The sequence below is a fragment of the Lynx canadensis genome, chromosome A1 (genome assembly GCF_007474595.2).
Source record: "Lynx canadensis isolate LIC74 chromosome A1, mLynCan4.pri.v2, whole genome shotgun sequence".
In the NCBI taxonomy this organism is placed as follows: Eukaryota; Metazoa; Chordata; class Mammalia; order Carnivora; family Felidae; genus Lynx; species Lynx canadensis.
The window spans coordinates 101242732-101386910 of NC_044303.2; the positions used below are offsets into that span (position 1 = coordinate 101242732).

The 144179-nt window shown below is 44.6% G+C and overlaps 1 protein-coding gene across 1 annotated transcript; it reads left to right on the forward strand.

The window, feature by feature from the left end:
- Positions 1-418: 418 nt before the first annotated feature.
- Positions 419-107412, forward strand: PRDM6 (PR/SET domain 6). Its single transcript, XM_030317153.1, has 7 exons — positions 419-1007; positions 9958-10265; positions 73694-73821; positions 77415-77539; positions 89942-90284; positions 98734-98910; positions 106410-107412. Exons 1-7 carry the CDS (start codon positions 419-421, stop codon positions 106522-106524), a joined length of 1785 nt encoding a protein of 594 aa, XP_030173013.1. The 3' UTR covers positions 106525-107412.
- The last annotated feature ends 36767 nt before the right edge of the window (positions 107413-144179 follow it).

Consider the following 144179-nt stretch of genomic DNA (forward strand, 5'->3'; position numbering starts at 1 on the left):
GTCCCGCCTCCTGGCGCCGGAGGCCAAAGCCGCTCCGGCTCTGCGCCACTCCGGCTCGGGTCGGCTCCGGGCGCCTGCTGAGGGCGGGGGCTGCGTCCTGCCGCCGAGTTCTGCGGGCGAGCGCCCTTGCGCCGGGCTTCAATAGTGCGCGGCGGGAGCTGGGCGCCTCGGACTGGAGGCAAGGCAGGGTGCACACAGCTCCCTTCGCGAGGCGCCGCCGCTTCAGAGTAAACTTTGCTCCCCAGCGGAGTTGGGAAGAGGGAGCTGGAGAACCGGGCTGCCGCAGGCGGAGCCCAGGGCTGAGCCCTTGCTCCACGGTCTTGGCGGTCATCCTCCCCGCCCCTCTCGCACCCAGCCCTGGGCCCGGCTCAAGCGCACCCTCCTCTCTGCCCTCTGCCCCCAGCTTGAGAGGTCGGACATGCTGAAGCCCGGAGACCCCGGCGGCTCGGCCTTCCTCAAAGTGGATCCAGCTTATTTGCAGCACTGGCAGCAACTCTTCCCGCACGGCGGCAGCGGCGGTCCGCTCAAGGGCGGCGGCGCCGCGGGTCCCCTGGGCGCGCCGCAGCCCCTCCAGCCCCCGCCGCCGCCGCCGCCCCCGGAGCGCGCAGAGCCGCCGCCGGACAGCTTGCGCCCGCGGCCCGCTTCGCTCTCCTCCGCCTCCTCCACTCCGGCTTCCTCCTCCAACTCGGCCTCCTCTGCCTCCTGCGCCGCCGCTGCCGCCGCCGCCGCCGCGCTGGCGGGTCTCTCGGCCCTGCCTGTGGCGCAGCTGCCGGTGTTCGCCCCTCTGGCCGCCGCCGCCGTCGCCGCGGAGCCGCTGCCCCCCAAAGACCTGTGCCCCGGCGCCGCCTCGGGCCCGGGGCCTTCCAAGTGCGGCGGAGGCAGCGGCGTGGACGCCCGGGGCGCCCCGCGCTTCCGCTGCAGCGCGGAGGAGCTGGACTATTACCTGTACGGCCAGCAGCGCATGGAGATCATCCCGCTCAACCAGCACACCAGCGACCCCAACAACCGTATGTAGCCGCAGCCCGCGCGCGCTCTCCAGGGGCGCTGGCGCCGTCGAGCGCGGGCGCCCATCGGGGAAGCGGGACGGATGAGCGGGACTCCGGGTGGTGGGCTGGCCCAGGCCGCGGCTCTGCACGTCCCAGACTGCGGTGGCAAAATTTTCCCGACGTTAGAGAAGGAAAGAGAACGGATGGGATGCCGGGTGGCACTTCGGGGTTACCTTGTCCTCCTCCCATTCCCTGCCTCGCAGCCCCAAGCCTTTAAGACCCGCGCTGCTCGAGGACCGGACTTTCAGATCTCCGCCCTCCCGCGGGATTGTGCCCGGGGCCGGGAGGGTCCTAGCAGCGTACGCTGGGGAGTGTGGGAGACGGACTTCGCCTGGCCTTAGCGGGACACGGGAGGCACTCTCAGCATTTCTGGGGCGCGTGAATCCCAGGGCTTGGGTCTCCTTCTCTCTGCCTTCTCTCTGGAGTTCACTGCATCAGCTCATTTTCGGGCCGTGGGGTTGCAGGGGACCAGCCGCGAGCTGTTGGCTGGCCGGGCCTCGCTGGAGTGGGAATTTTGGACGACGCTGGGTCAGTCTCTCCCTGCAGGCAGGCATGATTCTTGGATCTTCTGTTTATTTAGAAAAGGGGAAAAAGAAAAATTGCCAACTGCTTAATGAGAAAACATTTCCGACTTCAGGGTAGGGTGGTTCCCTGCGGATCCCGCGTTCTCCGTGCACCCTTGATCGTGTAAACGTTCGCAGTCCGTAGGCATGCTTGGTGGTTTACTTCTTTCTTTCTTTTTTTTAAAAATAAGAGTGACAGTAGTTAGTGTCTTTGTTTCCGAGTAAATGGCAAGTGCCTAATTAAAGCTGGAAGTTCCCTTCCCGCTTCGATCCTTTATTCAAAGTTTCAGACCTCACCAGTACAGGTCCATTGGGAGGTCTTGAAGCAAAATTCTAAATGAAGACCAAGAATGTGCATTGCTTGGTCTCTAGTTATTTTCGTAATATCTGAAGTTATGATATGCTTACACCTAAGGCAGTTGGTGTAAGTGCTAAGTGTACTTCCAGAGTCTCTGGAGAGCCTATTAAAGCAGGTTAAGAGAGTCAGGTGGAAAGTGATACAGGATTCCAGAGATCGGCACTCACTCAGCTATTTTCATCTCATTTCTTCATTTAGTTTCTGTATGAGGAAAGTGGATGATAAACATGTATTATCATTCTCCGTTGGAATAAGTCCCCTCTTGCAGAATGTCTCCCGCTCCAAGAACTTCTTAATTCGTTGTAAAAACAAAATTAACTCCGGGTTTTAGCGAAAGGGCTCCCGGTGTCGCTACTTTGATGAGAAAACACTGGACACGACCCTAGCGTTGGAGGTATTTTAGTCTTTTCATAAGAGATGGGGATAATTTTTCTGATGGAGATAATTACAACTAACAAAAAGATCAGTTGTATTTACTTTTTTTCCTCTCTAGAGTTTGAGGCTAAAGTACCAGTTTAAAATGAGGGTTTCAACTCGAATTTGCCCTGCAGTTAAGAAGACTTTTGTATTTCAGAGCTTTAGAAAATTTTGGAAAATTATATTGTCCTAGTGGATTTCAAAAAAATACTTATCTCCTACTGAATTTCTTGAATGTGTTGTTTTCAAAGCAGTTCTTTAAAAAAAAAAAAACTGTGAATTAAGAAAGACAAGAAATGCTTTTTGGAGAAGATATTTTCTGACCGCTAAGTAAAACATAGTGATTTTGGACTTAGAGTGCGTCATCGAGCTTGCAGTTTCTCTTCTGAATTAAACGAGTATTGGAAAAAAATGCCAGCAGTACACCCCAAAAGCCCAGGCTGTGCCCTGAGCTCCTATACTGTTTGCAGAGCAATCTTGAGGTTCAGGGCATTTTCACCAGAGAAGAACCTAGATCAATCTGAGAAAGAACTGGGATAGATTGCTAATTAATATGTGGCTCTTGAACCAGTTTATTGCCCAGGTAACTTTTTCCTCTGGCTGGAGGAGATGATTTATGATTTATCTAAATTATTCCTATCGTGTTAATCTTCTGGTATCCCCTTTTGAGTGGACTGGACGGCTTCCCTGTGCCAAGTGCAGGGGAAAACAGAAAACACGAAGGGAAAGACAGTCAGATCGTCCTATTAGAGTTACACTTCACGTCTCTCCCTAATTAAGGGGCAATTGAGAAAGAAAATAGAAAGCTGAGGTCGTTCTGTGTAATGCTGACGGACCAGGCCTGCCATTCTATCAGAAACTTCTCTGGGCAAGAGCCCTCGCTCTTTTGAAACCTTGGGATGTGTTTTTGCAAAGATGGAGTGAGAAGTGATTGAGTTTAATCTAGCGAGCGGATCAAAACAAAACAGAAATGCAAAGGGTGGGAAACATTTTTCCCCCCTGCCTTAGATGGGGGAAGTTTCTCAGTTACTTGAGAGATGGTGAAAACCACAGCTTCGCCGCATTCCCAGGTTCTAAGTGGGTGGGGGTGGGGGGAGGTGGGGGGAGAGGCAGGCAGAGGGAAGCGCCTGTTTATCCTGCAGCTCGTTTTCCTGGTTTCCTTTTAGCCTCTTGCCATGTTCCTCTAAAAGAATTCTGTGAAATGACCACTCAGCATTGCTTCATTTTATTACTTTATATTAAAAAGGATATTGGGACATTTTCTCTTTTTTCTTACAAGGCAAAGAAAGGGACCTCCTTACTTCCCTTATCCCTTTAGAAGAGTAACCCTTTGCCTGGGAGAAACAACCCAGTAACACATAGGAATCATTAACAGTCCTTTGACCTTGAAACTTTATTGGCATCTTTGGCAAATGCCATAGAGAAGGTCCTGTGCTTTTCTTTCTCACACACACACACACACACACACACACACACACACACACTTAAAAACAGCAGAAACTGTAAAAGCTAGCCCCCGTAAACTCTTCCATTGTATTTCTCTTATCTAACTCTGTGGGTTATTTTATCGCACGATTGAAGTACTTTTTGAACTGACTCTCCCAATGCTTCTTTGCCGGGTTTTCTTCCCACCGTCCTCACACCGGTCGGCATTGTGTAGTAGAAACGGAGGATGGGGTCTCTCTTCCTTTTCTTCTGTCACTGCCCGCATTTGCTGCCTGGTTGCCCGAAGCCATTGATTACGTCAGGCTCCTTCGCTTTGGCCTCTTGTGGGGTTCCGGGAGCTGGTGCGTTGCTTAAGACCCCACCACTACTCTTGAAGGTAGTGAAAGGCGGCCACAGGGCGCCCCTGGTGTTTGTACGAATGATACTGGGCAGTCTCTTGGCCGGGCTGATTGCCTCCTCGCATACCTTTCATGTGAAGATGTTCTTTTTTGTGTGGGAAGGGAGGTGGGAGCTAAGTCCGCCCCGAGTGTCTCCGCGTGGAGTAGGGGCACTTTGCAACTTCCCCAGCTGGAGGTCTCTGCCTCCTTCTTTTTCAGAGGGAGCCCTGCTGCGCAGGGAACAGTAGTGGGAACAGCACTGGCAGGTGCCCAGATGTAGGAGCAGGGTGCAAAGCATTCCTGTTGGTAGCGCCACCCTTTCCTAGCGCTTGGGGAGAGGGGCTGTGGGAGAGAAAGAAATCTGGGGTTTGTCCTGTTGAGGGGTTAGAGAGCTGAAAGAAGGGTGAGTATTTTCTGACCTTCCCCGATCTCTTCCCAACCTGTTGGGACACGTAGGTCCTGTTTTGGGGAGCTCCTGAGCCCAGTAACCCCCCAGTGGCGTCCTCCTGCCACCCAGGCACCGGCTTCGCTACCCCCGCCCGGCGTCCCCGCTGTCAAGCGCCTGCGACTTAGATTTCAGACCTGGTCCCTGGTGGGAGGGAGGCTCGGAGTCAGTGTGTGGGCTTTTGTGTTGTTCTATTTTTCTTTTTCTCTTTTCTCTCTTCTTGTGTGCAGGCCCAGCCCCATCCCGTAACACACATGATTTAGCTATTTTACATTATTCGTTATCTAGCGCCCTGAAACCGAACATAGAGCCATATATTAGATTGAGGTTAGGAGTGGTGGCGACTGTTTATTTAAGGTGATAAAATGGTCCATCAGCAGTAATCTCCATCGATATGTGCCACCAGGAGATGAAGGATGAGGGGACAAGCCACAATTAATTGCCCTATAGTTTTGTAGGAGAGAGTGGAGTCGGCCCAGGCCCGCTTCGATCTCCTCTCCCTCCTATTCATCATCTCCGCAATGTATATGGCGGCCTCGCAGGGGCAGGGGCCGGCGAGGTTTATCTCGGCCCAATATTCTCTCGCCCGCACACGCTGGCGCTCCCATTTAATTTATTAATACGGTCATCGAAAGACAAATAAAATCCACATTGCCTCCCCCCTTCTTTCTCTCCCTCCCCCTTTTGTCTCTCCCTCTTGGTCCCTGGGCCAAGCCGGCAGCCAGGCGGAACAGGGAAAGCCCAGCGCGCCCGCGATTCGCGGGGAGCTTTAAACTCCCCTCGGGAGAGTCCTCGAGAAGGTTCGGCGCGCCCACATTCGGCTCCCCTTCCCGGTGGCCGGGCTAACCGGCCTCGCCTTCTGGGTGTGCCTCTAGAGCCCCTCGGGGGAGCCTAAAAGACCCCTGCTGGGTGGAGGCACCGATCCGTGGGAGGGGCGGCAGTGGCGGCGGCCCCTTCTGGTTTTCTAGGAAAGGACTTGGCCGGCCGGAAGGGGCAGGGGCCTGGGCGTTCAAGGTTCAGACTTCGGTGCGGGGAGTCCCCCGGCGGGCCTGGCCGTGCCTGCCCTCCAGGCACGGGGCTGGCGTGGGAGGACGCGCGGAGAGCGCGGGTTGGAGTCCCGGGGGCGTGCGCCCCGGCGTGGCAGGTTCCGGCCTGCGGGGCTCAGCCCGCCCCCCGCCCCGTCGCCGCACCCCGGCGACCCCGCGCCCGCACCCCGAGCTCTCGCGGAGCTGCCAGCAGGCGGCACTCCCGGGGCGCCTCCCCGGGCGGGATCGATGGGCACCCGCCCCGCCGCGCTCGGCCTGCGGGACCGGGGGCCGCGACCTCGGCGGCGGTCGCGGAGGATTTATAGCTTAGCTGTTACCGCCGCCCAGGCGGAGAGGCCGGCTTCTCGGCGGCCCCTCCGTTTCTTTTCCAGAGGATGAGTGAGGGCGCAGGCGAAGGCGGCGGCCGAGAGGCGTCGGGGAGCCAGGGCCTGGTGTGGCGGGGGCTTCCCGCGGGTCCGCCAGCCTCTCCAGACAGCAACAAAGTCCCGAAACGTGTTAAATTTCACCTTTCCTAGAACCAGAAATGAAACACCAGAGAAGAAAACCATCGCCTGCTCGGCCCCCTTTACTTGCTCCATTTGCATTTGCACAAGTAGCGCACGCACTCGGAAAAAGATTCAAACAGCGTGCTAGGGTGTGAGATGAAGAGTCAGAGTCTGCTCTTCACTACACTGGGCCTGGCCTTCACAAGTCAGTAGGGAGGTCTGGAACCTGGTGACACATCCTTCCCTTATTCAGGGACCCATCAACAGGAGCACTAACAGATCTATTCAAGGTAGAGGAGGGACCCTGGTCTCTTCTGTTGCCTAGTGCTAAAATGGCATTTCAGCCTATCTTGCTTGGAGAATCTGATAGTCCTTCTCACAGATGGAGAAAACACTTTGCAAATAATAATTATGAACTGTACAAAAAATTACCCTAATTCTAGGAGAAACGAGGAACATGCATTTGCTTGCTCTTTATGAATACCAATGGACTTGCATTTTATGTATTGCGTGGTAGGGAATGCTGCGTGTAATGTATATATTACATGTATATACAGCATATAAAAAATTCATCTTGGGGGGTGTAGTTTGGGCGTCTAGCTAGCTTCTCCCTCAAACCTTTTCTAGGTGTTTATGGCTTGTCTCTAGAAAACACTGAGTACTACGTCACATGTTTTAAGCTTCTTCAGACTCCTTTGGGACTCAGAGACCTAAGCCAGGGGCCAATTATTTTCAATGGCAGAGGTTTTGTAGAGTAAAAAACAACAGCATCAGGATAGAACTGTGTTTAGATGTAATTGGTCAATTTCTCTAGCAGAATATTTTGATGCAACCTGAAGTGGTTTCTAAATTAAGACTCATGTAATTAAAGTGGATTGGCCTCTCTTGCTCTGGTGTGGACTTCACACACAGGTAGTTTTCTCAATACTGGGAGAAACTCAGCTTTTGATTCAGCAAAATGCCACTACTGGGTTTTTCAACACCTGCTGGAGGCCAATGAAACATAGCAAGTAGAGGAGAAGTAAAGCTATCTAAAGAGGACTTCTTAGAGAAAGGACTAGCCAGAGTTTTACCATGCATCACAAATACTGGGAGTGTGTTTGCTGTCTGTGGGGGTGGTGGCTGGAGTTGGTACTTTTCCTCCTTATTTTATTACTGATGTAGTTGGTGTGATACTGAACGTGGTGGAGACGTTGGAAGTTGACAGAATCTCTGGGGTTGGACTGATAGGGAGTGAATACCAGATGCTCTTGCTTCTTATCCTGGTTCACTGAGCCAACCAGAAAGGAAAGTGGGTTAAGCAACTCCCTGGGGTGATTTTATTTTTATTTTTATGGGCCTGTTGCCTTTGTTCATTGTCATTTGTTTTAAGTTCTTTTTGCTCAGGTGCTGAACGGTCATCTCTGAGGTCAGACACTAAAATTCAAAATTGTAGACATCACCTCTTCACTTTTCCGTACTTCTCACAGCCCCAAGCCCAAGAGTGTGGGAGAGAGATCTAGAAATCTTTGTAATTGACCGGTGCTAGAGCAAATTTTGCATCTCCCAAAGAGTGCTGTCAGTGAAATAATGCTATCGATTGTGAGTTTGGGTATACAATTCTCCCAGCTTTCATTGGTCTCCCTAGATCTTTAGGTCTGGAGGCTTTGGAGTCAGGCAAACCTGACTGAATCTTTACCACTTTCTAGTTTCTGAGCCTTGGTCTCATGACATTGCTCATGAAGCCTCAAATTGCGTCATCTGCAAAACAGGGATCATGATAGGGTGATTGCTCGGCTCAAGATAGGTGTCTGGAACACTATGCGGCAGGTGACTTTGAGTTTTTATTGTCTTTCTTTCCATTCCGCCTTTGTCTTGAAGTTTCTGTTTTCACAATCAGAAGCTTAAGAGGATGTGTGAAGTGTATCTGGAAGGGCTGACGTATGGTAAGTGTAGGACTACCTTCCATCTATCTAGGCCCTGAAGTCAAAAGCAGAGCCTGACAGTATTTACATTAGTGTCTGTTACTGGAAGAGGGAGCTTTTGTGCGATGGAGGTCCAGAGGCATGGACGCTTCCTGCCTGTAGGACCAGGTTGTTGCTTTTCACTTGAGAGGCCTGGGGATGCCTCCAGGACGCTGCAGTCAGAGGGTCCTGTCATTTCCTGGGCTCTCTTGGGAGGAGTGAGGGAATAGCTGACTGAGGGGAAGGCGCGGCCAGCTGGAGCCCTTCTCCACGGAGATAGGATGCTTACATGATGGTCACCCCTCAGCTTGCTGTGAAACAAGGGGGGTTCACTCACCATGGCTGGTTGCCATTAGGGGTTCCTTCCTTGATGACCCACTTTGTCCGAAGTTACGTGGGTGTTTCCTCTGTTTGAGCACGGAGAGGGCACACTTAGGATGATCCACCAGGACTGGCAGCGACCAAAGCTAGGCGGAGGTGCTTCGAGACCCCAAGGATGAGCCGTCACCCAGCACTGGCGTATCCACTGGTGCCCCAGCTCTCGCCTGAGAGCGTGCTCTGATGCTCGGTGCCATAGGACTCCGTTGCGCCGGGGCGCCGCGGGTTCCCCGGGGAGGCCGGGTCGTGCAGGCGGGTGCCCAGGCTGCCTCCCTGAGGCAGGTCTGCAGGGCCCCGGGCGCAGACACCGCGGCTCCGCCAGGCCCATTAATAACCCGGAGGGCGCTGCGATCCGACAGCGCGGTCGCCGCGGGCCCTGCTTCCCGCGGCCGCCTGGCCTTTTCCCATCCAGTTTTTAGTCGAGGGACACTGGGCATCCACAGGTCCCCCGTCCAGAAGGAGAGTGAGGGATCCCCTTGGCTGCTGGCCGCCCTCGGGAACGTTGGCGAGAGACCTCTTCACAACAGCTTTCCCTTCGCTTATACCTCAAGATGGTCGCATTCAGCCTGGGGATCGGTCGTCTGGGCGGGAGTTGGGGCCCTCTCCACCGAGCCATTATTCTGATCCTTAACGACCCATTATCTTGATCCTTAAATTTGCTCTTCGTTTCTTTTTGGCTTCTGGGAGGAGTTTGCACTCCAGGACAGGTACTCCAAACCTGCCAGAACATTCCCCCTTTCCACCCGTGCCCTTCTGGCTGGAGTGGCCAGAGCAAGTGCTTCCGGGGCTGGAGAGGGACCCCAGCGCCAGTGCGCCCTCTTTGGCGGTTGTCTGGGGTTTCGGCGCCACGGGAGCCAAGACCGGCTCCGCCCTCTGGTGTGGGGGTCCCTAGGAGTAGGAAGGACGCTCTGTGCTAGGTGGGTTGCCCACCTGCCCTGGTGATTCTAGAAGTATTTTCTTTAATTGTAGAAGGTGGGAAACAGATATGCTCGGGTGATCAAAGTGCAATCTCTGTTGAGACAGAAGACAGAGCAAGAGACACGCTCTTTTCGAGTATTAAACACACCTGGAAATCCGGTAGAGCGAGAACACCTGGGAACCGAGAAAGGGAAGTGGGAACTAGAGACCGACGGGAAGAGGGGGAGAGGGACAGACCTAGAGGACAAGACGCGAGCCCTGGGCTCCGCAGAGACGGCAACGCCATCCTCACCTACCTCGCAGGGCTTTTGGGGCGCCCCGGGTCTCGACTCCTACCAGGCCGATGTGGGTGCTGCGATTTCCAGGGGAGAGGTGCATATTTACTTCTCCCCCTGTTCGCAGTGGCCTCACCTCCCTCGCAGGTGGCTTACCCGGGAGGGGGATGTTGTTGTCCCCGGGGTTTACCCGAGGCTGGGCCGCCTCGAGCGGCAGGTTAACCTTCTTCCTTCCCTCCCTCCCGCCTGTCTCCCGGCAGGTTGCGACATGTGTGCGGACAACCGCAACGGCGAGTGTCCCATGCACGGGCCGCTGCACTCGCTGCGCCGGCTCGTGGGCACCAGCAGCGCCGCGGCCGCCGCGCCCCCGCCGGAGCTGCCCGAGTGGCTCCGGGACCTGCCGCGGGAGGTGTGCCTGTGCACCAGCACTGTGCCGGGCCTGGCCTACGGCATCTGCGCGGCGCAGAGGATCCAGCAGGGCACCTGGATCGGGCCCTTCCAGGGCGTCCTCCTGCCTCCGGAGAAGGTGCAGGCCGGCGCTGTGAGGAACACGCAGCATCTCTGGGAGGTAAGTCACTCGCCGCCCAGCACCTTGCCAACCAGCCGGAGCTCTGGCCGGCAAAGAGCCTGGCCCTTGGTGGGGGCAGGGGCGGAGGAAGGCATTTTTGGGGAGAGCCTCCCTTGTTCTCCAGAAGGTAGTGGAGAATAGATTTCTCTGGTCACGCAAATGCCCAATATCGGCAGCACCTGCAGTAATGAGGTGAGCAGCCAGGAAGACAGGGGCTCCAGGTTTCTGAAGTTGGAACCCCCTTAACAGGCCTCTACTCCAGCTAGTCTCCCTGGATCTTGAGAAAAAGAAAACGCAGGTGAGGTGATAGAGCAGAGGAGGGTGCACATTGGGGGTGTAAGCTAGAAGAGTCTGGTGCCCCATTCTGAGCTCTTCCAGGATGTTTTTTGGGCACTGGGCAAGAAGGAACATAAGCCTGACCAGGAGGAAGAGAGCCAGGCTCCTTTTCCCAGATAAAAACAGTTTTGTAAACCCTGAATTAGACTGCAACATGTTTCATAACTTCCCAAGTATCCTAAGGAAGCAATTCCTGTCGTGAATGAGAAATCACAAATTCTGCTTCTTCTCTGACAAAGTACAGTTCCACAGTCTTCAACAAGACAGGAAATCAAAACATAGGAAAACTCGGAGCACTTTGATATCACCCAATTAATGGTAATACTTCAGTGGCACAATCTTATCTCACGCTATTATTTAAAAATAAACAGTGTACTTGAAAAATGTTAATCTGAGATTCCTCCCAAAGCTTTATGGTTGATTATCGAGATCCAGTTCTGAAGAGGCAGATTCTTGGCCATAGGTAATCCCCCCCCCCCAACCAGTTGTAGCCACCTCTCACCCATGGAGTGATTTATGAAATACAAGATGCTAGAAGTTTTACTCTTAGGGCAATATGTAGATCTTACTGAGGCCAGGCAGTGTAATGGAGTGGGAACAGCCAGAAAACAAAGTCTCTCAAGTGCCATCGGCCAAGTTGGTGTGGACTTTAAGTCCCCGTTCATGGTCATTTCTACAGCAACGTGTCTCACACACTTGGTTCGCTGGCCTGTCAAGATGGGCGTGCTCATTGTGAGAAGCCCCATGGTCAGTCACCACAACTCGGGAGACTCAGTAATCCACTCGGATTTTTGCTGAGCACTCTGGCCAGCACTACCTTAGGGCCTGGAGACACAGCATTGTGAAAAACAAACGCGGCCTCCAGAACTGTTACAGGGCTGTTGGCGATGGGCTGCTGGGGCCTGTGTTTGTAAAACCTCCTTGGAAGGGGGAGGAGCTGAGTGTATGAGCTCCCAGCTCACTGGGCCAAGATGACCACGTGGCGGCCATGGGCGGCATAGACCTTACAGTTATCTGCTAGGGCTGTGGGCCCAGGTTGCAGGTTCCATTTCACTCCTAAATTGGAAAACAGTTACACGTTTTTCATCTTTCAGACCAGGATTCTTGAACAAGGGGCAGATTTATGTTACCAAATAGTGTTTTCTTTTGTTTTGTTTTTTTGTTTTTTAATAGAAATTTTTACAGGAAAACATGGTGGGAGAAAAATGGCTTGGTACATGGAGCCAGGTTAGGAGTTAGAGCTCTGGGGATTGGAAAAACTGACAAGTGGGAAATAATCAAAGCATCTGGTTTGGAAATATTTCCCAGTTGGTTTTTGTTTCTGACTAATTAGTTGTAACCTCCAATGCGGTTTAAAGTTTATAAAACACTTCCAGGCACTTTTCGTGTTCCAGTAGTGTTATTAGGAGTGCTAATATCATAGAGTTAAAGGTCTGCCAGTACTTTTCTGAGATCTTAAAGCAGTTGTTCAATGGTACGGATTTGCTCTATGTGCAAATGTTAAGACTGAACACTGTTATATTGCCCTCGGTTGCCTCACGTTTTGAGCTCATCTATATTTAGAGTGCCAGGGGACAAAGCCATAAACATGAGAAAAATCCCGTCGTTCATTGTTGTTGTTTTTTTTCTTTTTTTGGTTTTTTTCTTAAAGGATTTGGATTCTTGGTATATTGGCTGGAGATCACTACGCATATAGAGTAAAATGATAAATCTTAATGCTGAGAACTGTAGAGTCTTTCTCTTGTACCTTTCCTTGTACGTGAAGTTGAAATGGTTCAAATAAGGAGTGGGACTTGAGGGTTGTTGTTGTTGATCCCTCAGTCGATAGGAAGTGCGTCTTACCTGTAGCTTCAGGTATGTGAGTTGGTTCTGTGTTATAAAAAAGACTTGCTGGGAGTATGCACGCATAAATGATTTACGGGCCCCTCTTCCTAATTTCAGGACATGATCTGTTTATTTTTATCATCTGTAAGAACAGTTAGAATAAGCAAACATTGAGGGGATCGAAGGGATATTAAAACTGCAGCCGTGCAAAATATATCTGTCTCCTGGGAGATCCAATGAAATGTGACGGACTGGGGCCAGGTAACTTAGTGCCGATGTCCATTTGTAAGATACAACACTTACTTTAATGGGTTTCAGGTTTTTATTAGTATAATTTTTTTTTAAGCTATAGAGTCTGAGTTTGTTAATTTTAAGCATTATGATTTATTCTTTTTCTGAAATGTGCCGATTTGAATTTAGTGAAATTTATAACAGGAGATTCCAAATGGTGTTCCTTACATGTCAGCCTTTGCTTTCAAACCTAAGTTCTACTGTGAAAAAATTTTAATCACTGTATGATTCGTATTAGGAAAGAATCAGTAATCGGGATATACAGTAGATCGATAGGAAACTTTTGGCAATAATTGTTTCATGACTCATGTAATAATTATCCATTGAAAAAAACACATTCTTTCCGATATCTTCCAGAATCTCAGGTTGACATAAAACAGATCTTTAAAAACTTAAAAGCAGTTGAAGCATTACCATTTCATTTTAAAAGTCAACTGAAATCATTTCTCTTCTCACATTTTTTCCAAGTCACTGGCTGATGAAGAAATGTCTTTATATTTAGAGTTCAATACTCAGGTCCTGATGGATCTTCCCAGGGTTACTTATCTTTATTTCAGTACAATAAATGGATTGCTAATCTTTTCCCGTCACTGTTTCCAAGTAGATGATGGATTTTTGTTTCAGTTTACAGTTCATTGTTTTTAGTATGGCTGTACTTTATTATACACATGAAGGCTTATTACAGAAACAATCAGATTCACCTTAGTTACTCCTTTTGTTTAATCATTAAAACCTCCATTTTCTTTGTAGAAAATGGCTCTTTAATATTTAACATACATCAGCCATGGAGAGCTTGTCTGATTGTTTTGTCAGTGTGCTATCATCTTTTAGTTAATATTTGCTTTGTGTATAACCCTGGTTCTTAAAAATAGAGCAATTTAAAGAAAGTTAAATATCATTCCGTCACCTTCCATATATTTTGACTCTTTGGGGTACTTACGGAAAATTCTAAGAGTTTTTCTTTTCTCTCTGTCTCTCTCTTTTTGAAGGAAGAAGTCCAAGTGATTTTTTTTTTTTTTTTTGGTGTGTGTGACTTAAGGAGATTAACAAACTGAAAGCCAAGTTGCTAGTCTTTTTCCTGGGGAGGGGCTGGGTACAGTTATTTTTAGAATCAGATTTTAATGTGTTTTACAAAAAATAGTAAATTCAGATAGTTTAAAACAAAAACATTACAGGATGGATTAAACAATCACTCACTTTGCTTATAGACATTTATTCCAGTAAGAGTTGGATACATGGTATATTTCTAGCTACTTGGCCATAATGAGAAAAATCTTTCTCAATATTTTGCAAAGAAAACATAGTCTTTCTCAGCAATTAGGTCTTATTGATGAGAGTGAGATAATTTTGCTCTAATGTGTTTTCTAATAAAGAAGTGAAAAGGCACATTTGATTCTAACATTTATGAAAACATTATCTCAATTATTAATGTGCCCTTTTTCCCTAGAGATAGATTAATCTAATTGCACATGGTTTCCCCTTTCTGCTTAACATCAGAATTTAATATGACTGGACCTGAGGAATGTACATAGTGTAAACTTGAAATTCTATTGGATATAAAATACGGAAGTTTAAAATAAAGTCACCATGTAAGATAGGCCAGAATTGCTCAGGCCTTTCAAATCAAAGTCTGATTTAACAGGAAATTTTAGTGACAATGACAAAATAGATTACACTTATTTTCGCCCTAGAAAAATTGTTCTGCTCATTGAAATAAGGTAGTGACTTGTTAGGATTACAGTCAAGGAACTGGAAAGGGCTTTAATTTTATAGAACCTGTCTTTGCCTCAGTAAATTTGAGTGTCTCCTTTTCATTTACACTACGTGAAAACCTTCCATTATTTTTCTTCAGAAAAATCAAGGGGGATAACATAATGCGGGTTTGTTTTTTTTTTTTGTGGTTTGATTTTATGCCATGATATTCTAGATTTAATAAGAGGTTTGCTTTTAAGCAAATGGTCTATTTTTCATCATTACCATTTAGCTTAGGTCAAAAGACGTTGATGAAACCAATATTAAAAATATATTACATGTTGCTAAATGTTTATATTTCACAACCATCATACATAATTGGTACTAGAAGGAAATGAATTGATTTCATATTTTAAATGTATTACTTAGCTTTTTATAAATACCCAATTGCATATATAGTACTGTACTCATTTGTATATATTTAGATGTTGGAAAAAAATCATTTCAAATGAATCATTTCAAATGAAATTAAAGTCATTTAAAAATGAAATTGAAGTCATTCTAAAGTTGTTCCGGTGATAGTACCATAATTATACGGTCCATATTTTTGCTTTATAGACTTTGACGCATTTGGCCTGATTCACCAAAGCACTAGGGGATAGAATTATGTGGCTGTTCCAGTTATAATGAAGTAGAAATTGTGTTTCTTAGTAATTTATCATTTCATGTGATAGACTGCTTGTCAGCTTGGTTTTGAATATGTCAATTTCATGAAGTCCAAATATGATTTCTCCTTAAAAATAAACTATAGTCATAGTACTGTTAGGTTTTAAATTTGCAGAGTAGCAGCTGATGTATCTCTTTGGCTTTGCCTCATTTGATTCGAAGATGTCTTTTATAGTGGTGCCCATTTGATAGAGTGCGAGCATTTTGTAGTTTTACATACACTGTAAAACCATCTGCCGCCTCTTGGAATCGTTTCCAGCATTGTGCTAAAAATCAAAACTTAGGACTTAACGTTGGCTTCGAAAAGGGCCCTTACAGTCCTGGTCCGTTACATTTACATATCGCCCTGCACAGTGCCACTGGTGGTTTTCTGGGTCTGAAAATGATTCTGCTTTAAGAAAATAAATGCGTAGAGCAGCCGTTTGGAAATTCTCACACTAGTGAGGTTTAATCTAAATATGCGTGTGACACGCCAGTGATTTAACTGCAAATATTTTATGAAGAGTGATGTGTTCTGTATCCATGGGACTATATTTCTCATTAGTTCATTTTATCTGTTGTTTACAGATGGCTTTTACTGATGGCATTTTGGCTATGTGAAGAAAATAATAAGTCTCTCGTGTTCACAACCGCATCTTTTCTTACATCCTATGATTTTTTTTTTTTTTCCCACACTGACTTAAAAACAGGGTCAAGAAATTGAAACCCCAAGCTCAGAGGTTACTGGACAGATGAAGTCTGTCCTCCCCAGTGGTAGCAAGTGAGCTGATGAAAATGTGGCTATGGTAACATTGGGCTGAAGGAAGCTTGCTGGGGAGCCTCTGTCTTTTACTGTGTCACTTACGGCACTTTTAATTATTTGAGTGAGTCTGTTTTGCTCCCCAGAAATCACTTAGAGTGGTAGTATAACCTTATGGATTTGTTAGCTGAGGAACCACATCCACACTATCCAAAACCTCTCGTTCTGCCGATCTGAAGAACGCCATGCCTAGACCCACTGCTGGATTCCCCCCCCCCCCCGGCCCCCCGTCTCCCTCTCTCCCTTTCACCCCCTCCCTTTCTTTTTTAGAATCTCGTAGACTCCAAGATTTCATGGGTCCCGACATTCCTTGTGTATTTACACAAGAAATACAGACTCCGGTACAACTACTTAGCATAAAAGCCAGAGAAAGCAGAGCAGGGTAGACTTTTCCTTGTAAGCATTAGCCACCTCGCTCAGATAAGTTACAGAATTCCATTATCCAAATTGTTACACATGTGTGACAGAGGTTGACCTTTCGTCATGTCAATCCTTTTTGCGTGGGCCCCAGGCTCCAGCCTAATGGCTCAAACCCTGATTTACTCACTGTAATAAGGGCAGGAGGTCGAGCAGTTGTCAGGCTGCCTGTTCGTACTCTTCTCGGAGCCCGGTTGAAGGCTGTTAACACAAAGCTTTTCAAAGTGAATTTACAACCCGCACCACTGACAGAGGCCAATCAGTGCACCATAAATGTCAGGTTAGTGAGATTGAGCAGTAAGTAAAGTACTGACAGCACACTATTGGCTGGAATCAATTGGCCAAGGTTTGACTGAGGAGCGCGAGCTACGTGCCTTGGCGGGCGCAGGGCTGGGGCTCAAGTGTGGAGCCTGGCTTTCCAGGTGGGAGTCCGTAGAGGTACCTGGGAGCAGGTGTTTGAGGGTTGAGACGCCGCCCCCATTTGTTGGGGCGTATGGGTGTAGCCAGCCTCATCCGTGTTGATGGGCTGCACGGTGTCTGAGTTCACGGCGGCCCCACCTGCTGACTCTGAGGCTTGGAGGAGAAGGGCCCCGCGTTAGACACAAAGGGGCAAGAGGAGAACGATCACGGTGTGGTGCCTTCAGAACCAGGGGACGCGTGCAGTGCGGTCCTGTGCGGCTAAAAGGTAACGTGTTCAGACTCCACAACCCTAACAGGGATTTCCACCAAGGCACCGACCCACACACAAGCCGCCTCTTCTGCCCTTCTGGAGGCTGAGGGATGTGCAACTTTCACGGAAGTCACTAATGAATGATTATGGGTTGAGGGCCTGAATATCCATGAGGTGTGGTTTCCCCACCACACGGAATGTTTTTATCATTTTGTGTAATGACAGCCTGGACAACAATTCATTTAGCTCTGAAGGCATCAGCATTAAAATGGAGGAATCCATTAAAATGCTGTACGCAAGGATTTATAAATTAGGCAATTTCCTTGATTATTGCAATCATTTACAAAATTGATTGTTGCAGTGTGGTATAGACAGATTTCAGCAACTGTCATTGACAACAAGCACATTCTCTGATATCTATGGTTACTGGTCACTAAACCAGGTCACTGTCCCTCACTACTCCCTCCCTCCCGCTCCCCCCCGCCTTGTTGTGCTTGGTCACAAGGTCAGGCAGACTTGCAGAGAACCTTAAAACTCTAAAGTTTGAGTTGCCTTCAGAAGAGACCCACTTGGGCTGTGAGGGTGGGTGCAGGTTGTTGTGATGGTCGTAGCATTGTTTGCACGTGTGAATTCTAATTTTGGAGCCGCACGAGGATGATGCTCATGTGCCTCAGGTCAGTAGCTGAGATTTTGAAATGAGGCCAACCCAAAAGGAGATAATTTTTGCAAATTGCAGCTGTAAATATTTGTTTGATTGAAGATCTAAAAGTCAATAATGTGTTTTATTTGTTGGTCCTTAGAGTTCTAATTATCCGATAGATATATCGTAGAGTCACTGGATTTTAGGTCAATTAATTCTGGAAGGCATAATAAAGACATTGTTACAAGCGTGAAACGCTCAAAATGCTGCAGATTTTCCTGTACGAGGACACACACAAAACAAGTCGACTTGGTGCTTAATCACTAACCACAAACCACAGAGTTGCCTTTATTCGTGCAGTCTCAGACACGGGCATGCCCAATGTGTCTGCAGAGCTCCAGCCAATGAAAGCTAGCCGTGCGGTTTATGCTTAGTACCAAATAACTGACTTCGGACATTTGTTTTTCATCATCATTTTGTTTTTAATCATAATTTTTCCCTTTTGGAACTCTAAAAGAAATCGGGGCTTGTAAAATAATAACACTTTGGAAAATTGTTTAACGCTGTTGGGAAGACAAAAACGTTTTGGTTTGTCCTGATTTGAAGACATCAGTATTTGATCTCATGGTGGTCTTTGTTTAAAAGGGAAGATGCTGTGTTTTAGGAAGTCCTATGGCTTGGTGACACCTTGCGTCTATTTGGCTATTGTTGGGTCAGAAGTCAGAAGTTCCTTTTCATTTTTAATTAGTTGTAGTATTCATGGCTTCACAATTCAGCAGAGAGGCAGTATTTTCATTTCAGTGCCTCGATATGATTGCCTTGTTTTTATCCAAATGTTCTTTTCCACAGGTATTTCTGGTTTCTGTTAAGACTCAAAAGCCATGTGACTAGATCTGTTTTGGGTGAAGTGTGAACGAGGCACTCACTGTTTAAGCTGTTTCTGCCAGTGCCCTTGTACATGAATTTAATACACCAAAATCTACAGCGTGCAACTGTGAAATGATGATATGGGGCTAAGCCCATTTTATTAAAATGAACAGTGTTTTTCACTCTCTGTGATCATTTTAAATTAAAGCTGCCTCCGGTAATGAAGTGTCTTCTATGTAGAAACATTCAGTGTAATCTAATTCAGCAGAAACTTCTTAAGTGCTTTTTAATTGGAATCAAATTAAATGTAATCAAGTCATGTTTTCAAGGGTCTTGTAAAGCACCGAGACCTAAGTGTTGTTAGCAGGCTTGGGAATATTAACGTTGATCACAAATTTAGTACAACACTACTAAATTCTCAGGGGTCCATGCAAACTCCAAAATGGCAGATGACCAATACATATATGTTTGGTTAGAGTACAATGCTTTCGGAATCTATTTTGTTTGTCCCCAGGCTAATACTGAGGTTCCTCTGTGATACTAAAAAAATACAGAAATCCTTGCTGGGAGATAAATCCTGAAAAACTTGGGGCTCATGCAAAATGCACTTAATTTCAGTTTGTTGCAATTAATTGCAGTTTATAATTTGACCTGCATAATCTACAAAGTGGAAAATCTGAAAATTAAGCTTTAAGTGATGGAAATGAGATTTTCTACTGAAAATGTTTAATGTTCATCCTAAGCAATTCAAACTACACAAAAGTATACGCTGGCAGTAACTGTTGTTGATGGTTTTTTTTTTTTTCAAGATTTTATTCTTGTTTTCAAGTAATCCCTACACCCATCCGTGGGGCTTGAACTCGCAGCTTCTGAGATCAAGAGTCACACGTTCCACTGACTGAGCCAGCCAGGTGCCCCCCTACCTTTGTCGATGATTTTTATAATGGCCTTTTGGGAGATGACTATGTAATATAATGCATATTTATTTCATTGCAATCACAGTTTTGGTAAAAATATTTGTACACTGTCATTGATACTGCAAAACCGATCTTGAAAGCCGCCGCCAAAAGCACTGTTTTTCTAAGATCTTCTGCAGTGGTTAAATTTGGCTCAGCCATGAATAGATTTTGATTTTGTGTCTAGTTGCGTCCTTCCCTCTGTGTATTTCTCTTGGTAGGAAATTTCCTTAACAGTCTGCCAGCCTTGCTGTATTATAGAAACACTTCTTGTGATATTTTTGTATGTTTTTAGTGCATGTCTTTAATATGACCAGAGGCTTTCTGGAGCCTGTAGGGAGGTTTTAATGGTTCTCAGAGGGGAAGAAATTTCTGTGTTCCTTTTTATACGTGGAGGTGTTAACAAAAAAGGATCAGATTGCTTTGAAATGCTTTTCTAAGTAGGAAGACTCATTAATTTACCGACTTGCATGTTAGACTTCAGGCAAACTACTAAATTTCTTTGTGTCGCCGTTTCTTGTATAAAAGAGTCCTGCACTATTGTGCAGGTTAGAAAGACCGTATGTATGGCTTTTGTATAACAAAAGGGATTTTCTGTTTCAATTGGGATTTTTATTTTATTTTATTTTTCACTTGGGATTTTAATAGTAGCCTGTAAGTTTCTACTGTACTCTGCACATAATTATAATTTCATTATTTGTTAAAGTGAAACCGTAGACTATGACACACAGTTTGAATGGATTTAGTTACAAAATCAGGCTTAAATAATATCTAAATGCACATTTATTTAGTGCTGCTTATAAGGAAGAAAGGATTAAAGAGATGCCGTACGACATGGGCGAAAAAAAAATGATTAGATGGCTTTAATTTTTAAGACTACTTTTCTAATGGAGAGCAAAAGGATAACTGTAAATATTGGACATGTAAATAGAAGTTTCTAGGTGTGTGATTTCAGTAAGTCAAATGACTGCTCTTCATCCTCACAACAGAGAACTGACTTGCAGTATGAAATGTGAGGGGAAATGACTGAGAAACATCTAGAAAGATCACAAGGAAGCCCCCAAACCTGAAGGTCCTTTGACCGTGGACCTCACGCCAGGAGCAATTCATTAGGTAGGTTTGACACTGGGTATTGAATTCTGTATAGAACAGCATCTCACTGCCTAGCATATGGTGGCTTGTCAATACATATTAAATGACAGCAAATCAACATCGTGGCACATTTGCCACTGTCCATAAAAACGTGTGTGCTGCTGTGTGTGTACTGGTGAATACTGACTTACTGGCACACTGTGCAAATTGTGAATCTGTCAGTGTTGACCCTGTGAAAAGCAAGAATTCTGAGTAGCGGCTTGCAATTGGAAACTGTTACGTTTGGGGTGCCTGGGTGGCTCAGCCGCTTGAGCATCCGACTCTTGATTCATCTCAGGTCATGATCCCAGGGTCGTGGGGTCAAGCCCTGCGTGGGGCTCCATGCTGATGATGGAGCCTGCTTGGGCTTCTCTGTCTCCCTCCTTATCTCACCCTTGTCTGCTTGTGTGCATGTGCACACGTGCTCTCTTTCTCTCTCAAAATAAGTAAACACTAAACAGACAATTTTGTTTTATTTTATTATTTTTATAAGCAGGCTCCATGCCCTAGCGTGGAGCCCAATGCAGGGCTTGAATTCATGACCCTGAGATCAAGACCTGAGCTGCTATCAGCAGTTAGATGCTTTTTTTTTTTTAAATGTTTGTTTATTTTTGAGAGAGAGAGAGACAGAGATCGAGTGGGGGAGGGGCAGAGAGAGAGGGAGACACAGAATCTGAAGCAGGCTCCAGGCTCTGAGCTGTTAGCACAGAGCCTGACGATGGGCTCGAACCCATGAACCTCGAGATCATGACCTGAGCCGAAGTCGGATGCTTAACCGACTGAGCCACCCGCGCCCCAACAGTTAGATGCTTAACTGACTGAGCCACCCAGGCGCCCCAGGAAAATGTAGATGAAAAAGTCAAAAAAAGATAAAAGCAGAGAGGCAGGCAAACCTTAAGAGACTCTTAAATACAGAGAATGAACTGAGGGGTGGTGGTGGGGGATGGGCTAAATAGGTGACGGGCATTTAGGAGGGAACTTGTTGGGATGAGCACCGGTGTCCTATGTAAGACATAAATCACCGGGTTCTACTCCCGAAGCCATGACAACCCTGCATGTGAACTAACTTGACTTTAAATACAAAAAAAACAAAACAAAACAAAAAAAAAAACCTCAGATGAAGAAGTAAAAATCGAAACATGCTCTAAAGAACAAAAGTTTAGGTTGAGATTAATATTTTTAAAAATGTATATTCGTTTTACATGAATCATTTCTCTTACGGCGTCTGGAATTATTACTTAGATGTCACTCAGAGCAGGGGTGATGTTCAAAGTATTTGACAACCAATGCTGTCCCATAAACCTGCGTGCCTGCCACTGTATCGGTGTCTTGGGTGTGGCGTAGAGGTTCTGAACCTAGGAGAGTTAGGTGGGCTTTAGCAAAGCTATTAAATACACAGTCAGTGGCAATAACAATCTATTAACAGGTATAGGGTTTTTGTTTTATAAGACAAAAAGTTCTGGAGATGGGTTGCACAACTGTGTGACCATCCTTTACTAAACCGTACCCTGAAACATGGTTAAAATGGGGGCGCCTGGGGGGCGCCTGGGTGGCGCAGTCGGTTAAGCGTCCGACTTCAGCCAGGTCACGATCTCGCGGTCCGTGAGTTCGAGCCCCGCGTCGGGCTCTGGGCTGATGGCTCCGAGCCTGGGAGCCTGTTTCCGATTCTGTGTCTCCCTCTCTCTCTGCCCCTCCCCCGTTCATGCTCTGTCTCTCTCTGTCCCAAAAATAAATAAACGTTGAAAAATTAAAAAAAAAAAAAAATGGGGGCGCCTGGGTGGCTCAGTCAATTAAGCCACACACTTGATCTCGTGGATGGTAAGTTCAAGCCCTACCTCCGCCGTCAGCGCGGAGCCTGCTTGGGATTCTCTGCCTCCCTCTCTCCCTGCCCCTTCCCACTCACAATAACTGAATAAAGTTTAAAAACAGTTAAAATAGCAAATGTTATGTGGATTTTACCCCAATTAAAAACGAGAACGATCTACATTGTCAGCGATTTTTCTTCTAGCTCTTCTTAAAGTCTAGCTTACGTAAGAGTTTTCAGGTGTAGGGAGCCAAGAAAAAGTCACTCTAGGGTCCTGCCCCTAAAAGATTCTGGTTCAGCCCTCCTGCACTGGGGACCCAGCAGTCTGTTTTCTTAACAAATGTCTCACCGGCTCGTCCAGCTGCACTTTAAGCAAACAGAAAAAGCCAGACTCCACCTTTTTCTACCTTACTCTTGGGGTTGTCCGCTTCTCTTGTTTGGGCTCCCCTTGAGCAAACCTGGTCTAGTCTCATTTGCTACTATGTTAATGCTAGTCTTGCTTTCATTCCTGCTGCACCTGGACTAATCTCTGGGTATTTCCCATCTCCTCCCTTACCACCCCCTCCAGATAGATAGATGGATACATAGGTAGATAGATACAGAGATAGATACAAGTATTGCTAGACGTAACAGACAGCGAAATGGACTCCCGTGACTTTCCTCTCTTGGTATATTTTGGAAGTCTGCCTGGCCAGGTGTAAGGAAGGGAGCAAAAAGGCAGAAAGCTTTCCACAGTGTGTAAACCGCAGTGTGTCATTAGCCCCTAGGTAATCAAGGCGTGTTTCAGAAGGAGGTGGCTTCCTGGACGGCAGGCATTCGGTGCTGCTCGCTAGGGCCAGAGCTCCAGCACTGTCTGGGTCTGAGCCGTGTGTGACGGCAGGCAGACCCCCGAACTCCCTCCGCTCCTACCATCGCTGCTTTCCTCCCCGCGTCACCTGGCAGCCCCTTCTGTGCAGTCCTCTACCACGTGGAGAGACCATATGGTCCTTGTGTGACATTTGCCATTTGCACAGTCTGTAAAGTTTCCATATGCCAACTTCATTCTCCAGGTCTGCTGATCTTTTCCCGTCTTTTGCCTCCGCCTGCCGTTTTTGCCCGTTGATGGAGGGAGGTCTGTGGGCACGCAGCCTGTTGTCGGGTCTGCCCTTCTTACACTTACCTCCCCTGTTCTTACGGTTTCTTCCTTTTTGTTTTTAATTAAAAATACTTTTTTTTTTTTAGCGTTTGTGTGTTGAGAGAGTGCGAGCAGGGGAGGAGCAGAGAGAGGGAGTCACAGCATCGGAAGCAGGCTCCAGACTTTGTGCTGACAGCTCAGAGCCCAGTGTGGGGCTCGAACCCACAAATTGCGAGATCGTGACCTGAGCTGAAGTTGAGGCCACGCAGGCGCCCCTCTTCCCTTTTTTTTTTCTTTTAATGTTTACTTTTGAGAGAATGTAAGTGAGGGAAGGGCAGAGAGGGGGACAGAAGATCTGAAGCAGGCTCTGCCGACAGCAGTGAGCCCCATGCGGGGTTTGAACTCAGGAACAAACTGTGAGATCATGACCTGAGCCAAAGTGGGTTGCTCAACTGACTGAGCCCCCCGGGTGCCTTTCACTCATTCTTACTGTTTCAGTTGCCTTCTCTGAGGGATGGCTCTCACGTTCCAGTCCCCACGCTGACCTCTCCTAAGTCCTGGATTTCTTTGAGACCTCCCTCTTTGGCGATGTAGTTACACATTGAGTGTGCTGACTGCCCTCGTCCTACGTCTCCCCACAGAGGTGGCCCTTTATCCTTAACCTACAGTGTTCTCTTAGCCCTTTTTGGCCTATGAGCCCAACACTTTGGAGTCCCTCTGACGGTTTTTTTAAATATTTATGTTCCTGGCAACCAACAGGGTATCTAGCACACAAAAGGTACTTAGTAAACAGTGTTGTTCTGATAGCAATAATCAGAGCTAACACAGCTCCTCTGAGACTGTGAACCAGGCGCTATGCTAAAGAGCTCTGCGGAGCTGGTCTTAATTCCTCCTCAGAACATCCTGGTGAGGTGAGGACTATTGCAACTCCTTTTTCAGATGAAGGAACTTCTCAGATGAAGGCAAAAGAAGTTAAATTACTCACCCAAGGTTGTTTGTAGTGAAGGTAGGACTCCCCCTGAGGTGGTGTGGCCCGTAGAGTCCTTGCTCCAAACCATTCTGTTGTTATACTGCCTGCTCCCTTCCACTCTGACCCCTGAACTGCCATTACGTTATGGGGCTCTAATGTCTGCCACAGACTTCTCCACACAGCTGACCCTAGCCTCTAGGTCTGCATATGAGCTTTTCCTCCTTGGTAGACAATGCTTTGGCTTCTCAGACACAGCCCCGCTGCAGCTTAACAGAGACCTGGTACTTAGTCTCATGATGTGCTTGGTCCACCCTGGGTTCTAGGACCGTCGGCGCCATGTTTATCATGCTAGACAATTCAAACTTCCCAGCCTTCAGAGAAATAAATTTACTGAGAGCCTACATGCGTGAGGTGTCGTGCAGGTCACAAAGATGGGCAAGATGAACTCTGCCTTCAAGGGCCAGAGAGTGGTAGGACCGTGAGTAATTCCCCTTGGAAACAGGAGCGAAAAGTGCTTTTTCAGAGCACAGGGGTGGCTTCCTGCTCGGAGCCTCAGGGAAGGAGGAGAATTTGACCCGGGGACATAAATGGTTAATACTAAGGGAGGCAGGTGCTTCCTGGGGGAAGATCAATGGGTCCACAGTCCTTCCTTTCCCAGCTATGTTGCCTCTCTGTCCTTCCTCTCAATGAACTGCTTCCTGTCCTCTGGTATACCAAAATGGTATGCCAGAAGGCTTGCCCTTCTGTGGTCAGCCTGCGTCTTTCACTTTTTTTAGAGCCACAGTTCCCAGGAATTCATTTTAGCCTCGTTCTGGGTCTCCACCACCCTGTTCACTTTCTCTTGCCTTCAGCCATCCTCTTAATAGGTGTTGAAGTTCGGCTTTATCACCTGATGTTACAGTTAGGTCCTCACTTGGTAAGCTCATATTTGGGACTGACTTACACTAAAAAATATTTGATTGTTTATAATTCAACTCTGATTGGGTGTCCTGTATTTTACTTGCTCACTTTGGCAATCCTGTTAAGGTGACAACTGAGGAGAGACCTCATGGAAGAAGAAATGGTCCTTGAGATCGTTCGGGAAGGCCAGCGTGCTAGAAGCCAAGGGGGTTCGGAGAGGCATGGTGGGAGATAAAGTCGGAGGGACTATGGGAGAAGACTGCATTTTATCGTGGGTGAAGTATATCTTGAAGCAGAAGTAGCCTGAACTGGACTGTCCTCTGTGTTATAAAAACGTTCTTCTGGGTGCTGTGTGGAGAAGGCTCTGGTGGGGCAAGGCTGGCTGCTGAGGGCAGGAACTCAGTGGACCAGGTGGAGAAGTGGATTTGGAGTTAGGGGAACATTTGGTGGTTTCTTTTTTTTTTTTTTTTTTTCAACGTTTATTTATTTTTGGGACAGAGAGAGACAGAGCATGAACAGGGGAGGGGCAGAGAGAGAGGGAGACACAGAATCGGAAACAGGCTCCAGGCTCTGAGCCATCAGCCCAGAGCCTGACGCAGGGCTCGAACTCACGGACCGCGAGATCGTGACCTGGCTGAAGTCGGACGCTTAACCGACTGCGCCACCCAGGCGCCCCCATTTGGTGGTTTCAATCCATAGGGCTCCTTGAGCTCAGCTGGCGAGGGTGGGAAGGCAGAGCTCTGACTGGAGGGAGGCTAGTTCTATGATCGCTAGTTCTCTATGCCTCTGTGAACTGCCTCCGTAAAAGTCTTATGTGGATTAAGGACCGTGTAGGTTGGTACAGCCACAGATGGCCTCATCTCGTTTCCGTCCCCTGCCAGTAACGTCACAGGTCTTCACTTTTGCCCCTTTGGTGGGTGTGGCAGTGAGGCAGTAGTACAGCCAGCCTTCTTAAGCACTTTGGAATCTGAACCGTGAGATGCTTAGAGACTCCACTTGAGGTCTATGCAGGATACCTTCCCCAGAGAGAGGGAGGGATGCTTCACCTGACTCAGCTCGGCGTTGCCTCAGAACTCTCCTTTAGCTCCTCTCCTGTGCAGCTGTCTGCATGCACAGGTGCGTGTGAACATGCACACGTGCTCAGTACTGTTCTCTTGGCTTTTCGCCGTGCGTCTTCTGATGTCTTGGTATTTTTTCCGATTACAAAGGGTAATGAGCAAGAATCTGGAAAACGCAGAAAAATACTTGTGAAAACACGAGATAAAAGAGCTGTAAATAACTTGGTGTCATTCGTACTGCAGTTAGGATTTTCTTTTAATACATGGATAACAACATATTCTTTGCTCTTAGCATGAAACCATACGCACGTCCCCCGTGTTGAAAATTCTTGGAGGAGCCCCTGAGTGGCTCCGTCGTCGAAGCATCTGACTTTGGCTCAGGTCACGATCTTTGGTTTGTGCGTTTGAGCCCTGCTTTGGGTGAGCCCCGCTTCTCTCTCTCCCTCTCTCTCTCTGCCCTTCACTCATGTCTTCTCTCTCTCTCTCAAAAAAAAAAAAATCAAAGAAATAAAAACAAAATTCTTTGCATGTATATCCAATGATTTTTTATGGCTATATACTCTCAATATGGTTGAATCCAGTTGTTGAACATTGGTGTTGATCCTTCCTCCCTCTCTGCCTCCTTCCCTTTTTTCCTCCTTCCCTTCCTCCTTCCCACCCTCTCTCCTTACTTTGAAAATATTACTGATCCTTTGGTCTCCTGAGTGTATCGGCTCAAGCTTGCCAAAATACCTGCAGGAAAACACACACATACAGAGAAACTCTTTTTTTGTGCAAACAGTAAGAATCCTAAGAACGACCGCAAATATTTATCCATCACTTTGTAGTTTGAAAGAGATTTCATAACGGGCATGCTGATTTTATTGCTGTGCCCTCTGCAGCGCAGGGAGCGCTCTGTCCCGCCCGGTGCTAGTGACATGGGGAGGCTGGATCCACGAGGCCAGGCGGAGCTGGCTCTTTTGACCCGTGTCAAGTGGAGCTTTCCATCTGTCCAAATGTTAGGCTGGAACTAAACGCCTCCACACAGCGATGAAATCCCTAACAAATGTAGTGACAGCGCGGAACATAAGGCCTTAATTTTTTTCAAATTGCTTGCATTTACAGTGAATTCAATTTGAACGATAAGTCACCTCCGTGCGAATGACTCACGCGCTTGTTATTGTGAGCTTTGTTTTGCGGAGTACACGAAACAGAGAGAGAGGTGGGTTCACAGAGCGAACCCAGCCAAGGTAGTGGCGACTCGTTTCCAGCTGAGAAAGTTGTTCCGTGTCTTTACACATGGTGCATTCTGGGACTGGAGTTGCACAAGGAAACGGAAATACCTTTTAAAAGCGCATTTGGTCCACTGTCCACAGGGGCAGTTGGAGGGGATAAATACGCAGACGAAGCTTACTTAGGTAGCAAAGTGAAAAAGTGGTTTTTTTTTTTGTCTTCCAGGACGTTTCACTTCAGGTCCGCTGAAACCCCTTTTCCAAGTCCAGACTGTTGGGGTTCTAGAGAGGGCAGCGAGATTAGGCCTTGCAGACTGTGACAGAAGGGAGGAAATGATTTCCAAAGCAAATCACTTCCCCACTGTAGAGAAGCCTGGAGAGAAACAGTAAAGAAATGTCTAGAAAACAACCATATAAATAGCTGATTGCTAAAATATTTGGATAATTTTGAGAATAAATGCAGGCTAACATTTTTGGACAGTGAAATCAGCTTTTCATAATAACTCTGTCTCCCAGCCAGTAATTTCCTTGTTCTCCCTAATTTATTTCACTTCTCTGTAGCTGGCAAATTCCTGTGTTCCGTACCTCAAATACACCAGCTTTCCAGCTACCAATTTCTGTTGTGAGATTCTTGCTTCGCTTCCTGTTTTTATGCACAAACTGGTTCTCGCACGGAGCTGGGGGGGCCTCTAGAGCTGAAAGAGATTCGCGCTTTCTGATGACTTTCTGAGCAGTACCTCCGGGGATGCCCAGGGTCCTGTTGCTTTATTTAATTTCGGACCCAGGTCCGGAGTGACTCCCGAGTTAAGCAACTTTTAACAGTCTTAGAGCTCCTGGTAAGGGCAGTAGGGACTGGGAGAGGACAATAAACAGACCCAGGCCATCTCCACTGGAGGCTAATGGCACAAGTGGTCCCTGCCAGGTTTGTACGGCCCTTGAAGGCAGTGGGTCATTCAAGGTGCCTTTGGTTTTTGGCCTTTTATTTTTTCCCCTGACCAAGGGAGAGGAGCAGCAGTGACTTCTACTTCTGAAAACTCTGTTTAGCGGCCTGGCACGATGGGAATTTTCATGCTCTTGACTTTGGACCACAGCAAGTTTGTGTCTGGAAAGTTTAAAATGGGTATCTTAGAGACACATCAGAAAGGACTAGATAACCAGTAGAAAATAGGGTGGGTTTCATTTTGGTGCCCTGTACCTTTCTTGTTTGGGTAGAGCCACTGAGGGGTTTTTCTCAGATTGACCCTGATGGCATGGGATCACTAATGACGGACTTTCTCTATTTTAAACCTTGCTAGAGCCAGGAGTTCCGTTCAGAGCAACTGCGGGCCAGGTTGCACAGGGCTGAGTGTGAAGCACGAGCAGTGTTTGCTTTGCATTGTATGCTTGGTGACCGAGAACTGGACCAGAAATTGTAGAGGTGTGCCCCAATTCTGGAGGACGAATGAGAGCCATTCGGCCCGTCCAACATAGGTTCATTTATCCAGGATGTATTGGATAAGCTTCTCTTATGTGCTGGGCTCTGCCCAGGGTCAGTGGAGGATGGTTGTATTTGAAAGACAGAGTTTGTGCCTGGGAGGAGCTAACTGTCTGTAAGATATTGAAGGGAAATAGATAAGTCAGAGGGAGTATCGGTGGGCCCCTGATGATGAAAATGCAGAGGAGACCTGGGGAGGTGAATGAAGGTCCACCTGGTGAGTGCTGTCACCTCTGGAGGCAGGTTTGCTGGCACGTTTTTCTGGGATGAGTGTACTGGGAAGCCTAACCAAGAGGAGAGACGGAATGTGAGAGGGGATGAGTCAGGGACGACCGGAGGAGTAAACGAACTGTTGATGTCTGAAAGGTCGGCTTGGTCCGTGGGTCACTCTCATGGAGGTGATAGAAAGAAACGAGGCTGTAGGCGCAGGAAGGCACACGAGTGAGCTGCTTGAAAACTGGTGCGAGAGTTCAGATTTGACGTGTGCATAGGAAACCACGACGTGTTACTTGGGAAGGGGACTTGAGGCTGGCTGCTTGCAAATGAAGAGGGACATGGGTTTGACTTGACAGGTAATGTTTTCACAGGCATCGCGATAGGTAATGGAAGTCTCGCCCGTATCTGAGATCTCCCCTTCATTGAGATTGATGGAGACTGCGGTAAAGCTGGGACCACCCCTTAACGGCAGCGGATTTCAGTGACTAGAGCCCAGTGTATGTTACACACAAGCTGTCAGTCCCTGTGCACAGCCCTTTTAGGGCAGTTGAGTATCGCAGTGTCTTAGATTTGGTACATAACTCTTAGTAACCTCTACTTAGATGGACAGGGAAGCAAGATGGCAGGGGAGCAAGGAGTTGTATAGCAGTGCTTGGAAGGGGGAATAGGAACCCCTCTAAGGTCTAGGGAATTCTCTGGGTTAGAAGCTTTTTTTTTCCCTTCCCCTTTCTGATGGTGATTGTGGTACAATCGCTCACTGGGGTGTACGATCTTCTGTTGGAACAAGAAGAGTATCTTCTGCTTTGTGCCAAATGCGTGCGTCTTGTTAGGTCCAGGATGGGCTTGACTCTGCCCGTCTGTGGTCCTTCAGCAAACGGCATAGACTGAACTGTAAAAATTTAAAGGAAGAAAACAAGCACAAACCTAGAAAACTCAGCTGTCTAGGAGCCCGGAATAGAAAGATGTGTGTGTGTGGGGGGGGGGGGGGGTGGGGTTGGGGTGGGAGGGGAGTGTGCACATGACCCTTCCAGGAAAATTTGGATAATGGACTGAGTGACTAATGTGTAGCGGGCAGTGTTCACTGTTATTATTTCTTACACACAGAAAACAAAAAAGAGAAACCATCCTAAAGCAGCTGCGAGCTAAAAGGAGCAGTAGGAGCTATAACTTTTTGAGTGAGTGGAGATCACAGTAGGGCAAACCCATATGACACGTAAAAACATGAAGGAATGAGAAAACAATGGGTGATCCAGGTTAGGTATTGGGAAAGACAGGACCTGGGCAGTGGGATCCTCTGAGAAGACAGAGCGAAGAGTGCTGTGGGGTGGGGGTGGGAGTGGGGTCCCAGGGACATCAGCTGTCACGCAGGTGCTGGGTACAGGCGGGCTCCGCAGTCCTGCCACCTTTGGGGCCACCGACTTCTTTATTCCTGCTACAGTGACCAGAAACTTCCGTGATGATGCCTGGCCCTGCCCCCTCTTGGAATTAGAGGAATGCATCTGTTTGCGGGCTGGAGATTAGAGTTTGGGGCTGGGGGTGGGGGGCTACAAGGAGAGCTGTCTTTTTGGGTGGCCTCACAAGACATGCTTCAGACCCGAAGCTGATACTTCAAAACTTCCTTCTCTGATAATCTATAATATTCTGTTTTTAGAACTACACTGTCAGCGGTGTCGGAGGGACTCCTCTCAGATGATTCATCCATTTAAGACGAGCAGTAATATCTCTTGTTTGGAAATTAAGCAACAGAAAGGAATTCAAGGGGGCCAGCTAAATATGGGCATTTTAAATGAAAATATATCTGTGGTTGTGCTACCAAGTTAAGTCAGATGGGTTTTATTCCAGAGTCTATATATAAGGTTAAAAGATTATGTTTGAATGGTTTCAGTTTGTTTTTCATTTGAAAAGTTTAAGTTGAGTTAAAAATTATTGTTAAAAGTCTGTCCTTCACAGTGTCTTCTAGAGTGTCGATACACGGGAGGTACCTTGTAACGAGTTTTTGGTGAGTTTTGGGTATGTTTCGTTTTATTAGAAACCTTTGTTTATTCTCATTGCACCTTGTTCCAGAAAAGACTTGAAGCGGCTCAGTAGAAAGTCTGAGTTTAGAGATGGATACATGTTTGAGATGAAACGGAGAAGTTCTAAGGAGAAACACATGTGCATAATTTAACATATTCTAGATAACCTCTTGATGCTGGAATGTGGTATATCCAAACAGTGTTGTCTTGGAGAGGTTACTTGATGAACACCTTCTCTGGGAGTTGTGTTGTTTGTTTGTGTGTGTGTGTAGAATGGAAATGTTACCATGATGGGATGTTTTTTGCTCCATCATCTCGGACACAGTGTCACATGGGGGTAGAGGGAGATGGGCAGTCTCAGGGTGAAGTCTCCTGACAAGTTGTGTAATGCTAGATTTCTTCATTCCCCCCTTTTTTTGTCTTATTAAACAAGTATTTGGTTTTTATTATCAAAAGTACAGGAAAAAATGTTAATTCCCACAATCTACTACCTGGAAACAAACTCTAACATTTTACATGTATTTTTTTTCTAGAAAACTTTATATGCATTTACATGTGTGCTTTCTGCTGGCTTTTTTTTTTTACTTAAAATTATTACCTACACATGTCCTAGCATAATTAATACTCTGCGTAATCATCCTGTGTAACATATCGTCTATCAAATGAATGAGTCACAGTTTGCTTAACTGTTTCCTTATTGTTAGATGTTTAGTGTTTTTGTTGCATGTAGTTTTTTGTTATTTCACTGAACACATCTAGTAATGTTAATCTTTTGGAACTAGATTTTAGACTTTTATATATTGGGAATTATTCTCTTTTTGGGTTATAGTAATAATGAATATGGTAATATATGATAAATCAGTGTTTATGAAATATGGGTCCAATTTTGGTGGTCTTTGGACTTCATAGGGCTGTCTTTAGTATCTGGGGTTGATGTTTATAAACATTAACTGCTGATGTTATGCAAATGCTAATTCCAAAAATGTGCAATTTCGTATTTTATGCAAGAACGAGGTCTGGAAAAATTGCTTTAGGTCCAGTTTTACAAACCGAATCGCTTTAATCCACAAGGGGTGGTGTCCAAGCCACTGGGATGCTTTTTACTCTCTTCAGTTTTTGTAGAATTTTAAGTATAAAGGAGTAAAGTAAGTAAAGAGAAATAGTGTAATACATTCTCTTATTTCTAGGATGCATTTCAAATAATTTTTCTTTTTTTTCTTTTAAATTTTTTTAAACTTTTTTTTTAAGTTTATTTTTGAGAGAGAGCATGAGTGGGGGAGGGGCAGAGAGAGAGGGAGACACAGAATCCGAAGCACGCTCCAGGCTCTGAGCTGTCTGTACAGAGCCAGCATGGGGCTTGAACTCGAACCCACAAGCCGTGAGATCATGACCTGAGCGGAAGTCGGACGCTTTACCAACTGAGCTACCCAGGCGCCCCTCAAATAAGTTTTCTTAACGTTTTTGTTTCTTCTGTTCTCTCCCATTTTTTTTTTTATTTTGTTATGTGTTTTTTTGTTGTTGGAATATTGTAAAGTAAATCTCAGATACAGTAACGATTTACCTCCAAATACTTACCTATCTCTGAGATACATATTAAAAAAAAATACAGTATAACCACGATACCATTATCCTACTCAGCAATATTAACATGTTAATATCAGCTAATTTCCATATTCCATCATTTCCCCCATACATTATTTTACAGTTGGTTTGTTTGAATAACAATCAAAACAAGATCTTTACATTGCATTTTGTTGACCTATGTCTCCAGCATCTTTTAATTTCTAACAGCTCATTAGTTGGGGAGCTTTTTTTTTTTGTCTTTTCTTTTTCAATGAGAATACTTGAGTCACACCTCTAAGCTACTAAATCAGAATCAGCAGGAACGTAGTCTGATGGTCTGCATTTTATAATAGCTCTCAAGGCGGTTCTGATGGACAAACAGCTTTGAGAACCTCTATACAAGGGAACATATTTCAAGACACCTTAAGATTGAGTATTTTAATAAAGAAGTAAACTTTTTGAAATGTAAATAATCACTCTTTGTATGTCCTAGTTTGTTTATTTTATAAATGTGGATGCTTTTTTACTGGATTTCCCCCACGTGGGACTCCCTTCTTGTACGGATGATGGTTGAGAGGCTCTATGGCGTCTTTCTACAATTTGCATCATATCTATAGTTATCTATCTTCCCTTGGCAAGAAATTTTAAAACTGAAAATACACAGGAAATTGGGAATACAAATTACCTACAGTCTCCCTGCTTGGTGGTAACCACTGTTAATATTTTCACTATTTTTCGTTCTAGTCTTTCCCTAGGTAGGACAGTAAAACCTTAAACCTTTCAAACCTTAAAAAACAAAGCGTAAACTCTTACTTTGAAAATTTTTGTCACTCTCACACATAATATATTGCGAATGCCTTTTCGATGACCATACATTCTTTATTGTACTTTGAGTGGCTGCCTAGTAGTCCATGATTTAGGTGTGGTCTAATTTTGGATTTTTGTCTTCTTAAATTTTGTTATTCTGTGCGGATAATGCGCTTTTAAAATGCATATATTTTTTCTTGCCCATTTGTGATTATATTCCTCATTTAAATTTCTATATTTCCGAATTAAAATGCTTGTGCATTTCAACGTTTTTTTTGTTTGTTTGTTTGTTTGTTTTTTTTAATTTATTTTTGGGACAGAGAGAGACAGAGCACGAACGGGGGAGGGGCAGAGAGAGAGGGAGACACAGAATCGGAAACAGGCTCCAGGCTCTGAGCCATCAGCCCAGAGCCTGACGCGGGGCTCGAACTCACGGACCGCGAGATCGTGACCTGGCTGAAGTCGGACGCTTAACCGACTGCGCCACCCAGGCGCCCCATAATGCTTGTGCATTTCAACAGCTTTTAATTTTGCCCGATGTTGCCTTCAAATGAGTTAAATCAATTTACATTCCTCTGAGTGGATGAGGGAGGATTTATTTTTCCATGCAACCATTCACATGTCGTTCTCTCTTTGGTGTTAGTGTTTTTTTGTTTGTTTTTTTAGAATGAGAGAGAGAGAGAGAGCATGCTAGAGAGAGGGGCAGGAGGAGAGAGAGAAGGAATCTCAAGCAGCTGAGCATGAAACCCAACACAGGGCTCTATCCCATGACCCTAGGATCATGACCTGAGCCAAAATCAAGAGTCGGACACATAACTGACTGAGACACCAGTCACCCCTCATATCACTGGCTTTTAATATAGGCCCTAGCTTATGCTTTCTGGGGCACATCATATCTGATGATGTAGTATTTGGGCCTGTGACCAGTGTAGTGTTAGGAGAACACTTGGAGGTCAGTTCAAAAGCCCTCAGCTCTCATTACAGGGATAAAGGATGATTGGAACCATGTAGCTGGCTAGTAATTTTTTTTATCGAGTTTGACTATTTTAGATATTGCATCATTGGCAGAGATAATGAAATGTTCAGCTTCTGCAGGTGGCTGCATTTCATGGGTAAGTAAAATGAATCCAAAATAAACAAATTTTGTCCATTATCTTTAGGATCTTTGGGGTCCAGGTGTCTAGAAAAAATATTTGACAGTTGGTTGCATGGTTTTCATTTTTGTTGCCGTTGGGTCTCTTTCTACATTTACACTGATGCTGTAGTTAGTGTATAATCCCTCTCTCCTCCTGTGCAAACTCTGATACCTCTCTGATAGAGTTTGAAACTTTAGCCCCATTTTAATCCATACCCTTCGATGTACCTCCTGATTTCTTGTGTGGTTTTTCTGGCTGTCCCCAGTCCAGTCTCTTGCCTGAGACGGGAGCTGTGTGGGCTTGCATTGTTGCAGAGTGACTAAAAAAAGGGGTAAAGTGGAGAAGAAAGGGGCAGACAGCTGAAGTTTGGGTAGAGGAAAGGGAGAGCCGGAATATTTGAATATTTTGAAAAATGGAAGAGATCCACAGTTGTGTGTGGATTAAAGCCCCTCTACAAAGCTCGCCAGAGTGGAATGGGCAAGGTGAGGGAAGATAGGATCTTTGGCAACTTTCCGCCTGGGCAAGAGTGGGCCAACCTTGGAGACTGACCTGCCAGGCTGGGTGGCTATTCCGTGTATGTTGAGGGCAAGTTGAATGGTGCGTCTCTGTTCTGTGTTCTGTGCTGTGATTCTCCTGAGCAGCTACACCAAAACGCTTCACTTTTGTGACTGTTTGTAGAGCACAACAGGAAGAGCCAATCTGGTGGTTTTCTAAATAATTATTTCAGGGTAGATGGCCAGCAGGATAATTCAGACGCCAATGGAAATGATTTTATCTTAAATTGTCCACTTTAGGCCCTCACATTGGTAGAAAGAATGTTGCCAAATTGCAGTTTACTTTTGCGCTGTTTAGACACACTTCATATGGTGCTTTGTTTAAAAGGCCTCAGAGTATTTTTATGGAAGTATTTACAGGAAGTTTGTTCTCAAGGGCACAAAGGCAAAAATATCATTACCTCACTGGTGAATGTATTTATCCTAATCTGCTTTTTAAGACAATAGCCCAACTTTGGGCACTAAGTGGAACGGTCCCGGTCTTTGACAGAGCATCTAAGTCAGAAACTTTGCTGTTTTTGGCAATCCCATGGTCTTGATTTAGGTGGGACAGGGATCAGGGATTAAAATGGCTCTACCCAGGAGGAAAGGAGACAAGTCTGACAGCAATGAAAACCAAGGCATTGCTGCATCCAGAAAATTTATGGTTAAGACCAGGGAAGTCTGGAAAGTTAGACAACTGTGTCATTTATTAATTTATCACCCTGTGCAGCATGTTTTACTTGAGAAGAGTGATGTATGATCTCTGAAAGGGTACGTCTTCAAGCTCAGGGTTTTTTTTTTCTTCATATAAAGATACTCTACTTACGGTTTTCTAAAACAGAAAACTGAAGGAAAAAAATCTGTTCTTTTGCCTCTAGATTTGTGAAAAAAAATGTAGTTTTTCTCTGGCCACATTTTGTATACCCCAAAATTTTTTTTTTTAATTTTTTTTTTTTCAACGTTTTTATTTTATTTTTGGGACAGAGAGAGACAGAGCATGAACGGGGGAGGGGCAGAGAGAGAGGGAGACACAGAATCGGAAACAGGCTCCAGGCTCTGAGCCATCAGCCCAGAGCCTGACGCAGGGCTCGAACTCACGGACCGCGAGATCGTGACCTGGCTGAAGTCGGACGCTTCACCGACTGCGCCACCCAGGCGCCCCTGTATACCCCAAAATTTTGATGGCAGAACTTCATCATTGCAAATAGTTCCCTGGAGACTGAGTGCAGGCAACATGTAAAACTTAAAAAAAATTTTTTTTAATGTTTATTTATGAGAGAGAGACAGAGACAGAGCATGAATGCAGGAGGGGGCAGAGAGAAAAGGAGACACAGAATCTAAAGTAAGCTCTAGGTTCCAAGCTATCAGCACAGAGCTTGATGCGGGGCTCAAACTGACAAGCTGTGAGATCATGACCTGAGCCAAAGTCGGATGCTTAACCAACTGAGCCACCCAGGAGCCCCCTGCTTTTTTTTTTTTTTAAAGCCTTATGCTGCATTTTCCTGAAAACTCTCCCTATCCCCTGCCCAATCCATGTAACTACACACACACACACACACACACACACACACACACACACGTGCCCAGAGACTCTTGAGCTCTGGGTGTCTTGTGTGCTGCTCACCCAGCTGGGCTTGTAGTACATCTTAGATCTTGGTGACTCACAGTCTATTTGTTTTGTTGCCTCATTGAAGTTGTGGTGTCATCAATCACTCCATTTTTTAATCATTTGAGTAGCAAACACCCCAAAGCATTAAAGTTAAACAATGTTAATGGGGATTTACTTTGGATGCCATTGTTTTAATATGACAAATGGCCGTGCATCAAGCTGCGTAGCACGGTTTATTTATGCAGACATAATGAGGCCTTTGAAATGAACTATACACGGAGCCATTTGCCAGAAATTCAAAGCCTCGTAGACATGGTCCCTCCTCCAGTCTTCGTTCTCCTATGTGCTTGATAGGTTTCAAGCAAAACGTAAGCTAGATGAATATTCTTGGTTGGGAGACATGGTAAGTGGGCTTAGGAGAGGAATCGCCTGGTCTTCAGAATGGAACACTTCCTCCTCCAAGTCTTTGGCCTTTTTCGGGACTTTCAGTAGGACAGACTTGAAAGTTAGAAAAAAAAAAAAAAAGGTTTTTTGGTTCCAGACATGTGAAAAAGAGGCATTTTCCAAAAGTGGTCTCAGTGAAGAGAACGGGAGTTTCAGGCTCTGAAGAACACTGAGCTGCGCCGTGCGGGTTCTAGAGAGAGACGGCAGGAGGCCCCTTCTAGGAAAGCCTGAACAGCATGCATGTGCTCATTTTCAGGTCTTAGTGAAGGCCCTGAAGGGTCCTTGTCCCCACGATTGTACATTTATTCTTTTGTGCTTATGTTTGTGTGTGTGGGGGGGGGGGTGGAAGATGGGGGAGTACATTTAGTGCCGGGTAGATAGTACTTGATGTTTTTAATTGCTGACGCTTCAGCAGCCAGCAGGTGGGGACTTAGTGGGCATAGGGGACAAGTCCAGGGAGTGAGGAGCCAGCCTGCAGGGAATCTCGCAAATTCACATCAGCTTATCAGTCTTATTCATGCATCACTAGGCCTGATCTTCCTCGTTAGTCTCAGAGGGGGTTGTGTAGTATCAACAAAGGTAGAATAAGGGGCCATGATTCCACGAGTTACGTCACATTTGTGGCTATTACCATATCTCTTTCATTTTTTTTAATGTTTATTTTTGAGAGAGACAAAGCACGAGTGGGGGAGGGGCAGAGAGAGAGGGAGACACAGAATCCGAAGCAGGATCCAGGCTCCGAGCCGTCAGCCCAGAGCCTGATGCGGGGCTCGAACTCAGAAACCGTGATATCATGACGTGAGCCGAACTTGGACGCTTACTGAGTCACCCAGGTGCCCCATTATTACCATATCTCTTGCTTGGTGTGGAATGTCAAGGAGATGGGTGACTGCTTCAAAGTTGGAAATCAGGGAGTTGCTGACCCTAATCGATCATGATTTTTCAGGTGAAGTTTTCAAGGTAGTATCTCTATATTCCTGGAGAGCTGAGATCATACTGGCAGTGATCAGGGAACTGGCACTATTTGGGATGAGCATTTTTTTCTAGGCTCTAGCTAATTAGTTATGGAAATGGTCTCACGTCAGCCTCCACCATTGAGCAGTAAATTTCATTGAAAAGCCAGACTCCCAAAATGTCAGCCACCACCGGTGTCTTAGATTCCATTTTAACCAACTTTTGGCTGTTGAAGCGGGATGTATTTCCTTGAGGACAGATGATACGTATTCTTACGTTTTCTTAGAATGTCAGAAATAAGATTAATTTTAAGGGGAAAATTCCTAGCCAGTAAAGGTTTTTACGCCTGTCCCTACTTTGGTTTCCAAGAAAAAAATCTTGGAGCTGCTCACCTGATTCTACCCTCCAGAGACTTATTATCATAATCAAGATCATAATCACTAATAAGCTTTCTGTGTTTTGTAATGTGACACAAAGTGGCTTCTACCGTTGGTGTAAGGAAAGTTGATCGCTGTTTATTGTTTTTTTTATTTTGGGAGGGTCACTTTAACTGAAAAGCCAGACTCTCTAAATTTAGAGGTGGGGTCTTTCTTTCTCTTACTTTCCCTCACTTGCTCTTACTCCTATTTTTTTAAATCTCTTTTTCTTTTAATTTTTTAAATTTATTTTTGAAAGAGAGTGAGAACGCATGCGCATGCACGTGGTGGGGGCGAGCAGAGGAAGAGAGGGACAGAGGATCGAAAGCACGCTCTGTCCTGACAGCAGAGAGCCTGTTGTAGGGCTCGAACTCACAAACCATCAGATCATGACCTGAGCGGAAGTCAGATGCTTAACCACCTGAGCCACCTAGATGCCCCTCTCTTACTCCTGTTTGCTGGAATCACTGGGAAAATCTTGACAGTTGAGGTTGAAGGAAAAAAATCAAGAGGTTGGGAAAAAGTTCCCATGTCCAAGCCTTAGAACTGTCAAGTTGTTGGTAGAGGGTCCGTGTGTCTTATCGTCATAAAAAGATGGTATGTAACCTCACTTAGAGGGAGAAGCGACTTTTGGGGGGTTGAAACAATGAAAATATTGTTAGTTATGAGACTTAATGCTTTTCAAGATTTGTTAACGTTTAAACCTATGCCTGGAAAAATCTGTGAATGAAAATAAAGCCAGGGATTTTGATCCTAAAACATTTTTAGAAACAAGATTTTCTTAAGGGATTTCTCAGATAAAATGTTAGTATAAAGCCATTTAGCATCACGTTGAATCCAGAACTTAGTGTACAGATTATTATTAACAGCATCCTCACATGCAGGAAGGACCTCCTGGGGGTATTCACTGAAGCCATAGGTCTACCCTAAATCTGCAGGATCAAGGTCTCTGGACAGCACCTTGCATTGTAAACAAGCACAAAAGCATTTGAGGACATTACATAAAGGTCGTTGTCGGACTTCCCATGTATCTTTCCTCGTTCAGGGCTTCACTGAGAATGCATTTGCAGGATGATACAATGAATAAGGCCTTAGTAGTCCTCCAGGTTGGGTCAAACCCTGACTGCTTCATGTGACTTCGGACAAGTCGCTTTTAACTTCCCTTCCCTTTAGTTTTCTCATTTGTCACATGAAGATCACCAGTCTTTTTTTTTTTTTTTTAACGTTTTTTTATTTATGTTGAGAGAGAGCATGCATGCCTGTGGGGGAGGGGCAGAGAGCGAGAAAGAGAGAATCCCAAATGGGCTCCATGCTGTCCGCGCAGAGCCTGACACGGATTCATCCCGCAAACTGTGAGATCATGACCTGAGTCAATATCAAGAGTTGGACGCTTAACTGACTGAGCCCCCCGGGCGCCCTGAGGTGATATCACCAGTCTTCTCTAACTTTGAGGATTTAACAAAACGGAAGTTCTATGAACTTTATAGCATGTTGTTTCTCACCTAGTACGTTCTCTGTAAATGTTTCCTTTTCTTTATTGCATTCAAAAAGAAATCTAGAGTACGAAGTTCTCTTCCACTTAGGATCTGAGTCAGAGAGAATCAGAAAATGCAGTATTTCAAAGTAGGCAATTCCTATTTATAAAAATATCACCTGAACAAATGAATGAATGAACTGTCTGCTTCCCTTCCTTCCTTCCTTCTTTCCTTCCCTCCTCTTCTCTCCTCTATTTCTTTCTCAATAGCAGTTAGCCCTGGCACGTATTTTGAAGTATCAGGAAATCCTCAAGCGTGGGGAATAACTAATTACTTCGTACATGATGCAGTGCTTGTGTGTTTTTGGATTCGAATCAGATACACAGGATCTCTTTTTTGTAATGGCTTTATTTAAATTGTCTCATTTATTTAGGGGTATTTTTTAAATGATAAAGTCCATGTGTTCCATTAAAGTGTTTATAGTACTAAGAGACTAAAAATTGCATTTGAACCAGAGGATAGTCAGTAAGCAGTTACTAATTCTCTCAAGGAATGGGCTGAGAGGTTGATACAGCTACAATTCCATTTTTATTTCTTTATTTGTAATAGCACAGAATATTTCTTGCTACTCTGTTCATCATGTTAAAACTGATCGCAGTGAATGTTAACAATACTTACCACGTGCCAGCCATTATTCTGTGCTTTTCACACATTGTCCATCTTAACCCTTGCATCATCCCTTTGAGGGTGGTTTAATTATTCCCATTTTGTACGTTGAAAACTGAGGCCCTGAGAGGTTGTGTCTATCATGACACCATGATGCATTTTAGTTATACGTTTTAATACCTGTCTTTCTCAGTCGACTGAATGAAGGCATCTTGAAGTCAAAGGTCCTATCTGACTCAAATGTATATCCTCAGGTTTTGATAAATATTTGCTGAAAGAACAGTGATGATAAGAGTGATTTATCGATGTTGAGTGCTTATTATGTGTCTGGGACACGATCAGACGTTGTCCATTCAGAATGGTGGAAGTTTGGGGCTCAGCTTTGTTCCCTAGTAGGAGTATGTCCTGGAGTGATTTGCTTAGGCTTCCTGTGTCTCAGGTCCTTAAAACGCAACATGGGCATCATAATAGGAGCTTTTTCCATAGGGCAGTTTGGGGATTGAGTGAGTACATAAAGCACCTGGCAGCCTGTAAATATCAACTTTCATTTTCATCTTAGGCACGTCTCATTCCCAAGTATGCATCCACGCTAGAAAACAGCTATCTCTCTTGAAAAAGGTTTATCTGTCTTCAAGTAAGAATTGTGTATATGTGATTCGTACTACTTGATGATTCAGTGTACATAGACATAGCAAAATGATGCCTGCCTGTAATCAAGCCACTGTATCACTACCTCACATAGTTACCATTTCTTGTAGCTGTGCTGAGCACACTTGAAATCTCTCTTGGCCTGTTTCCAGCGTTAAGTAGAGTGTCATTATTAAGTCTAGTCACCATGCCTGTACATTAGCTGTCTTGGGGTCACAATTAAAAATGTTCATGCGGGGCGCCTGGGTGACGCAGTCGGTTAAGCGTCCGACTTCAGCCAGGTCACAATCTCGCGGTCCGTGAGTTCGGGCCCTGCGTCAGGCTCTGGGCTGATGGCTCAGAGCCTGGAGCCTGTTTCCGATTCTGTGTCTCCCTCTCTCTCTGCCCCTCCCCCGTTCATGCTCTGTCTTTCTCTGTCCCCAAAATAAATAAACATTGAAAAAAAAATTAAAAAATAAAGGTCATGCTAAAAAAAAATGTTCATGCAGAGAAATCCACGCTCCCTTTGTTGAATTGCTCGAGCTAAATTCCTACATTGTGGTCTTTTCAGCGCTAAGAATCCCATCCATGAGTGCATGGGGTGCCTAAGTGTAGAGAAACACCTCAGGCCTTTGAAAATTAAAATTATTGCTGGCTCACCCTTCACATAAGTGGAATAAACACAATCCACTGTCCAAGTGACAGATGAGTTTTGTGGGTTGACTTGTTTTGTTTGCCCTTCCTTAACTGCTCCAAGGGAAGTTTCCCCATTCTGGTTGTTCAGTAAGTACTTTATAATGGGTTTTCCTTGTTTAGTTTTTCACAAGAGTAGGTATATCATCCCCGTATCTTTGGTGGAGCGCTCTTGGAGTGTGTTGACATTTCAGGAAGCTTTGGATGTTTCTAAATGCATCTGTGTTTTGGGCTAAGCGGTTGGCCCAGACTCCGAGAAACGTGTCTGCACAAGATCCTTTCCAAGTATGATCTCTAACATGATACAGTTGTGGCTGTTCACACACGTGTGCATATATGGGTTGGTATCCTGTACGGACCCTTCTCTTTTTCTTAACGTCCTTATTATTTTAGGGGTTTTGATTATTTACGAAGTATACTCTCTCCCAGACATATTAGCTTTCTGTTAACGTTTTTCTGTTCTTTCCCAGCATGGAAGTTTTAGAACTTCACGTTTGCTAAAGTTTGAAAAACTCTCACAGGTCATCTTTAACCAGTATTATCTAGACCATTTGCTGACGACAGATGTTTTGTCCATTCAGTTCTCCTAGAGCATGAAGTGCATGATAGTCCTGTAATTATCTCCCTCGTAAGGGGCCTTGTAAAGAGAAGGACACACTGATACTGATGACACAATTTATGTTCTGGAAGGAAGATAGAAAGTCAGCAACCCTGGCGGCAGGAAGGCTGTGAATGTGGAAGTGAAAAGAAAACACGCCGGGGTTGCAGAAACCATATTAATCATATTTGTCATAATGTCTTTTTCCATTTAAAACAAAATAGTCTTATTAGGGGTTATGCATTTTGCCAAACTAAGAAGAGAGTGGTAGGAATCTCATAAATTCTTCCTGTATAATGTGTATTTCGCCTGTGAGAGAAATAACCATTGTTGGTAGTACTACCAGGCTTCTCCTTTTGAAATGGAATCAGACTGAAAATATCCATTGTAAAAAACGGGAAAAAATTCGTTCTAGTAGTTTATTCTGCTTCCTTTTGGGCGGGGGGGGGGGGGGGGGGCGGGAGGGGGGCGGTGGAAAGAAAAAAGACAAAGGAACAAAACACAACCAAAATACTCCTTTTCATTAAAAGTCAGAATTAGCATTGCAAATACAATCCAGAACTTCAGAGCTGTCATTTTGGGTGAACCTTTTGATAAATTGGATCTTGATATTTACAAAATCTATTAAAACACAACCAATAGTGCGTGTGTTTATATGTTGACAAGATGATATACATCCTGAAGGTCAAGGGTGATGTGAACTGTTATGGTGTTCTTGTCAAAGTAGCTAAAAAAGGGGGGGGGGGGGCTCTTTAAAGAGTTTTGATGGAATAATGGCTTCACCACAATGGGACAGCAAATGGAAAGATCATCGTGAACAAGTTGGATTGATTTGAAACAAAATCTGTGATGTTCATCAATCAAAAAAAAAAAAGTTTCTCTTCCTTCTGTAGCATGTGAAAAAAACTGGCAGCTCAAATGGAAAAACAAATAGTGAAATTAAACAGAAAAGCATTGATTTAACTGCTTGGGTGGTTTATCAGAATGCCACAACGAACTTTTCATTCTGTCTTGTCATTTATTAATTAGCATGTTTTAATCAAACCAGTGAAGGATCACTTTATAAAACTTTCGGGCTACTTCTGTAGAAATAGTTCCAAAACTGAAAGTCACTTTGTCTTTTTAGCAAATGTCTTTTCTCTGATTGTCAGCCAACTTGTAGTTCTTTTTCCCTTGTAAAAACTCAAAATGTATCTGAGAAGGAAATGTTAGGTTTACATAATAATATTTTTCCTAGCGTGATTTTACCACTGCCTTTGGGTCCCTTGTTCTCCTTTCTTTAGCAGTGGTAATGTCCGTAGTTATTGGAGACTTTAGCTCCAACGTGTAACACCAGAACGAATGTAGATGCATCAATGGCAGTTAAGTTTTTCGGTAGAGATCTTGATTGGAGTGCCTCAAACTAGCATCTGTAAGAAACGGAATAAAAATTGTGTGTGTGAGCTTCAAAGTAACAGATTAAGCTTTAATGAAGAGGGTTTGTTAACAGGCTGTTGACAAAACATGAACTGATATAAATGGGGAGATAGATTTAGACATGAGATCCCCTCCTATTTAGAGAGCATTTTAATTTTTATATATTTTAGATTATGGAAGCACACACAGAAAGCCATTTTATGAGCGTGTTGGAATTTATTTTTGAAAGGAGCCGAACTTTTCCATGTGTCTGTCATAAAATGGATTAATTAAATGAAATTAAGCGGGAATGTACATAGACATGAAAATTACTAACCTCACATCTCCACCAATTTCAGTATAAGTTTTCTGCAAAACGGTACGTGGTTTTGCCTCCAGGAATTAATTCTTTGAGTACTTTTCAATAAATTGGTTCATCTTCAGTTACTGCTCATGCAGAGATACGGAGTCGAATGTTATGTAAGACATCAGTGTTTTAAGAAGCTAATCATACTGCAGCACGGGTACATTTCACCTGCATCGGTTGACACATTCCATTTCCATGGGCGGTAAGGACAAACAGATCTTACAAAATAAATCCCCCCCAAATGAGAGCAGAAATAGGCTTTAAGAAGTACAAATCTGTGTTCTCCTTAAGTTAATTCAAAACTTTGGCTGAAAACACATCTCTCTGGTTGTCTTGATTTAAAAGGTACACCCAAGGGCACCTGGGTGGCTCAGTCAGTTAAGCGTCCAACTTGGGCTCAGGTCATGATCTTGAGGTTCATGAGCTCGAGCCCCATGACAGAGTCTGTGCTGACAGCTCAGAGCCTGGAGCCTGCTTTGGATTCTGTGTCTCCCTCTCTTCCTGCCCGCCCCCCCTTCTCAAGAATAAACAAACATTAAAAAAAAATTAAAAATAAAGGAGATCATGGTCAACCCAGAATTAGCTATTGCTAGATGGTTTATATAGCCTGCAAGCCATAGTGAAGGTAACTACATACAATAATTTTGAAAACACAACTTGTCATTTGAACATGAATGAAGCTACCTTTGCCTGTGTGCCTTCAAAACCTATCACTCATCCTCTCCGATGAAGTTTTAGAAACCAGCAACTCATATACAAGCATTATTGGAAAATCTTTAAGGTAATACAGGGTTGTGAAAGGCACATGCTGAAGAAGCTAAGGCTGTTCCCCAGAAGGAAAACAAAACAAAACAGAAAGGATCACAGGCTACAAGAGCGAATGCAGAAATTTCTCCCCCAGGGTGACTCTACTCTTTGAACATGTCCCAGAGCTACAGTTCAGCTTCTTACTAAAGACCTGTGGTTTTAATAAAACTTCGCGGTGTGTCCATTAATGGTTGCGATAGATGGGATGTTGGTAACGCAACATTACCTCAAACCACCCTCAGTTCCCTAGCTCAGAGCCCTAAGAACTATATCTAAGCCACTAAACTGTTACTAAAGCTGATTAATCACCCCTGACTGCTTCGAAATAAAACAAATGATTTAAGAATTAAAGTTTCTGTATCCCATTATCAAACTCATTAAGTCATCTCAGACTGCCGAATTTTGGATGAATTTCTAAATTCCTAAGCATCTATTCATGCACATTCACCACCCTCCAAACACAGACTGCCTCTCTCTCTCTCTCTCTCTCACACACACACACACACACACACACACACACCCATGTTACACAAATCTTAACAAAACCAATCCCTTTGGATAGCACAGTTCAACATAATTATTTTAGGGTTTCATTAGTTTGTTTTGTTAACGGTCACATGGCTTTGGGATATTTAAAAATTTTTAATTACTTTTCCATTCTAAGTAAGGGAAATTAAAGTATTGGGTTTGCAGTCTCTGATCTTAAACAAAAAATGAAAGTTTCTGGTTAGGCCAGGAAGCCTCACCGTGGAGATGGGGACGTTCTGCAAAGGTCTCTGTAAGTGGAAGGGAGTAGGTTTTATCGTGAGTTTCAAGGAAGACTTAAATGAAAAGGCCGTATTTTCAGCCCTGTGCTTTTTGGAAGTCAGACCTCTGTCTCCTTTTGGAAATCATTCCACTTGTATGTTTCAAGACTATGATCGTATGGCTACAGTTTTGAATGTATTCCTTGGCGCGCTGTGTGGTGTAACGTGAACCATGTAGGTTCTAGTGGGAACCATGCTCCTTCTATTTTGTTTCTTCTTCCCTGACCATTTTACTGTGTTTGTAGGGTTCCTGTTGGCGGAGACAGCAGGAAGCTATATGAGGCTATTCACCCAGCATAGTAGACTGTTTTAGTAAGTAGATACCTCAGAGCCCAGAGTGTTGCTAATTGTTATTATTTGCTGTTCTTTTGTAGAGAGAATGAAAGTGTAAAAAGAAAAACCAACCTAATTAGAAACTACTTAGGTAGCCAGTAAATCTAAGAGATTACAAATATATTTTAGGACCCTCGTGCGAAGCTATTGGGGAACATTTTGGCCACAATTAAAAAAAAAAATCTTTTTGGTGAAAGAGGCTAGGACTGTAATGCTACTTGGCTTGTGTTTTTGCTCCGGTTGTTTGTAGTGTTATTGAAAGGTTTCCTGTTGCTGACCTTACTTATGCAAATTTATGCAAAGGAATACCTGTTGTAGCATATTTCCTTCTCATTTCCCAGTTCCTCTTGACTTCCCCGTGTGTGTTCTCTTTTGGTAAAGATAATGTCCCCCCCACTGCTCCACTCATACCCTCAGCCAAGTGTCCACGGGGACCTCAGCAGCTGAGGGGCACCCCAAATTTGGTGTGGTGGTAAGAGCCCACACTCTGCAGCCAGGCTCCGGGGACTCCAGTTCCCAGCTACATCACTCCCCAAACAACTCTCTCATCTTGTGCGAATTACTCCTCTTCATGCCTCAGTTTCTTATCTGTGATAGAGGTTGGCAGATGTTTGGGAGGATTAAGTGAGATAATGCATGATGTGCCTTTGGAAACTGAAGGCATGCGCTAGATACGCGTATGCTCTCTTGCCCCATTATGCTCATTTCCAGATTACTTACACATTTGTGTGCACGGAGGGTGAGAACAAGAGAGCACCGGATCAGGAGTCCAGAAACCTGAGAGTTGGATCTGGTTCTGCTCTTGATTGACTGTGCAAGGAGACCATGCACGTCACGAGAAGTCCCTGGATCATCAGGTTTTAGAATTTAGAGGGGACTGCTCAGGTTATCCAGATATTTGACTTCTGTACGGCAAACCAGGAGATCCACAGAGGTTGAAATGGCTTGCTTTGTGACGCACATACCTAGGGCAAAGCTGGCCATGGGCACTGTAATCTTTCTTTCTTTTTTTTTTTTAATACAGTTTGTTTGTTTGTTTGTTTATTTATTTATTTATTTATTTTTGAGGGGGGGGGAGGGAGAGAGAGAGAGAGAGGGAGAGAGAGAATCCCGAGCAGGCTCAGCACTGCTAGCACGGAGCCTGATACAGGGCTCGAACTCACGAACCATGACATCATGACCCGAGCTGAGACCAAGAGTCGGACCCGTAACTAAGCCACCCAGGTGCCCCTGTAATCTTATTTCTTAAGCCTTTACCAAAGTGTGGCATGTTGTATTCAAAATAATTTTAGGTAGTATGCAGAAAAGTGGTTTTTAATATACCTACTATACCAAACACCACACTTTTATACATGTCGTTGCTTTTGAGGACGCCAGTGTGAACAGACTGATGTGAAGTCATTTGAAGAAGAATACTAAGTACGTAATGGTACAGGGTGTGTGAAGACAAAGCAAAACTCATACTGCTGATGCCGAAGTATTGGAAATGCTGCCTCCTCCGGGGTCAACCCCGTCCCTTTCACATACTGCTTGAGGCCAGAGCTCTATGACAGCCCAATGATTTCTGTGATTTAAGTTTTTTTTTTTTCTCCTTCATGGTTATATATACAAAGAGAACAATCTTTAAAAAATTATTTTTAGTATTTTTTAATGTGTATTTATTTTGGAGAGAGAGAGAGAGAGAGCAGGGGAGGGGCAGAGAGAGAGGGAGACACAGAATCCGAAGTAGGCTCCAGGCTCTGAGCTGTCAGCACAGAGCCCGACGCACGGCTCGGACTCATGGACTGTGAGATCATGACCTGAGCTGAAGTCAGGCGCTCAACTGACTGAGCCACCTAAGAGCCCCCACAGAGAAAAATCTTTTAGGCTTGAGGAGTTTTTCCTGTTCTCTTAACTTGTTGTTTTGTTTTGTTTTGTTTTGTTTTAAATAAGAGCATCAGCGAATATTGGCTAACGGTATGCCATACTATTCTGGAATCCTAAGTGCACAGGGGAAGCGGTAGTTGTTGGCAACAGCAGCAAGCTGAGGGAAGTGTGAAACGCACTTTAGAAGGAAAAGGCAGATATGAAAACCAAAATGTCAGGAATGGCTCTGATAGCGGGTTATCTTATCACATGCATATGAACATTTACCCATTCGCTTTCAGCAAAGACTGTTAAGCGCCTCCGTGGTCTCTTCTCCTTATCTCTGTGTACATACAGGTAGACCCCATTTCACACAGTGGCTGTACTTTCGAAGTGTTGTAAATACGTTGACTTGTTTCTTCTATTCGAGCCACACTTTGGGGTTCTCTGGAAATTAGATGTTGTAAGAAACACTGGGAGAGCCTTTTGTCAAGCAGGATCACCCCTTTATGTCTTGTAAGTTTGGATTTTGATGCATCACATTTTCTTAAAGCAAAGCAGACAGAATCAGAATGTCCAAAGTTCGGGACATAGGAGATAACAGGTACCTGGTTTTGTTTCCATCGTTTGTGATGTTTGCTCTTTATTTGTGAAGGCATGGAGGGAGGCCCTCGGAAATGTCAGCTGGTCCCGTGGAGAGGAGAGGCATGGCTCCTAATGACTCCTGTTAAGCACCACGCTCCCTTCCCCACCCTCCCCCACCCCATCTCCACCTTTAAAATGCACTTGAAGGTCATTTTTCAATGAATGAATATTCTAATAATAAATTGCAGTTAACTTTGACAGATGAGAAAAAAAGGAGAAAAAGCTTATTTTCTCTCAAAGGAGAGATCTAGCCTGGCTGAAATAAGCTTGAAAGGATACTGTGGAGGGACACCTGAGTGGCTCAGTCAGTGAAGCGTCCCACTCTTGATTTAAGCCCAGGTCCTGATGTCACTGTTCATGCATGAGTTCGAGCCCCGCATCGGGCTCTGTGCTGACGGTGTGAAGCCTGCTTGGAATTCTGTCTCCCTTTCTCTCTGCACTGCCCCTGCTCACTCTCTATCTCTCTCTCAAAAATAGATAAAAACTTTAAGGCTACTGTGGAATCTCTTGGTAGATGCTGAGTCCCATTCCTTTTGAAGGTGTTCTGTGGACCGATCTAATAAGGACCGTTCAGAAGGAGCCCAGCTCATAATTACAGCGAACGCTTCATGAAGGTTAGGTCCTGCTGTTGTGTTCTTAAATTAGCACCCGTTCTGTGTGTGCATGGTTCGGCGTGCTTCAGAGCGAGGAGGACGTGGACAGTGTGGGCCATAGGACCTTTTGCTGTTCTCAAAAGGTTCCTTGGAGAATTCCCTCGTCACTGCCATATGCTGCACCCATCCTTGGGGACACAGGCTTCACGCAGTGCCAGCAGGCTGTGCTCGACCTTGGTGACATATTTCTATGGAGTCACCACACCTAGTGTTTTTGGTTCCATTGACTGATCCACCCAGTGCTTAAAATGTGCAGATTTGGACTTGGGGTGCGGTATTGAATGGAAAGAAGGTGGAGATCCTGGAATCAACCTGAGCTGAACTCAGGAGGAGAGAGAAGAGTGTGAGGGATGGGCTGGGTGACAGGAGGGGGGAGGATGAAAGGGGGAAGGACGCATGGCCAAAAGGATGCTGCAGGAACGGGCTCCATTTGACATAAATGTTTTTATGATTTGTTTGTGAAAAGATGCTGACAGAACTCTAGCCCTTATTTCAAACGGCACTAAGCCCTGCATTTGATGTTTTTTAAGAAAAAGGAACTGTGTAATTGGTAGTCATAGTTTATATTAAACCTTTAAAAATACTCCAAGCACTGTGGCAAGCTCCTAAGACTTTCTAAGTGACATCGTAATTATATCATAATTACTGTGATTGATGATTGATGAAAAAAATGGGCTACGTTCTAAGATACTGTAACATCTTTAATCTGAAATTATCTGTGCTGGCCAAATTGGCTTGCCTGTATTTTCTTTCACAAAACATTTGGTCTCAATTGTAGTTTTCTTCCTTAAAAAAAAAAAAGTAGAAAGGTCAGAAAAAGTTCAAAATGACATGATGGAATATATATTTGTTTGGAAAAATGATCTGGTTATTGCCATGGCAGCTATATTAAATTTTTAGGGTTATGTGATATAGTTTTTATATTAATACCATCTTTGAAATTTATTTACATGATGTAACAGCTCTGATGGTTACATTACATCCTTGAAAGCAAAAATGTACAAACTAGCTAAGATTTATGCAGCTTCTTAGCAGGATAAAATTATTCCGTTTTAAGGGGAAAAAAGATACTCGTTGGGTTTTAATTATAGCATTTAGAATATGACATGTGTTTAATTTATTGCGAAAGAAATGCAAAGATAGTTTATAGAAAGAAAATTCTTACCTAATAAAAAACGGCACATGTCTTAGTAAAGCTGTATAATTTTGCTTTGGAATGAAAGCAGTGGTCTGAGAAATGGGTTTCATGAATTGAGACGGTCTTTTGTGTTCATTCCCTCTTGTGTGTGGAATTGTTATACGTGTTTACTCTTGCTCAAGCTTTGGTTTCTAAAGAGCTTAGCGATCAGGGGCGCCTGGGTGGCGCAGTCGGTTAAGCGTCCGACTTCAGCCAGGTCACGATCTCGCGGTCCGTGAGTTCGAGCCCCGCGTCAGGCTCTGGGCTGATGGCTCGGAGCCTGGAGCCTGTTTCCGATTCTGTGTCTCCCTCTCTCTCTGCCCCTCCCCCTTTCATGCTGTGTCTCTCTCTGTCCCAAAAATAAATAAACGTTGAAAAAAAAAATTTTTTTTTTAAAGAGCTTAGCGATCAAGAGAGGACACGTTCTTTTTTTAACGAAATTCCAATTTGGGGGATTATTGCTTCTAAAGTTGTTTGGAGGCCTCTTCCTTCATCAGACATGTCTCCTCCCTTTTTAAAAAAAAATTATATTTATTTATTTTGAGAGAGAGACAGAGCCCAAGCTGGGGAGGGGCAGAGAGGAGAGACAGAATCCCAAGTAGGCTCCACACTGTCAGCTCAGAGTTTGATGCAGGGCTTGAACTCAGAAGCTGTGAGATCATGACCTGAGTGGAGATCAGGAGGAGATGCTTGGGACGCCTGGGTGGCTCAGTTGGTTAAGCGTCTGACTTCGGCTCAGGTCATGATCTCGTAGTTCATGAGTTCAAGCCCCACATCGGGCTCTGTGCTGACAGCTCAGAGCCTGGAGCCTGCTTCAGATTCTGTCTCCGTCTCTCTCTGCCCCTTCCCCACTTCATGCTCTGTCTCTTTCTCAAATATAAATAAAACATTAAAACAAAATTTAAGAAAAAGAGCAGACGCTTAACCAACCGAGCCACCCTGGCATACCAACATGTCTCCCCTTTGAAAGTGAAATTCAGAATCTGAGTCAAAACATTTTTAAAAAACGAAGTCATTTAGTATAGGGAGTTAATTCTGAGTTATTACAAGGGTGAGTATAGAAAGTTAAATATTACTGCCGAAGTAGAGAAAAGTATAAATTTTCTGAGGCTTCTCGTTATTATACTTCCTTGGTTTTATAACTCACTTTTGAGTGATTATACCCCAAGCACAGAAATTTTCTGTAAAATACATATCCAATTCTGATTGTTTTGAGGTTATAGAAATAATGTTATTTTCCCCCTTTAAGCTCTTACTTTAACTTAAAAAGAAATACCATATGATCCATCGAGCTAAAACTGAGATGATTTGGAAATTCATGTTCAAGTTGGCCTGTGCCTCCATTAATACTGTAAACATTATTGAATGCCTTGGCATTTACATTTTTAATTGATCACTGTATTTAAGTTAATAAAATTGTATAGAGGCTTTTAAAAATGGGTTAAAATTTGGTGCTTTTAATATGTAAGGTAATGGGGTCACTGAGCTCTGGAAAAAAATTTTATTTTTCTAGAAATTGTCTTTGTAGTTGCATCATGAGGCAGTACCCTAAGCCCTTTACATGCCTTATTTTCCTTAATCCTTACACACCCTGTGGGGTGGTTATTCTCTTTTTACACATGAGAAACAGAAATTAAGTAATGTGCCTGAAATCACCCAGCTGAGGCTCCTGATTCCTGCTCTGCCCAGTTCCACTTAATTAACACATCACACTTGGGGATTGAAAATGCTGTCATTTTCTTGTGTAGTTTTTCAGAAATACTGAAGTAGTTGACATTTGTTGTGGAAAGGAAAACCTGAGCCCACCAGTAAAAAGCAGTGAAAATGCTGCAGTTTACTGAGCACTTACTACGTGTCAGGCACTTATGTGGATTTTCTCACTTCATCCTCGCGAACACCCTTGGAGGTCGCCCGAACATCTTTCCCATCTTACAGATGAGATCAGTGCTTTGCTCAGGATGACACGGCTCGTGATTGCTGAATGCAAGATGCGTACCCAGACTGTCTGATTCCACTCTTGTCGGGTCTCCTTTTCGCTAAAATCGAAGAGCATCTGTTGCACGTTTGTGGAATTGAATTCACTTGCAAGTCCGTGGAAGTTAAAAGAACATAACCGTTGAAAAGTTGATTCTTGCTTGTATTCTGCTGGTTGGAAACTATAGACGGCAACTAAATTTGCACAGGTGTAATAAAAAAGCCTGGGTCTTAGGGTTAAGTTATCCTGCCCCTCTCCGGGGCATCCAGATATTTTCATGTCTGCTTAAAATGGTTGTATTATGGCTTTTATCCTGCTGGATTCCAGCTGCCAAGTATTTATATTTAAGACACGTTTTTACATAGTTGTCATTTCACAGGATCATACGTGTTGGGCTGGGGCGTCTTCGTCTAATTTAATGTCCGTGCTTCTCAGTGGAGGCTGTGGAGGGTCAGGTTAAGTGTGACCTAGGGCACAAAGTTAGTACTGCCAGGCTTAGAATTAGAGCCCAGGCTTCCTGATCTGCAGCTCACCTAACAACGAATCCCCTAGGAAATATAAAGGCATAAGCCAAAGGAAGATGAACAGTGCTTTCATTTATAAAAATTTTACAGGTTAGGGGCGCCTGGGTGGCGCAGTCGGTTAAGCGTCCGACTTCAGCCAGGTCACGATCTCGCGGTCCGTGAGTTCGAGCCCCGCGTCAGGCTCGGGGCTGATGGCTCAGAGCCTGGAGCCTGTTTCCGATTCTGTGTCTCCCTCTCTCTCTGCCCCTCCCCCGTTCATGCTCTGTCTCTCTCTGTCCCAAAAATAAATAAACGTTGAAAAAAAAAAAAATTTTACAGGTTACAAAGCAAGTGGTTCTACCAGGTGGAGTGATTTACTGTGAGCGTAGACTTTCTCCTGAGTAGGAAAAAATGGCGGCATCAAAGGGTTTGATCAAAGCCGGAAGGGAATGCTTTGGAGTATTAATAACTATTCACTCACTAAATCCAGCAACAGGCAGTGCTTAATGTTCACAGAGCTGAAACGCTGAGCTGCCTGATGTAATCTGGGCCACTCACATGATCTCTACCCTAAAAATATCTGTCTTAGGAGCTAAACCAACCTAAGGACTCTAGTCCAGCTTGCTCTTCCAGTGCTCCTGAAAATGTGACCCAAGGTTTACACACAACCAACACATCGAAACACATCTGCAATCAAAGACAAAAGGAAGGTACCGTAAAAGGACCATGGGAAGGCTAGAGTCTGTAGATCTGGAAGGAAGGAAATGAGAGTCAGGTCTGGTGCTTCAGAGACTGAGAAAGCGATCAGACTCTGAAGAGAACCTCCTCAAAAGTACATAGGACACCCCAAGAATTCTAGCTCATTTATTATTGGTGTTCTGATTTCCGTCTCTCCATTCATACTGTCCTAACTGAATGTGTGGAATTTGGCAGTAGGGGTGTGTGTGTGTGTGTGTAAACACACCCCTTTGAGAATCCCTGAAAACTCTGAGCCTTCTTCCAATAGATGATTCATACACACAACCAGCATCTTTGCCGAGACTTCCGGGTGTTGGTAGCCTCACCTGAAACCTCTGTAAGGATCCCGTTGTGAGAGATCTCTCGACATTCATTCCTTTTGCCCACAGGTGCTTCCTGTGGAAAGAAGGAAATCCTAAGTCTTGTCTAAAAATGAGGAAGCATACAGGTTATCACAATGTGGTAACTAGATGGGTGCTTTCTTCGGGTGTTGACGTTAGTCCTACCTCTGCTCACCAGAGGATTTGCAAACCTGGTGCCCCAGACATTGAGGTTTACTGGATCTCTCGGTTGGATTTCCGGGGAAGCATGCCTTGTGGACTGGACTGCCTCTCTAAGAACACAGGGCTGTCTCTTTGAGAGAAAACTCTGTGTCCCGTCCCCGGCTGCACACTTGGCGGGTCTCTGGGCCCAATGGCATCAAAGGGGCTTTATTAACAAGTCCACAGCAGCGCTGTTCAGAGGCCTGGCCGCTTCCATTTCTTGAGGCCCTTGATGGATCGAAAAGTGAAAAAAATGCTAAAACAGGGGTTACAAAAACAGTGGTGTACTTTAAATGTTTACCTTCAACAACTTTGTGCTTTTAATGCCAGAAACAGAGAATTGCACTATTCCTAAGTTAACTACAGGCTTTATAAAAGTGTCCATTTATGGCTGACTACAGAGGACCTGCGTTTAGAGTGTGCAGAAGAGGCCTCTCTCTACCCTGTTGGTCTGTTTCTGTGATTGTGTCCATAACGTCATTGGGAGGTGACTTCAAAGGTCTAAATTTGAGGCTCTTTGTGAAAGTAAGGCAGCCCCTGGAGAAAGATCTGTAGCAACCTGTTCCAGAAGGTCCTGGGTTGTTCCTGTCACCAGAATTCCTTACCGTCTCCTCTGAGCTGCCTTTTTTTTTTTTTTTTTAAGAAGTTTATTTATTTTTGAGAGAGAGAGAATCCCAAGCATGTCAGCGCAGAGCCCAATGCGGGGCTCCATCTCACAAAACTGAAACCGTGAGATCATGACCTGAGCCAAAACCAAGAGTCAGATGCTCCACTAACTGAGCCACCCAGGCACCCCTCCTGTGAGCTTCTTTAGATGCCTGAGCTCTTGTACTGGGGCTCCAACTGCACAGTCAGCCCCCTTGCCCTGCATCTCTAAGAGGACACACTTTGGACTAAGTGTGACAGGGGAAGGGTGTCAGGAAGGGGTATCTGTCCCACCCCCCAATGACTTCAGCCCTCGTTAGGGTATTTGAAATTCCTTTAAGAGGGCACACCTCTTTGAAGGATCACTTGGAGATAAAGCTCAAAATGCACATATTCTTTCTGGAGTAATACTTTGACCTAGGTTCACAGCTCCCAGGATCCTAGTGAGGGGAGCCCTGGGCCTGGAAGAGAGGGCTTGAAACCTGTTGGAGGGAGAGCCACAGTTACCTTGAGGGAAGAATGAGGATAGTGACAGCCCTCAGCAGGGGCCAGATATGGGGGTTGGGGTGGGAGGAAGAACCCACATTTGCAGAGAGGCAGGTATGCCCAACTCTGGTAGCCTCTGCCCGTGCCCTTGACACGGCCTCCCCTCTGCAGAGACTGTTGGGCTGTTGTATTCTATTGTCTGTTTTCTCCCTCTCTTCCCCCACCCCCTTCCTTTTTGAGGGAGAGAGCCCTGTAAAAGGGGCAGAGAGAGAAGGAGAAAGAATCCTAAGCAGGTTCCATATTGTCAGCACAGAGCCCAAAATGGGGCTCACTCCCACAAACTGTGACATCATGACCTGAGCTGAAATCAAGAGTTGGATGCTTCACTGACTGAGCCACCCAGGCGCCCCTGTTGGGCGTTTTTAAGAGAAATGTTCATTTTGGCCAGTGAGGCAAAAAAGCACACACTTTCAGCCTACGTTGCATCTTTTAAAATTGTCATAGTTGGGTTCAACTCTGCTTTTGCTATGTGGGTCTTCCCAAAGAACAGATAGACGTGGTCCAGCACTTAAAACATAGTTACCTAGAAGGCATCCTGTCCTTTGGTCTATATCCTTCTGACTGTGGGTTTGTCTACATAGCCATCCACAAAATGGGCCACACCTCTATCGTTACATGCATCCACACCTCTGTCCGTACCTCTGTCCACACCTCCGTCCACACTTGCGTGCACACCTTCACCCACACCTCCACGCATATCTCCATCCAGCCGTCCAACCAGCTAGCCATCCAACCCACCAACTGATATTTGTTGAACACCGGGCACTACGGTATGCCAGGCTCTGTGTTAATCACTGGGAATACTGTGGCAAATATGACAGAGTTCGTCTCTGCCTTCATTGAGGTCAGAGTCTGGCAGATTTTAATCAGATGTTTGTTCAAGGCTGCCTTCACCAGTCCAGAATTTGGTTAAATAACTACTTTGAACTCCTTTTTTTTTTTTTTTTTTTGCAAAATAGTAATGGATTACCCTTCCTCCCCATAGGAACCCCATTTGATGGACGTAAAATGTCCCATGGTTATGTGGCGAAATCTACAGATTGTGGTGCCAGAATAAATGTCTTCCGATTTGCTTTTTGCGTGTATGTCTCCTGTTGAACTGTAAATTCCTTGAGGGGTGGGGACCGGGCCTTAAGTTTTTCCTGCCCTGCGCCGAGCATGGTTGCTGGCACATGGTAACTGCATACTAAATGTTGAAACAGCACTGTCTGGGAGATCAGGCGCCCACATTTGAGGCTCACTATGACATCGCCTTCTGTCCTGGGTGCCTCATCTCCTGGATACTGATGGGAAGGAGCACTGTGGCAAACCACTGTATTCATTCATTCCTTCCAGACAGATGGTTCTGAGAACCCCAGACCCTTCCCTCTCCCAGGGATGAGTCTGTCTCTTGCTCTAGGACAGACATAGATTTCATTCGTTTTTTTGTTTTTTGTTTTTTGTTTTTTTTTTTCCTGCGAGCAGTTATCTTTGGAAGACAGCTGTCTAAGGGCCCAACCTGGGGGGCCAGGCTTGGTCTAGGCCGCTTGTGGTCTTTATACTCCCACACTTTATACTCTCGAGTACTCTGACTCTGGATATTGGCTGCATCTCTGCCATTGTCCTCTGATCCAGGGTAAGATGGTCTAAGTTGAATGTGTTGCTCAGCACTGTCTTGACTTGACGTAAGGAATGTCTCCTAAATCATCTAAGGTCTGAAAATATGTCTTTTGCTCTGGCCGCATGGTCATTTTCCCCTTAATAAAGTGTGTCTGACAATCACACTTTATTGGTGTGGTGAGGAAAAGAATGTCGTAGACTTGGGAAAACATAATAATTTAAGGAGTGACACATTTCAGTGAAGAAATAAAGCCGTAGACTGCTCTGAAAAGAAGTAAAACCATAGGAAACCATTACGTCATTGGGACAAACATTCAGTGTCTTCAGAAAGCTCTTGACTAAAAAAAGCAGGTGAGCTCTAGGGCCTGGTGTGCGTTGGGACTACGCATACATGGAAGTAGGTTTTCTCCCAGGGACATTCCCTCTACAAACATTCCCTACTTAGTACCTTGTAAGTATTTAATGTGATTGCTAACGTCGCCGTTTGCGCCTAGGCTCTGGTCCAAGCTGCTTCTTGGAAATCATATTCCTCAGTAGCTACCATGCTGAGCTGTAAAATTAGTAATGGTTTTCACCAAGGCCTGTATGGTGTCATACTCAGTAGAATTTATAAACCAGAAATTTCTACTCCAGTAAGGGTTGACTACTACTCCTTAAGACCCACTGCACGAACCATAGCTCCTTCAGATCACACTGATAGTATTACTGGGATTATTTTAACAACATAAAGTTCCTCTTTCCGGGGCACTTGGGTGGCTCAGCCAGTTAAGCGTCCGACTTTGGCTCAGGTCATGATCTCATGGTTCATGGGTTCGAGCCCCGTGTTGGGCTCTCTGCTGACAGGTCAGAGCCTGGAGCCTGCTTTAGATTCTGTGTCTCCCTCTCTCTCTCTGTTTCTCCCTTGCACATGCTCTATCAGTCTCTCTCTCTCTTTCTCAAAAAAAATAAAAAGAGACATTAAAAAAACAGAGCAAACATTAAAACTTTGGTTATTCATACTCATTCAGAATAACGGGCATAGGTTAAAGCAAAACTATGCTTCATTGGGGCACCTGGGTGGCTCAGTCGGTTAAGCATCCGACTTCAGCTCAGATCATGATCTCAGGGTTCATGGGTTCGAGCCCTGCGTCGGGCTCTGTGCTGACAGCTCAGAGCCTGGAGCCTGCTTCAGACTCTATGCCTCCCTCTCTCTTTGTCTCTCTCTCTCTCTCTCTCAAAAATAAATAAATGTTAAAAAAAAATTTAAAGTTCCTCTTTCCTGTTTCCTTGCCCTTTTTTTTTAACACTGATCCTTTCTCACATGTAGCACATTGTTGTAGTTGTTTATATCTTTCTCGAAATCCACCTTTCAGTTACGTGAGAAAGGAGGACGAGTAACTGAGCATGTGTCCCAGCCGGGGTCTGAGATGAGTCACACGGGTGCACAGCAGGACTCTGACGCTGGGCACTGAGGTCCATTGCTGCCGATCCCTTTCCATCTCAGCAAAATGAAAATGAGAGAAGAGCCGGAAAGAGAGGGTAGAGCGGGGAGGTGTGCTGTGTTACCCATTCATTTCAGTATACGGAGAAAAGCATGGTGATAACGTGTCCTGCCCTTTGTTTATAGCATGCACAGTTCATGGCAGCAGTCTGTATAACCCCCCGCTGGCACTTAATAACTAGGAGAAGATACAGGCTTTCTTGATTGCTTAGATCTAAATGTTTATTCGAGCTTTCAGGAGCATTTTCCTTCATTTACAGAGTTCTCTCTGGTGAACGAATATCCATTTAAAATGTGGGCTCTGTACATATGAAGCAGGTTTTCACAGGCTCCAAATTTACTTCATTTGTAAACATATTTAGTGGAGGTCAGGGCTTCTTATTGGTTGCTTTGATTAAAACTGGGTTTTTAGGGGCACCTGGGTGGCTCACTGGGTTGAGCCCCCGACTTCAGCTCAGGTCATGATCTCGCAGTCTGTGAGTTCAAGCCCCATGTGGGGCTCTGTGTGGACAGCTTGGAGCCTGGAGACTGCTTTGGACTCGCCGTCTCCCTCTCTGCGCCTACCCCACTCATGCTCTGTCTGTCTGTCTGTCTCTCTCTCAAAGATAAACATCAGAAGAAAAAAATTTTTTAAACTGAACTGAGGCAGTTTTTATTTTTATTTTTTTTTTTTTAAATTTTTTTTTTTCAACGTTTATTTATTTTTGGGACAGAGAGAGACAGAGCATGAGCGGGGGAGGGGCAGAGAGAGAGGGAGACACAGAATCAGAAACAGGCTCCAGGCTCCGAGCCATCAGCCCAGAGCCTGACGCGGGGCTCGAACTCACGGACCGCGAGATCGTGACCTGGCTGAAGTCGGACGCTTAACCGACTGCGCCACCCAGGCGCCCCCTGAGGCAGTTTTTAAATGGGTAGATTGTGAAAGTTCGTCAGAGACATTCGTGCTGATACTTTAAAAAAAATTTTTTTAATGTTTATTTTTGAGAGAGGGAGAAAGTGTGAGCAGGGGAGGGGCAGAGAGAGAGAGGGAGACACAGAATCGGAAGCAGGCTCCAGCCTCTGAGCTGTCAGCACAGAGCCCGATGCGGGGCTCGAACCCACGAACCATGAGATCATGACCTGAGCCGAAGTCAGGTGCTAAGCCAACTGAGCCACCCAGGCGCCCCATCGTGCTGATACTTTTAAAAAAGGGTCGGGGCACCTGGGTGGCGCAGTCGGTTAAGCGTCCGACTTCAGCCAGGTCACGATCTCGCGGTCCGTGAGTTCGAGCCCCGCGTCAGGCTCTGGGCTGATGGCTCGGAGCCTGGAGCCTGTTTCCGATTCTGTGTGTGTCTCTCTCTCTCTGCCCCTCCCCTGTTCATGCTCTGTCTCTCTCTGTCCCAAAAAATAAATAAACGTTGAAAAAAAAAATTTTAAAAAGGGTCGGGGTAGGAAGAAATTGCTGCCTGAAAATGTTTCCAAGGCTGTCCTCGGCACCAGAGGATTAACCATCTTTTCCTTCCTAGCGTTGATGTCGTATGGGCACTGGAGACAGCTGTGTGCTATGGATATTATTGCTGTGACGGAGTAGAGGGAGAAAGATAGGATTGCAGCAGAGCCCGTGGATGGCACCAAGCCAGTGCCCTGAAAAATGGCAGACGTGTCACAGCTAACAGCTGGATGCAGAACTATTTCTCTTTAATTTGGACGGAGAAAATTTTTTTCACAGCAGGGCGCTCTCCAAAGAGTACAACATCAAAGAGGGCGGGTCTCACCAGTCAGACATGGGCTGGCTCCAGGATGGAGCAAAATGAATGAACTGTCAGGACTTTCCAGCGTAGACCGTGCTGCCAAGTGAAAAGTTAAAGGTTCAGTGGCTTGTTCAGATCACAGACAGAGTCCTGATAATGGAAGCCTGATTCCCCCAAAGTCTTCCTCTGATCAACAGACAGGGGATGTCTGAAGAAGACTCCAGATTGATGGATGGCAGGCCTCCTATCGACGGCCGCCGCTGTCCTCGGAGATAAGTGGGATTCACCCAGTGCCCTACCGCTCGGCTCCCGGGAGTTCTTGGGTCTCCGGGCGGGAATCTTCCCAGCTGCCCATTGTCTTCTTCCAGCCCGCCACTTAGCAGCGGCTGGCCCGCAGTGTGACCAAAATATCCATTTGTGTTGCTTCACATGGCCAGCTCTCTGCTGCAGGCTTCACGAACACCACCACGGGTGTTTTACAGTTTATTGACACTTTTCAACTGTTTTTCTGATTACCATATTTCAGTCTTGACGTATATGTTAGTATTATCTGCAAGCTCCACATAAACCTCTAATGATTTTCTAATATTTCTGGAACTTGATGAATGGGAATTGACAGAGTACAGTATATAGCTTTATATCAGCATTACTGAAAATACAACAACGGTGTATATAACCATTACTCATTTATTTTATGGGGCGTTTATTACTTGACCTTTGAAGCCTCGTCTTAAAATCTTGGCATTCCAGACATTCCAAAATAGGCCAGACCAAAGGGAGAGCAAAGGGTTTGCCTTTTAGAAATAACAGCACAGTAAGTTCATTCTAATGGAAGGAGGAACGAGAAATTGTCGACATGAGAAACCTGTAGTTAGATATTTGAGGTAAAAGCTGAAAAACAACACGAGTAGATACGGGCACACGAGCCACTTTGTGCTAGAATCAAGAATCTTTCCTTCTAAAATAGGCTTCTTCATCTGTAGACTTCAGCGTCACCCAGTTTTTTGATGTTCTGTGTCGTCATTATTTTTTTTTAATTTTTTTTTGTTTATTTTAGAGAGAGAGGCAGAGCATGAGCGGGGGAGGGGTAGAGAGAGAAAATGAGAGAGGGAGACACAGAATCCAAAACAGGCTCCAGGCTCTGAGCTTTCGGCACAGAGCCCAGCGCGGGACTCAAACTCAGTAACAGCAACATCATGACCTGAGCTAAAGTCGGGTGTCCCCCCCCCCACCCGCCCACTGGGTCATTATTACCCCTGGAAGGAGAGTGAGTTTTCACAGAACTGGAGAGTTGTATCTCTCCTGAATTGTATGGTGGCTTTGTGTCAGTTTTACTAACAGATTAAGTAATTCTCAGTAAAAGGGCGTTTGCTCTGAAAATAGGGGTTTGTTTCACACATGACATTATTAATCGTTATGTACATTTTTATGAGCCTCACTCGGAGAATTTCCGATGCTTTTAAAGAAAACGCTTTCCATTTCTCCCTGATAGAACAAACGGGAGATGATGGAAAAAAGCCATAAGGGAGTGGCTGGCCTGTGACTTGGGGCATTTGTCCTGGTCACTTGTTAGTATAGATGGCATGTCTGGGGGCAAGTCCTTTAACCCTTGTTAGCCCAAGGTTTCTTGTCTGTAAAACAGACTAATGGTCCATCCCACCTGCTAGGTCCGTTATGAGGATCAAATAAGTTTAGGACAGTATCTTATAAACTAAAGTACCATACAGATGTGTATAATGCAGTCATTCACTGCTGTTCCTTTTTTGTGTTAAGGAGGATGCAGATTTGCTCCTCATTTTTTGAAAAAAAATTTTAATGTTTATTTACATTTGAGACAGAATGCGAGTGGGTTAGGGGCGGAGAGAGAGGGAGACCCAGAATCCGAAGCAGGCTCCAGGCTCCGAGCCATCAGCACAGAGCCTGACGTGGGGCTCAAACTCATGAGCTGTGAGATCATGACCTGAGCCGAAGTCGGTTGCTCAACCGACTGAGCCACCCAGGTGCCCCGATACTCTCTTCGTGTTTAAAGCATTGCTCAGTGGCCTCTTTTCTCAAGCTTTGATCTAGCTTAATTTAAAAATCTATGCTCAAAGAGGTTGGGAGCCCACAGTGCCGGGGTTCCTGCTATCTTCCTCTCGAGACTGGGAGGTAGTGGCCCAAAGCCCTGACTCACAGAGCTCCCTGTCGATCTGATGCTCTAGGCTGCCATCCGTACATGTCCCCTGCTCCTTATCCAGTATGCTTGATTGCTCAGACGGCTCGCCTACCTTGATTGTGTTCAGTGTTCACAGAGGAACGAGGTGCTCACTATACGTTGGGGCCTCCCCTGGCCAAATAATGTCACTGACTTCAGAGGTCAAGCAGTGCTACGTAGTAGGTAATGTTCAATGAGGGGGTTTTGGGGTCTCGAAGCCACAGTTAATTAAAATGCATGCAAGGACTGCCTGTTCATTATAAATAGGCTCCAGGTATGTTCTGAAGGCGGTGAGGTACCTGTGTCTTTGGGATGGCATTTTTGTAACCCTGCATTAAAACCAAAGACTGAGTAAGCTTAGGAGATGGGAAATTTAGCACTGAAGAGGTACTTCCTTAGCGTTTTCTGTGTGGTGTTCTCATCCATCCAGCACTTTAAAATACTTTGTTTTATCGTTTAATAGGCTCATCTGGGAGATAAAACTAGAATATCTATTCTGGGTTTTTAAAATTAATTTTTTAATGTCTGTTTATTTTTGAGAGAGAGAGGGAGAGCCCGCACGCCCACATGAGCAGGGGAGGAGTTGAGAGAGGGAGGCACAGAATCCAAAGTAGGCTCCAGGCCCCCGTCTGTCCATACACAGCCTGATGCAGGGCTCGAACCCACGAACCGTGAGATCGTGGCCTGAGCTGAAGTCGGACACTTAACCGACTGAGCCACTCAGGAGCCCCTAGAATATCTGTTTTATTCATACACCTTGCTTGTGTCGTTTCGGATCCGTTTCTTCTCTCTTTCTTTCAGCAGAAGTTGATTTCCTAGTCTGTGTAAAGACTCGTGTGAGGTGCCTGTGGATAAATTTAAAAAGCAATTACAGTGTATTCCTGCCCTCCGTGAGCTTACAGGCTGGTCAACCCTAGCAGCAATGAGTCTGCTTACATTATACATACTATCTTGTGGTCAGGGGCCGCCATCTGGTTGGTTGGTCATGTTTGGGCTGAGGTTTCTTTACTAATTATAGTGATGCCTAAGGATAGCAGATGTTCTTATACTGAGTGCCCAGCTCTGGTTTGAGAACTTCACATACACCGGCCCATTTGAGTTTTATATTCACCTGTATTTTTTTTAAGTTTATTTATTTATTTTGAGAGACAGCATGAGCGTGCATGGGAGAGGGGCAGAGAACAAGAGAATCCCAAGCAGGCTTCTTGATGTCAGCCTGACACGGGGCTCGATCCCACAAATTGTGGGATCGTAATATGAGGTGAAACCAAGAGTCGGACATTTAGCCAACTGAGCCACCCAGGTGCCCCTATATTAGCCCTTTGATGTAGGGACTATCATAAGCACCATTTTTTCAAAGAAGGTCTCAGCATCTTCAAGAGGTTAAGTCACTGTCTAACGTCACTTGGTTACTCAAGGGGGAGCCAGGCTTACAACTCCACATGCCCTCCCCAGTTGCTCTTAACCAGAGTGACTCCTGTGGCATGTTTTCCCTGGTAATACTTAAGAAAGTCCCCCTAACAACCATACTGTTGAAAGTAAGAGTTTTGATTTAGCAGCAGAGGTATTCTGGTTTGTAAGTGTTCACGGTCAAAACAGTGAGGAATTATTCTTTGTGGCATTAGTTGTGTTAGCTCTCCCTGGGCCACAAAATATTTGCTCCCTGCCCCTCCTGACCCAGAGGAATCCCACAGTAAAACGTTATTATGCATCTTGGCAAACAATATATTTTTTCAATTGAGGTTCTCAAATCCCTAATACACTTGCTTATTGAAACCTTGCTTTTCTGAATTTTACAGAAAGAGGGGGCCAGATGAAGGCACTGTGGAGAACAGGCAGAGAAGATAAGAGAAACCATCTTTGTTTTTTTATTTAATGTTTGTTTATTTTTGAGACAGAGACAGAGCATGAACGGGAGGAGGGGCACAGAGCGAGGGAGGCACAGAATCCAAAAGAGGTTCCAGGCTCTGAGCTGTCAGCACAGAACCCGACGTGGGGCTTGAACTCACAGACCGTGAGATCATGACCTGAGCGGAAGTCGGACGCTCAACCGACTGAGCCACTCAGGCACCACAAGGCAAACCGTCTTTGTAGCTCTTCTTCCCTGCATCCTCCGTGTGCTTAGGTTTTCAGATCTGAACCCAAAACCCCCCAAAGACCACTTCTTGGCTCTTGTTATAACAGTTGTTGATTACATTTCAATAATCACATGCAATGTGTCTTTGCATTTCATAGAATTGGCAGAAGTTAGGTTCAAGGAGGATGTAATATTTTCTTTTAGAAAGCCCTGGTGGATAGTGTTCAGAATGGAGTTTAATTGCATTTAGTGGTGATTTTTTTCCCTCAGGCTTCGAGTAAAAGCTAAGATCTTTAGGAAGTGACAGAATTTTTGTGAAAATTCATTTCCGTTCATTGCAGCGTGTTTTGAGGTCCTCCTCTGGGCACGTGCCAGGCCCCGTGTTAGATGTTTGGGCATAAAATATGCTCCGTCACGTCAGCCACCCGGTAAAGACTGAAAGTGGCTGGCATTTCAGCGCACAACCAAATGCTGGTGTCTGGGGCCTGGGCACAGGGACAGGCCAAGGTATGGAAATGAAGGAGAGGGGCCAGAGATGTCTCCCTGCTCACTGAAAATTGGCTAATCGTTTTCCTATAAAACCTGGGGATCTTTTTTTTTTTCTTTCCATGCCAAAGTTCAAGGACCCATGTTCTGGAAGGAACAGATTAGTATTTATGCTATTATAATGCATGGTCCTTTGGTCTGCAGTCACTGGCTCTTTTCAGGGTACTTGGAACAGTGGATGAGGTGACCCAGGCATGGCATCTCCCAGTGGGAAAGCAGAGGTATGGAGGCTGGAAGAAGGCCTGGAGATGAGGCCTCAGTCTGCCACTGACTAGTAGTCTCGCTTTGTCTAAGCCACTAACTTGTGGAGCCCCCATTTTCTTAGGTCAAACCTGATCAGTTTGGAACAGATGGTCTCTGAGGTCCCTTCCAAATCTGATTCTCCTGGGCTTTAAATTTAGCCAAGGTACTCAGCGTCCTAGCAGAAGAATGGGCGACCGAAATCTTCACGGAGGTCTGTCCACCGGAGAAAGTGCTCTGCCTGTGGTGTTTTTTCAGACAGGTCCCCCCAGTTCATTGCGAGCCCTTGGTGATGTCCCAGCAGCCGCCTCCAAGAGCAGGGGTGAGGTTAGGTGAGCTGGCTGGGTGCTTTCTGGCGGACTTTCTTTTTATCTGTTTTTATAGTGAAATTACTTTTATAACTTCTTTGACTTCAAGGGGGTCCTTTGGTTAAAAAGATCATTGAAAACCTCTGCTGGTAAGAATGAAAGAAATGAACCCAGCTCTCTCACTCCCTGGAAAACTACAGCACAGAAAGCTTGGATTGCAATCAGATGGGCTTCTGGGCAGCACAGGCGTAATGAATGTTTGCCGTGTTTCCAGGTTATCAGTTCAAAAGGGTTTCCTTCAGAGTGCCCCCAGTTGTCACAGACTGATTTTTAGTCGTACCAATAATTCCTTTAGGGCTGGGATTACACACTGAAATCCTTCATGAGGCCAAGCTAATAAGTAAATTACTGAAGTTGGGAGCATGTAAGACAATAAGGAGTGGTGCAGAACCACAGGGTTGGCCTAAAGGGGGTGATCTTTTCTCCGCCTCGGTGGATTATTGCCAGAGAGTGGGGACTCACCTTCTGATTTTACTTTTTGAGAACAGTTGGAAATTTCCAAGTTTTTAAAACACGGTGGAAGAAAAACCAAGTTGGCCACGTGTCCAAGTCCAGCCCGAGAGCCCGCTGGGTTTGCAACTCTTGATTCAGAGAAACTGATGGCTCAGAGCCACCGATATGTACAAATTACTGTCATTCAGAAGGAGGTTTTACTGCTTTTTATAAATTAAAAATGAGCCCAACTTACTTGCTTCCTTACATTGTTTCTATGATGATGATTATCATTAAATGTAAATTGGCAACATTCATAAATGACAGAGCCGTGGACAAACCACTCAGGATTAGGATGTATAACACAACCTGGGTGGATTTTTTTTTAATTTTTTTTTTCAACGTTTATTTATTTTTTGGGGGGACAGAGAGAGACAGAGCATGAACGGGGGAGGGGCAGAGAGAGAGGGAGACACAGAATCGGAAACAGGCTCCAGGCTCCGAGCCATCAGCCCAGAGCCTGACGCGGGGCTCGAACTCCCGGACCGCGAGATCGTGACCTGGCTGAAGTCGGACGCTTAACCGACTGCGCCACCCAGGCGCCCCATTTTTTTTTTAATTTTTTAAGCTTATTTATGTGTTTTGATAGAGCACGAGTGGGGGAGGGACGGGGGGGGTGCAGAAATTCCAAGCAGGCTCTGTGCTGTCAGCTTGAACTCAGGAACCGGAAATCATGAACGTGGATGTATTTTTTATTGCTCTTGTCCTTTAAAGTAGACTCTTCTTGGGGCGCCTGGGTGGCGCAGTCGGTTAAGCGTCCGACTTCAGCCAGGTCACGATCTCGCGGTCCGTGAGTTTGAGCCCCGCGTCAGGCTCTGGGCTGATGGCTCGGAGCCTGGAGCCTGTTTCCGATTCTGTGTCTCCCTCTCTCTCTGCCCCTCCCCCGTTCATGCTCTGTCTCTCTCTGTCCCAAAAATTAATAAACGTTGAAAAAAAAAAAATTAAAAAAAAAAAAAAAAAAAAAAGTAGACTCTTCTTCTAGGACCCTAAAGTCATGGGAGACAGTGGTGCTTCCTGGTATCCAGGATTGAAATAAATACACACCTTTCACACGGTGGTTTTCGTTTGATGTCATGTGTGGTTTGTAATAAGCAAGAACGTGTGGTCATTCTTTCCATCATGTGTGGCATCCCAGTAAATATTACTGGACTGAAAACTGCAAAAATCCCCTTAAAAAGGTAAGAATTAGCGTTCACCCTTACTTATCTCTCCAGTCGCATTGATAAAAGAGAAAAGAGAAAGCACAGACCAAAAATAAAGGTTTTAAAATAGCAACAACAAGGATCACAGAAGAAATCAGGGGCTGTTGACATAGTCGTACATACTCCAAACATTTTCCTAGGAAGATAACACAGATAACGTTTTAACCTTGGGTAATATAGTCAGCTTCTCTATTTTAACAACACATGCAAACACCCAACTACAAAGAAATGAGTGCCTAGGTTTTCATTTATTTTTCTCTCTCTGATTTTTTGGAAAAGAATCAGAAAAGCATAAAGTATGATATAGAAATGCCAGTATGTGGGCCAGCCAAAAAGTAAGTATTAAGCTTTTGCCATATTGGCTTCAGATTTTTTTTTTTTAAGAAAAATGAAACTTTTCAGGTAAATTCCCCTTATTTTACCTCCATTCCTTTTTCCCCAAGGCCAGCGCTCTCATAAAGTTATCATGAACCCCTCCGGTGAACCTTTTCAGAATTTTACCGTATGTATCTTTAGCTCTCACTACTTGTATATTGCAGTATACGCTTTCATAAAGTATGCTACTGAGTGTTGTATATTTTGAAATGTTAACAAACCGTATCATGTGTATCAATCTGCAGCCTGTTTTTCCTCAATCTTTCTTTGTTACTGTTTTTTTATCTTATCTTTATTTATGAGAAAGAGAGACAGAGTGGGAGCAGGGGAGGAGCAGAGAGAGAGGGAGACACAGAATCCAAAGCAGGCTCCAGGCTCTGAGCTATCAGCACAGAGCCCCATGCGGGGCTCGAACTCATGAACTGCAAGATCATGGCCTGAGCTGAAGTCAGACACTTAGCCAACTGAGCCACCCACGTGCCTCTATATTTTTATTAGAGAGAGAGAGAGAGAGAGAGAGAGACAGACAGACTCAGAGAGAGACACTCAGAGAGACTCTAAAGCAGGGTCAATGCCCAGTGCAGAACCCGATTCAGGACTTGATCCTACAATCCCTGGGATCACGACCTGATCCAAACTCAAGACTTGGGCACTCAACTGACTGAGCCACCCAGGTGCCCCTCAACTCTCTGTTTTTGATATTTATCCATATCAACTAGATCTGAATACAAACAGATCTAATTCATTTCCTTTAAGTGTTTTGTACTATTTTATTGGGTAATTAAAGCGCAGTTTGTCTTTCTGATAAAGGGTATTTCCATTATTTCTCATTATTTACTATTACAAACAGTGCTACAGTGAATGCCCTTGGACTTGTCTCCTGGGGCACTGGGATTTCAGTGGGGGTAATTTCCTAGAAGTGATATTGCTGAGTCATAGGATTTACACATCATCAGCTTTATTTCAATATTGCCAGAGTGTTTTCCAATATGACTGTGCTGTCTTACACTCGTTTTCAGCAAAGCTGGAGCTACCTTTCTAAAACCAATATGCCAGATACACTTGGTATAGTTTGGAGAGTTTTCTACTTGAAAATTTTACTTCAATTCCCACCAAGTATCCTGTGTGTGTGTGTGTGTGTGTGTGTGTGTGTGTGTGTGTGCGCGCGCGCGCTCAGGTCATGATCTCATTGTTGATGAGTTCGAGCCCCGCATGGGGCTCTGTGCTGACAGCTCAGAGCCTGGAGCCTGCTTCGGATTCTGTGTCTCCCTTTATTTCTGGCCTTTCCCCACTCATGCTCTGTCTCTTTGTCTCTCCAAAATGAATAAACGTTAAAAAAAAAAAAAAACACTCTGCTTTATTCAAGTGTTCTTCCAGAATGAGTCTTTCCCTTAATATAAATTTCACTCTCTTACCTTCATTCTCACTATTGGAATGAACAGAATTTGTGACCTTGTTGACATTTTCATAGATCTTGAGAGGATTGTCTAAACACTTTATGCATGGTTTGTTTTGAAAGGACATGAAAACAAAATAAATGTCGGTATCAGCATTAATTGATATCCTTAAATTCCTTAAGTTGTTTTTTTTTTTAGTCCTACAGGTATCTAAATTTTCATTTTACTGTCCCACAAATATAGATGTTAATGCAATGTCCAAGAACACCTTCTTGAACTTGGAATTGTTGTTCTAGCTTGAAACTTGTTGAAACATTTCTTCACTTCTAGTTCCTTCTGCCTTTTTTTCTTTTGATTTAACTTTATTTTTTATTTTTTAAAATTTACTTCCAAATTAGTATATAGTGAAGCAATGATTTCAGTAGATATCTTAGTGCCTTTTACCCATTTAGCCCATCCCCCCTCCCACAACCCCTCCAGCCACCCTCAGTTTGTTCTCCATATTTATAAGTCTCTTTTGTTTTGTCCCCCTCCCTGTTTTTATATTATTTTTGTTTTTAGTTCCTTCTGTCTTGGAAAAAGAAAGTTGGGCCCTGCCTGATACAGTAGATGGATATAGGCTCACTGTCCTTGTATAGTTTGGTTACATGCAGAATTTTGCACATAGTGCGTCCTTTAAACAACAGGAACAACAACAACAAAAAACACCTGAGCTCTTAAATGGAAACAAAGTTGAACTGATGATGGATGGTGATGATAGGGCCCAAGTGAGTACCTAGGGCTTTTCTTAGTTCCTGCTCAGTGCTCATATTTGGGTATCTTCGTTTTCCCGCTTGGATTCCCCTTCTACTCGAGGAATGAACAGAAATACGTGTCAGTGCCTTCTGGCCCCTTGTTTCTTGTTCTAGAAACACTGAGTTTAAATGTGAACTCTTGGGGGGGGGGGCGCCTGGGTGGCTCTGTCAGTTAAGCATCTGACTCTTGAGTTCGGCTCAGGTCATGATCTCACAGTTGGTTTCTTTGAGCCCCGCACTAGACTCTCCGCTGACAGTGTGGAGCCTGCTTGGAGATTCTCTCTCTCCCTGCCCCTTCCCCCCTCAAAACAAATACATTTTTAAAAACCTTACAAAAAAAAAAAAGATAAATGTTCACATTTAACATCACAGACCAGAAGGGGTCCAGGATGACCTTGAGCCAAGTATACAGGCGTACATTTTCGGCCCCTCTAAAAACTTTGGTTGGGGACCACGAACCAGGACCAGGAGGCACTGGTCTTATTATGATGAGCCCCCTTGAGGAAATGCCACGTGCTGTGAATATATGTTGTCATGATGTGACATTTTGTGACATAGTTATGACATTTATTTCGGGGGGACTTAGGTGAAACAGATGGTGTCACTGAGGACTGTGGTATAGTGCACGAGGAAGGTGACTCGGGCTGATGATGGTGACGGTGGAGAGAGAGAGAGACTGTCCTTGGAAAGCATGTAGGAGGCAAGTTCAACTCCATTGGGTGATGGCTGGGCACTGGGGGCCGAGGGAGAGAACAACATCAAGGTCGAATGAGTTTCCTCAACTCTGGGGGCACGGCTATGGGATCTGACAAAGTACCTGTGAGTTTCGTCACTTTTCCATTTGAGTTAGCGTAAAGTTGGTATTAGCGGAAGCCGGGGAGGCACAGCCTCATGTCCTATGCTATGTTGTGTGATGTTGGGAAAAGGCCTGACAAATAGCCACCTACTTTTCCCCTCAAGGCAAGTAGCAGTTCCAATCAAGCAGGCAAAAATGATAGGATTCCTGTCGTCATACTATATTTAATTTGGGGGGATTTTTGCTAAGACAAGAGTATAGGGAGAAACCTTTTTATACCCATTTTCAAGACTGACTGGCTTGTGCCTGGTGTTCAGATGAGCCCGCGTCCAAGTGACACCCGTTACACGTAAATACTAGAGTTTCATGTGCTGCTGATGAAATGGGCTAGAAGCACCAAGGAGAATTGTCCTCCTCAAAACGCTTCATAATTGTTTTCACTCGCAGCTCTCAAGGGAAGTTGGTTCGTGGGGGAAAGGATAGGGCAGAGGGGCTGGGTCGTCAACATTTCTGGCTCCATTTTAGGTAAACATTGGTGTCTGAGGAACTAATGGCTTTGTTCAGCGTCCCACGGGTTGTCAACAGCAGAGTCACGGTTGAGACTTTGAATCTCGGAACCAGCTTCCTAAAAAGGAAAGCAGAAACCCCCGCCACATAATACAGTGGGATCTAACCTAAATGCAAAGTCTGTCTTTAGGTGGTTCAGGGAGCAGATACATCTACCTCATGAAATGATTCCATTCCCTTGCCCTCATCCTCAAACTAGGAATTGCAAGAAGTCATTAATCTTAACTATAATATAATCCAGGAGTCTCTTTATTCTTCTCAGGCGACATTGATTATCAGTTGTGATCGCCCTGCTGCGCTACCCAAAGCTTCTCCAGCAGTTCCCTCCATCAGATTGATGTCTTGTCTTTGAGGGGTGGGGGATGTCTTTGAGATGAGGGGAGAGGTTGGGGGTGGAGACAAATGAGCAAAAACAACAACAACAAAACCCAAAACCCAAAAAAACAAGTCATCTGTTTTAAAATGACTAGAGATAATAAAAGAAACTGTCATCACTAAGCCCTTTGGCCCCCAGCACAGAAATGCTGAGCTGAATTAATCTGAATCACTGTACTAATTTTAGTCTCTAGTGTAACCAGTGAGGCTCTCTGTAAGGCTTGTTCTCCATGTGTGTTTGGAAGAGAGCAGTGGAAAAGGCTGATGAGAGGGGAAGAGACATGACTTCCAGGATGCTGTGGGCAACACTTCAGCAAATTACCAGGATCCCATCACTATTGTATTTGAAAAGGACCAGTCACATCATGGTTCCTTCTGAGAACTGCACCCCTTGCTTCCCAGATGCCCGCTAGGACTGGGATTCCCTTCTGGAATGGCTGTATGTATGTAAGCCCCCAACCTCACACCCCTCGAGAGACCACATCCTCCAAGCTCCCCAGGGCTCACCTGGTTTCTGTAAACAGGAGCTGATGACCTCTGTGGTCGGCTCACACTCTGCCTGTGCTGGGTTGGCTAGTGTTACGCGTGAGACTCTTTGTCCCATTGTCCCTGCCTGGTTTGAAACAAATTTCATTTCCTTGTATGTGATCTTTAAGAAATTTTTTTTTAGTGTTTATTTTTTGAGAGAGAGAGGGAAACAGAGGATCTCAAGCAGGCTCTGTGTTGACAGCAGACATCCTGATGTGGGGCTCGAACTCACGAGCTATATAAGATAATGACCTAAGCCAAAGTTGGACGCTTAATCAACTAAACGGCCCAGGCCCCCCTCCTTGAATGTGATCTTGAAAGAAGAGTTGCTTAGAATGACCTCAAGCAGTCATTAGTAGACCAACCTCAGTTAAGACATTTACAATCCCTAGGAAATAGTCATTCTCTGCCCCCCCTTTCTCTTCTTGAGGGTCTCTCTTTTTTGATGGCTGCCCTAATAGTTTCAGGTGCTGACAACAGCAGTCCCATATTCTCTGAGAGGTGAGAGTCCTTTTATTTCATCTGAATGAGAGCCTGTTGTGTTTTGTTTTAACCAGTTCTCTGCACGTCTATATCATTCCACCTGCTTTCTTCCCTGGGGTCGCCCGGCTCGTCTAACAGACGGTTACTGCGTCCCGAATGCCTTCGAACAGTTACGTGTTTGAGCCCGGGGGCCTCTCGTGTGGATGTTCCAGCCATGTCAGCATGGCCTCTCCCTTCAGCTTGTTTTGTTTATCCGGCAGCTCATTACTTAGGAGTAGCCTGTCAAAATAGGTTAAATATCCTTTGGGAAACATGGTCACTCACATCCTCGAGATACCAGAAATATGTTGAATACAGGGGAAGATCGGCTTGATAAGAAAAACGGGATCGACTTGCATCACCCAAAAATATTTTCCTGCTATTCCGGTTGAGTTTCCGCGAACATCAATAAAGCTCTAGCGAACCTACAGGCCATAAATTTCTGCAGCCGACGCATAAAGACACCAAGGGAAGCAGGGAAAATGATTGCTGATGATTCGTTCTAACTACTTGACCTTCTGACCTCTTCTCTAGATATATGACCAAGATGGAACACTACAGCACTTTATTGATGGTGGGGAACCTAGTAAGTCGAGCTGGATGAGGTATATCCGATGTGCAAGGCACTGCGGAGAACAGAATCTAACAGTAGTTCAGTACAGGTAACGTATGTACCTTGATTTACCACTTCAACGTAGCTGAAGCCCTTTGGCTTGCGTGTACAAATTCAGGCTTGCTGCTGGTTTTAAAACCCTGCAGAGTCCTGCGGAACCCTGTGAGGACTGGCAGACGTTGTTTTCCTAGGTTTTTGGAATCTCCTTGGTTCTTGAAACCACACTATCCCGAGAGTTCAGGAGTAAAGATGCTCCCGGAAGGGCCTCTTTTACTCGGTGCACGTGGTGTCGTTACTTCCACGCCACTGCCTGAACATCCACAAGTGCCTGAATGAGCTGGGAAAACTTGCCGATGTGGGGTGATTCCCCCACAGCCGGTGTGTGCCTGCGTGTAGATAGGAGTTCAGAGATGCAGCCCCAGATCCCGTGCACCCTGCCGTCTTTAGGCTTTCTCCCTCGGGAAACAGTGTCATTTGCACAGAGACGTGGGAGGCCAAGAACTAACTCTCAGCCTACTCCAGGCTGCTTTTCCCGAGCTCTTCAGCTCAGCAGCCATGGCTGAGCCAGAATAGCCCATCCCGGTCCCTCAAAAGGTGTCAGAGTGTTTGGCTTTGGCCCTTTGACCATTCAAGATACATGTCGGGTGATCAGGCAGTTCCAGAACGTGAAGAAGCCGCCGGTTCCCTGAGAAGTTTGGGCAAAGCCCAAAGGGTAACAGACCCAAAGTGGAGCGAGCCTCATTTTCCAGAATCCCGTTGGGAGGCCTGTGGCTGGGGCGGGGTGGGGGGAAGGTGGGGAGGGGCATGGGAGGGGCAGAAAAGCAAGGTGGATTCCCAGATGCCCTGCCACATCCGCTCAGTGCACCTGTTGGTCAAGCATTTCCACTTAGTGCTAAAGAAGGCTGAAATGGAGATGGGAACACAAAAACAGATCACAGAGAGGGGGGGAAAAACCCTTTCCTCAAAATCCCTCGAAAACATGTGCCATATAAATATATGACCTCAGTTATAAACAGCCATGTTCCCTTTAGAATCAGAAGCAACTGGTTAGCTTTATTAGGCACCACAGACACATCAAAGCAGAAGGTCCTGTACTCTGCAACTTGGCTTCTTGCCTGTGGCTATTTATTTTCTTTCTTTCTCCTTCTTTTTTTTTCTTTTTTAGTTTTTAAACATGAAGCTTAAAAAAAAAAAAAAAAAGGGCTTTATACCCCTCGCAGGTATAAGGCTGCACAAATCTGGCTGGCTCTCCGAAGGTCTCCAGTTCAAAGGGAACATATTTGGGCAGCATGTGACTCACTGCCATGGTTTCCTGGGCAGTTATATTTCATTAAATAATGGTTTCAACGAAACCGTGCATGACGGTATTTGGTTACTTGACTGCAGCCGCATTTCTGTCATGAAGTTTTTATGAAAGCCGGAGCTAGAAAATTAGTAAAGGTTGGGTTTGTCCCTCCAGCAAGAGATAGTCTGGCCGGTTCCGTAATGAGCACCTGGGGAGCTCTTGAGGCAAATTCTGAATTTGGGGGAAACAAGAAACCCCGAAGAGTAAGGCAGTTACCTGTCAGTAGTAAGTGGATTTTACAGCTAGCCTTTCATGATAGTGCTTCACCTTCTAGATCTCTCTGCCGATCTGTTTTCGATTACTTCGGATCTTTCTAAAATGAACTACAAAAACACAATTTAAAAAACTGGCATCCATCACCAGTGACCACGTCCAAGAGTAAGAAAATAGAAAAGTTGGACCCCGAAGAGCCAGCTTAATTTTTATTGTACATGAACGTCCTCTTCACAAAAAGTCAGCTGGTTTAGATTCATTCTGTTATGATTTGTAATATCTAAATGGAATTTTCTTCAAAGCGCCCTTGATTGATTGACCCTTAGCTGAACGTTTTGTTTTTATTTTGAGGCTGACAATAATGTTTGTTGGCGTGTGCTGTGCTTCAACTGCGTTGGGACGCCATGAGGCTATCTTTATGAGTCATCCAACCACAATACTAAATACATGTCAGCAAAGGAAATATTATCTGAAGAGGGAAAAATTCCTTTGATGTGCTTCAACATGCAGAGATTTCTGCGAGTTTTGGAAGCTTTGCCCGCTTGTAAGGAACGGTGTACCCTTACACATTTTTTTTCTTTTTTTTTTTTTTTTTTTTTTTTGCCCACCCCTCCCTTTCGGCTTACTCTGTGCCTCAGAAGACCACCCATTGCTTGAAAACAGTTCTGTTCTTTCAGCAGCAAAGTGTGTCATTTGGTTTTTAGCACATTCATTTGCCGGGCGCTGTGTTTATATTAAGGGAAGCCAAACCGAGAGATGAAATGTTACAAGGGTGAAGTACAAAGTCGACTCAATTTTTCTCAAGTTAGGAGATGCCGGTGATTTATAGCTCGGCTCCAATTTTGATTTTTTTATGTAGCAGTGGAAAGAATTAATAAAATGCACAGCTCTTGGAGATGCGGAGGGAGGCAGGGTGGCGAGGTCCGCACAACTGGCTGGAGTTTTTGTCAGATATTCATAGAATGTTGGGAAAAACATTCTGCTTAGTTAGCAGTGCCCTCGTGAGACAGAATGGCAGCAAGTAAGGAAAATAACAAGATAAATGAAATTTTTGCAGCTGCAAGTAAAATATTGAGAATCTGCACTTTTTTTTTTATTGATCTTTATGATCCTATTGCCAAGAGCCACTTTGTGGTGACAAAATATGTTGACAAGTGCATATCTCACTGCCATGAAAAATGTGGAGAAGGATTTGCCTTATGTCTGCAGTGTTCTACAAGGAGCCAATTGCCCTGCCAAGGCCATTCCTTACAGAAAGGCTAAATTTAAGGCCCACCAACCCTAAACACTTTTATCTTGAACTTGAGGCTAATATTTGTAGCAATTCTTCATTAAGGAAACCAGTCACGGTCTCCTCATTTTTTTTTTTTTTTAATCTGTAGGTTTTTCTTTACAGTACCAAAGCTGTTTTAAAAAATGTTTATTTCTTGGTGCCTTCACTCTGTCCTTTCAGAGGGTAATCTTTCAGCCAGAGTAAAGTGCTCCCCTTGTATTTAATGAATTTCCATTCGTTTTCCCTAGAAGAGGGGTTTTCTCTTCTCTTGTGTCAAACTTGAGAAGATAGGCGATGGGGAAGATTTTTACTTTCCTCTGTCCTTAAATCACAAAGCCGCTTAATTTTATTACGGATTTGGGGACTCCCATTGCCACGTTGCAAGAATACGTGTAATGCTTTTCCTTCAAAAAGGAAATCAATAATATTAATTGATAGATGAAGGTGAGGCACCAGCGTCTACAATTTGCCGAGAGATGGAATTTTCTCATTAATCTGAGATGGAGTTTTTTGTTTTGTTTTTTGTTTTTAATGAGCCCCTGGCTTTATGCCAGCTCTTGGGCCCTGTATGTGTCTCTTCAGCCAGGATGTTCTGTGGAGGGACATTGTGGAAATAAACTGTAAGGTGTTTATTATACCGGGGTAGAGGCTGTAATTGGTTGCTGGGAATGATAAGGTGGGTGCAGATTTTATTGCAAACAAACTGTTTAGATGGAGCTGGGCAGAACTTTTTCGGGGCAATGAAAATGTGGAGGGTGGGGCACCTGAATCCTACCTATTACTAAGCTGGGTTTTCTTTTGTTTTGAATAGGTCGAATATATTCTACCGAGCCTGTATAGATATTCCCAGGGGTACCGAGCTTCTGGTGTGGTACAATGACAGCTATACGTCTTTCTTTGGGATCCCTTTACAATGCATTGCCCAGGATGAAAACTGTAAGAATTTCTTTTAGCTCTGAATTCACATCTCAAAATACTTATTTGAAAGCTAACCATTTAAGAGTGTTGCTTGAGACTCCTGAAATCCAACTCACCCTGATACGTGATGCAAATGTGCACGAGTCTGTTCCATCATTTTCTTCTCCTGCTCCTGTCCTTTGCTTTTTTACAGGGCATCTTATGTAAGCCAGTCCTTTCCTCACCTGTATTTATTGTCAAAGCCATTGTCATAGTTTTAAGTAGTCGCTGGTAGCAGTAATGAGGCAGCTGGTATTTAAAAAAAAAATTTTTTTTTTATGTTTACTTACTTTGAGAGAGAGAGAGAGAGAGAGAATGGAAATGAAAATGAGAATGAGTCAGGCACAGGCAGAGAGAGAGAGGGAGACACAGGATCCGAAGCCGGCTCCAGGCTCTGAGCTGTCAGCACAGAGCCCGACTTGGGGCTCAAACTCACAAACTGGGCAATTGTGACCTGAGCCAAAGTCGGAGGCTTGACCGACTGAGCCACCCAGGTACCCCTGAAGCAGCTGGTCTTTATTGAGCACCTACTCTGTGTCTGGTACTGTGCTTGCCACCGCATGGGGTTACCAGAACAGCACAAGCTGTAACTCCTGCTCTGCAGGGGTACGCGATCTTGCCAGAGTCACATCACAGGCAAAAATAAAATAATAAGAAAACGGTGCTGTCTACTTAGGGGTCAAAGCCCTCCAGGCAACTGGGGGTGCTAAGTAGTCATTGGAATGAGAAACAGTAGCAAAAATCATAGACACGTGACTGAGGAGTTTGTCTTTGCAAATTTCCTAGTCTAACATGAACTATTTAATTTGTATCTTTATTACCAGGGCAGTCATTATCTCTAAAAAAAAAAAAAAAAAAAAAAAAAAAAAAAAAAAAAAAAAAAAAAGTCTTATGTAGGCAAACAGGACCTGGGAGCCGTTTTTATTAAAACTTTTATTTTTGTTTTTATCAATTCTTTGCAAAGTATTATAAGGTGATTTCCAGGATTTGGAATGGAATTAGGTAATGCTGATGCGTTTCAGTGAGAAACACTGGTTTCACTGACACCATTTTAATAAAAAAAAAAATGGTGTGGCAATAAAGCCACCAAACGGATAACGGCTAATTGCAGTGAACTAATAATTTGTCATTCTGTAACAGAAAAAAGAACAGAGAGAACAGATCTATTGAAGAAACTTCAGTTTGGAGGAAAAAAAGTGTTATTTTTCCTTTCCCACTTACTTTCTCACACATACACACACACACAAAGATCCCCCCCCCCAAAAAAAAAAAAAAAGTTTGTGTTACTCCTGATAAAAATGCTGCTGGTCAGATATTTCTTTTTCATGTTGTCTTTATTTTCTTTGCCAAAAAAAAAAAAAAAAAAAATAGAACCCCCAGGAAGTGTATTGCCATCAAATTTCTCTTTGTACTCTAACCCCAAACCAATCTCCAATCAAACAATGAATCTTTGGACCTATAGTACATTCCTCTTACTTCCCAAGTTTCCATTGGAAAGTTTCTTTTCTGCAGTGATACTTGGGTTTGAAGGAGTGTCTGTTTTTGTAGGAGAAAAATCTCAGTGTTGGACATGGAGTGTGTGGTTGGTGTTTGAGGCAGAAATGGACAGGACACCAGAATGTTCTGTCTTCTCAGGATGGCTCCATGCCCCTGTTCCCCCAGACTAGACCGAAGTCCATGTACAGAGAAACAGCAGTTTCCGGCCCTCTAGCCTGCTGACATGGGCCTGTCCTGTGAACCTTGATGTAACCTCACCTTCTGAAGTGTGGAAGTTGATCCAAAAGCCTTCCAGAAATCCTGTAAGGTCTGCTGTTTGCTCCTTTACCACAACCTGCTACAGACTCTGAAGATGTTACTGTGGTGTGTGTGTTGAGAAAGGTCTGAAGATAAGCTTATTGAAGCCTAGAGTTCTCAGGTACCTAGGCACATAGTCCAAGGATGTGTTCATTCATTGCGCAGATACTCATTGAACACCCGTAGTGAGCTAGTGTCTTCGTAGGTGCTGCAAATGCAGCAGCCAAAAAGCAGATGGGAATTCCTGCCCTCAGGGCACTTACATTCTAGTGGAGAGAGGCACAGTAATGAATGAATGAATGAATGAATGAATGAATGAACGAACGAACGAATACATGGCTTGTCAGGTGGTACATTTTGTAGAGTGGCCAAAGCAGGGGAAGGGGTGAGGCATGCCAGGAGTTGTGAGTTGTGGTTGGCAGGAGTGAGCGGGGAAGGCCCTACCTGGAATGTGCCTTTAGGGTGAGATTGGCGAGGGAAGGATCAGCCACGTTTGCTATTTGGGAGAAGAATGTTCCAGGCGGCAAGATGAAAAGAGTAAAGGCCCCATGATGGGGATGTTTCTGGCCTGTTGGAAGAGTATCGTGGAGGTTAGCACGGGTGTTGTGGAGGGAGTGAGGTGAGGACGAGTTAACTCAGATGTGGGGTGGGACCGGAGCGGGGACCCCGTGGCGCCCAGGAGGCCCCTGTCGGAAGCGTGGCTTTTCCTCTGTTCGAGGGCCAGGCGAAGGGCGCTATGGCAGAGTTCTGAGCCGAAGAGTGAGATGTTCTGGCTGCAGTGGTAACAAGATTACGCTGGCCATTGAGTGGAGACCAGACAGTAAGGGCGGAGGGTGGAGCAGGGAATCCAGTTCCAGGCTCCTGCAGGACTCCAGGGGAGAGGGGGTGGTAGTCCGGGCTAGTATAGTCATGGTAGAGGTGGTAAGAAGTGGCTGGATTCTGGAAACGTTTTGAAAGTCAAGCCAGGAGTGCTTCCGGACACACTGGATGCTGAGCGAGAAAGAAAGGAGTCCAGGATAACTCTAAGGCTTTGGTCTGAGGAACTTGAAGAAAGGAACGGCCAGCTACTGAGTTAGGAGTCAGAAATGGAAACCACCGTGGAATTACTTCTATTTAAAAAAAAAAATAAAAAGCTTATTTATTTATTTTGAGAGAGAGAGAGAGAGTGTGCGTTCATGTGCGCAAGCAGGAGGGGGCAGGGGGAGAGAGAGACAGAGAGAGAGAGAGAGAGAGAGAGAGAGAGAGAGAGAGAGAGAGAGTGTCCCAAGCAGGCTCCACACTGGTAGCGTAGAGCCGGACTCGGGGTTCACACTCACGAGCATGAGATCATGACCTGAGCCGAAATCAAGAGTTGGCGGCTCAATGAGCTGAGCCGCCCAGACGCCCCTAAGTTTTAAAAAATGGTTTCAGGTTACTTACTTGTTTTGTTGAGAAATAGTACACATGCACGTGAGGGGGAGCCATGGAATTACTCCCTAGGGAATGCATTTCTTACCCTTGATGTGATCTCTGGGGTGGCAGTCACACATTTGCAACATTGCTTGCACTTGGTGTTGCTGTTACGTGGATGAGACAGATGTAGGGGGTGGGCTGGAGGATTTCGGGATCTTGTGTGCCGTTCACAGCCACCGACAACAGGGATCTGAGAGTGCACCCTCTGGTCTTGAGATTCATTGCCGCAGTGTCATCAAAAGGGTACTTTCTGGAAACACCGGATGCTTTGCTTTTTAATCCTTCTGTCTCATAGAGTCCGACCGTGTAAAGCACTCTTGAGGCTGCTGATTAGAGTATTACGTTAACTCCACCGGGATAGATGTTCAACCATTTATTGAAATCCTTGGAAGACAAGGTGGAAAACTATAGCAGCTTGAAGTATCGCGGATTCGGTAGATAAATGAAGCGGCTCTTTTGGGTGTTGAGTTCCGAGCTCAAAGTGAGGGTGGAGGGAAGCTTCAAGAAAATTAAGTCATTGACTTAAACGCTCACCAGTGACAATCCCCCTTCCCCCTAAGGGTATTATAGGAATTTTATTTCAGTTCCTGTCTCACAGTCGTATATCTGTCATGTGATTGGCCACCCAAGAAACCAGCAGAAAGCTTCATCAGATAGTGTGGGGGAGATATATGACCGTACTTCTAAGATGGATTCCCATTCCGCATGATTCACGGAGAGGGCTGGGAGTGCTTTATAATGAGGGTTCCTTATTCTGCACAGAGAAAATACTCTGCGTGATTTAAAAGCACAAATGTGTGAGAGGGCATGGGCAGATAATTTAACAGATAGCCTTCCACAGCCCTGAGTAATTTAAATCATCTCAACTGGATTAGCAATTCTAAGACCATTTTTATCCTACGGAGCGAGCCACAAAATAAATTAGGTACCTTAAAAAGCTTCTTGATACTAGAGACAAAATACCTCCACAGGGCCTCCTTCTAGTGCTCTGCACACACCAATTACTAAATGCCCACCCCCCCCCAGATGAATATTGAGAATTTTTTTTGCCATTATTTGAAGGGATTAAACGTTTCAGTCAGATTTTTCTTTGTTAATGAAGTTGATACATGGCCCAAGACATTCAAGGGAAATATGATTTTACTTAGCAAATAATACTTATTAAACCCTTTCATTTATTAAAATATCGTTTTCTTCCCATGGTTCTTTCAACAATGAAAGTACACATTTCCTATTGAGCGTGTGCGGTGGGTTCAGGCCTCAGTGACTGCCCCCCTCCAGCGGCAGCTGAGAGGCGGTGGGGGCACACTCAGGTGCCCAGACAAGCCCCCGAAAGCCGCCTTGCTGTTCAAAGAGAAGGCATCGTTTGACACAGGCATTTGGGTTCTGGAAGCAATTCCTATGTTATTTTCTTTGTAAAAAACCATGGTTATAAATGTAATAGAGCTCCAAGCAGAGAGCCGCTCCATCCACCCTAGACCTTCCCGAAGAGCCCGAAGGAAAGCCTGTGTCGACAGATTGCATCCGCGAGAAGGAATGAGGCTCCCCAAAGCTTCCAGTGGGGGATTAGCTCCTGCGGAGTGTAAAGACCAGAGTGTATTCATATTCATTTCAGAGGAAGTGGAAAAAAAAAAAAACCAGGGAATAAATGTTAAACAAGTCTTCCTGCTGCTTTTTCTGTCTTGGTAAGGGAAGCCAAGGTAACAGAATGTGAGAGGCAGTGGCCGAGGCAGTGGGCGCACTGCCCCCCTCTGCTCCCCTCTTCCTCTTGATTTTACAGAGCAGAAAACAAAAAGGGGCACCTCCGCCTCATGCCCCTTACCCTGTCACACCACCAAGAGGGAGGCGCTAGGCCCAGGCTCAACCTTACATCTGGAAACACGGAGGAGTTTCCATTCCACTTGGGTCCTGCAGGGCCATCTGTGTGCCAAGCCCCGTGGGGAGGGTTGTGACAAGGTAGAGGAGCTCAGACCCTGTCCTCAAGTCTAGAAGAAATCACTGGAACACACAGCGTACCAACCAGATACAACACAGGAACCGGGTGACATGGCCACGGCTGTGAGCCTTAGCTCAGGGGGATTGGGCTGAGCATTCGTGAGGTTGGTAGGAGTCCAGGCTCCAGGCCCTTTGAGTACCTTGGGCAGCTGGGATTTGCCTCTTTACTTAAGCCCGGGAACTAGAAGTTCCTGTTCTCTCCCTGATTGAGGACTAGAAAAATACTACCCACAGTCCTGGGAGCTAAGGAAACGTCCCTCTGAGGCCATTGGTAAAAGCAGTGCCTGGGGTGCCTAGGTGGTTCTGTCAGTTGAGCATCCAACTTCAGCTCAGGCCACGATCCCATGGTTCTTGAGTTCGAGCCCTACAACGGACTCACTGCTATCATTGCAGAGCCTGCTTCGGATCTTCTGTCCCCCTCTCTCTCTGCCCCTCCCCTGGTCGTGCACGCTTTCTCTCTCTCTCTCAAAAACATAAAAACAAGCAAACAATGCCACACTCTAAAAGTCAGCCCTGGCTATGGGATGTTGTGGGGTTGATTTTGTACTGCCTGCCAGGTCTGGAAACCCTGGGCCAACAGTGATTGGTCAAGAACTGGAGAAACCTGTAGGGTGCTAAAGGAAGCAAAGAGAAGTCACCCCCTAGGGATGCCTCGGTACCTGCACAGGACTCCCAACAGAAGGCAGCCATTGCTGAGAACGCATCTGCAGTGAGAAGTGACAAAAACACAGGGAAACCCACTGTTGTCAGAGATTCGGTCTCTTTGGGTGCTTTGGAATGCTCTGGGGGTACCACCTAGATCCCAACCTTGCTATTAGATTGAGGCACTCATTCCCCTGGTGGGGGGGAGATTAAGGGGCTGCTGGCCTCAGAGGAGTTTGTCTCCCGGAAGTACCTTCAGCCTAAGGGAGCCACTTTGCCCTTTGTCCTACTCCCCCTCTCTGTAGCCCATGTTCAGTGACTGGGCATTGTGGGTGGAGGCTACCAGGGACTGGTTCCCTTGCCCCAAAACAGGACGCCTGTGAAGGACTTCCATCTCCAGAATTGTCCCGTCTCCTCCCTGGACAGAGTTCTCTTGCCTCACTTTCCTAGAGGTACTGATCCCAGGAGCACTCCTCCGGGAACCTCGTGCACACAAAACTGCAAATCTGCATTTCAGTGCGTTTCCCCGGGGGACCCGATTTAGGTGTTCTGAGATTTGTGTCTCCAGTCCAGATCTCTGTACTGATCCCCGCATTCCTATCTAGCTGGGCACATACCGCTGAAACCATTCTGCCCCTCCTCTAGTTCAGTAGCTCAGCCCCATTCATCCAGTTCTTTCTAGAAACCTTGGCATCTCACTTTTAGTCACCCTTCTATCTAATCTCTTACAAAGCCCTGTTGATTGTATATTCTGGGGTTTTTTTAATTTAAGTTTATTTACTTTTGAGAGAGAGAGAGGAAGACAAACAATCCCAAGCAGTCTCTGCGCTGGCAGTGGGACTCGATCCCATCAGCCATGAGATCATGAGCTGAAATCCAGAGTCAGATGCTCAACTGACAGAGCCACCCAGGCGCCCCATGGCTTGCCATTACTCTTATAATGGGTCCCCAGGTCTTTAATATGGTAGCCTATGGGCCACACAGAGTCTCCAGAAAGTATTTCCTATGGTTCACGTCCCGTTTTACAAAATTAGAACTCACGCGTCATTAGACTGGCCATGACCCGTTCAGTTTGTCACAGACCTTGCGTCCTCCCTTGAGCTCCTTCTCACCTCAGCCTGTCAGGTAGACCCCGTAGCAGAGCTGCCCATGTTCCATCCTCTCATATTGCCTTTTGTTCCCCCTTCCCACCTGTCTGACACCTGTGTGCCTTTTGGGACTCACATTCAAGGTCACTGCCTGAGAGAAGCTGTCCCGCACCCCCTCCCCCACCTTTCCTGGCGCCTCTTCGTCTCTCTCATAGCATGCGTCACACTTGGAGCACCTGTGTCTTGTAAGTGCTCACGTACCGATCCCCCCCCCCCCCCCCCCCCCCCCGCCACGTTTTGTTCTTTTTGTTCCTTCTGAACCTGGGAGATGCCTTACAGTTAATGATGCAACCTGCAATTAATGGGATTTTAGATTTGACGACACTGAGAACTTACTTGTAAAAACCTTTTGTTTGATAGCTCTCTCACTAGAGTGTAAGTGGTCTGAGGACAGGGGTCGGGGCTTGCTTTTCCCCCCGTACCCACGGCACCAGCAGCTCACGAAGTATTGGTGGACTGAATGAATGGACAGAGGGTGGCTGTACGGATCCTGCATGGGCCCCTCTCACTGTTGTAATTTTCCAGGGTTTGCCAAGTTCGTGTTCTTCCTTGAGTCTATACCCTGTAGGGCTTTGCCAGTTTTCCCTCTACCCCCTTAATCTTTGTCTCGTAGAAGGAAGAGATTTTCCCAGCTCACTGTGTCTTCGTGTGGAAACCCCTCATTTTCTAGGCCACTTTAGTTCATCATCTCTGGGCCTTTTGCAGGCGTCTGCAAGGTCTGTCACCTTTCCGGTCATTTTGTTCATACTTTTGGATTGCCATAGCCCATGGGGCTCTAATTTAGGAAGAATAGTCTTCTGTGTCCTTTAAATCCTTCTTTAAAAAAACTGTAATTTGTAGATACCAAGAGTCCTATGAAAGTGTGCAGGAACTCTGTGGGACAGTTTAGAGATCACGTATGGTTGCTTTTGTGATAATTATTTCTTCCCACCATTACTTTCTCCTCTCTCTACGTTATGTGCTCATTTGATTCATTTGTACGGATGATTCAATTGATTCACTCGTACAATAAAGGATCCCACACCAGAAGTAGAATATAGAGTGTAGAATATAGAGTGTAGTTGCTACTTCTGTCTTGAAAGCATATTACCTTTGCTTTGAGGTGTCCCAGAGAAGGAAATAATGAGACAGGGCATAATTTTGTTCCAACCATTTTCACTGTTACTGCCTCATATTACTATCATTACCTCTGATCCCAAATATCCTAGATTATTTTACAAACGTATGCATTTTTATCACCCTGTTGACATTGCCCATTAGAGTTAAATTCATTTGCTTACCCATTCTCGTGCTTAATATAAAGGTGAGGCAACCTATGAGGTTATTTTCCAAGAGAAGTTGGAAGTCAGAATTCACAATCTATACTTAAAGTATTCTTTATATTAATTTCCCCAGAGTGAAGTTTCTGGCTGGTTACCCTGCTCTCGTGCACACTGATGACATCTTCAGTAGACAGTCTTTCCAACGTGTCTTTCTTTAGTCTGCCATTTCCCAACCTGCAAGAACTTAGTGTTGCCTAGAAATGTGTGTGTTCCCCTGTGCCTTGTCTCTTCTGGATAAGTTATAAACAGGGTACACAAAACGAGTTCTACACTGATCTCTGACAATGCTGCTGTTATTTTTTACTAACAAAGTGCTGGAGCGCCCGGGTGGCTCAGTCGGTTAAGCGTCCGACTTCAGCTCTGGTCATGATCTCGTGGTCTGTGAGTTCGAGCCCCGTGTCGGGCTCTGTGCTGACAGCTCAGAGCCTGGAGCCTGTTTCAGATTCTGTGTCTCCCTCTTTCTCCTCCCCCCACTTGTGCTTGGTCAAAAATAAACGTTAAAAAAAAAACTACTAAAACATTCCTCCTGATTTTGCAGTACCTGTTTAAAGAGTAACATTCAGGACGCCTGGGTGGCTCACTTGGTTAAGCATCTGAGTTTCGATTCAGGTCACGATCTCACAGTTCGTGGGATCCAGCCCCACATTGGGATCTGTGCTGACAGCATGACAGCACAGAGCCTGCTTGAGATTCTCTCAGTCTCCATCTCTCTCTGCTCCTTCCCTGCTTTGTCTCTCAATCTCATTCTCTCTCTGTCTCTGTCACTCACACACACACACACACACACACACACAATAGATGAACATTAGGGGTGCCTGGCTAGCTCAGTCAGTTAAACATTTGACTTCGGCTCAGGTCATGATCTTGCGGTCCGTGAGTTCGAGCCCTGTGTCGGGCTCTGTGCTGACAGCTCAGAGCCTGGAGCCTGCTGTGGATTCTGGGTCTCCCCCTCTCTGCCCCTTCCCTGCTCATGCTCTTTCTCTCCCAAAAATAAGTAAACATTTAAAAAATTAAATAAAAAAATAAAGTTCTGTGTGCAAAGATTTTCTTTTGAAAGTCTGAAACGTATGGGCAAATTTCATATTGATTATACATTTTTGCCTCAGAAGTTGAAATTACGTGTAAATATTTATATACAGAATATAGACATATAAACATGTATATGGGTATGTTTCAGTATCTTTATGATGTATATGTATATATGACATCTATGTTTATGTTTATCCTATATTTACATACATGCCAAACCCTATACTACCTATAAAATGTTCTTTTCACTTTTGAAACACAGCTGGTGAGTGGTGAACAGTCTAGGAGTGTGGCTAGAAAAAAATGACTTGGCAGTTAGAAGGCTAAAGCTTCCAGCTCAGATGTGTCCTCTGTATGTGTGACCCTGGTCGAGTTACAGTATTGGACCTTCTGGGGGTTCAGCTTTTTTTATTTGTAATAAGAGAGGGTTGGATTAGATCAGTGATTTTGGAACCTGATTGTACATTAGAAGTACTTGAGGGAGCCTCTAAAAATGCAGATGCCCAGGCCCTACCAAGAGCTTGTGATTTAATTTTTTTAAGCGATTTTATTTACTTATTTGAGAGAGAGCTGGGAGGGACAGAGAGAGAGAGAGGAGGGAGAGACTCCCAAGCACTGCCAGCACACTGCCTGCACAGAGCCTGCTGTGGGTCTTGAACTGATGAACTGTGAGATCATGACCTGAGCCAAAACCAAGAGGCTTAATGGACTGAGCCATCCTGGTGCCTATGTGATTTTAACTTTTTAAAAGCCTCCCCTGTGAGTATAAGGTGCATTCAACTACATAGACTTCTTCCCAGGTCTGTGAATCTCTTTATTTTCCCTTCCCAAGACAGGACGGGCCATGCCGACAAGAGTCCTGTACACAGAGCTGTTCCTTTTATTGGATGCGTGTCACAGCTGTGATTGTACAGAACACTGTCTGGGTTGGAAGGCCCTTAGTGGCAGCCCATCATCCCCCATGAGTGTCTGCATATGGTCTCTCCCTGTCCTCTCAAGCGTGGAGCCTCCCCGTGTCCACGGTCCACTACCATTTTCTCTTTGTAGTCGAGCACGCTTGAGTTTGCATGGTACGTGGGCATCTCAGTGATGGTCTGAGGGAAGGATGAGAGCCCTCACTTTGTATGTGTCCTCCCTTGTGGCCTTGAACCAGTGGCCAAGGGCCATAGGTTACTTCCCACGACCCATCTTTTTGCCTGTCAGCCTCTTCAAATTTTTTGGCCTCTAATTTTCTTCTTTGGCCACCCTGTGACTTTTTTTTTTAAACTTTTATTTTAATGTTTTTATTTATTTTTGAAGGAGAGAGAGAGAGCATGAGCGGGGGAGGAGCAGAGAGAGAGGGAGACAGAATTCAAAGCAATCTCCAGGCTCTAAGCTGTCAGCACAGAGACTGATGTGGGGCTCGAACCCACAAACTGTGAGGTCATGACCTGAGCCGAAGTCAGACGCTCAACCGACTGAGCCACCCAGGCACCCCTCGGCCATCCTGTGACTTTTAATCTCTTTGACCCCTGAAATAACCAGTTAATACATTTTATTGCCACAGTACTGACTTAATACAAGAATAATAGTTTGAAAGCGTATTCTAATCACCTTTCACCCTGTGGGTTGACGAGCGAGTGCATGATGTGGATTATTAGCACCGTAACAACTTAAAGAAAAACAGATTTCACATGTATTAGGTTTCCTTCCTCAAAAATGTTTCTTGCTTTTGCTGCTTTTACCACCATTCCAGTTTACATCCATCTTCTTCATTCCAGTGTCTTCCCTAAAATAAGAGTAATGGTGGTCGTCGTTGATGGATACTTCGATTATTGCATTTCCGTGTCATGACGGGGTTTAAAGATGAAGCCACTGCTCTTAGGCCTCAACATCTGTGGCTTGGCACTTTCTACATTCTGTGCATTAATCCGTAGGGGGACCATTTTACATCTTACCAAGGACGCGGTTGTAGATGTCAACGTTCTGTACTTGCCACTGGTCGCAAGAGTATTAAAGAGCAGTGTGAAAATGGAGGCTGTCTCAACCCCTTAGCCCTGCTGCGGTTACTTTTAGGATTATGACTCCCACTGTCCTCATCTTTCAGATGGGGAAGCTGAGGCACAGGGCGATTTTGAATAACTTAGATGAGATGACTAAGCTAATACAAGGCAGAGTCAGGATTCGAACCCAGGTCTTCCTGGTCCCAAACCCGAGTTGCCAGCGCTATGCTGTGTTGCCTTCGACTCTGACCTTAGCTACTGCACCCTGTTTGTAAGTCACATCTGACTCAAACCCTTTTTTCTTGCTATTTCTGTACAGAAATGGTCTCTGTTTCCTAGACGTGACGTATTTATTTATTTATCTGGACTTTATAGAGCCTCTGAGGTTTACCTCCTCTTGGACCCCTTGTTCCCATGGGGTCAAGAACCATGCCGTTTGGTCAGCCTGTCTCCCTCACCATCCTACTAAGGTGCCAGACTATTGTCTCTAGGCATCTTTCACCTCTTTCCGTTCATCTTTCAGCCGGTTTTTCTGGAATGTCGCATGCTGGCAAGGTTCGGTGGAAGGCCTAAAATCCTGAGAGCCCAAATCTGTCTTCTCAGACATTGCTCGGGGTTGCCTTCTGTGGGCAGAACCCCCCCCCCCCCCCGCGCCCGCCATTCTCTCCCCTCTCTTCTCCTTTTGCTGTTTTTGCCTTCTCCACTGTCTCCAAGCCTAGGGTGCAGTGTGGAGCCTCATTCTGGAGTCTTTATGTCTCTACCCATAAGTGAACTGTGAGGCAAAGACAATGTGTAAACAACCCTGAGCGTATAGTATGTGCTTAATGAAGAGGCACTGAGTGAGATAGGAATTTGTGACATTAGTGCTTTCTTTTCCCCTTCAAGTCAAGTAATTTGGAGTCCAGAAAAACGAATGTTGACAATGGTGATGTAAAGGAATTTTTAGAAGCATGTGTAATGGTGCTTCTTGGAAAGGCTCACTAAACTGATCTTCTGACACTCTTCCTGTTCTCCCAGTAAACGTCCCCTCCACGGTCATGGAGGCCATGTGCAGACAAGACGCCCTGCAGCCTTTCACCAAGAGCAGCAAACTGCCCCCGGCCGCCCAGCAGCGTTCTGTGGTTTTCCCACAGACGCCGTGCAGCAGGAACTTCTCTCTCCTGGATAAGTCTGGGCCCATGGAGTCAGGATTTAACCAAATCAACGTGAAAAACCAGCGAGTCCTGGCCAGCCCGACCTCCACGAGCCAGCTCCACTCGGAGTTCAGTGACTGGCACCTTTGGAAGTGCGGGCAGTGCTTTAAGACTTTCACGCAGCGGATCCTCTTGCAGATGCACGTGTGCACGCAGAACCCCGACAGGTAACCCCGACTCTTGGCTGCTCCCCTCGTGTTTGCTCAGTGAGACCCACTGCCTGCCTTCCGCCAGGCCCCAGGCGCCTCCCGCAGCCGCCCACGACGGGAGGTGTGTGCGCGCGTTCTGGAAGGTCAGAGATGAGTGGCGGGGCCGCTGATGGACTTTTTACAGTGTAGCCAGGCTACGGGAACGACAGAGGTCGCAGGGAGGGACCTTGCTCTCGCTTTCCAGACAGTTCTGTCCGGGTCTAAAGGGGAACAAAGCAGACGGCACATGTATGAATATCGTAGATGGAAAAATGAGGTCAGGAGCATTAGAATCCTCTCTGTCTTCCTAAGATAATATAGTTGGCTGCCTTGCTTGCTGTCACAGGCATTTCAGGGTTCACCTCCAGTGTGCCGTGGGTATGAACTTAATTAAGTACTAAGAGGTAATGAATTGGAATTTTTTGCTTAGTACTATTTTTCTTCAGAGCGTGCAAACCCATAAATCCTGCAAAGCTGTCAAAAGGAAATACCTACTCTGCTAGTGATGTGGAGGAAAACAGATGCCACTTATTCAATAAACTAATATCCACACAGAAGAAAAATGTTGACCAGATACCTCAGAGTCAAAGTTGGTTTGAAAGTTTGTCAATAAAGAATTTTATGGCCATGAACTGAGGATGAAATTTAGCTGAACAAGTGAATTAAAATTTCAGGTGCTTTGACGAGTGGCACAGTAGATATAATGGAACTATTATTTATGAATCAAAACTCGTTTATTCGACAGTCTTGAGAGCCGGGAGCGCAAAAGACAAAAATCAAAATAATTCAATAAGAAAGGACCGCGCTTTCTCTCCCTTTCACATCCTGTGAAGATGTGATTAAACCCCAAATATCTAAGAATAGCCTGGAAAAGGCACTTTGAATGTGAAATGAAATAAAACATGGAAAATGATTTTTTGGAAGGAAGATACGTGGTTGGAAGCACGTCTTCTGAATTATTTTCTTCGTTTGGCCACTGATTAACCTTAAGCCCCTCTGTTCTCTTTGCCTTGTGTTACACCCCTAGCTGTCCCCTCCCAGCTGAGCGGCATATGACAGCGTACTGGCGAACCTGGCAGGGACACAGAGGGTGGAGATGTGCTGGGAAGGGGGTGGATGTGTTCTAAAATAATAATAAGAACCCCTTTTAGTATATATATGCACATTTACATGTGTCTTTGTTCTTTATTTGTGCTTTTCTAGAAACCCCTTGCCAAGCATCAAGCATTGCTGTAATTAATTAATGTTGAAATGGTTGCGTTAGTGTTGTTAAGGTAGCTGGGCCTTTCCAGTCTTTCACTTTCCAGGGAGAGATCCTGGTGAAACTGTCATCAGACCTCTGCACGTGTTAGTGCTTTGGGCTTTAGAAGTGACCACAAAAGTTGTGCAAGTGTTTTCCTCACACAGGAAGGGTTTCCTTTGAAAGTTTCCCTGTTTTGCAAGTACGCATGTAGCTTCAAGATGCTTCTCTTCCAAGTTTGCAATGCATTTTAGGAGTTTTGAAGCCTAAAAGAGGTGTTAACTTGTGTTACTAGGAACTTGCGTTCAGATGTATGGATTCGTTAGTGGCACAGATACGTTGTTATCATAGTAACTAAATGTGCAAGGTAAGATGAAATGATAGTTGAAAGTTTCTGGGTCCTGAAACGCCAGGCTTAGCTTTGAGTATGATTTGATTTCATGCTGAATATCACATAAAGCAATAAGAATATGTTACAGTAAATGGATACTGAAACAGACTATTTTGTCCGACCCCAGTTAACACTTGGAAAACCATATGCATATTATGGCTTAAGTCCCTGTGAAGTCTGTCCCATCAAATAATATTGTCATGATTTGTAAAACATCTATGTAAGCTGTCAGAAAAACACCTGATAAATTCAGAAAACTTAGATACACCAAATACATGTGCAGGAGGGGTTGTTGGGTGAGCGCTGATTTAAAGTTAATTGAGAGTTACTGGCAGAAATCCACATGGCATGAGTTTTCCATTCTGTGCTAGACATTGCTGGGCTTCTTTGACTCAGATGCCTAGATGTGGTGTGGCCAGGCCTTCCCAGATGATGCACAGTGATGGGTGCTTGATATCCAGGTACATAGCCAGGGTGGGATCAGATGACTCAAGCAGCGGGTACTTTTCTCTTCCCTGTCTTTGCTCTCTGTTCAGACATAGTCACCATCATTCAGGAATAAGTTGAATTTAAGAATTAGGACTTCAAAAAAAATTAGGCCCTTCATAGGCAAAGTAATCAAGTTCGTGGCTTCTTAGTAACGATGAGGCAGTGCTTAAATTACTCCATCGTATCCGAATTGATTATTGGAGATTCGGGCAAAATTGGGGAAGATACCCACTCACTTTGATGCACTTGTTTTAGGCACCTGATTTGCTTTTTGCCTATAGTACTGGAATAGCTCTTTTCAGTTCTAGAATCTAGAATGCAGTCTTTGCACCAGCAAGTTTGGAAGTAGAAGATACTCTCTATAATTCTTAACCGCATGAGTGAATTGCCAAGAAAGAGGAAGAACTCACTTTCAGTATCACATTTGTGTATGACGGTTGCGAAATTTGGAGCTTTTTCTCTTATTTTCCATGACTTATTTTCAGACTTACAGCTGCTGAGTGTACATATTTTCTTCAGTTATTGACTCCATAAATCAGCCGGCTTTCCATCTTTGGCAGTTTGTGGCCATTCAGCCGTATACAGTGATAAAGCTTAGAACCTTCCAGTCAGACACCATTTCCCCTCTCTTTGAAAAACGCACACGCTTATATTTTGATAGGAAAATTGTGCTAGAAAACCAGGGGCAAAAAAGACATCGAAGACAAAGTCAGAAGGTAAACAGGTTAGAGTTTCAAACACATCCAAATTTGAAACAGGCCCCAGAATCCGAGGTCCAAAAGATTTTTCACTCAACGGACTGAGTATTTGGCCATGAAACCCAACCCATCTGAACCTTCATCAAAAGAGACTTTGTGTGTCTATATCCGTGAGCTTTTCCATGGGAGAGACCATCAAAAAGTCTCTGCCTTGATGTAAAGCAAAAAGATCCGGGGACGCTTAGAGTTGCCAGATCGCCCTTTTTCATGACCACGCTGTTTACACTAAATGCAGAAATAAATTCCATTTGCCCTAGCCAGGTAAGAATTAGCACTCAAGATCAAAACACATCCGTGGGGGTCCTGGGGCCACGGAAGTGTTATTTCTCGATTCCGTTCTGTTAACACTTTGCAAACAGACTCCCAATTCTTGTCTTCCTTTTTCCCAGGCTACTAACTTTTTCTTTGCCCTGAGTGGATTCAAAAGGAAGAAGCTGTTGGCATCTACACGCCCCAAGGGTTTATTTAGGAACTTCATAAACACTAGGGGTTTTGCATTAGCTTATGACCTAGGCCAGGGCAGCTGAAATCCCTTTTGCTTGAACCAGGAGTTAGAAATCCCTTTTCTCTTCTGTTTTTCTGCTGCAGAAACCCTCAACAGTCCCACTGGGGGGGCTCCAGAAAGGGGTAAGCAAAGCCTTCAATCTCAGTGGATTATTTTTTGATGAACCTGTTGTCTTTTTTTGTCTGCAGAAAGTATCTTTCTAATGCTTATCTTTATGTTGCCTCCTTTTTCTTTTCTCCTTGGGTTTTTTTTGGGGGGTTTTTTTTTGTTTTTTTTTCGTGGCACGTTTGCCTTTTAGCCTCCCAGGTGTACCATCATCAGCTGCTCACATTTGTGTCGTTTTGAGTATCATTGTTTGGATGTGGTGGTACCAGAGGGGAAAGTAACCCTAGAAGGTGCTCTTTGGTGGGAGGAGCCTGGAGATGATCCATCACCGTGATCCTTTGTTTTCGGTGTGTCCATGTTCTTGTGTTCCGCTGTCCCCCTGCCCCCAAATGTGAAGCTTCTGTTCTTTTTAGGGTTTCGTGTTCTCCAGGTCCTTTTGGCTCTGTACTTTCACCGCTTTCCTGCAATCTTTTCCTTCTTACATACAGCTGCATTTTCTTCTCACTCCGCATGGCCAGCAGTGACCTAAGTAGTACTCCCTTTGAAGTTCTGGAAGATGTACACGTGGGCGGACTGACGTGGGGCAAGGAGAGAACGTGGCCCCAGCTGAACGAGTTTTGTCCTGGAGGCTTTCATGCCATGAAAGAAAAAATCAAAGGATTAATATTTTAAACCAAACCACACTTAATTTTGTTAAGTGCTTCATCCTTTTTCTTTGTGTACACAAAACCGATTACAGACCCCAAGTAAATGAATTGCACATTTTACTGGGGTAATCTTTGGTGTAGTTGCTGCCAGTTACAGAGAATGCCAGGGGATGTACAAAATTTGTCTTTTTGCTTGCTTTCTGTTTAAATGTGTACCAGCATCGATAGATGCTAACTAACTTGACCCAGGCTTTGTCTGGCTTTTAGTTACTTTTTTTGTTGTTAATATTTGTTTATTTTTGGGAGAGCACAGTAGGGGAGGGGCAGAGCAGGGAGGAAGGAGGATTGGAAGCAGACTCTGTGCTAACAGGATGACAGCAGCAAGCCTGATGTGGGGCTCAGACTCTAGAACTGGGAGATCATGACCTGAGCTGAAGTCACATGGTCAACTCCTGAGCCACCCAGGTGCCCCTGGTTTTTAGTTAGTTTGTCACTGTGTATGGGGCACCATACTCTGGTTTTTCATGAGGCTTTGATATTTCTATGTTGAAACTCACGAGACTATTTAAGTTTGAAGTAATCAAAATGGGGTAAAATAGTGTGTCTAGTTCTCAGTCACCCTAATCACATTTCAGGAGCTGAACAGCTCCAGGTGGCTCATGGCTCCATGTTGGACAGTGTAGATAAAGAACATTTCCACGATCGGACAACAGTACTAGATGTCTCCAGTAGTTAAAAAAAAAAAAAAAAAAAAAAAAAGCCATAAGCTTCTTCTGGTTGTGAAATGTCATCACTTTGTAAGGAATGCTTGTTGCGTATATTTTCAGAATAATGAAATGGTGTCTGTGTATGATGACGTGGGGGGAGAATCAGAGTGCTTTCTTAGAAAGCATATTCACATTTAGCTGTTCAGTCACCTAAGATCCTGGGAAGAGGGGAGCTAAATGCGGTGCCTGATGATGTCAGTCCTTCCATGCTCCTGCCAGTAGGACACATCATAGGGAGAAAGAACTTTGGAGTTGAAATCGATCGGATCTTCAGGTTTAGGACAGGAAGCCTAACCTTTTGGCCGCACCTTGACATGTTTACGAGAATGTTAGTTATCAGAATAAAAAGCAGAGTAACAGCAATGAATCCTGTGCCCTCAAATCACTTCCGTTGTAAACTGTGAGTCTTAATTCCTCTGGCCAGTTGTTCCAAAGAAGATTCCATGGCGGTGGTCATGTTTTCGAAGGCCTGCCCTTGGACTTGGAGATTTCTTTCCATTTTGAATGTATGCCTACATCCTTAGGTGAAACCCTTTGATGCAGTCAATGTTAAAATTACTTTCGAATCTTTTCCTTTCATTCATACTTTTTTTGTGGGAAATAGTGAAAATCCAAGAAAAGAAGGAATCTTGTCTACTTGCTATATAACTCCCAGACTTTCTGAAGGCTAACTTCCTGTAAATTTCTAGGCTGAGAGAGACAATCTGTTATTATAGCAGCAAGTCGAGTTCACATTTTAGTTCTGAACTCTGCATAAAGTCAGCTTCTGCAGAGGTGACTGTAAGCGTGGGGTATAAAATCTTACTCTTCAGGATATCTAAGAATGAAGGGATATTGCTTTGTTTCTTGAGATCAGTTCAAGTAAGGTTTGGTTCTCCATCTTGGTCCTGGATTTTCTTGTTGCCCTGACTTCTCAACTGTTTACCAAATAAGATTAAATGGGTCATATTCTAATTAGTGTGTATACTCACAAAACCATGGAAGGCTCTCCGTGCAGGGAACTGGCTGGTGCACACAATACAAGATGGAGGTCATGTTGTTGATGCTACGTCTTGGGGGGCTGTGTCTTGGGACAGATTCTCAGGCTGCACATGTTGGTTGATTGTCTGGAAGCAGGACCAGAGCACGATGGGAGGCTAGAGAGCAGGTAAATCACTACGTCCCTCTTAGCGGAGAGACGAGGAAACCATGAGGAAGTGGACTTACCAAAGTCTCACAGCTGACTCAGGCTAGGGGCTGAAGCAGGACTCCCCGGTGCTGCTTTCCCTGTCGTGCAGACCCTTCCATGAAGTCAAGCTAAATTCCACGAAGTTTTTAAAGTTGTGCCTTAGGTCACTGGACACCTAGCAAATGCCTCTCAGGCCGTAGTATTGGGCAAAATGGATGTGTTAGAATTCTCTTTGTCTTTCCTTGCTATTACCTTGATAATAGACTTCAGGATAAGCCTCCCCATGGTCATTTGCGCTCTTCGGTGTGTAAATCTTCGCGACTGTGACTATTAACATAAAAAGGATGGATTGACTCCTGACTATGGGAAATAAATCACCCCAACTTTTGACAGCAGAGTTAGAAAAAAAAAAGAAAAGAAAAGATTAATTGGCTTTATTTAGTGGCTTATTGTTTATTGTGATAGCTATTAAAAATAGATAACCAGAGGCTAATAACTGTTAATGGTCCCTTCACTATTAGAAAAATCAATTGTCAGTGGATATAGCATATATTAATAAATTATTTTGTTTATAATCTTCAATAGTTTAAAAAGTTCACTCCTGAGAGAATGATTTCTTGAGGAACACTTTAAGGTTAACGGTTACTATAAAGAACAGACTTGGCAGGCAGACGTTTGCATTTACATATCATGTTAATGGCTTTCAAAGCAATATTTAATAATTGTAATAAAGTGCACGTGCAATTTATCAAGATTGATAAACTCCTTTACCAAGGACGCTTATATGTATTTTTTGAAACTTGTTTGAGAGCAGTTAAATAGATTTCTAAATGTAAGTAATTAAAATTGTATAGTATTGAGTTATTGACCAATCCTGGACTATTAATCAAGCTAAAAAATTCTACAATCAGTGCTCAGCGTGCTGAAGCCTGGTAAAATAATAGTATTTGTGTTCAGTGAGGCAAGTAGCCACAATTAAGCACTTCACTTGACAAATGAGAGGGTACACTTTATTTTGCACTTAATTGAATTGTTTTACATGCTCGCTCGCCATTGTCTCCTCGTCCTTCGTTTTGGTTTCTGGTCTTTGGAGCCTACGCATTTGTGAAAGCTAGAGCAATTAAATCTGCTTTGCCACTGGCTTTCTAAATGCAGCCAGAAACGTCTGGGCCACAAAGCAGGGCTTCGTGAGTGCTGCTAGTATCGCTCATGACAGATTATTAATTTTCCTCACAAAAATTTTGATAAATTAGAGTTCCATCAAAGGAGGATGAGAACTAGTTTTGTGAGTGGGGAGGACTCCCCAGGGTTTCTATCACTCACCGGACTCTGCTTAAGTAAGCAGCAGAACTCTGGGAGAGCAGACAGAAGTCTAATGTCTTTTATGAAAACCCCAAATCGATTTACTTCTCGTGAACTGGAAAGAATGTTCTCTGATAATCTCGCTAATTATCAGGTATTTGTCACAACTTCCTTCCATTGGCTTTCCCATCACCGTCCTCCCTCTGCAGACACAGGGACATCCTGTCATTTCGGTGCTGCTCTAAATCGTTGCTTGCCACGGATTAAACTGGAGAGCTAAAGTTTAAGAAGATGACCCACAATGGATAAATATTAGTGTATGTGTGTGGGGTGTGTGGGTGTAAAGAGTACCAGTCAGGACTTTTGTCACAGACAAATTGGGGTGCACACCGGTGTTGACACACTATCAAATGTCTACGTTGTAGACCCCAAGGCAGTTGCGTATTTATTGAAACACACAAGCAACTTGCCCACTTCTCTGCATATTTACCTCAGAATAAAGTCCTAACACCCTGTGGTGACCTTGGCATCGAGAGTTTATTTCCCCTGAGGACAGTTGGGCCTCAGTTTTCTGAACCGACAGAGATAGTAACAGCTGCTTTCCCTGCCCCTGAGGATTATTGTAAAGATTAAACTACGTAATTGTTCGTAAAGCACTTTGAAAAGTTAAAAGTGTCACGGAATCATGAGAGACAATTCCGTATCTTCTCTGGTAACGTTCCTGCTTAATCACGCCCGTACTCTCCGTGCTCCCCAGAGCGCCCTAATATTTGCCTCGGGTGGGGATAAAAACAAGAAAGTGAGGGTTCTTGAAACGGGATGGTTGATACCCGCAAGGAATATTCGTTTGGGAATACTGATGTGTCTCAGAAGCTCCGTGAATTGTGTTCCCAGGGCCACAGGTGCAGTCTTGGGGACCCAGCCGCCAAAGCCTTGGGTGCGGTTTTAAAAACAGAGAAAATGTCAGTGGAAAGTTAAGGCCCTTGCCTCGTGACGCTGATTTTCGCCGACTTGACACAGACAGTGATGACCAGGCAGTCTCTTTATTTGTTTCAGACCTTACCAGTGTGGTCACTGCTCGCAGTCCTTTTCACAACCATCAGAGCTGAGGAACCACGTGGTCACTCACTCCAGTGACCGGCCCTTCAAGTGCGGCTACTGCGGTCGTGCCTTCGCCGGGGCCACCACCCTCAACAACCACATCCGAACCCACACTGGAGAAAAGCCCTTCAAGTGAGTAGAGCCTGACCCTTCACCCCCCCCCCCTTTCCTCCTAGCCTTTTCCAAGAGCCAGCAGACCAGCTGGCACGGTGCCGCTCAGCTCAGCCAGCGGGTGGAGAAGGTTTTGGAAGGTGAGCATCCAGGCTCCGAGAGGACTTCCTTGTTTGGTGGTTGGCATTAAAAGAACGATGTCCGGAAGCCTATACCCTGATCCTGGCTCAAGCTATGCGGCCATGGACACAAGATGATCTTTTCTGGGTCTGCTTCCTCGTCAGTAAAATAAGGGAGAAGGAGTAGGTCATTTTAAGATTCTAGTTCCTAGGGGAGCCTGGGTGGCTCAGTGGGTTGAGCGTCCGACTTCATCTCAGGCCATGATCACGCGGTTCGTGGTTTTGAGCCCTGCGTCTGGCTCTGTGCTGACAGCCCAGAGCCTGGAGCCTTTTCAGATTCTGTGTCTTTCTCTCTCTCTCTCTCTGCCCCTCCCCCGCTCACACTCTGTCTCTCTTTCTCTCAAAAATAAACATTAAAAAAAAAAGAGATTCTAGTTCCTGAGGGTCTGTGCTTCTAGAATTTAAGCGGAGAGCCCCTACAGTGTCCTCTTTTGGCCACCAGCAAGTTTATGACTGTGGGTGAGGTGACCCCAGTTTAGGACATTTAAATAGTGATCTCTTGGGGAACTTGAACGTTTTACGATTCTGGTGAACTATTTCCTCCTCTTCCCCATCTGTTAAAGTGGTTTGACTCCGTGACAGTGGCCAACCTGTGGCCTTTCCAGTGTGTTCTTTGGATCTTAGAATTACGATATTGGTGAAACAAAACAAAACAGAACCACATACTGGGCATGTCTGAATTCTTGAGGATTCAGGCAATGTGGGAAGAGGTGAGAATGAATTCCGAGGGCTTTGGCAAGGTAAGAGCATCTGAGTGAAAGACTGTTTCTAGATACGGCACAGTCATGAAAACAGTGGACATCTGAATCATGCGAGGTGACCTGTTGGTTCACTCACTCATTCAGTCGTTCATTTATCCATGTACGTATTCATTCATTCAGCACATACCTACTGAACATCTTCTTTTGTACTAGGCACCCACCTAGTCACGGAAGATACAAAGTCGAATGCATCTCCACTTCCTGGTCTTTGAAGACCACATAATTTATGGGGGAAGCCCAGTTCATAAACAAGTATGATAACATAGGGTAAAGACTGCAAAAGTTAAGAGCAGGAAAATAATATATATATATATATATATATATATATATATATAGTGCCACAGGATAGCACAGAAATGGAGGAGTCAATGCTATCTGGGAGAGATGATGTTGAAGATACGTCTTGAAGGATGAATGAGTTTTCCAGATAGACAAAGGAAAGAGGTATTTCTGGCAGCCCAAGTAGGTGGAAAGGCTTGGGAGTATGGACTAGCACATTGGACTTGGTCTGGTCAGTTGTCTTTAAGCAACTTCTCCTGTCTTTGTGATGAACTCTGCTGTTCATCCCTCTCTGTCTCTACTCATTTGCCGTACTGGCTTTCGGTGGTTAAGAAGGATGATTAAAAGGACTTAGACGTATAGCCTGTTCATTTTCTTTAGGACAAGCTCAAGCCAGAAGGGAAATAATTGAGGCAATAAGAGATGAATCTTGCTCAGTCTTAGCCAAGGAGTCTTGTAGGCTCTCATTACCCATAATTTTCCATTTGGACCTATTGGCATGGGATGTCATTGCCATGGTGCTCAACCCGAGGCTGAGCTTGTCTCAGGGTGGCAGAGTCCTGCTGGCCCGGGTCCTGCCTGCCTTGGTGTCTGCCATCGGAGGGAGGACTCATCAAAGATGGTCGTCTTTGCTTACCTCCCATGAATTAGTTACCTTTATTCATCATCCTTAACTCGTTTTCATCCTGGTTTAATTTATGATATATATTGGTAGTAAAAATAGTTTTAATTGTTGTCTGTGTACATAGGTATAGCTTGTTGACTGTGCAAAAGCATCTGGCTAAGGGGGATGGGAAGAGATCTGAAGTCAAGCCTGCATTGCCCCGGCCAAGCTGGACCCTCTAGGGCTGTGATCGCCCAAATGGACCTCTTTTCTTCTAATCTCCCCTCAGGGCTGGTGGTTAGCACAGGTTCTAGAGTTTGGTGTACTCTTTCCTTGCCCTCAGTCCTGACCCCTCAGAGGGTTAGCACTTTCTGGCTTCATCACTGCCCTGGATGTGGAAGATGACGGCAGCACATTTCCAGGGCCTTGGAGCAAGAGAGCTTTGCAAAAGCAAAGACGTAGGATTGACGATCCTTCCGGCCCCTTACATTAGAGAGGGCAGCCGGACAGACACGGTGCCAGGAATCAGATTGATTTTTATCTTGTTGCTGTGTAAATAGATTTTAGTAATTAATTGAAGAGGTTTCAGGGTCAAAATGCGAAATAGATTTCTATTAATGTTAAGGTGTTACTTATGTGTAACCTCGTTGACTCCAACTCAATTTTTTTTTCTCTAACATCCTGTTTTTGTCATGTTTCCAATAGCGTTGCCATTTTAACTTACTTTGAATTCATCAGGTTAATATTTGAGGGGCTTTAATACTTGTATCATTTACCTTTCCAAGAGTGTGTTTTTGTGACCATCACGTAATTCCATCTGGAAAGCGAATTAAGAAAAGCATGAGAATTGGTTGGATTAGATTCTGTGTGTGTGTTTTAGTTCATTCTGCCTTTACTCTTATTGGGATGATAGCTACATGCTATATGTATGGTTGGGTAGTTTTTGTTTTTGTGTGTGTGTGTGTGTGTGTGTGTGTGTGTGTTTTAGTTTATCAAATATATATTCCCAGGGGAGAACTGAGTGTATGCTGTTTTTAATAGTGCAAGACTTAAACATCTTCTAGGAAATGGAAAACTAAATCCTTCAGTGTATACAATCAGATCGTTCTGGATTGAACTATCCCAAGGGAGTTTTGGGAAGCTTCTTACCATTGCCCACAGATATTCATCCCATGGACATTTGTAAATATTATGAAGATACTCTTTTACAAGCTCATAAAACAAACATTCAAAAAAACCTTTGTTGCAGATTAGTCAATAAAAACGGATTTCACCTCAACAGTTAATTTTACTACTTCACCTAATGGGTATTGGCTTAAACAACGTTACAAAGAAGGAAAAGAACCTCGTAAAGCTGCAGAATCCTAAACTGTATGCCTTGAGCAACTTGCACCTAGATGCCTCCAGTGGCTCAGTCTCCAAATTGTCCCACCCGCCCAGGGCCCCGGAGGCTTTCACAGAATTTTCAGGAGCCTGCCATGACAGGGGAGAGCCCTTTCCAAGTTCTGAAATCTGCTGGGATGTGGGTTTAGGCAGATCAAGATTATTGCTGTCCAAAGAAGGCTGGAGAAGATATGGCGTTAAGAGATCAGAGTCTCAGTGTAGGATTTGCCTTGAAATCTGATTGGCTGAGAGCCCACTGAAATACTCCACCCCTCAAGCTGCAGGTAGATCGTGGGCCTGTTGGCAGCCAACTTGGGTATCTACTTAGAACTTCTAAAGTAAAAGAGCCCATAGGAAAAAAATACCTATCAAAGGAGCATGATGAAGGTCTTGGCTTTCAGTTTGTACGGTGACACTGGAAGTCATGGACAGTAAGGAGCAAAAGCAAGGCATCATTTCATTTAACAGCATTTGCCAAGCTCTTTAGTGAAAAGAGGAAAGAAGGAAGGAAGTGAATTGGCATCTAAAACTTCTTTATAGTAAGGACTCCTTTTTCCTTCTCTATTACTAAACATTAACCATAATCTCTGAAGATTTTAGGGGGGCGGGGCTGCATAGCTCTGCCTGGAGGACCCCATGTGAACTGCTTGATGCCCAGCTTTGGAGTCTGGGAAGACCAAAACTTCCCACAGGAAAGGTTCTTCTGTTCATGTCTGTTAGAAGCAGGGGAAAAATACTCATCCGTACGTTTTTGCCTCAAGGAAAGACAGATTGGCTCAGTATATACATTAAAAAAAAAAAAAGGATATTCCAAAGATCATCTAATATTTTAACAAGATTCATGCAGCAGATCAAATAAAAAGAGCACATCAGTAAATATGCATTGAGCACATCGTATGTACAAGCCCTGTGCAGTTCGGTCCAATCCAACAAGCGTTTGGTGACAGTCTGTAGAGGCACGAAAGAGAGCTTCTTGGGGCTTCCATTCTGTGTAACAGAACTTGACATCATTTTGGCCTCTGTCAGTGTCAGGTGGTCATGGTTAGGCTCCCTGTACCTGTAATCCAGTCACCTATCAGATTAAGTAAAGAATGATTTCCGATCTAAAAGGAAATCAAATATAACTAAGATACCCATATTCATAGAAAATTGGGGGTTTCTCTGTGCTGGAATATTTGGATGACTTTCCACATCATCGTTCGCGCAGTGTTCCTTTCGTGGCTGTGACATCCGCATAGTGAGGAAGACGTGTGGGCAAGAGCATTTCTTTGCTCCCAGCTCATTACCCCCATCGTGCTTTGCTACTTTTTCTGCTGCGCTCGATGAAGTCCAGGGTTAGAGGTACCCGGTCTCCCATCTGTGATATAGTTCAGGGTTAATTACATGCCAACACGGATGAAGTCTGGCTTTGACTTGCCAGAACCCAGGTATTTACATGGAGTCCTTCTGATGAGTTTCATTAAACTATGAAAATAACTTGTGAATGGATTTTTTCTAAAATTAAAGGTGATGAATGTAAAATGGAGGCTCATTCCTTATTTATAAGACTATTTTTGTATCTGATTGTCTTCATTTCCTCATTTGGTAAGGAACCAACCCACACCGATACACATATCTGCATGTATTTTCATTCACACTTGGAGCAGATGGCAGTAGAGATGATTTATTTTATTTTGTTTTACTTTTATTTTATTGTATTTCATTTTACTTTATTTTCTTTTAGAGAGAGAGTATGTGCAAGCTGGGAAGGGGGGCGGGGAGAGAGAGAGAATCTCAAGCAGGCTCCATGCTTAGCACAGAGCCTGACTTAGGGCTCAATCTCACAACCCTGGCATCATGACCTAAGCCGAAATCAAGAGTCAGATGCTCAACCGACTAAGGCACCCAGGTGCCCCAAGATGATTTCTCAGTGAGGATCTGGGGAGTCCTATAGACAGACTTAGTAGATTTTCTTTTACAACAAGTTATTTCGAGAGAGTAAGTATCTAGGAGGCCAGTTAGGCACATGCTTGAGAGTAATGTAATTCTCCTCTTAATGTTTCCGTCCAGCCTGGATAGTTAATTATTACGTATAGATGTACACTTGTGCCTTATATGAAGCACTAACCTTCTCACTTGTGAATTCTTTATCTTCTCATATACAAGGTTAGAGGCGCAGAAGTGTGACCCAGGTACACGGTCTTTCCTTGTAATTTTCAAACAGTTTGCTTTGAAATGGATTCTGAAGCTTCAGAATTTTTTTTTTTAAAAAGGAATATAATAATTTGAAAGTTGGTCAGCCGTGAAAGGTAGTATATTCTGACACGCTGATCCAGTAACTGATCGGTTCTCTAATAAACGATCAGCAATGCGATAACATGTCACCAGCCCTTCGGGAGCCCCGCAGAGAGGATGAGCTAACCGTGGACGCTAATGAATACACCAAAAATCATTAGCTGATCAATACTTCTGAGTTATTTTCATTGAGCTGATAGGTCTGATACATTAAAGCTGACATTATACATTTGTCAAGATCACAGAGCAGTTTTTAACAGTGGAACGGGCTGCTAAAAATATTCCCCGGAAGACAATCAAAGAAACACAACTTCTTCACCCTGACACGTTCAGATGGAACGGGAGCCCTGAAAAATCCAAGCGTGATGGTCAAGTCCCAGGCTCCCAGCATTAAAAAATATACAAGAATCCCCAAAGTGGATGGATATGTTTTATTTATTTATTTATTTATTTATTTATTTATTTATTTATGGTAATTATCTCTGTGGCTAGTTACTTTGTATATAACGTACTAATAAAAAGAAGAGAGGACTGTCCCCCAGATAATGGGGCACATGGCCTATGATGGAGCAGTGAGGGCTTTGTCTTGAGAGCTTTGCCACAATCCAGTCATGCAGGGACCTGAGACCAGTGACTACATTAGTTAAGAGAGGGACAACAGTCAGGGTGCCTGGATGGCTCAGTCAGTTGAGCGTCCCACTTCTGCCAAGGTCATGATCTCACGGTTCGTGGGTTCAAGCCCGACTTCAGGCTCTGTGCTGACAGCTCAGCACCTGGAGCCTGCTTGGGATTCTGTGCCTCCCTCTCTCTCTGCCCCTCCCCCGCTCACACTCTGTCCCTCTGTCTCTCTCAAAAATAAGCATTAAAGAATTTAGAAAGAGAAGGAGGGACAACTGTCTGCGGCTCTTCTGAACAGCCTTTCCTTCAAATGATTGAGAAGAAGACACTGAGGGGATGGCTGTGGTAGCCGCTGTGCCCTAATGGGTGCTCGGCCAGTGCTCCAGGCAGCCCGTGCATGCAGAATGGTGACAGGAAATCACTGTCTATGCCCAGCTTACTGCTAGAGTTTGCGTGTGTGTATAGTCATAGACCCCAGCCAGGAATAGCAACCACCACAGAGAAACTAGAGATCACCATTGGAGGTTGTGTGTGTGTGTGTGTGTGTGATAGGTTTATATAGATTGAGTGGCCATCAAGGTAGTCAGTGTGTTGCATAGGAGGTGGATTGAGCTCAGCGTCTCTAGGTTACAATCTACTTTTAAAACTATTTTATTTTATTTTTTAACATTAAAGCCAGGAGATACTCTTGGAGCAGGATGCCACTTTGCTCCTCATCAGACACACTGACTCCTCACTATGGCCCACAGTTACCTTCTTTCTACCGTACCTTCTAGAGGGCTGAGCCTCTTGAGCCACACAAACACGGGTCGATCCTGAATTTTTCTGTCTCCCATCCCACCCGCAAACATTCTTCTCGCCCTGAGTTTGCTCGCACTGTGATGCTTCTGCACAGAAACAACCACCCACACCCACCCCCTGCAGTCGCCGCGGACTAATGTAGTGCTTCCTCCACACCCCATGTTCGGAGGTGACACGGGATCTTTGGCCGCTACGCCGAGGGGAGTAGAATTCCCGATTTTAAATTAGCAGCAGGTGAAATTCTATTTGTCATCAATTTCTCTTTGGGGTTACAGAGCAGAAAACTGCAGACAAGCTGCTGCTTTGATGGCTCACTCCTAAAAATCTCTTTTTGTTCTTTATCTATTTGAACTGACAGTGATCAGAGCTGCAGCAGGACAGGGCTCTCTGGAGAAATCACCTTCCCCCTGCCTATTGACAGATCCCTCTGTTCTGCATCAGACGGGCTTTGTCCCGTCCCGGGCATCCAGGCCTTGGAAGGAGCCACCAATTAAACCTCTTGAGCCGGTAAAATCTGAAGCCACTTTGGAGTGTCTGTTCTCATTAGGCAGGATGAGAGGAAGCCCATCACCCTGCAGGCCCCCGCTCCCCGGTCTCAATTTTCTCTCTTGCCTCCACCAGGTGCGAGAGGTGTGAACGGAGCTTCACGCAGGCCACGCAGCTGAGCCGGCACCAGCGGATGCCCAATGAGTGCAAGCCAATAACTGAGAGCCCAGAATCAATTGAAGTGGATTAACTGATTGACTGGTTGGAATTAAACTGCAAGCAAAGTCATGATTAAATGTCATGGACACTTAAGCAAAACCAAAGATTTCCTCTGAGCAACTTTCAATCAGTCCCAGAAAACCAAAAGCAGTAATAAAATAAGTAAGATGTTAAAGAGATATTGATCCTGGCGTGGAAGTCAGACCAGGAAAGAGATTATTTATTTATGACTAGGGATGAGACTTGTTTCAGTGGACCACAACCTGGGACGGTTCACGTTTCCAGTCCTCCCATGTATTTGCTTTGTTTCTAAAAAGCTTTTTTAAACTGTAATTTAATACCAAAGGGAGGAATCGTGTGGGTTCTTCGGCTCACACTTGTGACTAAGAATGCACAGGGACTTCTTTCTCGTTGCACCTTTTTTTTTTTTTTTTTAGTAGCATGATTCAAGGGGACCCACATTGTACAGCCCTCCTTCCTGCCGTTGGGGTTTGCGTGGCCCGATTTGGCCACCCCAGCAGGACCGCACAACCAGAAGCCAGAGCCTCCGCTAACTCATTGCCACCGTCAGCCCCGCGGGTGGCCCGTGTCTGTGCTTTCCACGCTTGTTTCCAAGGCCCTTTTTACGCCACTCCTTCCGTCCATCTGTCCACCCGGCAGCCTGACCTTGAGGCAGAGGAGCCTTGAAAAGGAAGAAAACGGTTCGGTTTCAAGATTGAAGGGGGAAAAAAAAAAGTGGGGAACTTACTTTGTCTTGTCAAGATCTCAGAAACATTTAAAATGTACAGAGCTTCATAATACAGTATATCATTCCGAAGCAGCTAGTGGAGAAGATTTTGTTTTCAATAACATTTTAGCTTAAAAAAAAAAAAAAAAACCACAAAAACAAAAAATAAAGTTCTTCGGTACGAAGCCGAGACATAAGGTATTAGGCTTCCAGGAATTTTTTTCATTGTGTCTATGAAATTGTTGAATACATGAGCAGAAAGGGTGCCCGGCCCCATTGTCCGCGCTCTCTGAGGTAGTTTTGTCTTCTTTCCTCCAGTAGAGGAAGCCCGGGAGACCCCTTTCCTCACTCCTGAGTGTCAGGGGAGCGTTGCTGCAAAAATAAGGGAAAATAGCCGAGACCAGGAAGCAGTGAGTGGAGGAACCGGGGACAGGGTTGTGATTAGAACAGACCGCACAAGAGCAGCTCTTTTTATCAGTTGGAGTTACCTGTTCATCTCCTCTGGCCCTTGATAATACTCTTCTCTCATCGCTAATCTGTTGGAAGAGCAAAGATGGTGTACATAATTTCACCCCCCCTTGATTGAGCACAAGGGAAGCGAGTGAACTTGAGCTAGACTTTTGGCAGTTCGACAGTGGTGTCTGGTCACATTGGGTCCACATCCCACGAAACGATCCACTATCAGGAAGAGCGGGTGGCCACTGTACTCGTGTCCGTGAGCTCCCAGCCTCGTGGTGGAGCCCAAGTCTACCTTGTAGGTGTCTTGATCGCGGGGTAGCAGGACACAGCCTTTTGAGGAACTCTTTGTCTCTTAGCCTTCCCCCGGTCTTCCCTTAACAAAAACACGAGACACGGAACTGGCTGCCGGGAGGCAAGGGTACCCCTGTGTGGCGCACCTGATTCTGTCCTCATGGATTTGCTTCTCAGAAAATCTTCCTTTCCTTTTAATTTTGCTTCCCCGCCCCTTAGCACCCAACTGCCACATTTAAAATGGGTGTGGAACAGGGCCTCATTGTGTTTGTAATTTATCTATATATACATGGTTAAAAAACCAAACTGAATCGAGTAAATTTGAAGATCTGATTGGCTTTATTAAAGGATTCATGAACTGGACTGTGTCCCATCTGGCGAGCAGAGAGATGCTTCCAGGATTTGGACTAAGTAGGAGGTTTTTATAGGAAGAAAGGAGGGGGAGGAAGTTACCAGCAAAAGAAAAGGAAGGGTTCTTGCAGGTCACGACATCTTTTTTTTAGGGGGAAGGGAACTGGCAGGATTTTTATCATGCAGGTTACTTCGCTGGTCAGGAAATTTCAGATTGACTCCTAAAAGGTCACATTCGTGGGTTAGGTTGAAACTGTAGTTAAATCGTGGTTGACTCTTGTGCGGGTGCAAATGACTCCGTTTCAGGCTTGTTATTTGTCTTTTTAACAATATATTTATATCTCAAAATAATCTCTAAGATTGTGGGCTCCAAGGAGGAATTTGAACAATCCTGATCTCCATTGTCAGATATGACCTAGGATGTTCTCTTGGTTCTTTTTGGCTTTTTGTCGAGAAACTTGTAAGCATCCTGTGCTGCCCTGTAAGTTTTGCTGATGAAAAGTATTCCCTCTGGTAGATAGGAATGTGTTTTGTCTCATAGTTCCTTGTCTTAAATGATGGAGGCATTTGCCAAAACTGCGTGCCATTGGGCACGGTGGAAAGAACAAGGAGACTTAGTAACCTAAAACCTCTAAGAACATGTCAGATTGGCTGTACAGAGGAGGAAGGTGTTCCATTTATTAAAGATGAAACATTTGGCTGTACATTTTGAACGTGATGCGAAGGGACTCACCTGTATGTCCCCAACAATTTTTTTCCCTGAGAATAATCGCTCTGTCATTTACCGCATTTCACAATGAAACACGCATGTGCTCTACTCAGTTCCCAGGACCTCCGCATGCAAGATGGAGAAAAGTTCACTCCTCCCTTGTCTTCCATGGGAAGTTTCTCTTTTTTTTTTTTTTTAAACATTTATTTATTATTTAGAGTCAGAGCATGATCATGGGAGGGGCAGAGAAAGGAGGGGACACAGAAGCCAAACGAGGCTCCAGGCTCCAAGCTCCAAGCTGTCAGCATAGAGCCCAATGCGGGGCTTGAACTCACAAACTGTGAGATCATGACCTGAGCCCAAGTCGGTCGCTTAACCGACTGAGCCATCCAGGCACCCCTGCCACGGGAAGTTTCCATAACTGTGGTCTCTGCCACTCTCAGGGTTTTCCTAGCTGACCCCAAAGTCCCACTTCATATGACAGCAACCTTTTTAAACCAGAAGATTCTTCTAGCTTTCTGCTCCATTGAAGCCTCTTTTTCTCCTTTATTGGAAAGGCAGACGTTTGGCATGTCTTTTCCACCCAACTTGGTCAGAAAGATTTTCTCTTTAACAAATAGAAAATCGAGGACGGCCCTAATGTTCACATTGCTGAGCCGTCCTCAGTTTCTAGCAGACTAGCCCAGGCTGTCTGTTCATAAGACAGGCCTCCACCTGTAAATTGACTTGAAGTCCTGAAGCAGGTCCAGACATTATTTGGGTTATAAATGCTTTTAATTGAGGTATGTGCCACGGAGGGGATTTCTCCCTAATATCTCCCAGCTATTGCTTGAGCGTTTGTACTTAAAAATGATAGATACTCAGGACGCTGCAAATGGGTGGCAGAAACTGCAGTCATAAATTTTGCCAGTTTCCCTTCTTAGCAACTTCCTAATTCATTACAGTGTGAAGAGCATAAAAGCTCGGAATCGCTGGGACAGGGGGAGGCTGTCCGCCGAAGCGGTATTTGCCTCCTTAAGCTTTCCATGATTACCCTCTTCTATCATTGGGGAACACTTTTTATTTCCAGAATAAGATGTACTATCCTCGCACATGCTCATTTGTCTAGCTAAGAGCCTAAGCCAAGGGGAAATGCCAGGTGGGGCTGCAAAGGTAACATTTCTAGAAAAATCTCAGTAACTGGAGGTAAAGCCACATATTTTCCCCAGGAAATGTGCATGATTTTTTTTCAACCTAAGCTTTTGGTTTTGGTGGTCTTTACCTTTCAAAGTGACTTTTTAAAAGGGGAAGATCTACTTTTACAGAGTTATTGTGTGGATAGTTAAAGCCGTAAAACCAGATTTGTATAGTTTATATAATTTGATTCAGTTAGTAAATATTTACTGAATTTCCATTCAAGTGTAGCCTTTTGGGGGGGAAATTATGTGGATAACTCGACAGAAAACATGATGACACCACTTCTGTCCTCACAGGGCTTACAGTTTATTGTAAAAACTGAAAAACTTCATTCTGATCCAGATGTACAAAGATTTACTACCATTTACCAACTCATCTGTTTTTTTGTCAGTTGATTAGTTCCTGGTGTCGTTCGTTTACTCAACAAATATTTAGTGAACTCTTATTTTGAAGTTTAAAAAAAATTTAATTTATTTTGAGAGAGAGCATGAGTGTGTGGGGAGGGACAGAGAACGAGAGAGGGAGAGACAATCCCTACAGGCTCTACACTGTCAGTGCAGATCTCTTCACGGGGCTCGATCCCATGAACCATGAGATTGTGACCTGAGTGGAAGTCAGACACTTAACCATCTGAGCCACCCCGGGTGCCCCAGTGAACTCTTTATTTTGTATAAATGCCCCCTTTTAGGTGTTCGCTCTAAGTGGCCTTATTTAAGTGATTATTGATGAAAGAACACAATTTTCTCGTATTCTCCCTCGTAAGTGGCTGGCTAATAGCGTGGGGATTTTCATCCTTTAGGCTGTTATTTTAGTGAAGTCACAGAGGTTGCTACAGTTGTGAGCCTCAGATGTCAGTGCAACTGGGGACCAGAAGGTAGCATATTTCAAAAGAAATTAAGATGTGCCACTACATTGTCTTTGGCTGACCCACTGGGCTACTTAGCATCCATATCGAGGTACCAGGACTGGAGTCCAGAGTCTTAGGGTTTTTATGGCCCTCTTCTAGGGTTAGGGAATAAATACGGGCTGGACGTGCTCAGGCAGGGAACGCAGCATCCCCTGCGTGCGTCTGAGCGGCCTCATTGGTGACAAGCCTTGGCAATGCAGCCCCTGTCCCACTCTGTGGCTGTGGTGCTCTCAGAGGTGGCGACCCCTAAATGGTACCCAGGTGTCTTAGCACATCAATATGGACACCCGCCTTTGGTTTAAGAAGAGCAGTTGTTTGGTTAAATTTGGTTTTGGACCTCACTATCCATCTCTTCGTGCAGCTCATACTGGGTGGTCTTCCTCTTCCATGAAACCACTTTCCCAGGCCTCGGGTCTCTGGTGTATCATTGTGAAATTAATTGGTAGTAACGGGTTGCAAGAGTTGTTCCTGCAAGCAGCTAACATTTCATTGCGTTTCATGGAAGAAATAGCATCATTGCTGTTATTAGCGTGCCCTGCTGTAAAAACTGAAACACAGGTATCTGTTGCGTTGTTTAAAATAGGAAACGTGATGCATCTAAAAAAGCAGGACATTTCTGGAGCAGCCTGAGGTCAGTGGGTCCCTCGGAGGAGGCCCAGGCAGCCTTGTGTTTTAGGAGCGAATCTGTCGTTCTCTAATTGAGGCTACATATGCCTGCAGGAATCGGGCACATAGCAAACACACTTTCCGAAAAGTTCGCTTCTCTTTTCCTTCTTTGATGTGCATTTAATTTTATCTCCCATAACCTTTTCCAGTTCCTGACATCAAATCCTAAAAGATCCTGAGAGATGTGCCGCTTTGAGTGATAACAGCACGTTCCAGAAATGTCATTCATTTGTCAGGAGCCTTTCAAGGCAACGAGGTTCGGAGACATTTTATGAAGTGACTGGATGTTTGGGTACTTATCCAGCCAAGAGTGTGAGGTTTCCCTGTCACTTAACACCTATCTGGACTACTACCAAATAACAACGTAGAGTCCCGGGAAGAGCCACATTTCAGACTTTCTCAAGATTCGATTCTCCAAACCCAACGATCAGCTGTCAGGAACAACTGGCCAGGGAGAACCAAACTGAGAAGGATATTGCTTTCCTTGTGGAAGGCTTGTGTCAGACGTTGAGCCTGTAATTCATGGTCGTGTTTAACAATGCCAGTATTTATTTAGTTTCTTCTTTTTAAGTAATGCGTGTCAGATAGTTCATCGGATCAATAGGAAAAATGACAAGAAACAAAAATATGTCAGAAAACAGAGCACAGACATAAAACTATTGAATTACCTTCCCTCTGTATTGAGAGGCAACCGTTGTGCTTAGAAAACAGTCTGTTGACTAAGTTTTAATAGGAAAATAAAATGAACGGGTCGCCTGGGTGGCTCACTCAGTTAAGCAGCTGACTTTGGCTAAGACCACGATCTCACAGTTTATGAGTTCGAGCCCTACATTGGGCTCTCTGCTGTCAGTGCCAAGCCACTTTGGATCCTCTGTATCCCTCTCTCTGTCCTTTCCCTTCTCTCTCTCTCCCCAAAATAAGTAAACATTTAAAAAATTAATAAAATGAGCTTCTTTTCCACATGTTGACAGGAATGATGATAGCAACTTGTATTGTGCAGTCACTGGTAGGCACCGTTCTAACTGCTTGACATGGATTATCTTACTTTAATCCCCAGTAACTCTGTAACAAAGATACTATCATTTTCCTCTTCTCATGTGTACTTAATCTTAGCAGCTTCTTTACCATTTTCCCCCCTCCAAAACCACACAACAGTAATTTTCTAAGACGGAAAACCTCTATTCAAAGCCTCTTTTTGAGAACAAGAGTTTTTTAAAATAAAAAGACACAAGTGTCATGTGTTTATAAAACGTGTTTCTAGAAACAATGCTGAGTTGCTCTTAAAATATGTGTCATTGTAGGGGTGCCTGGGTGGCTCAGTCACTTAAGCGTCCAACTCTTGATTTCTGCTCAGGTCATGATCCCGGGGTCATGGGATTGAGCCCTGAACTGGGCTCTGCATCGAGTGTAGAACCTGTCTAAGATGCTCTCTTTCCTTCTGTCTCTTGACTCGAGACTTGCACACCGCTCTCTTAAATAAAAAACAGACAAAATGTGTGTGTGTGTGTATACACACATATATACACATATATATACACACATATGTATACGTATACATACATATATATACATATATATACGCATATATACACATATATATACAGATATATATACACATATATATACAGATATATATACACACATATATACAGATATACACACATATATACACATATATATATACAGATATATACACATATATATACAGATATACACATATATATACACATATATATACATATATACATATATATACACATATATATACACATATATATATACATATATATATATATATACACATATATACACATATATATATATGGGTGTGTCCGTGTAGGTGCTGATTTTGTAATCACCAAATCTGTCCTGCGGAACAACAAATTTTCAAATACCCCATTGCTGGCAGGCGTTGTTTTTGTTTTTCCAAACTCGCAACTAAAAGTCCGCCTTAAAAAGAATCCTCTGAAGCCTGTGATACACATTGGAAACAAATGGCATCAGGCAGGAAGGCAGGTTATGTTGGGCCATGGCCAAAGGAGAGCTGGACTAGAGCACTATTGACAAGCGAAGACACATCGTGAATAGGGCTAAGTGAAATCTCATTTTCTTTCTTTGTTCTGACTAAATGCAAAGTGAGTTACTTTTCAGGCATCAATGGAGTAATTATGTACCTGTGTCCATTAAGAATATGAGCTTGTGTGGTTAGTCTGTTGGTTTAAAGCAGCGAGGGACAAAGATGGGAGTCCTTATAGGTTTGGTTTGTCAAAGGTATAAACAACATAGGTACATGCGTGACGTACTCAAGGAACCAGTTGACGTTCGTAGCCACAACCTAGAGACTCCTTTTGAGGTGGGTTTGAAAAGCAAGTTGACAACATTTCTCCATGAGCTGACTTTCTTACAAGACAGTTCTTTATCACGGTATAGAAACCACAGGGTAGGCTACGTTTTTTCCAAATTCAGATTCCTATTAGAATCTTGTTGGTCAAAATGATGAACAGGTTTCCCCCATCAGTGAAACATGGTGGGTTGCAGTTGGTATTTCCTTTCGTACAAAACATCTCTATTGCTGCCTTTCTCCCCCAAAGCTTGGCGTATCACTCCTGACTGGAGACAATCTTGATAGAAACTTCAACCAACTGGAGGTATATTGCTACAGCAGAATTCTGTTTATGTTTTGTTTTTGTTTTGCTTTTTTCATCCTCCTACAGTAGATGATCACCACATGTCAGGGAGAGCAGCCATGTGGACCAAATGTCCACCTACTCACACTGTGGATCCCCATGCAAGCATTTTCTAATTGTAAAAACCCACCCTTGTAGACTTACTTTCTCTGAACAATCCAGTACGCGGACTTGAGTTTTTCCCAACTTGGAGAGAATGCAATAGCAAAACCAGAGGCAAAATTCTTCTGGGAAGTCCTAAGTCCTCTGTGAAAGACGCTTCCTCCGGTATAAATTGAGTCATGTGGTGACTCCGGCAAGAAGGAAAGCTTTGGCTCAGATCAGCATAATTATTTTGGAAACCTGATGTCCCCAAGGTAATTTATTTTGTTCTGTCAAGGGAAGGCATCCAGCCTGTAGCATCCTACTAGAAATGTGGTATTTAGATGCTGTCAGGGCACTGTGTAATTTCCTTGATATGCTAATTTTAAATTTATTGTGAATGTTCCCCACTGGAATAGAGATCTGTCTCTCTCTCTCTCCACCTCCCCACCAAATAAAATGGGTAGGGTTAGCATTTAATTTCAGTTGTTGTTTTTGAGGTTTGGAAAGTTTAAACAAGTGAGTCAGGAGAATGAGGAGAGAAGCTCACTGTGGTATTGAATGCTTGCTGTAAGGACTGCTCGCTTATAGGATGGATAGGACTGACTGTGTTGTAGTTAGAATGGTAAACAATTTGTTTATGCTTTTACATCTTATTAAATTCACATCTTAAAAAAAAAAAACAACTACAAAGGACCAGTGAGATCATACATTCAGCTGTATTCTTATGATAGTCTGTCCCGGGATTACCTTGTGTTTAAATGAGAAGCAGGCACACACTTAGAGATAATTGACAAAGGATTGTAAATACATCGGATTCATAAGACATGCCTGTGCTGACTTGGATGTGCCTGTGGGCTCTGCCTTTCCAGCCCCATGTTGGTCACTTCCCCAAGTGCAAGCTGTTTGATTCTAGAATCCGTCAACAAACTGATTGGGTGGTAGGCGTCAACAAATTCTATTTGGGAGAGTGTAAGCTAGAAAATGGAATAAGGAAGCTTGTGGAACTGGCTAGCAGAACGATTGTCAGAATTCATTCCTGTGGTTACCTGGGTCTTTTAGAGGTGGCTCTGCCCCTCACTTCTGGGCTTGGTCGCTCACTTGCCCAACCAGGTTGGGTCCACTATCAAGGAAACTTAATATGCAGAGGCCCGGCCACAGTTGTAGACTTGACTTTTTATCTCTGGCCTCCATTAGCCTCAGAGTAGCCTGGGTCTGTGATCCTTCTGAGTGTCCATGGCCTCAAGGGCTCACAATCAGAAAGCCACAGTCAGCTGTTTGATTTACCTCTTGTTGTGTTAGAGAATGAAGTTCCACTTGACTCAGAAAGAGTATATGAACTTCAAGAAACATCCGGGAAAACACTGAGGCTGGAGTGGAGTGACAGAGGGGAAGGTGGTAAGGGGCTAAGGTCAGCGAGGTAAAGGGAAGTGGACCATGAGAGCCTTGAAGGCCACTTGGGAAATCTTGAAGACTCTTTCCCCTGAGTGAGGTGGGGCAAGGTCTGCTTCGAAAACATCACCTGGCTGCTCTTTGGACCACAGAATGTAAGGGCATATGGGCTGAAGATGGGAATTGATTATGAGGATAGCTCACTACAGGGAACAGGTGGCAGGCAGAATCTCCCGCAAGGGGAGTAGTGGTCAAGACTGCGAGAAGTCCTACAATTCTGGGTCTGTTGGGATGATTTGTGGATGGATTGGATGTGGAATGTTAGATAAAGAGAGGACTCAAAAATGACTCCCAGGTTTTGTGGCCTCAGCAAGTGGAAGATTGAGTTTTTCGGTTTGGGGGGTTTGTGTTCCTTGTTTAGGTCGCTCATCCTTTCTCTAAGCATCAGGATCACTCCTGTATAATAAACATGGAAAGGATCGTGCACAGTAAGCAGCTGTGCCATGAGGATGCTGGGTCTCTGTGCGTGGCCAGGCTCAGCAGCCAGCCCCAACCCCGGGAACTGGGTTGAATAATAGCCTGCTTCTTCTGTCACACCACGTGGATATTCCATTGGCCCAGAATGACACGCAGATGTTTCTTGAGCAAAAGATTACCTCAGAAGTAAAGATCTACTTTCAAAAAGAGCAGTACCCTGCAGCTATAGGACATCTGAGTCTCCTTCTGGAGATTGTTTAAGGAAAGTGTGCTCTGGGAACACACATGGGACCATGTTTGTGCATAGCTTGCTTCTCTCGTTAGTAGGCTCAGCTCCACACCTCTTGGTGGGAGGAGGGCAGGGCCAGCTACGGGTGTGGGGGGTGCGAACTGGGTTGTGGTTTTCAGCCTCCTGGTACGAATAGTTCTAAGTAGTTTTAACTAATGGGACAACCCATGTTGTTCATCTGTTCACACAGTCACTTAGCAAATTTTTTTTTTTTTTGGTTTATTTATTTTGAGAGAGAGCACAAATGGGAGGGGTAGAGAGAGAGGGAATCTCAAGCAGACTGCACTGTCAGCACAGAGCCCAATGCAGGGCTCGAACTCATAAACCGTGAGATGATGATCTGAGCTGAAATCAAGAGTCGGATGCTTAATCGACTGAGCCATCCAGGTGCCCCACAAATACTTTTAAAAGATGCTTATATATAAAATTCAATGGGACCTGGTAGGTGATAAAATCTGGAAGAGAGAGAAAGATATGTAATCAAATAAAATGGTAGGTGGTAGGAGGTCATATGAAAATTGTCAGGGAAAGATTTGAGGGAGTAATCACTTCTCTTGGAGGAGACTTTCAGGAAAGTCTGAGGAGTTGCTTTCTGAGATGTGTCAAAATGGAGACAAGGGTTTGAATTCCCTACTAAACAGCTATCACAAAAACTGTTGATGTGGGCTCATGCCTAAGATCCATCACTTGCATTGATGGCTATCCACTGTTCCCTTCACTGGGACATGTGTGAATCAAAGATTTTTCCTTTTATTGAATTTTTGCCATTGTTTCCATCCCCTGTGTGGGTACTACTTTTGCACACGGAAACTAGATAATTCACCAATAGTCAACATCCAACCAATGGCTCATAGCATTGAGCTGAGCTCTGGATCTTCTTACCTTTTGGGGTTGATGGATTTCTTTGAGAAAGTGACTGCTTCACAGAAAAACCCAGAAACACACCAAGCTTCACATCGAATTTCAGAGAAGGGGGGCCTGGATCTCCCAGCTTAAGTACCTATCACACTAAGATCTTGCATTTGGAATGGCGCCTTCCAGTCATGAATTATATTTTCAAATGATGGAGTGAAACTAAAAAGACTCCTAGGTGATAATAGAGACATGTATTTCTTGAGTCTCTACCTGAAGATTCTAGGGAATGAGGAACATCAAGCAGGGTTGATTGATTAACTCTTCTAGCAAGAGCAACAGGGGATTGGGTGTGTTTTACTGAGCTCAAGAGTTCCTCTCCTTGTTTATGACTTGGTATAAGGCCCATAGAGACCCAGAAAGAAAGCCAGGCCACATCAACAGGTTAGAGAGGCCATTTTGTTAACATTTAAGAGGACGACTCAAGCGAGGTAGGGTTTCTTCCCACCTGTTACCAAAGATTATTCCCTTTTCCCATCGCCAAACTAAAACCAAATCTGTGTATATAGAAATTATGTACCACATGCATACAATTGTAAGGGAATACTAGCTATTTGGAATCCCAGTTACAACCAAAGTCAATTAGCTAGTATCTATCCGAGCACGTAAAATGCAAGTTTAAGTTTAAAATCACCGTATAATGAAGTGGGTAGTGATCTTCCTGTCAATTTTTGTTGCCTTCAGGTAGCCTGTGCATGCACACACACAAACACACACACATATACACACATAAATATTTTATAAGGGTTAACAATCTGTTTTATCTTGAACCTCCTTAATGAAAGAATTTCAAGGGGCACTTGGGTGGCTCAGTCAGCTGAGCATCTGACTCTTGATTTTGGCACAGGTCACGATCTCATGGTTCATGGGATTGACCCCTGCGTCGGGCTTCACGCTGACTTCTCAGAGCCTGCTTGGGATTCTCTCTCCCTCTCTCTCTGTCCCTCCTCTGCTCATGTGCTCTATTTCTCTCAAAATAAAGTTTAAAAAATATTTAAAAAAATTAAAAAAAAAGAATTTCAAGCTACCATAGACATTCCCTTCTGAGTTTTTACCATCCTCTTTCCCATTTGTAAGGAGTTGAATGGTACATGTCCCCTAGCTCCTAACCAAAAAAAAAAAAAAAAAAAAAAAAAAAAGGCATCTACCCACAACCTGTGAATGTGACCTTATTTTGGACAAGGTCTTCATAGATGTAATTAAGGATCTCGAGATAATCCTGGATGATCTGGGTGGGTCCTAAATTCAATGACCTGTCCTTATAAGAAACAGAAGAGGGAAGACGCATAGAGAAGGTCATGTGAAGACAGGGACAGAGATGGGAGTGATGTGTCTACAAGCCAAGGAATGCCAGGAACCCCAGACACTGAAAAAAGCAAAGAAAAATTCTCCCCTAGAGCCTTTGGAGGGAGCCCAGCTCTGCTTACACTTTCATCTCAGAACCCCCTCCCCGCCCAAGAACCCAGATCTGTGAGAGCATAAATTTCTGTTGTTTTAAGCCACCAGGTTTGTGCTATTCTGTGGGAACCTAATATACTGTGTAGTTCATAACCCAACATCTTGCAAATAGTGAGTGATCAGATTTACTCTTGGGAAATTTTCTCACCAAGGTAATTTAATTTTCTCTTACTCTCATTGGTCAAGAAGGCTTGTCACTTCTGTAATGCACAGTGACGACATTCTCTAATGATAGCCGTTCCTGACTTAGTGGAGTACCTGCTTTGATACAGAATCTGTGTTCTGCTGACTCTCAGGGTTGACAAGCTCTTGTTCAGGCTTTTCCTTACCATTCCTTGCTTTTCAAACTTGTATTGTCTGCAGAGCATATGATCGCAAAAAGCATACAAGTAACCCATTGACTTTAGGTATATTTCAAGAGTTGTCATGTGTTTTAAATAAGAGTTAAAAATTCAAAAACAGTTTTTTAATGTAAACTATAGTAATAATAGCACCTAAAATTGTTCTCTGGTTTATCATCTTGAAAAGTAATCTGATCATCTGACTCCATGGTGGATAGCTTGAGGCATATTTCCTGTATCTCATCAGTTTCTTTTCTTTTTCTTTCTTTTAATTTAGCAACACTTAATTCCAGGGCCCCTGGGTGGCTCAATTGGTTGAGCATCTGACTTTGGCTCGGGTCATGATGTCACAGCTTATGAGTTCGAGCCCTGCGTCAGGCTCTGTGCTGACAGCTCAGAGCCTGAAGCCTGTTTCAGATTCTGTGTCTCTCTCTTGCTCTGCCCCTCCCTTGCTCATGCTCTCTCTCTTTCTCTCTCAAGAATAAATAAAACATTTTTAAAAACCTCAGAAATACTTAATTCCAATGATAAGTTATTGGCAGTGATAACAGGTATTTGAAGGCTCTGTCTGAGTTGTCTACATCAGATTGTACACAAACCTGGGAGTTAAGGATTTTTTTCTTTTTTTTTTTTTTCTTTTTTTTTTTTTTTTTACTGAGGGGCTCCTGAGTGGCTCACTTGCTTAAGTGTTTGACTTTGGGTTATGATCTCACGGCTCATGAGTTCGAGCCTAGCATCAGGTTTTGTGCTCACAGCTCAGAGCCTGGAGCCTATTTTGGATTCTGTGTCTCCTTCTCTCTTTCCCTCTCCCCTGCTCATGCTCTTTCTCTCGTTCTCTCTCTCTCTCAAAAATCAATACACGTTAGAAAAAGTATTAAAAAAATAAAATTAAAAAAAAAATATATATATATATATTTTTTTTTTTTACTGAAAATTACCTTTGGAATGGTGTCAAAATCTAACCTGAAGAAACTAACACTGTTTCGAAGTTGAAATGTTGAGATACCAGCTCAAGAGTTCAAAGCAAGTCGTTTCCTAATGCACTCTGACTGTGCAGGTGGCTGTGGAAGTACTTCTTCCTCTTCTGTTGCAGTATTTGTTTTATGATTTTAAAATGTGTCCAGTCATACATCTTGAATTTTCTTCTCCAACAAATGATAACAATGATCAAGTATCAGAAAAGCTCTTAGCATCAAGATGTTTGCATCCCCGTTTTGTCTTACTAAGAATTATGGTCTAGACTTAAAAATCATGATATCTTAGGACTCATTGTAGAATTAGAGTGTTTTCAAATTGCAAAGCATGTTATAAGCAGTTCATAAAAATACAGCTCACCAATTGTTTTTTTAATATCGAATTTATTGTCAAATTGGTTTCCATACAGCACCCAGTGCTCATCCCAACAGGTGCCCTCCTCAATGCCCATCACCCACGCTTCCCTCCCTCCCACCCCCCCATCTACCCTCAGTTTGTTTTCAGTGTTTAAGGGTCTCTTATGCTTTGGCTCTCTCCCACTCTAACCTCTTTTTTTTTTTTTCCTTCCCCTCCCCCATGGGTTTCTGTTAAGTTTCTCAGTATCCACATAAGAGTGAAAACATATGGTATCTGTCTTTCTCTGTATGGCTTATTTCACTTAGCATCACACTCTCCAGTTCCATCCACGTTGCTACAAAAGGCCATATTTCATTTTTTCTCATTGCCACGTAGTATTCCATTGTGTATATAAACCACAATTTCTTTATCCATTCATCAGTTGATGGACATTTAGGCTCTTTCCATAATTTGGCTATTGTTAAAGTGCTGCTATGAACATTGGGGTACAAGTGCCCCTATGCATCAGCACTCCTGTATCCCTGGGATAAATTCCTAGCAGTGTTATTGCTAGGTCATAGGGTAGGTCTAGTTTTAATTTTTTGAGGAACCTCCACACTGTTTTCCAGAGAGGCTACCCCAGTTTGCTTTCCCACCAACAGTGCAAGAGGGTTCCCGTTTCTCCACATCCTCACCAGCATCTCTAGTCTCCTGATTTGTTCATTTTGGCCACTCTGACTGGTGTGAAGTGATATCTCAGTGTGGTTTTGATTTGTATTTCCCTGATGAGGAGTAACATTGAGCATCTTTTCATGTGCCTGTTGGCCATCTGGATGTCTTTAGAGAAGTGTCTATTCATGTTTTCTGCCCATTTCTTCACTGGGTTATTTGTTTTTCGGGTGTGGAGTTTGGTGAGCTCTTGATAGATTTTGGATACTAGCCCTTTGTCTGATAGGTCATTTGCAAATATCTTTTCCCATTCCGTTCCTTTCCCATTCCGTTGGTTGCCTTTTAGGTTTGTTGATTGTTTCCTTTGCTGTGCAGAAGCTTTTTATCTTCATGAGGTCCCAGTAGTTCATTTGTGCTTTTAATTCCCTTAAGTACGCTCAAAAAATGCATCCCTTGGAGGATAGATCGTGGGGGGAAATGTTGTGAGTCATTTCAGTGGTCTTTCACTTTGCCTCTCCTTGAATTCATTCGCTTTGCCATGCAAGGCTGTAGTTACCGGCCACTGAAGAGAGGATGTTTCCGCACCTCTCCAGTCTGGCTTGGCTTTTCCCTTGTCAACAGCATGTGGCAGAAGTGAGCGTGTGCCACTTCTGAACCTCGCCTTCAAGAAGTTTTGGGTGTTTCTGTTTGCCAAATTCAACGCTGCTGCCAAGCTAATCCCCCCATGGTTCCAGCTACACGAGCAAAACATATATTGTAGCAGGCCACGAAGGTTTTTGTGATTCTTCGTGATGTGGAATGACTGCGGCCAGCGATAAACGATACAGTAGCCCACGCAGCCAGTGTGGGCAATCAGGGTGCCCGCATTCACCCCTTTGTCGTACAGAACATCGAAAAGACGTTCAGTGGCTGTGAGTTGATTACAGTTACAATTTTCATTATTTCCTTCAGCATTTAATTAAGATTTAGAGCCATAGTTTTTGGCCACCCACTGTTCTTTGGGAATAAAGCTGGGGACGGATTGACACATATTTGATGACTGGTATTTTACTTTTTTATTCTTGCGCACACATGGTTTAGCATGCCACCAGTACTCAAATGAGCGTGCCTTTTCTATTTATGTCCTAACTCAGCACGTAATCGTTAACCAAAAACGTCTCTTCGTCTGTAGTATTTGCTTTCTGTGTTAAGCAGAAGCCCTCCTACGTTACTCCCTTGTATATGTATATGTGTATTACATTGTACATCAATGTCTTTGTCTGACTGTAAGGTGAAATTTCTCTTAGCGCTAGCATTGTATTTACTTATCTGACAAACATTTATACAGCAGGTATCGTGCACCAGGCCCTGCCCTGAGTGCTCTCTGTTATTGGTTTACTTAATCCTCTTTTGCAGCTCTGAGTCGGTGCTTTGATTATCCCTGTTTTACACATAAAGATCCTGAGGCACAGTAGGGTAAGGACCTTGCCCAAGGTCACCCTGCCAACAAGGGGCAGAACTCCGATGTGGGGGTAGGCATTTTGGCTCTGGAGTATGTGTGTGGTTTTGTTGTTTTTAAAACTTTTTTTAATGTTTATTTTTGAAAGAGAGAGACAGAGTGCAAGTAAGGGAAGGGCAGGGGGAGAGGGAGATACAGAATCCGAAGCAGGCTCCAGGCTCTGAGCTCCAAGCTGTGAGATCATGACCTGAGCCGAAGTCAGACGCTTAAGCGACTGAACCACCCCGGCACCCCTGGAGCCTGTGTTCTTCATCGTGACCCGTGATGGTAATTGCTTCGCTGCACTTTATGTCGTGGCTGCTATGTGACGCCCACAGTGCCATTTGAAAAGGGAGCTTCTCCAATAGTTTGTTCTGCTTTCTTGCCAAACACGGTATCAATCAATGAATATATAGCGGGCTTTACAAGTTTATTGGCAATGGTGTGACTTGTTTTGCTGTAGACTGCCATTTTGAATGATGCCTCTGTACTTTTCATCTCTCCTATGCCTCAGCAGCATGATTGTCAATTTCTTACTGCACAAAATTATTTTGCACTTGTTCTAGAAAAATTCTGTTGGTTTTTCGGATAGGTGGTTGTGCTGTGTTTCAAAGTAAGGAGAAGGCTTGAGTTGTTTCCTAACCCTATACGACAGAATTTCATTAACCTAGTGTATGAGAAATGGGTAAATGGATAAGTGATCTTACGCAATTTAATTTTCAGATATTCTCTACTGGGATTCACTCATCCTGGCCCATACAGACATGTATTTGATATCGGTCCTTGAGCTCTGGTGATCATTTACATTGATGACATTATCCTGAATTATAAAATTTTATTCTTTTGGTACTTTAGCATATATGCCACTGTGGAGTGTGTGTGTGTGTGTGTGTGTGTGTGTGTGTGTGTGTGTGTATGAATTGGTAACAAGATGAGGCATAATGGAGAAGCAGCAGAGGTGAGAGTCATCGGACTCAAGCCAGATAGCCTGAGGTCAGATTCCAAATCCAACACTTATGAATTGTGTGACGGTGAGCCTAGATACTTAATCTCCCTCTGTCTCAGGTTTCTCGCCTATAAAATGGGAAGAGTGGTAAGAATCCCTCCTGGGATCAGTCTGAAGAGTAAATATGTTCACTCGCAACACTGTCTGGCATGCAATAAGTGTTCTGTAAATATTTATCATGTAACAAATAAAAACGTATGTCTAGCAAAAATGAAAAACACAAATTTAGCTTTTGTAAATATTAACATGCAGATATCTTGAAGGACTGGCCCCTGTTAACTGCAGGTTAAACATGACAAATTGGCTACCTGTAATCCTAATGGTACATGTGTAACTCTTAGGAATATAATGGTTACTGAGGACAAAAAGGGATTTTTACAAAACCATAATCGATGTTACACTGCAAATTTGTGTCATGGGTATAAACAAAATTGTTTCCTTACCTTTTCCAGTGAAATCATCAAATTGCCAAGGGACCGCATTCCAGCTAGTATTGCTGTGTAATCACTTATCTTAAACCTCAGTGACTTAAAATGATCTTTATTTTTTTAATATTTAAATTTATTTTTGAGAGAGGGAGAGAGAGAGGGACGGAGCGAGCACACAAGCAGGGGAGGGGCAGAGAGAGGGGGGGAGACCATCCCAAGTGGGCTCTGTGCTGTCTTGATCCCACAAACCAAACTGTAAGGTCATGACCTGAGCCAAAATCCAGAGTCGGACGCTTAACCAACTGAGCCACCCAGGTGCCCCTTAAAATGATCTTTTAGTTTTGCTCACAGTTTTGTGCATAAGCAATTCAGGAAGGGCTCTCCTGAGCTTTTCTTGTTTGGGATCTCTCAAACAGTTGCAGCCAGTGGGTGCATGGGGATGGGTCATCTCAAGCTCCCCTGAGCTACATCTGATGGCCCTATGGTGTGGCTGGCACTTCATGCTGTCACCTGGGAGCTTAGCTGGGGCTGTTGACCAGAGTGCCTGCATGTGGAGTCTCTAGCAAACTCTTAAGGGAGTTTGATTTGCTACATGGTGGCTGGCTTCCCCCAGAGTGATCATCCCAAGAGAACCAGCTTTGGATTCTTTTGGTTGAAGCCATTATGAACCTGCCCAGATGCAGAGGAGGGGACATTGACCCCCTACTTCTCGGGGGAATGTAAAAGAATTTGGGTGCCTTGTTTTTAAAGTGACATATACCACTTAATTGAATTCCAGCAACTACAAAAACTCGCAGGAACATTCCTCTGCGATATGTATGTCTGGATTATTCAACGCCAGTTTCTTTCTTCCTTTCTTTTTTTCTTTAAAAAAAAATTTTTTTTAACGTTTATTCATTTTTGAGACAGAGACAGAGCATGAGCAGGGGAGGGGCAGAGAGAGAGGGAGACACAGAATCTGAAACAGGCTCCAGGCTCTGAGCTGTCAGCACAGAGCCTGACGCGGGGCTCGAACTCACGGACCGCGAGATCATGACCTGAGCCGAAGTCGGATGCCCAACCGACTGAGCCACCCAGGCGCCCCCCCCCGTTTCTTTTTTTCTTAAAGGGCTAATCTTTTCACCTTTGAGCTCTTCACAGAGATTTATTCTGGGCCTTTTTTTTTTTTTTTTTAATATATGAAATTTATTGTCAAATTGGTTTCCATACAACACCCAGTGCTCATCCCAAAAGGTGCCCTCCTCAATACCCATCACCCACCCTCCTCTCCCTCCCACCCCCCATCAACCCTCAGTTTGTTCTCAGTTTTTAACAGTCTCCTATGCTTTGGCTCTCTCCCACGCTAACCTCTTTTTTTTTTTTTTTCTTCCCCTCCCCCATGGGTTTCTGTTAAGTTTCTCAGGATCCACATAAGAGTGAAAACATATGGTATCTGTCTTTCTCTGTATGGCTTATTTCACTTAGCATCACACTCTCCAGTTCCATCCACGTTGCTCCAAAAGGCCATAGTTCAGTCTTTCTCATTGCCACGTAGTATTCCATTGTGTATATAAACCACAATTTCTTTATCCATTCATCAGTTGATGGACATTTAGGCTCTTTCCATAATTTGGCTATTGTTGAGAGTGCTGCTATAAACATTGGGGTACAAGTGCCCCTATGCATCAGTACTCCTGTATCCCTTGGGTAAATTCCTAGCAGTGCTACTGCTGGGTCATAGGGTAGGTCTATTTTTAATTTTCTGAGGAACCTCCACACTGCTTTCCAGAGCGGCTGCACCAATTTGCATTCCCACCAACAGTGCAAGAGGGTTCCCGTTTCTCCACATCCTCGCCAGCATCTATAGTCTCCTGATTTGTTCATTTTGGCCACTCTGACTGGCATGAGGTGATATCTGAGTGTGGTTTTGATTTGTATTTCCCTGATGAGAAGCGATGTTGAGCATCTTTTCATGTGCCTGTTGGCCATCCGGATGTCTTCTTGAGAGAAGTGTCTATTCATGTTTTCTGCCCATTTCTTCACTGGGTTATTTGTTTTTCGGGTGTGGAGTTTGGTGAGCTCTTTATAGATTTTGGATACTAGCCCTTTGTCCAATATGTCATTTGCAAATATCTTTTCCCATTCCGTTGGTTGCCTTTTAGTTTTGTTGGTTGTTTCCTTTGCTGTGCAGAAGCTTTTTATCTTCATAAGGTCTATTCTGGGCCTTTCATAAGAGAAGTACCCTAGGGCCAAACAAAGGGAACTGGGAGATCAGCTAACTTCAAAAGTGTGAGGAGAATGCAGGGAAATTTCTTGCAAGTCATTGACAGAGTGTTCATCTCAGAGCTAGGAGCTCTCACTGGTCCTGCATCAATAGGGTGTTTAAACAGCTCCCTGTATGGACCGCATCAGAATGAATAGCGGTTTCTTGGCCCTGCCCCTTCTTCAAGTGAATTTTGTATATGACTCTGGAAAAAGGATTCTTCTTCGCCCTGCACTCCATTTTGTTCCCCCTCATGTACTGCCCGCCCCTCAGTGGGTGCCGCCTATGTGATATTTCCCTGGTTCTGAGCTTTAAAGTGCCTCTTGGCTGAGCTTTTCTTTTTTTAGGAGCAGGGAGGGACCTGACCCACTGAGTCCCAAATAGGAAGGCACCGCCCACATAACACAGGCCAGAAAGCAACTACTCGAAGAGAAATTATTCTTAGATGAATCCATATGGAAACGGGCCAAAGGCTACAGCTGGATGACTTCTGTCTTCAGGTTTAGAAATAGTTTTCCCTCTGAAAGTTGACATTGTCCAAGGGACAGATATATTTGGTATCTCCCATTGCTTCTGACTGAGGGTAACTTGCATACATTTGTTTTGGGCCTGAAAGTGAAAGGCCACTCATCCCTCACATGAGGAAAATAAACTGGATTCAGTGTAGAGGTTCCTTGGGTCTCATAAAGTGAGGCTAGACGCATCATGGCTAGGGTTGGTTCATTTTCTTTTAAAAGATAGTTTCCCATAATTAAGGGCTTGCCTGCTACATCCTGGTCTACCTCCCACCTTGTAGCGTGTTTTCCATTTAGGAGAATTTTTAGCGTGTTTTCCATTTTCTGGTTGGAGCTGTTTCCATGTGCATTTTAGACCCTGTTTTGTTTTGGTGGCGCATGTTTTATGCTTCCATGGGCTGTGTCTCTGTGAACGTAAGCCAGGCAACTGAGAGGCAGGGCCCAAGTCCTGGCCTCCTGCCCCCACCCCTGCTTTTGGCAAGAGAAGCCTTAAGGAGTGAGAGCTCACCCCAGCTGACTTTTCAGGTGCCCAGAGTCTTCCATTCTCTAGCATTTTCTTACAGCCCTTTTCCTTTGAGCCCAGTTTTGAAAGCGCTCAAGCTCCGCAGGCTCGCTCTTTGTCCATGAACTTGAGTCTTACTGGCTCTGTGGTCTTCTGGCGAATCACAAAGCCTCCTTCCATTAAAAACAAAGAATATAGGGGTGCCTGGGTGGCGCAGTCGGTTGAGCGTCCGACTTCAGCCAGGTCACGATCTCGCGGTCCGTGAGTTCGAGCCCCGCGTCGGGCTCTGGGCTGATGGCTCGGAGCCTGGAGCCTGTTTCCGATTCTGTGTCTCCCTCTCTCTCTGCCCCTCCCCCGTTCATGCTCTGTCTCTCTCTGTCCCAAAAATAAATAAACGTTGAAAAAAAAAAAAAAAAAAACAAAGAATATAAGATGAGGCTAAGAGTCTCTTGCACATCAAAAAGATCTTCAAGGCAACATTTCAGAAATTGCTGATGGCTCAGCCCAGATGGAGTTCCCGTCCCTGAGAAAGACAGGAGTATCTGGAGAAGCAGGGAGTGAAGCTCGTGGAAAGCAGCGTCTTTGGATTTTCCGCATGCAGCCTCACTGCACACATCATCCGGCTTCAGCCCACCTTCTGTCCTCACCTGTCTACTTGAACTGACCCTGCCTTGCAGCGCAGCCCAACTTAACCCACGAGGAGACTTCAAACTCTCTTCATTCCCCAAATGCATTTTGTTCAAAGTAAATCTTCTATTTTCTTTTCTTTTTTTTTTTTAATTTTTTTTTTTAACATTTATTTATTTTTGAGAAAGAGAGAGACAGAGCATGAACGGGGAAGGGTCAGAGAGAGGGACACACAGAATCCGAAACAGGCTCCAGGCTCTGAGCCGTCGGCCCAGAGCCCGACGCGGGGCTCGAACTCACGGACCGCGAGATCGTGACCTGAGCTGAAGTCGGACGCTCAACCGACTGAGCCACCCAGGCGCCCCTTCTTTTTTTTTTTTTTTTTTTTTACTGTGGTAAAAGATACATGATATTTACCACGTGAATCAACTTCAAATGTAGAGTTCAGAAGCATGAAGTACATTCACGTTTTTGTGCAACCATCGCTCCCATCCATCTCCGTAGCTTTTTTTCATCTCACACCGAAGCCCATTAAACACTAACTCCTCACTCCATTCTCCCCTTAGCCCCTGTCAACCACCATTTCACTTTTCCTCTCTATGAATTTGACTACTCTCAGCACCTCAAATGAGTGGAATCGTGCAGTGTTTTGTCCATTTGTGACCGCCTTGTTTCACATAGCATCAGGTGTTCAGGGTTCATCCGTGATGTAGCCTATGTCAGAATTGCCTTCCTTTCTGAGGCTGATAATATTCCATTGTATGCACATGGTGCTTTTTTTTTTTTTTTTAGTCCATTTATCCACCAATGGACACCTGGGTTGTTTCTACCTTTTGGCTCTTGGGAATGATGCTGATGGGTGAGTAAATATCTCTTGAAGATTCTGCTTTGAATTCTTTTGGGTATATACCCAGAAGTAAGTGGAAAGGTAGATCATATGGCAGTTCCATTTTAATTTTTGGATGACTTGCCGTGCTGTTTTCCATTGTGATGGCGCGATTTTGCTCTTCCACCAGCAGCGCACGAGGGTTACAAATGTGCACATCCTCTCCAACACTTTCTGTTTTCTGCCTTTTTGATTTTTTTTTTTATTTTTGAGACAGAGAGAGACAGAGCATGAGGGGGGAGGGAGAGAGAGAGAGGGAGACACAGAATCCAAAACAGGCTCCAGGCCCTGAGCTGTCGGCACAGAGCCCAACGCGGGGCTTGAACCCACAGACCGTGAGATCATGACCTGAGCTAAAGTCGGATGCTTAACCAACTGAGCCACCCAGGCGCCCCAATTTTCTGCCTTTTTGATGGTAGCCATCTTACTGGTGTGAAGTGGTATCTCATTATAATTCTGATTTGCATTTATTTCCCTAATGGTCAGTGATGTTAGGTGCTTTCACGTATGTTTACTGGCTGTTTGTTAGATCTTCTTTGGAGACATGTGTTTTCAAGTCCTCTGCCCATTTTTATTTTTTATTTTTTATTTTTTTTAATGTTTATTTATTTTTGAGAGACAGAGAGAGACAGAGTGTGAGCAGGGGAGGGGCAGAGAGAGAGAGAAATACACAGAATCTGAAGAGGCTCTAGGCTCTGAGCTGTCAGCACAGAGCCCGAGGCGGGGCTCGAACTCACAAGCCGTGAGATCATGACCTGAGCCGAAGTCGGATGCTTAACCGACTGAGCCACCCAGGAGCCAAAACCTCTGCCCATTTTTTAATTGGGTTAGTTTTCTTGTTGGGTGATTAGAGTTTGGGATAGTCTGGTTATTAACCCCTTATTGGGTGTATGATTTGGATATATTGTCTCTCATTCCTTGGGTTGCCTTTCCATTCTGTTGATGCTTCCTGTGATGCACAAATTTTAAAAATCTTTACAAAGCCCAGTTTATCTCTTCTTTCCTTTTATGCCTGTGCCTTTGGTGTCTTATTGAGGAAATCATTGCCAAATCCAATGTCATGAATCTTTCTCCTATGTTTTCTTCTAAGAGTTTCATAGTGATAGCTCTTATGTTTAGGTCTTTGATCCATGTTCAGTTAATGTTTGCATATGGTATAGGATAAAGGTCCACATTCACTCTTTTGCATATGGATATCCATTTTCTCCAGCACCATCTGTTGAAAAGACGGCCTTTTCCCCATTGAATGGTTTGGGCACCTTCGCCAAAAATCTTTTGACCATATACGTGAGGGTTTATTTCTGGGTCTTTTTTTTTTTCAATGTTTATTTATTTTCGAGAGAGAGACATAGAGAGCAAACTGGGGAGGGGCAGAGAGAGGGGGAGACAGAGAACCCCAATCAGGCCCCACATTGTCAGCACAGACCCCCAAGCAGGGCTCAGATTTGTGAACTGTGAGATCCTGAGCTGAGCCGAAATCAAGAGTTGGATGCTCAACCTTGACTGAGTCACCCAGGCACCCCTATTTCTGGGATCTTAAAGTAACTCTTGACCCATTGGATTGTGTTGATGATCACAGAATTCCCTTCAGTGAATTCTGCTCTTTCAGAACAGAGGTCAGACGCTTCTGCCCCCAGAATGTCCTAGAATACTTGGATTCACCTCACAATCAGTTCGTTCACCCATGAGTAGCTTTGGGGGGGCATAGCACTTCTTCCTCTATGAAAGATTTATATTATATTTTCTTTTATTCTTTTCTTTTTGAGAGAGAGAGAGTGAATGGGGGAGAGGGTAAAGGGAGAGAATAGAGAATCTCAAGCAGGTTCCATGCTCAGCACAAAGCTCATTGTGGGGCTCGATCCCACCATCCTGGGATCATGACCTGAGCCAATATGGAGAGTCAGACGCTCAACCCACTGAGCCACCCAGATGCTCCAATATACTACATTTTCTAAGTAAATGAGTTAACACATCCCTGAAAATGCTGGTGGACCGAGTTAGGAGGGAGTGTAGTGACTATGCCATTATACAGGTGTCGAGTGTTAGAAGGTGGGAAACATCAGATGCCTTCCTATTGGATAACGGCGCGGAGTTTGGGGAAGCCTCCCTGACCAAGCGAAGTCCAATCTGAAAGCTGAAGGACAATCTGAGTTATTGTCCTTAATTGTCTGCAGAGTTGCAGAAAAACGTGTCAGGCAAGGGAACAATATGTAACGGAGTCTTCTGTGGCCTTCTGAGTATGCTTTGATAATACAAAGGGCTGCGCAGAATTCAAATGGCGTTTCCTTACGTGTCTCCCTCCCTAGACCCAGAGTTCCCTAAGGCAGGACCGTGTGATACTCACCTGTGCATCTTCAGCGCCGAGCATGGGAACACCTGCCCTCACGGGAGTGTAGTTCATGCTTATTTATCAGTGAATACTGAGCATGTGGCTTTGGTACCTGACAGCTCTTAAGCCAGACATGACCATCTGGTGAAATCCTGACTTTTGTGGAGTCCCTGTTTTTTTGTCCTCATAGCTACCTTGTGAGATAGGCACCATTGTCTAGTTTAGAGACGAGAAAACCAAGGCACATAGAAAGTTCCTCATCTCAGATGACATAGCTGTATGTAGAGAAAGCAGGATATGGACCCAGATCTCAGGAGCCTCAGAACTCATGTTCTTGTAATTATTTCATGCTGCCTCATTTGTTTTGCTCAGACTTGTGGGGAGGGAAACTAGCTTTCACGGAGAGCCTCGATATTATGCAGGGGCTTGATATGTGTCATGATAACTACTAACTTTTACTGAGCCTTTAGTACATACTCGGCTCTTGCAAACACATGCAGGTCTTTTCTCATGGAATTCTCGCCTCAGTCCTATAAGGTAGGGCCTTTACTTACCAGTTTTTACCAGTGAGAGAACTTGAGACACCAAGAGTGTGGCATCATCAGATACCATGCTGGGTCTTGTCAGCAATGGTAGGAGGGTGGTTGTCATTTATTTTTATTTTATTTTATTTTATTTTATTTTATTTTATTTTATTTTATTTTATTTTATTTTATTTTATTTTATTATTTTGGGAGAGAGAGAGAGCTCAAGCCAGTGGGAGAGGGACAGAGAGAGAGGGAAAGAGAGAATCCCAAGCAGGCTCTGTACGGGGCTCGAAGTCACGTACCGCGAGATCATGACCTGAGCTGAAGTCGGACGCTCAGCTTGATTTATTTTAAAGAAGAGGGATCTCACAGGGGTTGACATTGACTGTCTTTGCTCTTGGTTTTAAGTGATTTGTATTAGATGGATTTTTTCCCCCCTGTCAGTCCCTTATCTGCCTCCAAATAATCAGAAAAATCACTCGGGAAGGGGCAGAATCTCTAAGAAGTCCCTCCTCTCGAGCAGAGGCTGAGTCATTTAAACCAGCAATCCTTCTGTGGGGTCTCAGATGTTTGATGTTCATTCGGCCTTTGGAGGGTTGATTAAGAACCCAGCAAAAAGCAAAGCTTCAGAGCTTCTGTGCTCTGAAAGGGTCCCTTGACCCCAGGCACCCCAGCGGCCGGGGCAGACACAGCGACCATGATTTATGGATCAATAAACACAGTCCTTCCAAACCACGTTTGCCCTCCTTCAAGGGAGTGAGCCGTGAACTTTCTGCATGTAAAACTTCTTTCTCTGGAATATTTTTGTTTGTTCTCGAGAACAGCCTTCGTAACAGGGCTGGGAGGGGAGCCTGGTGGTCGTGAGAGCAAAGGATAGTGTGAGGGATTTTGACCAAAAAGAGAGACTCAGAATCCTCACAGGCACAGACACCACACATTTGGACTCAGAAGGTTGGACCCAATCAAACCATTTGTGTTCTTTTTGTTTTCTTACAAACGGACAGTGGCTGTTGGTTCGTGTGGTCCCCTGAGGAGAGGAATTACACATGTAGGAAATGGGATTCCCCTCCCTCCTGCCTTCCTCCCCCCGCCCCCCCCCCCCGTGCTGTCGCCCCCCCCCACCCCCCCGCCCTCTCCAAAAAACCACTAAACCTTTTTTGAGCTCCATGATGCAATGTGATTTTTTTTTTTTTTTCTGGACAGAAAAGCAACAGTTGTTTCTTTCTCAACTATTTCTTGTTCCAAGACCTCACAAGGCGTGAGGAGAATAACTTCCTGAGGGAAAAAAAGCATTTGAGTGTCTGCATCTAAAGATACACAAATCTAAGAACTTAATGGGAGTGGGGTGGAGACAAGAAGGAATGAAAACAAAAGAAAGCCATTCCTGCTACAGGGAAATTAGAAACCAAAACCTTTGTTTTGTTTTCTTTTCTTCCTTTTTTCTTTCCCTTCTTTTTTCCTTTTCCTTTCCTCTCATTACCTTTCCTTTTTCCTTTCTTTTCCTTTCCTTTTTCCTTTCCTCTCTCCTTCCTTGGTTTCTTTTTCTTTCTTTCTCTCTTCCTCCCTTCTTTCCGCTCTTCCTTCTTTTTCTTTCACTATTCCCTACATCTATAAATAACTCTATAGACTTTACATAAGTTCAGCTTTCTTCAGCCAGACCAACATTCCAAGGCATTCTTTTTCTTTTTCTTTTAAAGGTCTGGGTCACTGATTATGGAAGTTGGGATATGGAAGATTCTTAGGATATGTTATTCTCATAAATTCTAGTCTGACTTGTTGTTAAATTATAAATTCTTTTAAGGCATATTTTCCTCCAGTTTCAACTCCAGTGAGTTTTCCCTGTCTGCAATACTCAGATTACACACAAGCGAGCCCTAAAGTGGAGACGGCAGGAGGAGGGTAGATAAGGGGTAGGCGTCACATCCAGAAAATTCCTATAGCCACAAACCTTAGGGGCGCGCAATTAGCAGCCTTCCCAGGAAGGTTATACATCGTGTCTAGGGCTTTATGTTAAAATGACTTTTTACTTGAGTCATTTGTTAGTCCATTACCAGTTCTCCTATCAGATTGCATTTCATCTCGTAGTAAGTCAAGGTAAGCCGGCACGTAAAAATGGACTTCTTCATTGCCGTGCCTGTTCCAGGCAAGGTGGAGATGTCCGCAGCATTTTGCTTGATGCTTTTCCAGGAGCCTCAAGAATCACATCCTTTTGCGGAAAGTATTCCCCGTGGATTGAATCCCAGAGTCTCCCGCGAAGACGTGCAGGGTACATATTGTGTACTAAATGCTGATTTTTGTCTTCAGGGTTCAGCTCATTCTCCTCCAACTCTAGTCCTAAAAGGATCTGAAACTGAGCGACTCTGTTGTTCATCCTTCAATCGTTACAAACACAAAAAGCAGGAGAGAGATTCCGCCTTCCTTATAGAGGAGCAGAGGGAACCTGCGTTTAAAAAAAAAAAAAAAAACAACAAAAAAAACATGTCCTTGTACTTGGAGGCCAATTGGATCTTCCTTATATGATGACTTTGCTCCGTTTCCAAGCGGTGTGTCCTTTTATGGGGGCACAGGGGAGGGCTGGTTAATTACCAAGGCTTCACTGGTAGGAAAACTGAGGCCTCGTATAATTTGTTTTGTTTGTGGCGCGAAGGTACTGTTAGGTTCTTGTGCTGCCCGGGGCGCAGATGGCCACAGTGTTGGGGTGAAATCCTGCCCTCCACAGGCCAGGACCACATGTGTCACATCAATTATGTTCCTAATGCTCTTCCTCGGTACCCCTGTGTTTCCAAAGGCTTAATGCACCTATGAGTAAATGATTTCTTTCCACGACTGCTTCAAGTGCCAGAAGGCAAGAGAAATTTAAACAGACCTAAGATCAACACTGTGAGTTTACTTGGCCTCCCCATCCACCGACACTGCCATAAATTTCTTTGGCTTCTTAGTTGGGAATTTAAAAGGCCTATAGTCTTGGCAAGGTTTATATAACAATGTTTCTTCTATATGGATTACAAACTTGCAAAATCCCAGGCAGTTGTGGGGTATCGTATTTGGTCAGTGGGTCAACCTGAAAGGCCAACAGAAAAACTCAACACCCGGTCCAGCCGAACACTTTTTCTGGCATTGGCCTGGTTGGTGGAAACAGCTTGGTTGGCTCCTGCTCTGACAGGGTCAGGAGCCCGAGTCTTGAGGCCTTTTCTTTTGTTTTCTTTCCCCCTGTCCCCCATTGGGGTTTCCTACACCAGGACGCTGTCTTCTGTGGCCCTCACAGAGCCAGGGGCCCTAAGCAGTGCTATAGACGTAGGAGCCCGTGAGAAATGTTTTGTCGGGACGTTATATGCTCCAGTGTCATGAGGCTCTCTCAGAGAGGCACTCCTCAGAATGCAGGCATGCTCGAGAACAGGAGTGGCGCCGGTTTGTGCTGAGGGTGGCCCTCGGAGGCATGGGGTTCGTCAGCCAGTCGAGTGTGCTTGGCTCTATCAAAGGAGCCTTTGTGATAAGAAGGTGCCCCTCCTTCTCTGCCTGACCACAGTTTCCTCTTCAGATGGGCCCGCTGTGGGAGTTATAGATGCCTCTTGTCCCAGGTGTGGTGGTTAGCCTGGAACATTCTGGCGCAGGGCTAGTGGGTGGGTCTTGTAAATGTCTTAGCTCCAAGGGGAATGCAGGTGTCCCTCGCTAAAACCGGAGAACATTTCATTTGTGGGAAATGATCCTTTTCAAATGAAGGCCTCTCCTCAAAACATGTATCACATTGTCTGCTTCGTGCAGGGACACTAATAGAACAGTGAGTGTCCGTGTTGAACGTGACTCCTGATGTGCAAAGAGCTGTATCTTAGGGGCAGAAGGCCGCGAGTGTCAAAGCTGACCGGCAAGCGATGAGCCTCCATATCCAAGTACCAGAGTGATGTATGTACCCATAGGAGACCCTTACCCTTTCCCTGCCCCCAGGGAAAGCACACAACTCTGGGACTTGACTCTGGCTTTGGACGGACATTTTGAGTTTTGTACTCTTAGCTAGAAAAATTGTGAAGGTTGATCTCCTCTCATTTGTCATCCAAAATGGGCTGCAAAGGAAGTTGCCAGCCAGCCAGCCTGCCCAGCAAGAAGGGGAGGGAAGGCCAGGAAGTTCTTGGGTTGAAGAAGTGAAGGAGGTGAACTTGGCATTGTACCAAGACTTACCTTGGTAGAAGGAAGCCGAAACATAAAGATACAAAAATGTTGCAGGAGACCAGTTGGAAAACCTTGGTTCACAGTATTTGGGCAGAGTGAGACGTGTCAGGAGAGAAATGACAGACACTGAAGTAATGCATGGCTGCACAGGTGTTTCTGGTTTGTTCAGTCATAATTCAAGGCCCAGACAGTGTTCAATTAAGTCAAAGGCTTCCATTGAAAATTGATTCAAGGCTATATACTCTTTATGCGTCTACATCATCCACCTGGGAAACTCATCGCCTGGGGGTTATTATTCTTTAGGTCCAAATGAGGAAGAAAAAAAACTTAGTAATTGGGACTGCAGTTTAGATCAATAACTGCTAAAAATTTTTAAATATTTTTTTTAATGTTTATTTATTTTTGAGAGAGAAAGAGAGAGACAGAGCACAAGCACGGGAGGGGCAGAGAGAGAGAGGGAGACACAGAGTCTGAAGCAGGCTCCAGGCTCCCAGCTGTCCCCACAGAGCCCGACACAGGGCTTGAACTTACCAACTGTGAGATCATGACCTGAGCTGAAGTCGGATGCTTAGCTGACTGAGCCACCCAGGCACCCCAACTTCTAATTTAAAAAAAAAAAAAAAACATAGTTTTTTAACTGTTTAAAAACTGAAATCTCAATAGAAAGCAGATACAAGTGGAAACGGGTTGGTTCTGGAGGGGTATTTGCATCCCCTTTGTTCCTGAGACACCCATGGCTCCATAGAAAAGAATGTGGAGATGGGTGTTTTAGATAATTATTTTACAAACTAAATTGGTAGGAGAGCCTTGGAGCACGTAAGTGCAATCAACTGGCTCCCAAGGGGCCATAGCTAGCAAAGCTTATAGCCTCAGCACTTCTGGAGAGGAAGCTTCTGGGTCTGGTTTTGGCATGCATGGTGATGTCACGAGTGAACAGGGTCAACGCGACCAGCCACCCTCATTTCCTCCCCGCCTCCCCTCCAATATGAAAGTCAGCCCGTGCACCAACACGCCAACAGCATAAAAAATGTTGAGTCTTCCTTCTCTCGAGTCTCTCCTGGGCTGGGAATACCTGTTAGGGGCACTCTCTAATTCCGCAGGTTGCTGGGGTCTACTAGTAACCCATCTGCAAGGTATCAGAAACAGATTTTTTTTTTTTAATTTTGCCTATTGAAGATGTCGATAATCATGCCATACCATCGTGGAACTCTTCTCACCCCAAATTCATTTAGGTCTGCAGAGACTATTAGCAGAAGCAAAAGAGGACAGTTAGGGTGATCTTCTGACTTCCTGCATACACCCTTCCTGAGGGTTGCATGTCTGTCCCCCTAATTTGGGATGCGATTAAAATGGATTGACTTTCTTTTTAAAAAAATTTTTTTGTAATGTTTATTTTTGAGAGAGACAGAGAGACCGTGAGTGGGGGAGGGACAGAGAGAGAGGGAGACCCAGAATCTGTGCAAGCAGGCTCCAAGTTCCGTACTGTCAGCACAGAGCCCGACGCGGGGCTCGAACCCATGAACTGTGAGATCATGGCCTGAGCCCAAGTCGGACGCTTAACTGACTGAGCCACCTAGGTGCCCCTAAAATGGATTGATTTTCACATCGAATTCCTTTGCCCCGTGTCAGCCCGCGGTTGTGTGTGCGACACCCTACTCCCCTTACCTTCTGTTCCACTTGTAACTCCATTGCTTTTGGAAGCCAGGTTCCTGTGGATTCTTGAAAATACAGATTCAGCCCTGGAATGGGGTTCGCTGGAAGTGAAATAAGCAGGTTAGCTAAGGAGGTACACGTCTTATCTAAAGGTCTGTAAATCTAGTGTGCATTTCCCCTTCCTAATAAATTTGGAATCCTCTTATCTCTCCAAAGGTAGGAGAGATAGCGACAAGATGACTCTGCCTTAGAGAATTGCATGATTCTTTCCTATTTAAGATTTTGTTCCACTTCACAGTTGACTGTGAAAATGTGTAATGAAGTTTCAGTATATATGGAAATTTGACTCCAATGTCAGTATTTAAGGCAAGAAATGTTTGTAGTGTAATCATCCTTGACAACCCCTTATAATGCATATAAAGTACCACAATATGTAGGGATAAAAGTTTGCTATATAGTAAAACACAATATATGATAAAAATCACTCATGCAAGAAAAAGCCATATAATACTTCTTTTCTTTTTTTTAATATTTATTTATTTTTGAGAGAGGAAGAGTGTGAGCAGGGGAGGGGCAGAGAAAGAGGGAGACGCCGAATCCAAAGCAGGCTCCAGGCTCTGAGCTGTCAGCACAGAGCCCAACCCGGGGCTTGAACTCACGAACTGTGAGTTCATGACCTGAGCTGAAGTCGGCTGCTTAACTGATTGAGCCACCCAGGCGTCCCGAGTCATATAATATTTCTAAATGCGCGAATGGACAGACCCCATGTGAGTGCATGTGCCGAGCTGTCGAGAGGGAAATGTGGGTGCAGGTTATGCCCTGCTCTCACAGGTGTGTGTGTGTGTGGGGGCCACACAGGCGTTGGGGCTGGTGCTGAATAATTGCTCCGTATTCACATCCTGCCATTCCCAGTCTTTGTTTATCCATCATCCAGTCCCATTTTTATGGTCCCCATTCTTTGCAGTATCTCGTAGCTTCTTGGCGTCTGATTTACTTCCCTTGCGACGAAACCTAAGAGGATACACTCTTTTATTTAGCTTAGTTGTCAGGTTTTTAATGCTTTCTTCTGATCCAAAGAGCTTGTTTTGGTAGAGAGAGTCAGAAACCAGCCTCGTAAAAGGAAGGTGAGCACATGTTTGGACCAAATACAAATGGGTGCCGATTTCGGGGCTCTTGTCTGGCATCGGGGTGAAGGCGGGATAGGGACAGGTCCCATCTTCCACATGAACTGGATTTAGATGTGGTTCCACTCCCAGTGCTGAGAAATAGGCTGCCAGCCCTTCTCCCAGCGTGCTGGTTAAGGGGAATTACTTGAAATCTCAAATGAGCTTTTGTTTCTTGGCTCTCGAGGGCCTGACAGGTTGGAAAGGCCTGCCCACCTGCTTGTAAATGTTCTTGTTGCCTCTGGCACTGACCTCTCCAGGTTTCTGTTGCTCAGAAAGAAAGTTAAAGTTCACTACATTTACACAGTGTTTTGCAGCCCGAAAGGCACACTCACATAATTTTTCTTATTTGACCCTCCACACGACCCCGCGCAAGTCACTGTGGGCTAGGGTTGTTATCCCCACTTTACAGATGAGAAGACAGAGCCTCAGAAAGGCTCCCCTAGGCTCCCACAGCCAGTGAGTGGTGGGGCTGAGGCTGGAATCCCAGCCTTCGGGTGACTTCCCACTTTCCAGGCAAACTTTTCATTTATGATCTTAGGAGGTCTGCCTCTCTCTTGTGGGTGCAGCGGGTTGTTAAGGAGAAAATGGTTTCACACGGCACTCACGGAGAAGGTGTATTTCTCAGCCTGCAAACTTGTAAGAACTGTGGGTCCATCCCTTGGATTTCTTTCTCTCTTCACCTGACAGCCCAAACACAGTCTAGTTGGTTCTGATGTCTGATCAGTGATGTTAAGGGTAGAGTCAATCCCTTAAGGGTTGTGTCTATCCATATCGTCTGGCTTCCGCTAAGACGTGCCATGTTCCTTGGGTCTTAGCTGGTCTTCCCCTCTTCAAGCTGGCATCTAGTACAATGAATGATGCCTCACCAGACCCCAGGCTAGAAGCCCCAGGCCCTCGTCCTGCATGGGCTAGTTGCCCTGGCCTCAGGACCTCCTGAACACATTGTTTTCTCCTTCTGTCTCTCATTCCCACTGACTGCTCACTTTGACCGGCATTTAGCTCACTTTGCAGAGGCACAGAGAAAAAAGGCATTCTGTGTGGGTTGGCGTCCCCTCAGGACCCACGGTGGGAAACAGGCCCAGTTCTCTACACACAATTGCACATCCCCCAGCCTGGGCAAAGTATCCGCCCCCATCTTATGGCTACTCACGAATTTCTCAGCTCGCTCCCTCTCTCTCATCAGCTCTGAGGATCCCTATTTTGAGTGTGGGTGAGAGATTGAACCCCAAAGAGATTCGTTCGGTTTGATAGTCGTCGCTTCTTTTGCCATACTCAAGGATAAGCCGCTTTTGAATTTAAAAACTCATCATTTGCCCCTTTGTTCACCCGTCCCGTCTGAAATTGTTCTCTGGTGGGGGCTAATGGCCCTCATGGGATATGCCCGCAGGGTCGCAGGACTAAACACACACACATATGCACAAAGGAAAAAACCCGAACAGGCTTAATATATCAAATTATTATCTCACCACAGTTAGAAGTATATAGAGATTTGATACATGGCTGTTAAATAGAAAACATATACGCTCATATAACTTTAGTTCCCTTCTCCAAAAGCCAAAGACAAATGGTCCATCAAAAGGTTTGTAAAGTTACAGCTGAAACAGTCTTGCAAATAATATGTGCCCAAGGAACCTCTAAAACATGCATCATGTTAAAGGGCAGTGTAAAAAGTGGAACCCTCAGAAGTGAATTTCACATTTGGTGAAACCTTGGTATTGCAGGTTGAAAAGTGGGAAACTCCAGATGGTCAAGCTTCAGTGCTAATCAGCTCTGCAATAGCCGTGTTTAAAAATTGTTAGTAGTTTGTCAGTCCTGAACGTGGATTTTTAGTGTTGGGAAAGAGATTTCCCAACACCTAGAGATGAAATTTATGATATATGTATCACTAAATAAAAAATGCAGAATGACATTTTTGAGGCGTACTGGTGGATGCAAAATTGACTCCGATAAATGCAGCGTATGGCTGTCTTCCAGCAAATACTTTCAATGCTAAAGAGTTCCATACAATAGATTCCCATTTTCAAAATCGCATCATTTTTACTTAGAGCGTTTCTGAAAACAGGTACAGCCACTTCCAATCAGCTGCCTGGAGATAATTTAAGATTCTCTTTCCATTAAGTTGTAAAGATTTGACCAACGCGTGGCAGAACTTCATTGCTTTGGTGTCTTGATCTAGCAAAATCCCTGTTTCCAGGACTGTCGAGGATTATGCCATCCGTTGCTGCAGGATGAAGGGGGGGGGGGAAACCCACCCTGAACTTTTCCTACAGTTTGGAGCCACATCATTTGGAAAAGAGACATAGGTCTTGGGCCAAGCTCTGAAGCTCCCACGACTGCATGCTTGGAACAGGAAGCTTCTCTATGGCTGGAGAATTGATTGATTGCTTGATATTTATTGAGGACCCATGGTGGGTTTGGTTCTCGATGAATATGAACATGTCAATAGTTTTCTTTCTCAACCAGAAACATGATGCCTCAAGATGCTGCCTTAAGTACTTTCCAGACCATTCTACCTGGAGTCCTTCCTATCAGGATGCATATAAACAATAAATTAAGTAAATTATCAGAAGTCTGTTGTCCTTCACCTGCTGCCCTCAAATATGTCTTAGTCCTGAGTTCAACCCCTGACCACAATTGGAGTCGCCTTTCATCATCAGTCAGGTCTATCGGAGCCAATCCTGCCCTGACCTCCATAGCAACCATTGGTATATTTCAGAGCAAACGTCTTCTGAAATCCAAAGGAATCTTATCATTTCTACCACAGGCAGGAAGAAGAGCCCCAGGCAAGGTACACCTAGTGGATGGTCTGTTCTTCCAAAATGACTTCCCAGGAGGATTGCTCTCCTGTGGGTAGATGATTTCATTAATTGGTGTTTAACTTATAAGTCTGAGTTATTTATTGTAAAACCAAATAGGGACCATATGACTTTGAAGATCTGATCAGACCGGGCTGTGTGGGCCAGATACTGAGCAGAGCAAGCTTCCCAGCATTAATCTGTCACAGCCCATTTTTCACTTGCTAAATCAGCTTTATGCAAATATTCCCCCAAGCCTGGAGGCTCACCTATTCATGGACTCTTCTCCCTCACCTCCAACATCTGTGGATCTTTTAAGATACGGGCACATAAACTTAAGTCTTCAGATGTGCACTTAGAATTCTAGAGTAGATGGAAATATTAGCAGTCATCTTGTTTAAACCCTGATTTCACATATGGTGAAACTGAGGGGAAGTGACTTGCCTAAGATCACAGGGCCAGAATGACACCAACAGGAGAAAATTGTTATTGTGTGATTTACACGTGCGTAGTGTGAGAAAGAGCCCAATGCCTTATCTACCCTTTGGAAAACACCCTTCTCCTCCCAGATGCTTGGCACCCCTCTCCCCCAGATCAGCTTACTGGATGGGTTATTAAGGGAAAACATAATGTAAACAAACCAGTACACAAAAAGTAATACACATCTTGGGAATTGCCTATGCTTCTACTCAGAAATAGCTACTGTTAACAGTTGAATGTGTGTACTTCCACTCTATTTTTGTAAGATTTTAAAAAAATGTTTTATTTATTTTGAGAGAGGGAGAAAGAGCATGAGTGGAGGGAGACAGACTCCCAAGTGGGCTCTGCCCTGACATTGCAGAGCCAGATGTGGGACTCAATCTCACAAACCGTAAGATCACGACCTGAGCCAAAATCTAGAGTCAGATGCTTAACAGACTGAGCCACCCAGGTGCCCCTCCACTCTGTTTTTTTTGTTTTTGTTTTTTTTTTAGTTTTTTAATGTCTATTTATTTTTGAGAGAGACAGTGTGAATGGGGGAGAGAGAGTTGGGGGGAGACACAGAATCCGAAGTAGGCTCCAGGTTCCGAGCTGTCAGCAAAGAGCCCAACGCAGGGCTCGAACTCACAGACCGTGAGATCATGACCTGAGCCGAAGTCGGCCACTTAACCACCTGAGCCACCCAGGTGCCCCGGCCCTCCACTCTATTTTTAACCAGGGGATAGAAAGCATATGAATTTTTATAAAGCTTTGATTGCATGAAAAAGGGGAAAGTCATAGAATTAGTTATGAGATTTCTTGCAAAGTTTTTTCAACAAATACCACTGAGATTTTGTACTTGTTATATAGGAAACCCCAGGCTGTTTAGGACACAGTTCTGCCTCTGGCCTATGTAAACCTGGAGTTCTTATTTGAGTCCTGATTCTTTTATGATGAACTTAGGTCTCTGATTTTAGAAATAGTGTCTTCCTGTCACAAATCTTGTCCTGTGGGTATCTGCTCTACTGGTCCAGTGAGTTCTGACACCAGCTACCCAGAGTTAGACTTTACAGGTTGAAGGCATCATCCTTCATAAGACTTCTCTCGGTTTGGATAAACTCAGGGTCTCCAGGCCACCTGCGCTTTTGACAAACAGACTACAAATTTAAGGGTTTCCCCAACCCCCTCAGGTTTGATAATTTGCTGGAATAACTCACAGAACCAGGAAAGTGCTTTACTTGTGATTACGCTTTTATATGATGAAAGGATACATATCAGAACCAGCCAAGAAAAAAGATACACAGGGTGAGGTCCGGGAGGTTCCCAAATGGAAAGCTTCTGTGTTCTCAGGGAGCATTGCCCTCTGACACATTAATATATGGCAACCAGGGAAATTTGCCACAGCTCTGATATCCAGAGTTTTTATTGGGGTTTCATTACACAGGCATGACTGAGTGAATGGTTCACATGGCTCAATTTCCTGTCCTTTTCCCCATTGATGGAGCTGATATCACATGCCGTAAAGCCCCACCCTTTAATCACATGGTTCATCTTTCTGGCATCAGCAGCACCGTCCTGAGGCACCTACCTCATCACCATAAACCAGAATGTAATGGGGTAGGGGCACACACCACGAATAGCGTAGATGCTCGTCACTCAGGAAATCCTAAGGGTTTAGAGGCTTTCTCCCAGGAACCAGGGACAAAGGTGAGCTAAATTCCTTATTACTTGGGTCTGCATAAAGCGTCACTCCTTCCTTTCATGCTCTCACCTCCAAACTATATTTTTAACACTGGGTGAAGAAATGGGTTTAACTGACAGGATATAGGAGTGGGTACAAGTAGACATCAATTCTTTGGGTCATCTGAGTAGCCAGAGATCTTGAACGTTAAGTGCCCATCAGCATTATTCCCCATCTGTGGGGAGCAGAAGCGGGGTTCTTCCCAGTCAGGGTTCTTAATTCAAGACCTCTGATAGACAGACCTCAGCTAGTGATTGGGTTGCCAC

Coding starts and splice junctions, on each gene's coding strand:
- PRDM6 (XM_030317153.1), top strand. CDS start 419: ATGCTGAAGCCCGGAGACCCCGGCGGCTCGGCCTTCCTCAAAGTGGAT. Junction 1,008..9,957: donor CACCAGCGACCCCAACAACC/GTATGTAGCCGC, acceptor GTCTCCCGGCAG/GTTGCGACATGTGTGCGGAC. Junction 90,285..98,733: donor TGCACGCAGAACCCCGACAG/GTAACCCCGACT, acceptor TATTTGTTTCAG/ACCTTACCAGTGTGGTCACT.